Genomic DNA, 118,133 nt, shown 5'->3' with positions numbered 1-118,133 from the left:
CAACCGTCGAAAATCAATTGAATTTCTTCACCAAATCCATCCGCCGGATATCAATTGAATTTCTTCACCAAATCTATCTGCATGCACATTATCTCAATTTTTTTCGTCCTTACGTTCGCCTCGTACATCCAATTAGTTGTCTTCCTCAATTCGATATATTTTTCTATACTTCATTAAATCATAGTATTTCAAGAACGTTTAACGTTTTATTTTCAAATAATTGTTTTAGACGACATATATCATTTCATATATAACATTGTAGATTTCCTAGTACATTTTAAATTTTGATTCCGTAATATTGCATTTAGATATATACAATTTATATAAATATACGTTGACATACGGTTTTCAAAAAATATGATATAGCGGTTAGTGTATATACACCTCTTCATATATACAATACATATAAATTGACTTACATTTGCCGAAAAATAGGATATGTTAAATTGATTTATGAATAGTATATATGAAATAATACATTATATATTTTATGAATGAAATGTTGTGTTTTCAATTTGTTAAATTGATTTATATATTTTATTTCAAATATTCATATTATATGTAAAAAATAATAAAATGTTTGAAACAATGATTATGTATGAAGGGTAGTATATTAAATATAATTAATTGAGAAACCTTGATTAGTACGCTGAAAATTGATGAACAAAATATGGAAATAAAATAATTGAACTAAAAACTAGAATATGAATATTTTCAAATAAAATTTTGAAATAACATACTAAAAGTCGAATAATAAGAAGAAAAAACTAATTCAATAAGGAAAATTTGTATCTATTTCTATTATGGCCAACACGTCAACAACGGTCACATTTAACGCGTCTCTTGAATTTCATCTTAGAAGGAATTTTAATCTTCTTTGGTCAACCAACTGAACGTTTTACATTCGGTGGGAGGATGACAACTTCAATTTCTGTATTATTGAATATATGCAGTAATATATTTGTAACAAATCACATAACATAAACATATTATGCATTAGTATATATGTACGAAATCAAAGAAAATACTAATCGAATCGAAAAAAGAATAAAGAAAACGATACGAAACATGAAGGAAAAAGAACTGAACTATACGTGTCACTAAATACCTGTTATTGTATATATACAGATGTATATACTGATAACATCATTTGTGTATGTAGTGATATATAATGAAATTCAAGTACAATTTATATACTATTGAATATATGCAGTGGTATATATGTAACAAATCATAGAACATAAATATGAATAAGATGTATAATAGAAGTAGATTAAACAATGGTATATAAATATATATATTGTTCACGAAAACTTTACTACACAAAAATATGGATATTGAATCTATGCAGTAGTATATAAATTGAGTAAGAAAAAATTACAGAACATGAGAAAAATCTGTATATGTATTATTGAATATATGCGGTAGTATATATGTAACAAATCACAAAACATAAATGTATTATTCAGTAGCATATGTGAAAAATTAAAATAGGAGGAAGGTTACCAAAATATATGTTACGAAACGGAGGAAGAAAGAACAATTTTTTTAAGAAAAAAAAATATGCTACGAAATGGAAGAAGAAAGCACAAAATTTTAAAGGAAAACAAGTATAAGCTACGAAAGAAAAGAATAAATAATATACGAAAAAAAAGACTAATCGTATCACAAGAAGCTAATCGGAAGGGAAGAAGAAAGAACAATTTTTTTTTTGTAATAGAAATCGGAGAAGAATGTTGACGCCGGAATTAATAACTTAAGAAAATAACTTTTGATTGGACATGAAATTGAAAATATTTATTTGGTAGGATAATTAAAAATATTATTACAATATAAGATAATAATTTATATCATATTTAAGTCATTCTAAAGATAATAAATATTACATTAATAAATTTAAATATATATGTATTAATAATTAAGGAAGTTACAATTGATTATAATAAATATGGTTATTGATAATTAAGAAAAATATTATTCAACGTTAACGAAATTTGGATAATAAGGTTAACAAAGTTTTCGCTTAATTTGAGAAATGTGACTGTGAGATGTTTATTTATTATTTTGATTTTTTTTTAATATTTTGTTTTAGTTTGTTTCAAAATATTGATATGAAAAACCTTTTATAATATGAAAAGAAAATAACCACCTAAATTATTGAGTATAATTTGGGCAACAACGTAAAGCCTTCGGCTGTAGTGAGAGATAAGGTGGACCAAAAGAAAATGGAACCACTCATGTTGTCTCCATATTCGTAATTGATTCAAAAGAGACCAGAAAAAAGTTATGAAAGTGATAAAAAAGATGTCACGACCTGTAGCCGTCATCCATCACGTCCAAAACAATTTATATTGAGAAATCAAACCATTATACAAACAAACAAAGTCGATACTCCATCCTTCTTTATGTTAATGAGAACAATAACGCTCGTAATATATTTACGATGGTATGAGATTGTCCATTTTAAATATAAGTCTTCATATCTTTGTTTTTTATTTCACTTAAAATGTCTTTTACCAATGAACATAATTGTTCTCACTTAATACCAATGATCATCTTTTTATACAATTTAAAAATCTCACAACGCAAATGCTAAATATGTTTAACGTTGTGGATCCTAAACAATCGAGCAAGAATGTTGGTAACTATATTCTTAGACTTGTCTTCATGCAATTTTTTTCATTAGTAAATGATATATAAAATTTATCCACAAATTCATTCATTAAAATTCGAAACACGTAGTCTGCTTCAAAATGAAAAATTTGTCAACAACATAATGGAACACACACCTGTTTCAATTTCATTTAAAATAATATCATAAACTCGTAAATAAAAAGAAAGAAAAAAAAAAAAAAGAGGCATGAGACAATTCTTTCTAACATGTAAACTATAAAATCCAAAAACATTTAACAAGTAGTTAAAGTATAAGTTTTTTTTTTTTTTTCTTTTTTCTAAAATTATTTAAAGTTGTACAAACCATCATCTAATCTAATTAGTTTAGTTAAAGAATTAAAGATTATTAACAAATCCTCTCCTTCTTGATTCAGGAATACACAAAAATGCTTTTCTCCAAGTAGTGTCAGCAACCAATTGTTTCAATACTTTTGTATAAGCTTTATCATCAATATCGACCATGCTATTTAAAATTTTGATGCATTTGTTTAAGTCTTCATCGGCATAATCTCTTGCTTTCGACGAAGTTTCGCTAAATTCACCTGATGAAAGACCAAAAAGTCTTCCTTCAAGTATATCATTTCTCCTCTTTAAATTCTCAACATAAGCTTCCTTGAAAGATGGCATTATATCATTTATGATTTCTCTTTTTCTTTTAGATTTCTTGCTCATGCTACTCTGACCATGATTTTCATCTCTATTATTTCCATAATCTTCATTGCTCATTGGAGCATCACTTTCTGTTTTATTGTCATATTCAGAATCTGAAGAAAGTTTTGTAGATGGAAGAGCATCAAGCTCTGTTGTTGCAATTGTATCTCCATATATTCCCATCAATTTTCCGTAATGTGGACATCCACTCTTTTTGAACTTCTTAGCGTTCTTGTTAACCTACAAAATTTTACCAACCTATCGCTCTTAGTAAAATTATTTTATCATAGAGTAATGACAAAGATTAAATAACAGTAATTGAAAAAGTACCTTAATGAGATTAGTCCACTGCGCCTCTCCTAAAGTAATAGTTCCCAATACAGGATCCCAACCTTTTCCATTAATATCACTCAACAACTTTTTGAATTCTTTATAACGATGTCTAAGACTGTTATACTTATTTTTCAATTGTTCATGAGAATAAGCATATCCTGTTTTTACATACAGTTGTTCCTTAATATAAGTCCAACTAGTTTTGGTAAAGGTTGTAGTTGGACGATTTCCTTTTGCAACTTCATCTTCCATCAAATTGATAAAAATTGTCTCATTTTTAAATGACCAAGGCCCATCAAATCTTGATACATCAATTTGATGTACATCTTCAATACGATCGATCTTCATGAATCCTGAAAATAACAATCTTACTTTAGTATCTTGATTTATATAAACGGTTGCATAAAGGAACATAAATATTTTATAGAGGCGCCCACCTAAATTTGATCGAGAATAAAAAAATAATCTTTATTTGTGAACTGTTAGAATTATTTTAACATACAGGATGCAAATGACCAAGAGGACTTTTGAAGGGAGAATACTTGGTAGTTTCAATTACTAACAATTTTTTTTCCGTATAATAAATGAAGGTACGAGGTTTTGAACCTCAAACTTCAAGAGATATATGATAGCCATACTAATTAAGAGATCTAAGTCTATAGACAGAAAGTTTAAGAAAGATACTAATGGTCCATACAAGATCAAAGAAAGCAAAGATCTACGAAACCACAAGACATGCCAAAGCGAGCATAGCTTAGCTAAGATCCAAGTGTATAAGCGACCACAATCTGTAGTTGAAGTCCCCAAACTCCAATTGGAATCCCCTCATTTCCTGTGGCGGTGCAAAATTTCTTCAATCCATACCAAATTTTATCTTCCTACAGACTACCTTGTCAAGAAGAGAGCAGCAAGCACTCTACAAGAGGAATATGATTTCGGCCAATATCACTAATGTCATCATGGTTGACGCTCTTGCCACTCTTCCATCCGTTGAAGGAATCAAAGAGTTTTTGAACAGTAAAAGATCAAGGGTACCTGAATTCCCGATGAAAGCATAGGTTTCCTTGGAAATACCACGAACTGCATTGATAACCTTGACAAAAAGAAAGGTTGTCGAAGATGAGACAATTACTACTGCAATTACTACTCAAACACGTTCTGCTGCAGAAGCAAGAGGCACAGGGGAATAAAAAAAGAGATCTAATTGTGGCTTTGACTACTCTGTCCTTTGCAGGTGGTCGGAGAAGGACAGTGGCAGCCTCTTCAGCTTGCAAGAAAGTAGATTTTCAGATGACGGTTGACGATCAGTAAGAGAACAATGATCGGGATCAAGAAAATAATGCAAATGGAAAAACGCCAGCTGTGCCTAAAAGCCAGGAGTGTTGTGGGGGCCTTGACCCGTAAACAAACCAAGACTCAGAACAATGAAGCTGTAGGGCAGCAAGTTTGCAGTACAAGAAGGTCCGTCAGATTGTTGGACAAGAACATGGAGAGATAGAGTTTAGGGGAAAAGGGGAGAATGGAGTCAATTACCGTCCATATTCGTTCGGTGATATGCCTAACTGTTCAGGACCCGTAAAGAAGGATGCAGAATTAGAAACTGCGTGCAAAGAAAACCGATGAACCAGAAAGTAAACTGAAAGAAGATTTGAACGTGGAAGTTGATGACCGAGAGAAGGATGAGATGGAGTCTGAAACCAGAGAAATGGTTCTTGATGATCCCTTGAAATCTTCTGAAGGAAATCTAGTTAGTGATAAGAGTGGTGATCATTCTGAAATAGAGGCACCGCATGCTAATTTGGATGTGAAATGGTTCTCTGAAGATGAAGAAGCAATGAAGCTTGCAAAGATGATGCTTTTGTGAATATTTCTGCTGAGGAAATCGATTTTCTCTGCCAACTGAAGTACTTGTTCACAAAAGGAGCATTGTAAAAGAATCTGGTAGTGAAGTTGGATCTAAACAACATGAGTCTACTTGTGAATTGAAAAATACAATTGAAGAAGGTTTTTGAAGAAGAGTAAGACTGATGAATGCTTCTGCTGAAGAACTGTCTCTACCCCACGAAAATGTGGAAGAAGAAACCGAATTTTATGATGATGTATTGAGAAGTGATGAAAAATCTGTTATGGAAGTGAAAGATGATAAAGATGAGTATGATTATGAATCAAAACCCACAATCGAAAGATGATCAAGATCCAACGACAAATGGAAGAAGCTCCTCCTAAAGATATAAGTGTGGAGTCACAACCCAAAATCCCAAATGACATTGTTCAATGCAACAACAATGGAGTTCAATCATGCCCTGTTTTGCAGCAGAGCAATTGACATTCGCAAATCAATTACTTAGGCCAATAGTAGAAATCAAATCACCAGTTAAAGAACAAACCATTAGTCAGCTAATGAGAGGAAGAAAAAGATGAAAAGGAACAGGACAAAGCAAATTGCATGGAGATTACATATGAAGAAATTGATGCTATAATACAAACAATCGAATTTAAACGATCATAATTAAAAAAAAAAAAAAAGAAGAACAGAGTAAAGTAAAATAAGATTGAAAAACCTTGAGAAGGAAGAGGAGCGAGAACGATGGATGAATCTTCAGGGCTTGTTTCTTTGTTGGTTTCCGGAGGCATTAGGATTTAGGGTTTTGAAAAGTTTGTGTTTTCTGAAAACGAAAATGCGTTTTTCCAATTACTGTTTCTTTTCTCGTTTTTGAAAGTTTCCTTCTAAAACGGTTTTATAATTTATTAACCCCAAAAAAAAAAAAAAACAAAAACAAAAACCATTGATTTGTTAGCAAAAAATTCAATTAGTTACCCAATGAATCGTAAAATTTTGGTTTTCAAAAAGCTGTTTTTCCTTTTTTATCTCAACTGTATGTGCTTTGTAAATATATAAAAAGTTTAAAATGTTTTCTTTTTCCTTCTTGGTGTAAGAACGGAGACCAAAGACACTTGATCTTCCTCAAAATCTTACCTTTTCTTTCTCATCTTTGTAATATATATCTAATATTTTCTTCTCTAGGTAGATATTCAAATCGATCTCGACTATAGAGAAGTTACAAATCGATCATCAGTTAGTTGGTTTAGATCGATTAAAGCTTTTGAAATTTTTTACAATATTTTCAATTTGAAATTTTTAAAATTTGAAACCGACCTCAATTGCCTATGGTTTGGTCAATTTTGACCATTCGACTTGATATTTTAGTTTATCATGTATGCTCACCGTTTATTTGAAAATTCTTACATAAAAAATTATTACATAAGAGGTAAGTCCAATTTTCATTTTGAAAGAGACTATTTTGAAAAAGTTTAAAAAATCAATAGTTTGAATGTAGTATTTAAAGAAGTTTGAATTTATTTAGTGGTCTCCTTGAACGATCTAATCAATTACCAATCCGCAAAACGTAATGTTAATGTTATTTGTGAAAGGTGAAAATTTCAGCTTGAAATACTATTAAAGATAATTTTGTAAACACATGAAATAAAGGCACCAACCAATCTATATATATACAGCAATTCAAGAGTTGAATGTTTCATTCGGATTTCCCACAGTACAAATTGGTAATTAAAGAAAAAATTGGTAGTGTGCGTGCAAAGAGCATGGATTATTATACGTAATCTTGTCGTACTTAAATCATTTTTATATAATAATGTTTTGCCGTTCATTAAAAAATCTTTGGAATATTATACCTACCAAAACCTGAATTTATACTTTTAAAAAATTCTTTAGAAGTGAATCAATTTTCATAAACTATTCAGTGATCCCACACTAAAAATAGGGAGAGACGATCCTTAAAAGATACATCAACTACTTTTGTGGAACCTCATATTTATCTAATTAATACATATAAAAAGATTCTACATGAACAAACAAATTAATTACATTTGTCCTACAATTTCTGCAAGAGCTACATACGTGCCAACTATGGCAACAACAACACCTACCATTATGATACTACTTATTATGATTGTCTCGAATCCAAAAGGCTTCTTGTAATTGCCCGAAATCTTCAAGTAACACACGCATGGAAGTATAATCGAAGCGGTGACGCTGAGAAATGCTCCGACGAGTGACATCAAAGAGCCGAAGAAGGGAATCGCCAGAGCTACAATGACATTGCTGACTAACAAGGTGGTACTAATTAACATAGTCAAGGGCTTTGTGTTGTAGTTCGATGTAAAGCGATTCTTAATGGCAGTGACAATTGGAACAGTCATTAATGCATATTTACAAATGGGGTTTACTAACGTTGTGTAGATAGCAATCAATGAGCTGATTTTTCCTGTTGGAAGATTTAAGGTTATTTGTGATTGAATGTCTGAGCCAAACATTGCATATCCCATTACAGCCATTGAGGCATAACAAAATGTACAAATGATGAAGCAGAAAGTTAGAACCTGCATAAGTACAAAACACCAAATTTGGTTACCAAAAAGTTGAAGAAAGAAAAGGTTTAAATATATTTATGTTTTAGTCCCTCTACCTAATGTGTTTGAAATTTGGATCCTTTTTACAAGAACTTAGTTATATATGAAATAGAAGCATAAAAAGAAATTAGACGTGAAGGGGAATTTGGTTTGAACTTACATTGGAGAATTGTCGTTTGTTCTTCATGGAAGTATACAATGTTGGAAACACCGGATGAGCACAGTAACAAAACGCAAATAAGCTGATGGAATTTGGAATCCCTTTCCAGTTTATGAGAGTTGTTCCTTTGTGTTTGAATCCAATTCCATCAAAAGCACCACACCAGAATACCGACCCGATGATAATGGCGGATGCAAGAACCCCACTCGCAGACACAAAAGAGAGAAGACTCAAGTTGTCAAGCCAAACCGACGGCAAGATAATGAGGGCAACAACCAAAACAAAGAACGCTTGGCCCGCAATTCTTAAGCCAAAAAGTTCGAACCCGACGTCGGGGAACATGTTGTTCAAGTTATCGCCTTCAAGAATTAGAAATCCTGTGGCAACTAAGTATAGCTCCACATACATGAAAACCGATACTACTATCTTCCCATTGTTTCCAAATGCAAGCTCTCCAACCTCCGGATAGGTTCTTATATCCGATTTTGCATCCATGCACCGTTGGATTAGCAACCCCGTATAAAACGTGGCGAGAGCGATCACAAATAGGAGTAATAAGCTTAGCCATCCACCTGACGCGAGGGCGTATGGAACGGATAGAATTCCAACTCCTGCAAAATAGATACAACCATGTGATCATTAGGTAGAATATAAAGCAAATTAACATATAAATATGAAGCACCAACACATCTTTAAATTGAGTTTGAGATGAATTTCACAAGTTTACATTTCTTTAAAGCTATTTTGGTGGGATCTTCATTTCATGATACTTTATGATACTTAGAATTCATATTATCCAAAGGTTCTGGTTTTGGATAACATGTGATGTGTCTCAACCACATAAAAAGAAATATCTTTTGAAACAAGATTTAGGACAAAGATAAAAGAAACTTTTAAAATGCTGTATGTCCCAGAACCAAAATGATATATAATAATAAATAAATAAATAAATAAATAAAAGGAAAACAGTGGAAATAAGTTAAGCGTTGTTAATGATTGAGTTATGTTTTGGAAGTAGAACCTGATAGAGTATTGAGGAGATTGAAAGAGGTTTGGAGAAAAGTGGTTTCTTGGGAAGTGGATGGATTAAGAATATTATTTGATTCAACTTCTTCCAAAGTCAATACTTCACTCTCAAATTTCTCTCCAACCAATAGAGGTACTCTCAAAAATGAATCTAAGAACATCTTCACCTTCATTTTGTGTTGCAATAAAAAAAAAAAAAAAACCAAAGAATCAACTCAAAATTCCAAAGATATAGGAAATATTTTAAGGAGTAAGATGAGGAAAAAAGTGTTTGAGTTTGTTTGAACAAAGTGCTTGAGTTTTCTCTTCCTTAAATAATGGGATGATGACTAAAACGAATAATTATTTGACGTCGAATGACTTTGTTGACCAGTTAATTAAATTTGAGCATTGAACATGTGAGAATATATTAGCACCAGATACACGTGATGGAAACAGAAAAAATCACGGGCCCAAAAGTTTGATGTGATATTTAATATGAAATGTGGGAGTGGATATGATCATTTTCAATTTTGACAAGTGTAAATGTTACAATCACTCACTTGATTTTGAATATGTATGAGAGATTGAGAGTCCTTTTTAGTTTTAAAAAATGCAAACATTACTATCATTCCATTTTAAACACGTATCAAAAGATCAAAAGCCTATACACATTTTCCCTTTTCTTTAAATACATATGAAGTTTCAAGGATATACCATAAAATTTTTAAAACAAAAATGTTAAAGAAAATATAAACTAATTAATATTTTTTATGTCGTGTTTCAAAGATATTTTTGAACTTTTAAAATATCGAATTATCCTTGACGTAAGTATATTTTCTTTAATTTTTTTCTATGTATATGAGAAATACTAACATTTCTTATTAGGTGAAAGGTTTAAATCCATATCCTATGGTTTCACGTTCTAAAATAAATGATATTTTTCTATTTCAACTTAAACACTAATTACTAATTATAATAGTTCATGAACTGCTATTATACTAAACTATCTCCATTACTAAATTTTTTGAGAAAAGATGACAAAATGGGGTTGGAGAAAATGGAAAATAAAAAATAATAATAATAACCGAAAAAAATTCCTCTCTATAATTCTTAATCTCTATCTCATTAAATTTAAATTTTTGTACAAGCTTTTTAGTAACGTTGAAATAGAGGGATTTAAACCTCTTAATTCCATACCATACAAACAAATTAAGTCAAGTTCTTTTTTAGTTATGTGTTCAATTTGTAGATTTAAGATTTGCATTATAATTATTGTAAAGTATAAAAGATGAACTTCAGAAATTTAATCAAATATAAGTAACAAAATCATAATTTGAAATACCCAAACCTACCAAAATTAAATTGAGTGCACTAAACAATCAAAATATTTTTTGATTAGTCTGAACTTAATAAAGCAAGTTTAATTAATTATCGGTAACCATTTGATTTTAAATTTTTAAAATTTTTAAAAATTAAGACCATAAACACATTTTCACCACAAAATTTATTATATTATTATCTACCTTCAATTGTTAAATTTCTTTTAAAGTGATACTTTGGATTAGTGGATACACCCGCATCCGACCTCTCAACTAGGTGTACATCCCGTAGTTCCCTCACCATCCCCATTTTATTAATAATATAGAAATAAAACATTTTTAAACGAATAGAAAATAGTTATTAAGATTATTTCTAAAATTAAAAATTTTATGAAGCCAAGACTTTTACTTAAAAAGATAAAAAAGTGCATCGAGAGGAAAGAAATCGAAAGAAAATAAATTTAATTTTCAAAATGTAAAAGAAAATAAAACTCAAAAGACAAACTCAACCATCCAAAACAAAACCTTTTTTTATTCCTTTTTACTTCTTTCACGGGCAATACAATCATTTATCTTCTAGAAAATATCCGTTAATATTCTTAAAATATATGGTTATATCAATTTAATTATGTCCTACGTTAATAATTGTATCAATTTAAACTTCAAACTAATAATTATGACGATTCAAAACTCTATTTTTTAATTTAAAATTTAAATGAGTGCAATTTTATAGTTCTAGATATAAAATTTATATATTTTCCCTTTTACCCTTGTGTTTCTCGTTCCATGTCCGTTTAAAGCATGGCCATTTGTTGGGTAGTTGAGTAAGAAATAATTGTTTGTGGTACCAAACTTATGTTGAACTAAAATTGATATCCCTCCATAACATAAAACATCTTTCATATTCTTTTTGTGTGCTTATGTTTAATATTCACACGCTTTTAAATTTATGTAACTAAATTTTTAATTGTGTGTTTAATTGGTAAATGACCTATAAAATAATGTCAACAAAGTTCATATGCTAATTTTGCCTCACATATTCAACAATTTTTAAGATTAAGAAATTATTAATCGACCAAAAATGTTATAGACTTCGTAAAATAAATTTGAAAGTTTTTGTATTTTTTAGTCAAATGGAATTAGACAATTCAAACCACATTCACCAATCTCTTGTTTAGTGCAGGGTAGGAAATTAATTCCTAAAAAATTAAACCATATAAATTGAACTTATAACCTCTTTATAAGTTGTTGAGACTAAGGTCGACAACAAGGTCGAGACGAGGTGGGAGCACTCCCCATCTTCATCCTTGTGGAGAATTCTCATCTCCGTTCCCATTCCATTCCCCATTTTGGGGAGTCGGGATTGGAGAATTTTCCTTCCAGAATGGGTCCCATGAAAAAAAAATTCTCTATTTTTTAATTATTTTTTATTTAAAATAATTAAAAAATAGAAATTCAAATTAATAACCACCAATATTTTTACAAAATTTTTTAAAGTAAGTTAATTTTTTTTAAGAAAATAGTCAAATAAAAAACATTTAACAAAATATTTACGCTTTATAAAAGAATCAAGTCTATCTCTAAATTTTTACTAATGTGTTACCTATAATATATTTGGACTTCAAAACATATATATAATAGGTAATATATTAGATTAATTTGATGTCCAGCTGCGTTGTTATATATATCCTAGGAAGGATAAAAGAGTTGATGGACCACCAATAGCTAGACGTTGGGTACGGGTGTGCATAATGTTAAAATATATTGCGGACCAATATAGTTTTTCAAATTTGATTCGTTCAATTACTTGAATAAACCAAATATAATATAATAGATAATTCAACTCAACTCTATCAACTCTATCGTCGTGATTAATGGATTTCTATCAACTCTATTGTCGTAATTAATGGATTTCTATCAACTCTATCGTCGTGATTAATGGAAAATCTTTTTCACACTTATAATCTCTTAAACGATGAGTGTGACAATGGGGCCAAAATTAAGAGAGGCTAGTACGCAAGATCTAGATTAGAAAAGTAAGCCCAAGGATGAAAAGAAATAATGTAAGGGTATCTTTGGGAAGAGACAACATTTGATAATGTTGTTTGGGAGATACGAGATAGTATAGTTAGTGTATAGAAATGTGTTCTGATCACTTGCTTACTCTTGATTTTCGTGTTCATAATATTATTTTTCTTCATATTTTTGCCTATCACTTTGGAAATTGGAACAAAGAAAATATTATTTATTTATGTAATCTCTCATGCGTTATGTTCCTAAAAGGTTTCGTGGGAGTTTTTTTATCTGCTGGAATTTTAAGATTATCTTTCCAATTTTCTTTTTTTTTTTAAAAAAATCTAGTTTTCAGTTTAGATTTAATCTCCTATCGTCGCTGTTGAATAATTCTCTATTTTCTCAAATTTTGGGTTAGAATCTCAACATGAAGAGTTTATAAAGAAGATGGACAGGAAAGAGATATCCTCCGAAAGGATAGTGATGAACTTCTCCTTCAAGAAGAAGGATAATTCTCCAAGCAGTTAACACTGCATACGAAGGACAGTATCGAATCCGGTATGATTCAAGGAGGTTCTATGTTCAAGTCTCTGCAATGTTATTTAGTGAATTATTATTGGTTTTCAATGGGTTTAAGCTTTTGGATCATTGATGATTTAAGATTCTAAAAATTTAGGACCATCTTCTTCTAATTATTTTAATGTCTTTGACCTATCATAAAGAGAAATACATCAAATTCTAAAACACAAATAAAATTCTGAACGATCTTTTTCTCTAATTTTTCAGGACTTGATTTGAGTTTTTTAAGATACCATGAATAAGAAGTAGATAACATAACCTAAAAACTAAGGTGTATTGTTAATAAATTTAATTTTTTTTTTTTTTTAAAAAAAGATTAGTCATTGAAGGAAGTTTATGTTAATTATTATAAAGTTAATAACTATGAAATTACGTTAGATTAACTTCCAATATCAAATAATGGAACAGCGATCCATTGTTAACCAATAAAATTAGGGGTATTCTAGTTTGGTTCAAACAAAATGTTAGTTCAAAAGGGATTGAAGACGGTGGACTAAAAACACACTGATTGAGAGCTACTTTTTGGCTGCCAAAATTATATTTCCTTAGTCAATCTTGAAAAGAAAAGTGGTTAATAGAGTGGTGCAAAGGGAGACCCAAGGTTTATTTTTATATTTCATTAATCCTTTCTATTTCAACATTTCTAATGGTGCCTAAAATTTATTCAACAAACGAACTCAATAACCTATCAACTACTTTTTCTATAGTTTAAAAATCTATTAAACACAAAATTGAAAGATTATGATCAATATTTTTAAAATTTTCTATAGTGTTTAGATAAATTTAATAGTTTAAAAACTAAACTTATAATTATACCTTACGAATATAAAATATTTATGTGTAAAAAGATGTTTTGAGTTGAATCTAACTTTTAACTTTTTCATTTGAATCAAACCAGATATTCAATTTGGAAAAAAAAAATATGGATAGAACCTAAATAAAAAATTCACTCATTGTTTGAGGAAACAAACTTAGGTGTATCTGAAATGTACATGTCTCTTATGTTGCTTCTTCTCTACCCAATTAAAAGTTGACACATTTCTTTCTTTTAAGAAAAAATAATGAACATTTTCTATAACTAGAAAGAAGGAAGCAAATACTTAGTTGCAATTTTAGATTGCACCCAAGTATAGTTTGTTTTTCGAGTTGTTTGGTACATTACTAAACAATCGACTTTCTTTTTTCTCTTTTTTTTTTCTTCTTTTGTTTGAATAGTGTCTTGTGCTTCCTTCTAATTTAAACTTCTTTAAATCAAACCGAAACATGCAAACTTAACTCAAATCTAATGAAAATGGTGTCCTATTAAGAAGTTTAAAAAGTTCAAGTTAGCTAGTTACGCAGTCCCAACCTAATAAGTTTAGCTATACGTAACCATCAAAGAAAATAAAAGTGAATTCTTATCCACAAAATATTTATAAAGTAAAGTAAAAATAGTAAACAAAAGCCAATTGGATACGTAATAATAAAAGAATTTAAAAGGAACTCAAACAAGTGGAAGAAGCCAAATGAAAATTCATATAGCATCATCATGAAAGGGCTTAAAGGGTAAGATCAAATTCAAACAATTGGGAAAGAAAAAGGTGCATGGTTGGAAGCTCCATTATTGACATTTCATTTCACTACAGCCTTGTTTGGCACGTATGACAATTCATACAGCCATCACTCCATCACTCCATCAAATTTTTGGCTGCTCAAAAATCTTTTTTTTTTTTTTTCCCTTGCTGATTTTTAGTAAGAAAAGTAAGATTTTTTTTTTCTCTCTTTCAGATTTTTAATAAGAAACAAAATAAAATTATTTCTTTTATTTTTTTCCTTTATAGGAAAATACAAAGTTGGAGTTTACAAAAAAACCAGAATTTCTTGTTGCGATTTGCACCATTATTGATTAATTTGAGTTTTGAGATCGGGTTTATGTGCAGATACAAATCTATTATTTTCAATTTTTTTGTAATAATAATAAATTTAATTGTTTCTTCTAGAGTGGTTAGTTCATCTCCTTTCCCTTGTTTTTTTTTTCCTTAAATTAATACTAAGTTGTGATTTTTTAAAAAGTTTATTAAGAAAATATTTTTTTTTTCTAATTGTTTGATATTTTTTTCATTTTCATCTCTATTATAATAAACCTTTTGATTCAATTCTAATTATTGTTTTACATTTTTGGGCTAGAAAGTATCTCATCTATAAAAATTTTGTAAATATTTTCAAGCATTTTATATATATAATTTGTTAATTAGAAAACCTTAGCAGAAGTGTTATAAGTTTTTCTGAATTTGAATTTTTAAAAAATAGAAAAAGCAAAACGATTGCTAGCCATTTATTTCTTTAGGAAAAAGTATAATCAAGCTTTTGTTACGATTTCGTTCTATATTTTATATTTGAAAAGAAAATAGAGAATGTAACTATTTTGTTTTTAGTGTTGTCCTTTTCTTGTTGTATATTCAGAAACTCCAGACCTGATCTGAGAAAGCAAAAAGTAGAGCCCAGACCACTAAAATCAAAAAATTTAAAATCATTCAAAAAATGGTGTTTTATTATTATTATTATTATTCTACATATATTTCATTTTATATTTTCTTTTTTAGTTTTTCAGAACTTTTGAGAAATTCAAATAAAACCATTATTATTATTTCATTTTCTAGGTTCTTCCGCAAAAGAATGTGGTTAGAAATATAGACAGAAATAAAAGTTAAACTGAGTCCAAACCACGCTAAAAGAATAATATTTGTCTTTATAGAGAATTGATATTTGGAAAAACAAAAAATATATATTGATTTTGAACCGTAGACAAAAAAAATAATAATAATAAAATAAAAGAATTCAATGGTTTATTGAATTCCCACCATTAGCTAGAAACCAAAGTGAATTCTGATATGTCTAATTATTTATTAGAGACTGTCAACTTTGGTAGCTATACTCGGCCACTTTTCCTAAAACACATACTCAATCTATTTCTAAACAAAAAGTAAGTGGTAACATTATAAATATCTTTTTCAATTTTGATCGACTTTGAAATCTAAAGTTAACTTTCTCCCTAAAGAAATTCTCAAATTGGGTTTTAAGATAGAAGCATTTGTAGTCTTTTTTTTTTTTTTTTTCAAAATTAGTTTAGCTCTAAATTCTGAAGTTGGATATAATATTTTGTTTTTAAATTTACTGGACTTGTGTGTAAAATAAGATTCTTCTCTCTAAACTCTAAGTTCTAGAGTTAACAATGAAACCAAACGGGTAAACCCAGGTGGATCGGCACTTTTGCCCTTAACAGCCCTTTTGACCGGCAAAACACAATGCAAATGCCGAAAAAAGGATGATTTCAAGAGATTATTCGATCCGTCGCTCTGACGAATGAGTTTCCCAAGTGGTCTCCTACTCGTCCTTAGTGTCGAATTGACTCTGCCGGATTAAGTTGCTGGGGATTTCTTATTGAAGGAGAAGTTGAGGTTGTTCTCGTTATTGCTGGAGACGGTGTTTAATTATTTGTATTATTATGGTGCGTTCTATCCTTGTGGAGGGGGTCTTTGTTTAGTCTATTGATTTTATTGTAAGCTTGCTTCTTTTCCTCAGGGTACAGAGTGAAGGCAAATCTGGGGAGTTTAGCTGCACTAATGTATACCAAGAGCCAAGAGGTTTTACATTCAAATTCTTCATCCCCATTTACACTAAAAATAAATTCGAAATTATAGATGTCAAAATAAGTTTAGTTTAGTAATCTTGGTTTCTTTCCCTAAAGGTGAAATTAAAAGACCTTTTCGGTGAGATTCAATCCCTACTGCAAGTATACTGAGAAAAACTTTAAATTTTAGTTGGGTGAAATTATAGAGAATACCAAAACAAAATAAAAACCCTTTTGGGTAAATAAAGAAAACCCTAGAAGATAAAGAAAACCATAGGCGGTGGCGGAGAAGCGGCGGCGGCAACAACAAACAAAATGAAAAAAAAAGAAAAAAAAGGAAAAGGAAAAAAAATAAGAAAATTAAGAACCTGAAAGAGCGTTGAGTCCATTGAAGCAGGTTTTGACGAAGGAGGTGGCGCCACCGGCATTGACGATGGTGGTTGTTGGTTGGTGTTCGACGTCGTCATTTTGCTTGTGCCCGTTAAGAAGGGGCGCATGGAGGTGGCCTGATAATGTGCGATGGACAAACTCATCATCCATCGGAGTAATTGAAAGAGCTAGAGAGAGAGAGAGAGAGAGAGAGCAATAGAAAGGATTGGGTTGTTAATAATAGAGTAATAATTCAATAGTTGCTTTGTCTTAGTCTACTTTATGCTTAAAAAGAGGAGCTATTTATGGACAACCTCATCCCAGAAAAGTCAATACCAGATTTACTGCCTTGAACATTGGGGTTTAATCATAAAACTAAAACATATGTATGATCGTAATAATTTATAGACTTCAAAGAGAAACCACTATGGAAAAGTGAAAATTTGTGAGTTTTCACATTATTGTTAAATTGTCGATTACTAAAACTTAAATTTCTGCACACTACAGTACTACAGGTTAAGGTTTTTAATGTCGGTCGTCACCTGACATTAAAGATGAATGATGTCAGACGAGTGACTTTTGTCTTACTTTTATGTACATCATCGTTGCTGACGTTCAACGGTTTTTGCTTTTTTTTTTTTTTTTTTTTTTCTTTTTCCGAATATATATGTTTTCTTTTTTAAGATAACAGTCACATGTGTATATATATAGTTTGTATTTTGGGTTGATAATGCTCTTAAAATTTTTATAACTATTCTTAAATTTTAAAAGTTGTTTAGAAATATTCTTATCATTAATATTAGATAAAATGGTTAAAGTTTTGTTTAAAAAATGCTACCAAAGCTATTGGAAAAGTTTAATAAATGTCGCTGAATTTAAAAAAATTTAAATATTTTTATTGGTCTTAATTTTACATCAATTTTTTCTTCCAGTAAAATAAAAATCAAAACTAATAAAATAAAAACCAAAACTTGAAGTTAGAACATACAATTTTTAAATAAATAATAGAACATTAGAGATGTGTATGAAAAAACTACTAAAGCAACAATGAACCACTGAGTAAGGAATTAACATATAAGATGTGTGAGAAAAACTACCAAACGAGGAGAAAGGCATATCAAATACTTCGAGAAATTAGATAAGTAAAAATAAATAAATAAAGTTAAATTGAAAAAGAAAAAAGAAAGTATCGTTTAAAATCTAATCACCAATTCACCCAAAAATTTAAGCTAATAAATAAAAGTAACTTTAATTATGTATTACGTATTGCACTCTTCTCATTTGTAAGCTTGAAATATGTGAAAGGTCCAACAATGAAAATCAATATTAAAGAAGAAAATAACTTTATTATAGGATTGAAGATACTTCTTGGACTTCTTAAGACTTTTAATATGTCTTGAATCATTAAACTTAAGATAAATTCAATTATATATATATATATATGAAGAAAATAACCCATGGTGATAAACTACTAATTACCATGAGACCTTTCACCAAACTGAGAGAGAGAGTGAGGTTGGAGGTTGTTGGCAGCCGAATTGAATCAAGTCCCACAACTAACAAAAGGAGAACCTAATTAAATTCTTTACCAATGAAGAAAAACTCCCATTAATACTTTTACCTAAAACCTTTGCCAGAAGAAACGAAACAAAAACTCCTTTTTCATCTTTACACAGATACATAATCAGCTGCGAATCTAAGCTCAATCTAAGTTCAGTAACAATTAATTGACATATGATTTTCCACGTTAAAGATGAGAGGTTTGAAATCTCCGCCCACCAAAATTTGTATTAAAATAGAAAATAAGAAATGAACAAGTCTGTTAGCAATGCATGGTCTATCAAATGATAGACCACGAACAAGTAATAGATCATAAAAGTCTACACTTTATCGTTAATAGACATTACTATATATTTACATATTTTTTAAAATGTTGATATATACTTAGTTATGGTCTTTTAAAATGCTACTCGTTACAATTACGAATATTTTTGTTAAAAAGACATTGGACTACCACAAAGATATATATATAGTTAAGCTTAATCATTTTCTGAAAAAATAGGTAAAAGAAAAACTCATCAACAATAAAAACAAACCTAATAAAAGAAAATTTTGGAGATATATATATATTGAAAGAGTAAGACTACTAACAAACTCAAACTTTAGGCTTTGGTTTGGCAAAAACGTAACATAAATAAGGCAATCATTAAAAAATGGAAAAAGAAAGAAAAAAGTGAGTTAATTACCTGTTCTTCCTGGGTTGTTGGTTTTATTTAAAATCTGCAAAAACATTGATTATATTGGGTGCAACCAATAATCAAAATGGTGATTTACCAATCCCCATGAGTTTGCCAAACAAATAATAGAGAGGATTAGGAGCAAGCTAAGCATCAATGAAGCTTGTTGGCAGCCGAATCAAAAGTTACACATACCAAATAAAATTATTAAGAACAGTAAACTCCAACAATGGAAGCATGCCTTTTTAATTTATAATTTGAATGGGGTTTTAAAGTCGCAACACTCTAAATATGCATATTCGTAATCAATCTTTATGATGAAGCATTTTAATGTATTCATTTTAAAATGAAGTTTCCATTAGCTTTGTCTTGTGTACTACTAAATTAATTCATTTGGTCTATTAATTTTATTTATAATCACAATAACGTAGGGAATAATGATAATTATTTGATTCTTTTAGTAAATTAAAGAAACCAAACACTCATTGGTCATCAATTTTTAGCATTGTTTTTATGGCAACTGTTTTTGTTAGTGGCTATTGGGAAACGATTTTTGAAAGTCGATCAACGACAATTAGCGACTAACAAAAACAGTTTCCATAAAAACGTTCTTCGAAAGTTGATTGGTGATGATTGTCAAAGCTCGACCAACAACGGTTGTTGAAAAACAGCAGAGAAAGTTGATCATCAACGGTTGACAAAAAACAATAGCTAGAAAAATGGTTACCAAAAGTTTCCATCAGACATTTCATCGTGGTCGATAGTTATTCTACAATAATTGCAAGAAAATGGTCATCCAATTTTTGGTTGGTTACAATTGTCAAAAGCAATCATTGGAGGTTAGCTGGTGGGAAAAAAACATAAACGAAAATTGACTGCCAACGGTTACGTAAAAAATAGTGGTCGGATGTTTATGAAGGACAATCATTGAGAATGTTGCCCGGCGACAATTGGCGAAGACGATTGTCGAAAGTTGGTTGGTGAGGATAGCTGAAGATGTTGGTCGGAGTGTTTCATACAAATTATGGAGATTAACCATTAAACACACAAATTATTTTTAAAAGAATTGGTTTTAGGTTTTTATCCTAAACCAAATTATTTTATAATTTATTTTTCAAAATTATTTATTTTGGATAGTTGAAACATTATTTTTTTTTAAAACAACTAACTTTTAATAATTCTAAAAAGGCAATCCAAAACACAAGTTTAACATTCGATTTCTAATTTATCTCATTTTAATTAACAATTTTTTAGAGAATAACAATATATTTGTCGATAAAAGTAGTGAAGTTTCAAATTTAATACACCTTAAACATTAAAAAAAAATATATATATAGTTTTTGCTTAAATCCCCAAAATAATAATAACCAACCCCCAATCCAAACCCATGGCCAAACAACCTTGAAGAGAGAATTTGGGAAATAACACATCAACAAACCTAATAAAAACACAACTTTGCTTATTGTAAAAATAAACAAATATAAAGAACACTAATTGCCTAAATAAGAAAAAAAAAAAGTAATGAGTTGAAATGTGTTCTACAAATTTGAAATTGTAGTAATAGCCTACACATTTGTCTTCTTAAAACCCTAAGCCCTCATACAACGTCAATACATTTCCACTACCTGATAAATTTGAACACAAACCAAATCTTCGTCCATTGTTTACGTTTTAATTATACCGATTTCTCCTCAACCATTATTTCATCTTTTTTAGACTGTAATCTCCATCGTAAATATACACCAACCATTCATTCTTTAATTTTTGTCATCGAAAAATAATATAATGTGTGAAAAGTAGTAAAAAATTAGTATCATACGAAAGATATATGAAAAGTAATAAAAAAAACCTAAAAATAATAGAAAATTATTTAAGTATGAATTCAAAGAAATTTTCAAACTATAAACTGAAACTAATGCCAAAATCTCCACGTGAAAAGAGTAAATTCATTCAACATTTGAAGTCAAATTGAAACAAATAATGAATATGTTGGATTAATTAGTGTAGTGTGTTGTCGTGGACAACAACCATAATACATTTTTATTTTCAACATCCTGATAATTAATATAATATATTATTTTAAAATTAAAAATAACTACTAAACTAAAAATCTCAAGATGTCTAAGAAAAAGTTAGACGTTATAAAAATTAAAAATTAATTATAATCTCATATGTGCGTAAATTGAATTAATTATACTATAGTAACAATGAGACACATTTTACACATTAGTGACAAGAAGGTCATTTTTTAGTACTTTAAAAGTATGATAACACATGAGTTTTGCTAAAGATCGAAAGAATATCTTGATTTGTGCTATATAAAAAAGAAATGAAAAATATTGGGCTATGCCTAAGCCCAAAATGCTTAAAGCATTATATGTGGTTTAGATCGGGTCAGCCCAATCATTGGGCGATTGGCTAATTGGATCAATGTCTGCCCAATTGGATCGGATCAACCCATTAGATTAATTCTAAACAACAAACTTCTATATTTTGAATTATTTCTTCTGACCATAATTTTGAACCAAATTAACATTTTCATTTTACTTTTAGAAAATTATATTAATTTGTTTCTTTATTTACATAATTTCAATTTTTTACTTTATAAAATGGTATATTTATAAATTGTTGTTTGCATTTATTTAATTCATAATTTTATATAACTACATCTTTCAATTTAGGAAATTTTGTTACTTTTCTAGTCTATTCAATCAGTTACAGATTTGACTTATATATTTCATGATTCAATTGCATGCAATAAAAAATAATCTTCCAATCAAAACAAGGTACTGCTTCATTTATGTATCATGCTATGTTTATAATGTTTATAGGCTAAATTAATGTAAAACACACTCAAAGCATAATCAAAACAAAAAAAGTATGAACTTATGAGACCCGTTTATAATTTTATAATAGATTACTGCTGGGTTCTACATTTTGTTTGGTCGACATGGATCTTATGAAAGACACATGACTACGAGCTCAAGTAAAAGACTATCACATTTATTAAAATCACGTTCTAATTACTACTATTTAACTATTTTTCATATCCATAATATTTTCATCACTATTTTTTTTTTAATTATTACTACTTATTTTCATTATACACTAAATTCTCATTGATCTTCTAGTCCCTCTCTATTTGTAATATATAGGGGGATTCATTCATTCATCCATCCATCTACCTAATGGTTTAGTTATATTTTTTTGGGCCGTGAACCCATTGGGCCGGCTCTATTTCTAATATATAGCCCATATTTGTTAGTTCTTTTTCCCTCTGCTCGGCTGTTTTTAGGATATTGCTTAGGTTTGTGGAATTAAAAATGCTTACGGAGTGCTAAAACAAAATATAATTTTTAAAAAATTAACAAGAGAGTAACCACCTCATCAATATATTACGGTTGCATCGAATGACAAAAAAATTTAGAAAAAAATAGCTCATAATATTTCTTCTTTGCATATTATGAATTTGATAAATATGACAAGTAATTAATGATGTCAGACGACTATTAAAAAATTACTAGACGGTTATCCACTTTTAAATTTCCTACTTAGTAAATGTAGTGACATGAACCCAAAAGAAAAGATATCTTCAATCTTAATATATAAATAATACTAATATATGCCCTATTATCATCGATCTTTTTTTCTATTTTTGCAAGCGGCCTAATGAATTATTGGAGGATGTCATCACCAATCTAGCTATTAATTTTGTACTTTCCGTGTTATAAACAAGCTAAAAAAATATTTGAGGAGAACTCAACATGAAAATAAAATTAGTCGAACAAAATTCATTAAGCGTTTTGTTACTTTCTAAAGGGTATTTATTTATTATTGATATTTTACATCTTTTTTCTATACATCTGATATGTATGTATGGGCCCAATTATTATGCAAGTCTAAGATTAATACCAAGTCTAGTAAACTTTTTAAAAGAATTGCGATTACACTAAAATCATATCGCTAATAAACTCTATCAATTCTAGTTTCCTATGAATGGTAGACTCTAGGATTGATAAATTTATAGACTTGAATTTAAAATTTTCTATATTTGTTAATTTTTTTCATTATATTACATATACAAGTCTTATGGTGTCATATCATTTTAAATTCGTATGGATAATAGTAATTATTTTTTTAAAGTATATATCAAGAGTAGGAGAATCCAAACCATGAACTCAATTTTTAGAAGGCATTTGGCCCTAGGACTATGGGGAGTAATTATTTTCCTTTCCCTCTTTTTCACTATTCCACATCTTTCCCGATCCTTGTCACTTTTTCTCCAATCTTTCTCACTTTTTTCCTAATCCTCTTCCAAATACATACAATCATAACGTTACTATCATAATCATTTTCCAAACGTACACTATCATAACACTACTTATCATAATCATTCCTCCAAATGCATACTATCATAACACTAGGACTATTAAATACTAGGATTATCATAACATTAATATTTTCATAAATCAACCATTTCTCCAAACGTCCCCAATATCAATTAAGTTTAACCTTGTATTAATTAGATATTATTTGTTAGGGGTTGTAGAAGTTCTACGAGAATGGAGAGAAAACTTTATCTGCTTAAATATTAAATTTAGTTAACCGATCAACTTCAACTTTTTAAGTTCAATATTTATTCATTAGTTTAAAAATAATAGAGGTAGGAATCTCGTCTCTCGAAATGATTGAACTAAACAAACACAAAAGAACAAACTGTACGGAAAATCGCATCCATAATTTTATATTTTACCAAACCTATAGATTTTTATATATATAATTTTTAATGAGACCTTAATTAATTCTATATATCAAATTGTCAATACTTAGACTACCATATCCTCCAAAAACAATGTCAAAGCTTTGCAATTAACGAAGAGGCAAGTTTCTTCCTATTGTGTTCTCAATATTTTTTTTTTTTTAGGAAAACAAAATAAATTAAATAAACTTAATTTTCTTCTAAACTTTAAATTAGCATTATCTTTGGTAATGTTAGAAAAAAGAAGCATGTGGCACATGTTGTATATATTAGCACCAACGTCAAACCTCCCTTCCTTTTTTATATTCTCTATTTCATTATTTTTTCTCCATACTACTTCCCTACTCCCTCTCTCATTCCTCTCTCTAATTTGATTCTAAATGACATCCTCTCATATAATAAGGTATAACAATTTAACAATGCTAATATATAATTGTAATTACAAACCAATAATTGGGTGAAAAAAATATCAACATGTGGGCATCTCGATCAAAGAATTATTAGACATAAAAATTGAATTTCAAAACCACTTAGATCTTATATTTGGATAATCATTTAAAAAATATATATATATAAACAAACCAAGGATTCAATAAAAATAAAATTGAATTTGGCATGTTTTGATCAAATACATGTTTGGCATAACATTTAGGAATTAAAGTTTATTTTAAACCATTTTTTAAAATATGTTTGATATTAGATCTATTTATCAACAAATTAATTTTGATTATTCACTAAATTAATCTAATGCCACTGCGAGCATAGCGATTATGAAATTTGTGTTTCGAATCCTTCTATCGCATTGTAAAAGAAAAAGAATATTAGGTTAAAAATAAAAATTATTTTAACTGAGTTACGTACGTTGCAAAACTTTGTAAAAATTTTATTTTCTAATATCATATAATTTGTACTACATTATATATAACACATATTTTAATTTAAGAAAAATGAAATATTTTTCACTGGTTTGTTTTTAATCTTTTAATATAATTATCCATTCAAATTTCCAAATTCAAAGGTAAATACATAATTTGTATTATTTAGATATAGCATAATTCAAAAACTAGTCTTTAAAAGATCATTTAGATTGATTAATAAATATATTCACTAATAACTAAAAACATAAAGAATAGTTTAGATGGTCTAACAAATTGAATTTAAAAGTGGGTTCACATTTTTTGAAGTTCAAAATCATGTTGAATTAATTATGAAATACGTTGATTGTTATAGAGATATATTAAGCTGTTATTTTTACTAAATATATATAAACTATGCAACAAATACGACTAAAAAAGTATTTACAATGACCTATTGTGTGCATGCCCTACAATTACTTCTTCATTTTGAATAGTAAGTAATTTATATTATCCACGTTTGGAAGATAAACGAAAGCAAAAGCATTTCTTAAAAAGAATTTGGAGCTCGTCATGAATTTCAACCATTTTTTCATATCACTATTTTATTCTAACATATTTTTTCTACAGAAATTATTTCAAATAAAAAAGTTGTCGAAAATATTCATCTAAAATTTTACAACTTCATTAATAGAAAATTTATATCAAATCAAAAAGTTGTTGGAAATGTTTATCTAAAATTTTAGAATCTATCTATAATAGATCCACTTTGATATAAAATTGAAGGAACTATTTTTGTTCTCTGTTAATTGGAAAGTAACAACAAAAATTTATGAAATAGAAAATAAATGAATGTTTGAAACTATATAGTAAAATAGAGGATTAATAAAGTGAGAAGTAAAATAGAGGGACAGACATTCACATTATTCATTGGCAAATGATGAAATTATAATGTATTATTGTACATCGTGTTGACCTTGTTTTGTTAATTTAGCCCAACCCCATGATAGTGAGTTTACTTTAGAAAAATCCTACAAAATATATTTTTAGTGGTTGAACGTACGATTATTTGAACACATTCGTGTTATTTTTTTTAATATATATTTAAATGCGTCATATGGTTTGACAATATTTATGACTTAGTGGTATTTTATTTTAATAGCGTTGAGAAACAATATAATAATTAAAGAAAAAGAGAGAACAGAGAGAAAAGAGATATAATAAATTTAAATTATCATTCTTAATGTAAAATGTGGTATCAACATTTAAAGTAATAATAATAAACAAAACAATAAAACTCAAGAAACTTTTAAACCAATTTTTAAAATTTTGAGATGTTTGGTATATATCTTTTTTTAAATTTAAAAACCAAGCGTTGCTGAAAATTTCAAGACTAAGAAAATATTTTCTTTAAAAAATAATAATAATTTTTCAAAAATTTAATAAAAATATAATTTATGACTTTAAGAGCAATTGAATCTTTTAAAAATATGTAAACATTTCTCTTTTATATCTCAATATATTATGTTAGAGTGACATGATAAAAGTTAAGACATAATAATTCTTTAACAATAGTTAAGATGTCACTTTTAAATGTCTCAAACAAGAAATTCTTTTTCATAAATATTTTATATAGAGAGAGAATTGAATCGTGCTATGCAACTATTAAAGATACCTATTATTATAATTTTTTTTTAATTTCTAACCTCAAATTTTGAAGATATTTTTATTTATTATATGCTAAAAAAAATTATATTATGAACTATTAAATCTGCAGAATTGTAACTTAAAAATAATATATCTAATTTTGTTTGTTATTTCGTATCTAGATATCATGTTTAACCATTCTATAAGGTAATGCTATTGATAAATATAGATAGATAGATGGAGACCTCCACTAAATCTGAACGTATGAAGAAGTTTCTAATTGCTACTGCCTACCATCTTTAATAATTAAGAGGAGAGAAGAGAATGTCAATAATATACTTACAAAAGTAGACCGACTTTTGAAAAATATCATTCATCATAAAGAAAAATATACCATAACTTTTAAGACATATCTTACGTTCGACCTTTCTTTCTGTATCATTGGTTATTAATAATCCTACCATTTTATTTTCCAAAAGCAAAAAGAAAAAAAAAAAGATAAAAGAAAGTTTGAATAGTTTTGTTCTATTCTTGATTTTTTTTTTTTTTTTATGTTGGTCAAAGAAAACACAGAAGATGAGACAAGAGTCTCTTGTGAATAGTATGAAGAGTACTTTATTCCCATCATAAATCTTTAAGACACAAATTGAAATAGGGTTAGGTTAGGTACCTTTCTTTTCATTTGAGGCATCAAAAGAGCAAATCTTGACGAACAACCATGTCCTCTTTCTGTGGTACTCATCAATCATCATGTAATATCACTTAGCTTGCCTTTTTAAATTACTGGTTTTTTTCTTTCCCTAAAATATTAATTATATTTCCTTGTATATATATTAAACATTGTTGACGAGTACGAAAATTATCATTTTGCTTCCTATGTTTCAAGTTTAGTTTTTATTTAATCCATATGTTTCAAAATCTAATTTTTTTGTTCTAAAAATTTCAATAATAATGCTCAAATTTTAGTTATTGAAATTTTTTGGTTGTTTAGATTTAAATGTGTTTTAAGCAATCCTAATATGTATGGTTATCTTGTTTGATATAATGCTTCAACATTAGGGACATAAATGTTTTTGGGTTTTAGTATTTCGTGAGGTTTTTTTTACAATATTAAAATAATCACATCATCAATTTATTTTGGTTTAGAACTAGTCAAGTTATCATCCTAGTCAATCCTCCATTACGCCATGTATAATCAAAATCCAAATGTATAATTAAACAGTAATCTTGTTACAATTATTTTGTTTATAATATTATATTTGACAAGAGTTGACCTTCAGTGAATTAATTAATCCTCGAAAACAAATAAAATAATAATTTTCTTCTTTTGAGCAAACATGTTATCAAAATATCACATGACTTTGTTTTTCATTTTTCAAAAATAAAAAAACCATTAAAATATTAGAGTAAATCTTTACGATAAAGAAAAGGGTTAAAAATTGGTGAAGATTACTTTCGAATGTTTCCATCTTTTGCAACAGTATCATTTTTAAAAAATTGTTAGAAATAGTTTTTCTCAATTTTATCCTAGTTCGGATCACTAAGATTTGGATAAAAAATTAATTTATTCATTTTATCATTTGTAATATTGGGTTAATTTTGTGAAATTTCACCCAAGACCAACACCAGTTCTATAGGATAAGAAAGCTAAACTTCGAAAAAAAAAACTATTTCAATGAATTTTTTAAAAGTGTGTTAGTTCTGATATATGGAAACTTTTAATTGCTAATTCTAACAATTTTCCAAAAAGAAAAACATATCAAGTTTTTTTTCTCTCTTTTTATCTATATTGAAAGCTTTGTTTCTTAATAGATATATTAAATTATAAGTTCAATCTATTTTAATATACTTCCAAATTATATAAAAAAGAAACCTGGTGAACTATCAAATTTGTACCTATTTTTTCTGATTTTTCAATTTCATGTCTTAATTAGAAAATTAATTTTATTGACTTTTTCTAACTTGAGAATTTAAGAATCTTTTTCTAATAGACAAAATATTTAAAAATTTAAGAATCCAAGTTATAAACTAGTGGGTTTAATATCAACCTTTACAAATATATATATCCCATATTATTGTTGATTATATTAGCCCATACCTAATGTTTTTGAATTTGTCACTTCCAATCAGCAGGGAATAAATAAATTTTATTGATGAGTAGTGCTCAAATTTTGTTGGAAAGCGAGTTGGGTTTTGTGTTAAAAGTATATTTTGAGGGGCATGCATGCATGTTATGTATCCAAATATATATAACAATTCAATGAAACGTCAATATCTTTTTTATTTTTTTTTAAAATAAAGTTTGATCGAGAGATTTTAGTAAATAAATAATGTAAATAGAAGAATTTAAAATGATTTAGAAATCAATGATATAGGATAACCTAAAACATCATTTAAATTAAAAAAAATTTACTAACAAACGAACATAACTTTCAAAGATGTAAAAGAAAAGAAATTGGTATCAAACAGGTGCAAAAAATATCCAAGTTGGATATAAAATAGTTGAATAGTTGGAGAACATAATAATGCCACCTAAAATAACAATGTTTGTATTATATATTATATAGTCCAACATCATTATTAAAAAACAAAAATGGAGTTTTATGAGTCAGACTTGGTTGGCATTGGGTTTAGAAGACATCGAATCAGCCAACAGAAGGGGCAGCCGAATGAAGCATTTTTGAGCCTTTTAGTTAGGATACTTTTTGGGGATAAGATTTCGGTTGTAAATTCTGTGGAATTGTGAATATTCATACTTACTTTAATTCTTGAGTTTAAGTGGTAAGGAATTAATACGATGTAATAAAATATAAAGTTCATATCTTTTAACGATGGGGATCTCCAAATCTTTTGTTCAAAAATAAATAAATAAAGTTTCAACGTAAAGTTCAATCTAAGAAGACTTGTTTATTACTCTTATAGTTTTTGAATCCTTATTGTTCTTTTTTTTCTTTAATAACAACTACTTGCTGTAATTTAGGCATCAATTATATTTAATAAATGTTGAATTACAAAAAAAGAAAGAAAAAAATGTTCACGATTTTGTAATTTGCGTAAATAATAACTATAAACTTCCAAAAGTTTAAAAAATATCTTTGAACTTTCAACAGGGTTCAAAAATTTAGTTTTGGATGGAGCCGTTAAATTTTTGTTTAAAAAATATCCTTCAACTATCGAAAAGTTTTTACTATTGAGTTTTAAAAAAAAATGTTAAAAATATCTCATTTATTCAAAATTTTCACCAATTTTCTCATCAACCCAAGATAAAACTAAAAATCTAAGTTAAAACTGTGGTTTTAAATTTATTTGACGTCTATTAACATATAATGATAGATCATGGTACAACATTTTTCAATAGTTATTGTTGTAATTAACATGCTGTTAATTGTCAAATAAAAAATTATATTTGACTATCAACACACTGTAATACTATGATAGACCTATCGAAGTGATACACATTTTTTAAATTTGACTAGTTCTTTTTGTAGTATGTTTTAAGAAGGTTTTTCTTTTAACTTTGACAAATTTTATGTTTTATTTAAAGTTGAAAATATCGGTATTGATGAAGGCATCGTAATGTTAATTTTACATCAATTTCTATTTTTATTCGAAATTTCTAAAAGATGGTAAAAAATAAAAAAAATAAATTTAAATTAATAAATAAATATTTTATTATTTTTAAATAACTAAATTAAACATATATGTTATTTATATTATATTTAAATTAACTTTTTTTAATGTGATTTATGGATTTTTCTACTGGAATAATAAAAATATCAATTCACCAAATCTATAGATATCGAACCCTTGAAAATATCGATATAGAAATATATGAAAATTTAAAACTATAGTTTTAACTTAAAATTTCAGTTTTTATTTTAGTGTAAGAATTGGATTAAAATGAATATTTTTTATTTTTTAAGTTCAAAAATATTTACAAAACTTTTCAATAATTCAAATTTTTTTTCAAATTTTTTTTGAGGGTTTTCATATAAAAGAAAACTAACATTAACAATATTTTTTTCTAAAACTAATTTAAAAAGTTAAAAAGAGATATTCTTGACACAAATTTTTTTATAATTTAGCCTTTAATAAATAATACAAGCTTTCAAATATGTATACTAATATATCTATTTCATCGTATATTAGAGTTATATTAAATTAATGTCAGCTATTTATCACAAAAATATTAAACGGCAAAACGATGACTTGAGATATTTATTTATTGCAGTTTTCAAACTTTGAAGGAAACTCATGTATACGTAATAAAATATCAAACTATTTACGATTTAGGTAACAAATTTCACAAAGTTAGACATTTTTTAAATATTTCAAGTTTAACCTTTCATCTTTTTTCCTTCCTCGCAATGAAATCGCTTTCTTCCTACTGTAATTTCTTTCATCGTCTTTCTTCTCTTTTTTTTTTTCCTGCAATTTCTTTCTATAATATTTCTTATTTTTCCATTCTTTTTTTATGTCATTAAATATTTCAATCATCTTTCTTCTTTTCCTCTTCTTTTCGTTGCGATTTCTTTCCATCGTTTTTCTTCTTTTTTATTTTGCGATTTCTTTCAATCGTTTTTTCTTCTTTTTTACGTCATTTAATATTTGCATCCTCTTTTTTCTTTTCTAATTCTTTTTTACTTCGTTTAATCTTTTCATGTCTTTCTTTTTTTTTTTTCCACTGTGATTTCTTTTCATCGTTTTTCTTTTTCTTTTTCTTTTTTTATGTCGTTTAAATTTGGATAACCAAATCTAAACAATCGTGTACAAAAATCATTTAGATTGTAGCAGCCAAATCTAAACGATCGTGTACCAAAAGAATTAAAAAATAAATCATTTAGCCAAATCTAAACGATCCTATAAAAAAAATAAACGATCGTGTAACAAAAGAATTTAAAAATTTTTTTTAGTCAAATCTAAACGATCGTGTAGACAAATCTAAAAGATTGTGTAGCAAAAGAATTTAAAATAATCGTTTAGCCAAATCTAAACGATCGTGTACCAAAATTTGAAAAAAAATCGTCCCCAAATCTAAACAATTGTGTAACAAAATTTAAACGTAACCAAATTAAACAATCGTGTAACAAAATTAAACGATAGAATGGAAAAAATAAATTGTAGTCATATCTAAATGATCGTGTACCAAACAATAGCAAAATCCAAATCTAAACGATCGTGTAACCAAATTTAATAGTAACAAGATTAATCGATCGTGTAACAAAATTAAACGATAGAATTGAAAAATAAATTGTAGTCATATCTAAACGATCATGTACCAAATAATAGCCAAATTTAAACGATCGCAAATATGTTACGCGCGCGTTATGGACGACGTAGTTAATGAGGTATTTTTTGTATTTTACATGGTAGGCTTCTAGACTTTTTTTCATTTTCGAAATTATTCTATACATTCTATATACTTTACTGCTTTTTTATATGCTTGAAAAAAGATCCCTACAACTTAAGATAAAAGATTAGAATCTAATAGTTTGGATATTTTCCACATCCCATACAACCTAAGAATGTGATTCTTGCATCATGTGTATGTTCTTTCTAACTGAATTTCCTAAGAAGCCAGTCAACACAAAATTATTTCAAGCTAATTACCTCATTTAACTTTAGATTTTTTGTGATTTAGATAATAATTTCTAATCGTTTTAGGTCTTTTTAAGATTCTATTATGTAAGATTTATTCATGTATTTTTACTCCTCTTGAATTAATTAAACAATCCTTTTTAATTATGAACCAAAATGATAACGTGATCATAACTCAATTACAATTAGTATTTATGCTCATTTTTCTTGAAAATAGAAGTTGAAAATAATTTTCATATGAAGATCTACTGTGTGTACATATGAAGAGTAAAATAACTGTTTTTAATGTTTAAAATTTTAACCCTCATCTTTTGACATTTGAAAGACTTTAACGTAGGTTGAAATTAAACCATTTATTTAATATACATTCTTCAATCCTAAAATCTCACACCGATTAAATTCATTTAGGTATTGTACTTCAAATTATAAATTGAGAGACTCGATAATCTCAACTGTAAATTGATAAATACTATTTAAATTCTTTTAGATCTAACTTTTTCAAACTCTCTTATTTTATTTGTGTTTGAGAATTACGTTGAAAGATCAAGAGCTCTTATACTTTTTACGAGATACAGATAGAATACTTCTCTTATTGTCAATTTGTTTTGAGATGATAACTTCATAATGATATATATGGTATCAAAACCCACTAAAGTTCAAAACAGATATTCCATCTGAAAATAAAAATTAGGAATAGTTTAAGAATGTTGAGTTTCGATAAACATCCATGTTATCTATCGAATAGTTTAAGAATGTTGAACTCCGATAAACATCCATGTAATCTATCGAATGATTTGTTGAACATTTGGTCGCATCAAATTCATATAATCTATTTAATAATTTGTGATACTAAAAAAAACAATAACTTTTATGAATTGTCACCGGTAGGTTTAGAATAAAAAAAAATGGTCAACTATGCTAGGCATTGATGTTAAACCACATGTACTTATCACAATAATTTTATGTAATATTTAACACTAATTTTCTTAGACGTTGCATTAAATGATGACTTAAAACCATTATGTTCATAAGGAGAGATTCTTCCCTAAATAATCCACCCTACCCAGCTCTCATGTTGTCACTTTTTATATTTCGATACAAAAAACACTTACTTCTTTTTGTGACACGTTAAATTAGGACCAACCATAACTTGTAATACTTTATATTAATTTTAACAATGTTGTGAGAATAACATCCATCCAAGAAATTATTGATCATCGCATATATCAAATTAGAATGCATAATGCACAACAAACCAACACATAATAATTAAGAGTTTTGTATTTCCTACCATTGACATAATTAATTTCTTAAACTTATCTAGCCAAATCTAACAATTTTTTTTTTTTAAAATTTGGATCAATGGTAAGAATTTATCGATGACAGATTATGTCATTGTAGATTAATAAATTATTAGCTCATGTAATCATCATGTTTTGTAGTTCTTTTTCTTTACCTTCATGCTCTAGTCTTTTCTGTTGTCCCTCCATGATACGTCTCTAGAATGTTATGCTTAAGCTCTACGTTAATAATACTCTTTTTCTAATAATTAATTAGCTCGTTTCTAAAAAAAAAGAAAAATATCAAAGTAAAGATAATATATGTATAGTATATATTTAATAATATATACAATGTCAACAGAAATCGGGAAGTGCACTAAAATATCTTAATTATATTTATATATATTATTTTTCGCATCTTCCATCATACTTTAAGTGCAATAGAAAACTGTCACATGGAGCATTGAATATTAAAATATTGTTTTGAGTTGAAAATATCGTGAGAGATAATGAATTTAAAATTTTCATTTCTTTTTTCTTTTCATAATTTTATTTATTTCATTCGACTTCTTATCTTTTGGACAAGTGTGGTTTTGATCTATGTGGTTCATGTATTCTAAATATTACTTGTTTTAAAGTTATGAGATATTCGATGAAAGTGTTAAAGACATATCAAATTAGTTGATATAATATTATCGTATAATTATTCACACTTTTTGTGCCTAATTAATTTTTTTTTAGAAAAAAACTTCGCAACACACAAGAAGAAGAAATTAATTTTATTATTATTATATTTTATTTTTTTCTTTTCCTTTCCATCTCTATTATATGTAGCGCCACGAGATAAAGATAACGAAAATTAATTATTTTCTTAAAGAGAAATTATTATGAATAACATAAAAAAAATTACTTACAAAATGTAGTAAAAAATTCAAATGAGCTATAGATAGAGGTAGATAAATTTTGCTATATTTTGTAAATAGTTTCAATATTTTACTATTTTTAAAAATATCCCAAATTAAAAACATAAATGCCTATTTTTTACCGTCTTGTTAGATATTATAGGTTTATTTTTCTCAAATGTCATATGCTAACTTAATTTTGGAAACATCACACCGATATTTGTATTAGATAAATGTAGAGGTATTCTCTAATAAGTTAACGTTGAAAACATGCTAATAAGAAACAATTCACCAACTCCCTACATGTTTTATTTGTAAAAATGGTGATAAAATAATCAATTAAACATTCATATTCATGTATCTCAATAATAAACATCTCTGATTACTTTTAGCATATGAATGAAGAAAATTTATAAACGATATACGTACAAGTAATTTTTTTATTGCTTAAATAAGTTATAAATCCTCACTTACATTTTTTTTAGAAAGACATTGTTTGTATTCATATTTGATGATATTTTGGTCGATATATATTTATAAATCTACCGTACGTACTTTTTTATGATTTATTGAAATTTGATTTATAAAGAATCTATCATTTTTTAAGTTTAGAACAATGCATTCATTAAAAAAGACATATAGTGAAATAGTTAACAAATCTCAATATATATTTTGGAGAATACATCATAACGCCCGGAGCATGTGAACATCTCCATAACATCCTCATCATCTTCATTTCATTAATATATTCTTAATATTTTATTTCCTTGTCATGACACGCTCGACAAGATAACCTTTTATAAAACTAATAATATATTATTGTTCTCATATCTAATCTACATATAAATTTAGGGTCACAATCCACAATTTAAATATGTTATATAAATCAAAGAGGTGGGATCAATCCTAAGATTATCTAAGGATAAGTAAGTAGTATTACAAGAAACTCTTTTTGATTAAGTACTTGCAAGTGACAGTGAGTAACAAATAAAAAAATTAAACCACAAGCCATAGGAGAGAAGAAGATCTTCTATTCAATTCAACAATGACAAGTCAAGTTTTAACATAATAGAAGAATTAAAAAGACCACAACTCACTTGCAAACTCTTGAAATGTTCTCCTTAGCTAGCTATAGGGCATTTAATTATAAGGCCTTAATTAGTTAGACACTTTTAATTTAGAGTTTGTTTTCTTGGGTTCTGGCCACCACCCTAAAAGTTATAGAAGACACTTTTCTTGATTTAGACTTGATCCTGGTCACTTTATTAAGATGTATTTATTTAGTTAGTTATCAAGTTATTTAAGGTACTAACTATATTGATAAACTTTTGAATCATCCTGGTTCCCCTTTTTGCCACCCCCTTAAGTCTACACAAGACTAAAGTTATATACTTTTGTAGAGGTACATTGATTGTTGCATCGAGAGTTCTTTTTCATTTATTGTTAATTAAAAGCATGTATTTCAATCTTTGAAAAAAAGCGTAACTTATTATATCCTTCTCTCCCTAAACTTAAAAGGTAACTTTTCTTGAGTCAATGATTGTGTGGTATTTGAAAGTTTTGGTGTTTGTACTTTGCAAGTTTATATATATAATTATACACTGTTCTCAAGTAATGATTGAAGTTGGTTGGTCGTGAGGATTCAAGTTAAAAGTTAAAAATGAATGGAGATCATGATAATAGAAGTATATAGTTAGGATATACTTAAAAAATTTGAAATAACTATTATCTAAGTCGTTAAATGTATTTGACTTGAAACAATTCTAAATTGGTCGGTGGCTCTACTTATATTTTTCTAATACCAAAGAGAGTGAGAATAAAGCTTCTTTGTTGATGCTAATTTTCCATTCCCTGAACCATCTTGTTGATCTTTTTATTCACTCTCCAACAAGAACTCTGAAATCTAAGATTATTTGAAGTAACCTTAGCTTATAGGCTTCTTCTTTATTGTTCATCTGATTTGAGAGGAATAGAAGTACATTTCAAAATGCAGAAGAACACCCATCTCATCTGTGACATGACATTGTCTGGCTGGCGACCCTCTGAACTACTCAACCCTTTTTCTCCTTTTTTTTTTTTTTTTTTGTAATTAATGCTTCATGATTTACATAAAATCGGGAGGTTTTTCTCTAACCTTGTTTTGTATATATATTTATTTAAGCTTTAATTTTTCTAGGCTCTCTTCGTATATAGAACGATTATATCCTTAATTTCTTTGAGTGAATGCAACTCCACAAGACTTGGGTACATGAAGGTATTATATTTAGTTGAAATGATGATCTGTGTGTTGATATGTAGGCATGGTGTTATTAAGTGGCAAAAAAAAGTGTGCATCACAAGTGTCAAATCTGAATAGGAGACATTATAATCTACTACTGTTAAAAAATTAAGAAAAAAATAGACTAATTAAGATCAGAGAAGTTTTAGTGCAGCTCAGCAAATTCGGGTGCATTTATTTGTTTTTGTTTATCATACTGATCTTAATCCTCTGTCATATGTTGATTTTAACCTTTTTGAGAATAAATTGGATTGAGTAATCAAATATATTGAAAATGTTAATACTATATGGCAATACTAAGAAGAATTATAATACAAAAATTTCAAATCCTACGAATATATAAAATGCTCATACTATATTTCTTTTTCTAGATCAAAGATAAATCAATAAATAAAATGTATGTGTCTTCTCCTGTCATCAGTTTGTTTTTAGTATTTATATATTTGTTTCTGTCAGATGAATTTCCATTATGCTATGTTTTTTAATTGTATGGTTGAATGTCATGAGAATTTTTTTTTTTTTGCATGATTGAAGAGTAGTGTTGTCTAAAATTATATATAGTGTTTAACGTTTTAAAAAAAACCAACAATTTAAATCTTAAAAATTAATGGAGAGAAAGAAAACGTTCTTGTCAAACAAAAAATTGATAATTATATTTAAGTTCTTTTATATAATCATAATATTATTTGTTAATGGTTTTACTAGATTTGAACCTCAAATTTTGTAATTAGCAGTAGTACACTCGAAAACAATTAAGCTAAGTTCATACTGACGAAAAAAATAAAATCATTTGAGTTAATCTTAAAATTAAAGATCCCTCGATCCTTAGTACTCTTTGTTGGAAAAAAAAGTATTCTTAGGTCATTAATATCCAACCTTTTGTCTTCTTCTTCTTTTTAATATCAAATAAAAGAAAGCGATAGATGATAAGTGTGTTAAGTAGGCATAAATCTAATTGAGATAAATGGATATACTACTAACTCACACTATATATTTTTATAAAACATATATAGTGACATTTTAATTAGAAAAATTATTTCAAATGAAAAACTATTTCAAATATTTATAAATATAGTAAATTTCAAATTGTATCGACAGATATTAATATTAATAGAATGTAAAATTATGTTATATTTTGTAACTATTTTAATAATTTTTTATATTCGAAAACTATTCTTTTACTTACAAAATACACAATTCATTATTTGTATTATTTGAATAGAAAACTATTATGTATTATGCATGTTGTTCTTTTTCTTTTCTTGTTTTACTCAGATTAAAAACTAATAGACTCAATTCAATCGATATCATTAACGAGCTAAATTTAGTTGACATATTTAGATGTTGAAACGTATATATAGTATTAAAAAAATTATATTAATAAACAATATATTTCAACGATAATTCGAACTTCCAATAATATTTAAAATTTGACATGTATCTGCACGTAGGTCGAAGCAATGACATTACAGAGAGAAATACTATAAAGTCAAATATATTATTACAAACTAAAATTTTCATTTATAAAAATGCATTAAAAATATCAGATCTTTTTTCCGCAACAGAACATAATGCATTTTCTACAACTTTTTTAATGTAGTTTTGTTGTCTTTCTAAAGAAAAAATAATTCCAATTTGAAACACACAGATACAAATAATTTATTATTATTATTCTTTTAAATAAGATATATATAATTTCAAAAACTGTTTTTTTTTTCATATATTCAAAATTATGATTAAGATTTCAATTTAAATTTAATGACATAATTATTATTTTATTTCAATAAATAATGGTTGATTGTAGATTAGATAATTTTAACTTAAAGTATAAACTATCATATTAGTTGTAGATTAGATAATTTTAAAATATGTTAAGAACAATCAAGTCTACAAATAGTTTTCTATTTTAAAGAAGAAAAAGTCTACAAATAATTCTTAACAATCTCAACACTTTCCATTATAATCGTAGAGGTAATGATAAATTACAAAGCAATAGAAAGATATAAAGTGGAAGCGTGGGTAAATAATCTTAAATATGGTTGAGTTAGGAAGAAAAATCTATAGTTCAAATTTTGTTAACGATGTTTTAAAAATACGCACACACATACGTGAGAAGACACAACGACACACATGATTTAAATTCTTGATACTTAATTTATAAGATAAAAATTTTCATTTGTATAACGTTTTTAAATAGCTATTAAGATAAATCCTATCATCAATGACTCAAGTAGATTCCAACATTTAAGATTTTTTTTAAATACTGTGAAGTGAGGAAAGACTTTCGAATTTGAATGGATAGTATACATTTACTATGTCAATTAGATTAGGTCCATTTTGATAGCCTCTAAGATTAATGTGAAATTTTTTTTAATAATGGAGCGTTTGCAAAAATAGCAAAATTTATTACGATAATAGGACTCATATCACTACATTTTCTAAATTATAAAAGTAGCAAATTTTAAAATGAATAACCCTTTAATAACCCTTTGCGTCTGATATCATTAATTACTTGTCATGTTTGTCATATTTGCAAAAAAAAAGAAAAAAATGGTATGAGATGTTTTTTTTTTTGTTAATATTTTGTCATATGATAGCAATTTCCCTTTGATAGAATATAGGAGAGAATTACATATACACACATGTGTTGTTGATGAGAGGAAAGTAGACTAAGTAAATAAAATAAATAATAAGTTTAAACCCAAAAGGGTTGAAAAGCTAAATAAACACACGGGTATGGATAGGAAAATAAAATAAAAAGAATAATAATTTAGAAAAATAATGATATAGCTTTAAAGCATATACGCACAAGATATCGATATGTAACCACTAAGAGGCCTACACCCCATCCCTGATCCCTCAGCTTCATTATAAAAAGGGGTAGCTTGCACCTTCAACTTATATGCAAAGAAGTGGTTTTTTCTTTATAATAATATTAGCGTTTACGTTCAAATAGAGGGAGATCAATACTCTCATTGTTATTTCTCCCTCTTTCTCATTCGTAAATCTATAATTTGCCAAAGCTATTATAGAGTTCTAAAACCACTGTTTTAAAGAACTGCTTTTTCAGTACTTCTTAATTTCTGTTTCTTCCCAATACAAGGAAACAAAAATGAGTTCAATTAATCCTGAGCTTTCCAACCAAGAAACTGTTGTGGATGTTAATGAATTCGTATCTGTTGAAAACCCAGATTCTAAACGCTCCAAGTTTGGATCTTTCTTCAAAAACCCTTACCCTCCTGGGTTTTCCCGAAAGGTAACTACCTTCTTGTATATCACTTATCACTTATATTTACTTTGTTTAAAATCACTCCAAAACCTGCATCTTATCACTGAAGAATCGCTTTATTGTTTACACGTTTAAATCTATTTTTCATACTGAAATTTAACAAATAAAAGCACTTTACAAGTGGTTTTGAATCGATAAAACAGATTTTTTGACCGTTTCAAATATCACTTTCTTAAACATGTCTGTCTCTACAAAAGTCAATTATAAAAGATGTTGAGTTTTTTTCTTTTCCAACGATGACATAGCTCGTGGCGGAGGTGATAGCAACCTATTTGCTAGTGTTTGTGACATGTGGGGCGGCAGCATTGAACGCGAGCGATCCACAGAGAGTGTCGCAGCTCGGTGCTTCAGTTGCTAGTGGATTGATCGTGACTGTGATGATTTACGCGGTCGGACACGTTTCCGGTGCCCATATGAACCCGGCTGTCACCATGGCTTTTGCTGCAACTCGACACTTTCCATGGAAACAGGTATCAACTCTTTCATTCTTCAAATGGTTGAAATTGTCAGTTATTTTTTCTTCGTTTAATCAATAACCTAATCATTTCTTCCCACATGTTCTCTAATCTTGTCGGGCGATTATGTCCAAGTATTTTCATTTTTTTTAAATTTTCAATATCTAACTTGTTTACTATCATTTTTTTTCTCTAGACTTAACTAGACATAGAGTTTTGTTTTACTTTTACCATTAATGCTTTTAGGGTAAGAATATTTATTAAGTGATTAATGAAAAATCAATCATGACACAACGTGGAGATTAATATAAACCATTGGAAAATTGACGGATCAAATTCAAACTTTTAGAACTAAGGGATCAAAAGAAAAAAAAAAGTTAGAGAATTTTGAGCTTAAATTTTATTTGTGACGAATATATTTGTTTTGTTTATTGTTTATTATTATATATTATATAACTACTTTCGTAAGCTAGCTAATTGATTAAAAATTAAATAATAACTAGTGCACAATTAATTTAATATGTAAATCATATTATATAACTTTTCTTTGTAAGGAAAAAGCCTGATAGTTGCTATTTACAAAAAGAAGAAAGAAAGAACTAATAGTTTATAAAATATCATTAGCAAATAAATAATATTAGTTAAACTAATGCTATAATTTAATAATGATCAAATCAACGAATTATATTACTAAATTTGATACCTCATTTGTTTCAAAATTAATATTTATTATTTAGGGCGGTGCTAAGAATATAGGAACGAGTAGCATCTTGTTCTTTCCATGGCTTCAAAATATATTTATATATAAACATTTATATATCAATTTTAAATTGGGGGTTCCAAGTAATTGTCTACCTTTCTTCCAATTTATTAACTTTTTTTTTTTTAAAAAAAAACAGATTACTAATCTATATTGTCTCGTGATATTTAGGATTCTTCACCCTCCAATTATTATAAAAACATATAATTAAATATTGTTCAAGTTGAGGATAACTTGTAAATATATATAACGATACAATCCAATAACTGTTTAGGGTTGAAGTATAAATCACAAGGCTATTAAAAATATGTCAATTTTTTAGATTATTTTCTACTGATCCCCATTGTTTCTTAATATCTTTCTTTGAAAACATTATTCAAAAGTTTATTATAGAAAAGAATTAAAAATGTGAGGTGAAAAATGAAAAACACACGAGAGCCATTAACCATGGTTTGGACTATTTATTATGACAATTAAGAGAAGAATTTGGTGGGATTTAAAATTGACCCTTAGCTTCTTCTAATATCGAGTTATAAAGGAGGTCTAGAAGAATCACTATGTACATATAGGAAAAGGAGTAGAAATGAAATGATGATGAGATTACAAAGAGGTAAAATGTAAGCCATATTTAGTGGCCACATGATGTAGGGTCAAGGGTTGTCCAAATATTATTCTACATCCATAGCCACAAGGACAAGCATATGTGATCTTTTTATGGCCACAACCTTGGCTTCATTTTGCCGGCCAAGGAATTAGATGGGACATTTAGGCAGCATAATTCCAACACTTGAGAAATAGAAGAGATAGAGATAGAGATGTCCACCAAAAAGTTCTTGGCCCATTAGAAGTGGGAAGCTAAGGTATAGAGAGAGAGCAAAAAGACAATACATATCTTCATGTCATGTGTGTTTTTATAGTCAAGATGGCCATCTTTTACTTTATGGATATATTGATATTTCACTTTTTGGAATTCCAATCAAAGCAATCAAAAGTAATAATTTTAAATGTCTAGTCTTGATCTTTTTTATTTTGGTTTAGGTTTTTTTAGGAGAGATTTCCCTTTGTCTGAACACACTTTAATAATTATTGGTTTGATTGAGTAGGTTTTGTTAAAGATGTAGATACTGCGTTTATGGGTAAGTCATGCTTGAAGTTTGTGTGTTTAAAACTACATGTAGAATAAGTTTAGTTTGCCAGTCTTTCTACCATATAAAATGTCATATGTTGTTATTTTGCGTAAAAAAAAAAAATATTTCATCACACAAATCTATGCAACAAAAATCTATATATATATATATATATGATAACTGATTTGAAATTGAATTAACAAACATATATAGTAAATGACGTATTTAACCTAACTAGAAAATGCATCACTTTTTGAGTTGTCTCGGTCTATCCACTAATTTCATCTCCTTTAGTATAGGATTCAAATGATTATAAAGACAAGGCAAGAATTTATTTGAACGTATGTATTATAACGAAATGTCAAAAATACATATAATTTTGTGAATTGATTGAGAAAGAAAAAGGGAATTTGAAAGATAATTGAAAGTAACACATACAGAAGAGAGTGATGTATTGGGGTTGGTTGGTAGGTTCCATTGTATGGAGCAGCACAATTGAGTGGAGCAACTTGTGCAGCCTTTACATTGCGCTTATTATTGCGTCCAATTAAGCATTTGGGCACAACTACTCCATCAGGATCTGATTTACAAGCTTTAGTTATGGAGATTGTTGTTACATTCTCTATGATGTTTGTCACTCTTGCTGTTGCAACTGACACCAAAGCAGTAAGATTCTTTCACTTATACCTATATATTAATGTTTAGTGTATCAATTTAACTTCTTAAAGTCATAAATTCTTGAAAATCAATGAAAAACTATTTTAAAAAATGTTTAGAAATATATAGGACTCAATACACAATTCATATGGATAAAAGTAAGTGGAAGGTTGGAGTCCCCACTCAACATTTAAAAAATGAAAATAAAATATGGATAAAATGTGAATATCTATAAAAATAGAATAGAATGCAAAGAAATTTCCAAGAATAATATTTGGTTGCAGTATTTGAAAAGAAAAAAAATGTAGTGAAAAATTAAATGAATATGTTTTTATATATTATATTAATGTGGGGAAATGGTTGTTTTGTTTTGTTTTGTTTTTGGCATTGGCAGGTAGGGGAGCTGGCAGGTATGGCAGTTGGCTCAGCTGTTTGTATCACTTCCATCTTAGCTGGGTAAGTCATTAAGGAAAATATATATATAACATTTTTGGTTTTCCCTTTTCAACACACCAAATTAAAATTCTTTGCTTCAAATACTATTAAATATATTCTTATTTATTTTATTTTTCAAAAATACCCTTTTTTTTCAAATCAAATAAGGACTTGTTAATACTTTATTGCAAATTTTTAACTTTACAAAACCATGCATATACATAACAGCAATTTTGATTTTTAAAAAAAAAAATATTAATTTTTGGAAACATTTTGTGAACATCCATTTTTTTTTAAAAAAAATGTTTTGAGAATAAAGATTTTACATTAAACAAATAGATCTAATAAGGATTTGTGTTAGCGATTATTCAGACCTGTATCAGGAGGGTCAATGAACCCTGTGAGGACTTTAGGACCTGCTTTGGCAAGTGATAATTATAAAGGGCTTTGGGTATACTTTGTTGGGCCAGTTGTTGGAACTCAATTGGGGGCATGGTCATATAAGTTCATACGTGCCAGTGACAAACCTGTGCACTTAATTTCTCCCCATTCTTTTTCACTCAAACTTCGAAGGATGTCGAGATCAGATGTTACCGAAAGCAATCACTGATATGAGCATTGTCTTTCGCATCGTCTCCCATCTTTAAAATAATTGAGAGATTTAAAATGATGGAAAGATGTGAAATTAATAGTTTGAGTGTTTTAATGAGCAATGATCTCATGTATACTATGCTATAAGCTTCTTTTATCTTATAGTTTAGTAATGTATGAGGGTAACTTTTTTAGAGTTTAGCAATGTATCAGAAGTAGCCTTTGTAATTTAACATCTTCCATATATATATATATATATATGAAGATTTTCTACTTTTTGTAACACCTTTTTTTTTTCCATTCAAATCACGACCAAATTTCAAGAAAGTATAAATCATATATTGATTCAGATTTTATGCACATTAATTCAGATCCATGTAATTATATAAATCGAACCTTATTATTAAAATAAATACATAGGAACTATTATCATATTAATCCATAATTAATGAATGTTTAAATTAAATTACATTTTAAATGCCCTTATAAAAATATTATGTCACCAAGTTATATTTACCAGTATTCTTAAAAATATAAATGCTCATTGAAATTTGCAAGCATTTTTAAGGTTAACTTGCGAATATAGTAATTGTGTCGAAAATATTTACAGATATCGCACGATACAACAATCTTTAATGATATAGCAAAATTAAAATTTTGATTTCAAAGTCTAATAACAATAGACCATATTGTTAGTAAGAATTTATCATTATGAAATCATATTATTGGTAAGAATAATCATTGATAGATCATATCTCTAGTAAAAAGTCTATCAACAATGAAATCTATCAATAATAAACTTTGCTATATTTACAATTCTTTTTAAAACGTTGTTATTCAATTAATTATTATCCTTAAATAAAAGTCTTACCTATTATAATTATCTTTCTTTTAAAGAATTCACAAGTCCTCGATTTAGTCTATGGACTTGCCATCCTTTCATCTTTTATTTTGAGATTTTTGATCGAGAAAAACGTTTCGTTTCATAACAAATTTATTCTTTTGGCTTTTTTTTTTTCCTTTCTAAATGCAAGTTTATTTCTCTCTTTTTTTATAATGATAAGCATCTTTCTTGAGTACATAAGATGAGATCTTGGCTTAATTCTAAAAAAAAAAGTTTTTAAAAACTACTTCTTTTTAGTTTTTAGATTTTGATTTGATTTTTGAAAATATCGATAAAAACACATCATAGACAAAGAAACTTAACGGTGGAATAAGCTTTTATTGATTTAATTTTCAAAATAAAAAAAAATGAAATGATTCCCCGGTAGAAGGAAGGAGGAAAGAAAAAGAAATGGTAAGAATTTTTCACATTAGAGAGTACCTGAAAACTTTCTATTATCTAACAATTAGTTTAACAAAAATAAAATATATGTAATTAAGAAGTCTGAGGTTGAAGCTTCAAACCTCTTCACTGCGAAAATAAAATCTAAGTTTTAAGTCTTCTTTTAATATGAAACCTAAGTTCAACTCCTATAAACTAAATTTAATGTTCATTCAACTCCTATATATATATATATATATATAGTTTGACCATTAAATTCTGTAATAAATTAACTTGGTTGGCGTGAGCTATTTTTTCATTGGTTTAATTACCTGGACTAAAAAATTCCAACAAGGACAAATATTTAAAGTTACGTTTTTTGTTTCTCTTTTTTTAAGAAAAAGATACTGTAAATATTTTAACTAAAACATCAAACTTCAAATGGTATTTATGAATAAAATGATTGTTAATATGTTAAGACTTGAATGACTTGGAGCATTGAAGCATTATAAATATGAGAAGTCCAGAATTCTAAACAAGAATTAAACCAAAACTTAATTAACTTTCCTTGTTTCAAGTTCTAAGTTCATTGTACTACTGGTGTAGCAAAATTCCACAATTAAGATTTAAATCAAAATTATATTTATATTTTGTTTTTGAAGTTTCAAATAAAGAATATTTTTGCAAAAATAAAAAAAAAAGGAAAGAATGAAAAGAAATTCCAACGTTTCAAATATTTTACATTTGGACCAAAAAAAAAAATCAGAGACACAGATAATAAATAACTAAGTAAACATTGAATTTATGAGAAAAAAAAATAACAAAACCACTAACCAACTTGAGCTTGGATCAAAAGACAATAGATCAAAAGACAATAATGAAATCGTTATGATTATACTATATATGACCTTTCATGTTTTTATTCTCTTAAAGGATTCCGATGCAAATATATACTTTTCAAGTATTCATCCAACTTACTATTACTTCCATTCAAACATGTTAACTATAAAAATTTTAAAGAGTTGAGTGTATTAATAGTGATATGATTGCAGTCACTTTTCTTTTTATTAGTACATGGAGGAAGAAATGTCATGAACAGCATTAGCAGGATGTTGCTAGTTGTTAAAAAATTGAAGTTTTCCTCCTTGCTTCTCAACCTTCCAAATGTGGATAAAGTAGCCCAAGTGGTTGAATAAGTTTCCCTCTTCCTTGATGAATGTACCTGTCCTCCACTTATTTCATTCCTTTATTTAATACATGAACTGTCTCTCTTATTTGAGATTGACATTACAAATAAACGTTTCAACTTCCAAACCCAATGTGATTCTTATGCAACTATACTAACTGATTCCTTCCTTTACATGATTATAGTTTGAAATCCCTTATTTTGATTGTAAAAAAAAAACATGAGAAAGCGAATATGATATTAATGCTAAGGGTGTGTTTAAAGTTATTTGTGATCAAATAAACATTCTAAGGTTTTAAGGTCAAAAAATCGTAAAATTTACATCACTACTCTATAATATAAATTCTTTTGTTTCTTTCAAGACTATGATTGAGTTGATTTGCATATTCGGAACGGAGTTAAAATTAAAATAATTAAAAATACGAATTTCCAAAAAAAGAAAAGAAAGTATTGAATTTATAAAGAAATTAATTAAACTTTCTAAGCAAGTTAAAGCTTGAACAACCTAAATCATAGGGGTTTTTCGACAATGAACTCAAACCTAAATGCATCCATAGAATATGAAGTTCAAATCTGCAATGATACGCATTGGAGCTACCCTACGCAACAATAATAGATCGAAATTTCAAATAGGTCCTAACAAATCGTCTATCAAGGCAGCCATTATTACTAATGTTGATCTAAATCCTTTTATAAGCACCGACACTTTTCTTTATCTTTTCAAATTAAAAGACTTTTCTCTACCATTCTTTTTTATTCTCTTTTATATCAATGAACCTAATTGCATGTCGTATATCAATGGATAACTGCTCGTTTTAATCACTTTCGAACTCATTTAACTGGTGTAAATTATTAGGCTCTTACCTTTGAAATTCTTTCGTTTACAGTTTTAGACCAAATCAAACAAAAGTGTAAGAATAATGTTGGGTGAAGGCTAGTTAATGAACCTGAAGCCCTTTTTAAGTCTAATCACACTAGTTTTAAGAATGGAGCGAAAAGAAATTTGAATTTATATTGCAAGTGAAATATTTTAAAATGTAATGGTAGTATAATGGTCCTTAATGATTTGTCTATCTTACAAGGGCACATTTTCCAATCCAGTTATACGATACCAAAAATAAAAGTATAGATGTTATATTCCAACAAATGTTCAAGTCCACTTACATAAAAAAAAACTACATAAATATTCATCTATATCCTCTATCTGATAGCTATTTTCAAAAACTTCCTTCGGCTTCTCACACTTTGTTTCATATTTATTTTTTTGTCATGGTAAAAGCTTTTGTTAGGATTAAGTTGAAAATTTTGTTTTCTTTTAAACATTTTCTTTTTATAAAAATTTGTTAAAAATAAAAACATCGATGGTGTTGACAACTCTTCTCCAAAGTATTAATGCTGAATAACTACAAAAGTACTACAAACTAATAATTTAAAATAATGGATGTTGGAGGTTGTCGAAGTTTGGCCATCAAACGATGATTGTCGAATGTGGCCGGAGTTGGCCATTGATAGTGATCTCCGAAATTGGTTGCTGGTGGTAGCCAGAATGGCAACCAGGCATTACTGGTGAAGGTTTAATGCAACTATTGGTGAACGTTGGTATAAAATATAGGGGACATACAAAATTTTTCTTCCCAAATAGTGAGTTGAGTTCATATCTCAACTTAAAACTACTCCTTTGTAGGTGTTTGAACTCACAATTTTTTTTTTTTTAAAGATTGCAACTTTTGTCATATCCTTATTAATATTTAGGCTTATGTATCTGGATTTTATCTCTAATAGATATATTTTATAGGAGATGATAAATGTGCTAAGAAAGTCTTTATTTAGTGGAGATTTTCGAATGCATTTCCCGATCCAACACATCATTTTTAAAAAGAAGAAAACAACTCATACCCCTTTCCAACACTTTTTTAGAACTTTTTAAACTACACCCTTATACGTATGTGTTTGTCCTTCTTAACAAAAAAATTTTAAAAAAACATTTTTAACTTTTTTTACGTGGAATCAAGGTGATATATAAAAATTGGTGCATCTTAAAATACAACTTTAAATTGTAGGTGAGGTCATGGGAGAGACGCATAGTGTAACAGACAGTGATGGCTAAATATTGGTGGGTCAATAATGTCAGTACATATGACTATTACTTTCATACTATTTCATGTTTTCATATACTCTTAAAATAAGAGGATGTAAAAATTGGTACATCTTAAAATTATCCATTTTTCAGTGTAAAATCCTCGCGTGTTAACTTGCTTTTGAAAAAAGAGAGATAAGTCTCATACAGTTGTATGGGTAGAATTGTTTTGGTTTTTCATAGTTTTTATTTTGGGTGTATGTTGTTGTACTATCGTTTTCTTCCAAGGAATCATACCCACTAAAGTGGGAAAGAACCATCAGAGTCTATGAAAGTAACTTCTGTACTACATGAAGAATCCATGGCCTTAAATTTACATATAATTGAAAACAAAAGAAAACTAGGAAATCAATCCACCTGTAATAGTGGGCAGTAACAGTAACTCAAGCCTGACACCCACCAAAAAATATTGAAGAATAATCTCTCTGAATAGTGAATACTCACCACTTTGAGGGAAAGAAAAAGGCTTGATAATGATGAAGGCAGAGATTGAGAAGAATACTTAGATTGAGATTTCGTCGATAATGTTTATGGGTGTCTCACTATATCTTAAACTTTAATATAAGTTGGTTAGATTACATTTGGTGGTGATTTGCTTTTTAAGGTTTACCTATTTTTTAATATTTACTATATAAGATTGTAATCTTGTACATACACACCAAGATTTTGGTATTAGAAACTTATCCAACCTTTTTTCTTTTTTTTTTTTCCTTTTGTTTGCGATTTGGTATCCAAAGATTTTGAAACTAAAAACTTATCCAAGGTTGCCTTGGAACATATGGTATATGGTTCGTCATATAATATATATTTTGTAAATATACTTTTATATATAACCATTTTGTCAATTATAGTTTTAACTTTTTTATTTTTTCTAAATTTTAGTCTTTGTATTTTCAAATGTTTAACTTGAGTACTTGTACTTTTAGTAAATCTTAAATTTAGTTTCTCAAAATTATTTTTTATTAAAATTAATTAAATAATCATAATAATTTTTAGCCATGAAAGACGATATATATGAATATTTTTTAAAAATTTATTGTAAAAGTGCTAATAAAAATTTAAAAGAATAGTAAAAGAATCTACTATAAATAGTAGTAAGGACTAAATCTAAGGTTTATTGAAAATTCATGGATTAAAATTGAATATTTGAGAATACATTAACAAAAAAAAAATGAACAAACTTTAGAATATAGAGACCAAAATTAAATTTTAACCGATAGAGATTTGAGGATCAGATTTTGATAAGGCTTTTTGTAAGATTAATTGTGTCCAGCCATTAATTCTATTGGGTGATTCTTTCCTAAGCTATTTTAATTTGGATAATTATAATGGATAGAAAATTTAGAAATAATAATCAAGTATATAGCAATATTTCTTAAAAGTTGTAAATATAGCAAATTTTATTCTCGATAGGCTCTTATGGTTTATCACTATATTTGTAACATGATCCATCAGTGATAAACTTAAGGGGTGTTTGGATTATATTTTCAAGTGTTTAATTTAAAAAGTAAGTTATTTTGAAAAAAAATTAGAGTGTTTGGAAGCTACTCACAATAGTTTTTTAAGTGTATCTTAGATAATTTTCACAAAAATGAGTTTAAATAAAAATGAGTTTCTTCACAAACAATTTTTCTTAAGGTAATCCAAACGAACCTTCACTACAAGAAGAAGGGGGTATGCCGAGGCAGGTATTCGTCGGCAGAATCCAGAAATACGTCTAGAGAGGCTCCATCGACGCAGAAATCAACGTCGACAAGGACATCGTGAGAAAAGTGTCGGCATTGCCTATTCGACGTGAGAACGGGACAGCGTCGGCAAAGGTTACTACGCACTCTTCACCGACATTGTCAACACGTCGGCAACGCGAACTGCTGACGCATGTTAATAGGATCGCAAATACCTCACTACCGACATCGCCATGTGCGTCAGTGTCGACAGTGCTATCAGATTTAATTTTTTATTAATTAATGGAAAATTAATAAAAAAAATTAATATAGTTTTAACTTTTATTAATTAATGTACAATTATTAAAATTCTAAATTGAATTAGAATTAATGTAAAATTGAAAAAAAATCACTATAATACCAAGTTGAATTTATTATTAATTGAAATATTAAAAAAGTACGCGTTCGTAGGTAATTCAAATATAAATTACATGAATAATACAAAATAAAAATGAAAACTTAAACATAATTCAAAGCGTCGACACCAATTTCTCAACTTTGCATATTGCTTCAACATCACTGTAGCTAGTAAGATCATAAGGACATGGGCAGAATGTGCAAAGAGGAAAGTTGAACATTATTACGAGTTGCGTCAAGAGAAACACGAGGTTGCTTCAAACAGAAACAACTCTTACTTTGATGGTTCCAGAAAATTGATTAGGAAGAAAGGAGTAGAAGATGACAAGGTCGAGAATCGAACAGGTAAGCCATTGAAAGTTTCTCATAGCTTGCATATTACTGGAACTTTCTATGACTTGCCTATTCGATTCTCGATCTTGTCATTTTCTACTTCCCTCTTTCGGATCAATTTTCTGAACCACCAGTGTTAGGGTTCTTTCTGTTTCAAGTAAGCTTGTATTTCTCCGAACGCTGCTCATAATAATGTCCAACTACCCTCTTTACACATGTCGCCCATGTCTCTATGATCAAACTAGCTAAAATAATGTTCAACTTCCCTTCCTCAGTTTGAGTTCCTCCATTGCACACAATGCTGAAATACACAACAAGTTTGATATAAAAAAATAGATACAATAGAACATACAATAGAACATACATTTGTAGAAAATAACAGAAAAACCATCAATATACATTCAAAAGCATCAATATACATATAATAGAACAACCATTCAGTGACACAAATGGAGGGAGACGGCAAAAATTACACTTAGCAAGAATTAAATTACACTCAAACAAGAATTATGCGTAAATTATTTATCTTGATGCTCAAACACTCACAGCAAGAACTAAATATTTATCTTCAACATTTATTGATCAAAACATAAACTAAAATCTATCCTTGATTTTGAATTACAAACAGAAACATAAACATAAACATAAACATATACATAAACATAAACAATGGAAGATTTATCAACAGTTTGAAACTAAAATCTAAAATCTAAAGGGTTTGAAACTTATTAAAAATGGAAGAACGACGAGGAGGCAGCGGCGAGGCAGATTGCTGCAAGGGCAAGGCGGTTGCTGACGTCTTCTCCTCTCCTCATTCTTCTTCTCATCTCTTTCTCTTCGAAATTTCAATTCTGTCTTTTACAGAACTAAAACAAAATATATAGGAAAACTCCCGATGTCATTAGCTATTCATCGAAAATAGTTAGATACAGTCCCGACGCATCACTAATGGCATCAGAAGTAGGTAAATCTTTTTTCAACGTCATGCATGGAGCATCGATGATCTTGCTCTGACACGTAATTAATATTCGAGTTTACATTGACGTCCCATGCAACCCGTCGAGAACTATATATCTATTTTCAACGTCATGCATGAAGCGTCAGGGACCTCGCTTTCTGACACATTATAAATGTTCAAGTTTATCTCGAAGTCCCATGCAACCCGTCGAAAACTATATTTCTATTTATGATGTCGGTTGAGAATCGTCGGGACTAGCTTGTTTTTTCTGACATTCTTCATGACACGTCGGGAAAATATGATATTAAAATAATATTTTTGTCGTTTTCCGACGTATGTAACACGATGTCGGGACTAGTAGTTTGTCTCGACGTTGAGTCTTCCAATACCAGTTTGTACGTCGAAAATCTTCCGATTTTTTCTCTTTCTTTGTTCATAGATGTAACTAGCATACCGTTAATGAGTCACACAAATCTATATGTGGATTCTTCTATTGCTTTATGTTTTCTTCTTATTATTATTATGTTGTCGATTCTTACCATTAGCCTTTCAAATGAGTTGAACTAGCGAAGATTATTAATAGAGGAATTACTATTACAAAGGACAACAAATCATTGAAAAAGCAAAAAGGGAGTAAAGGAAATTAAAAGATGGAGTGTGTGTGTGTGTGGGTGGGGGGCTCCTCCCACGGATGATAAGTGGGAGAGAAGAGAGAAAAATGTCACAGAGAATTACCAATTGTAATGGGTGAAAAAAGAAATGGACCAAAAGCAGAAAATTATTATTGGGTACAATAAGTTGAGCATATTAGACAACATAGACTTGCAGCTATCTCACTATTAACAGGTTAGAAGACTGGTAGAATGTGTATTTTTCAAACATCGTGAAATCTCTTTTAGGATGGAATCTTAGATAATCGATATATAGATATTAAATTTATTATAATCTATTAGGTTAAGCTTTAATTTTAGCTTAATAAACGATTAATTTAACACTTTGTTATATGTATTTTGAATAATTTATCGTGACTACGAAAGAAAAAATAATCTTTAAGGATTTAAGTGTTCTTTCGTACAAATGTGTGAGAATAAAATAACTTTAGAAATAGTTGAACTTTCAAAAGTATAAAACTAAATATAAAAATTGTTATTAAATGACGCTAAGAACATTAGAATCGAGAATAGGAAAAATGTTTGAAAATCACCAACATTTATTTTCTTTCTTTAACGTCACAATATGATACATAACCTATTTTCTTTTTTCTTTTTAGGAAAAAACCTATTTTCAATGTATATATATTTTTGAACTAAATTTTAAATTTTTAGGTGAAGAGAATATTTTGAACTAATTCTAAATTATTTAAAATCTATATGAATTTTTTTATGACTTCTATATTGCTCATAATTACTAATCTCAATATTTTATCTTTAAATATAAATGAACAAAATACCAAATATTTCAAGTGAAATAAATAATATATCATTTCTCTTTTTTTATGAAACAAATAAATACATTTTTCTTGGAGAGTTTTTGTATTTCTATTTTCTCAACCTATGTCCATTTTATTAGGTCTTACAACTTGTAAAACTTTTTATAAGGCCACGAACTCTCAATTGTATATACAATAGTTTTTATTAGACTTTTTAATTATTTCTTGGTAGAAAAATAAAAGTTAGAATTTATCTTTAAAACGTTTTGGACTAAATTATTAAAACAAAAAATGTCATTAAACTTTGGAACGTGTCTACTCCTAAATTTTCAAAAGCTTCAAATACATGGTTAAATTTTTTTAAAAAAGAAGTTCAAAAGTACTTTTATCTTTAATTTTTGTGTGTGAAAGTCTCTATGGTTTTGTTTAAAAAATATTCTTAAACTTTTAAAAGTTACAAAATGTATGTTCTTAAGCTTTTAAAAAAATAAAAAAAAAGTACTCTTATTGTTGATGTAGGAGTAAAAATTAGTAATACTTTGATGTAAAAGTAACTCTATACTTTCAAAATTGTGTTCATTTTTCTAAATAATAATCTTTAAACACAAATTTCTTCAATAACCAAATCTAAACCTTAACTTTAAAATTAAAAATTCAACACCCATCAAAACTTACAAATAAAGGGAAAATCTCTCCTTAAAATGTTCCAAAACGATATATAGCCAAATAAATAAATAGATATAACATATTTGACTATTTAGCTCTTAGTCAACTATTAATGTATAACTTTCTTAAGGTCTCTTGGTGCTTTTCTTCTTGTATTTTTGTGATTGTCTAGGTATCTCAACTGAAGTGAACAATTTATTTTCTTCAAGAAAAACAAATGGTAGAGAGTTAACAAAGAATAGAATAAGAAGATATTGAAGAAAAGATGGAAGAAGGAAAAATAGAGAAGCAAGAGGATATTAACAGTCAGTTTATATACTATTTAGCAAGAGTATCTCTTTTAATTTGTTCAAAGTTTTAAGGGTATTTTAATGGGGAGGGATATATTTTTTACCCAATGTTTTATTTATAAATAAATTTGAATTTGGAAGATATTTTTGTCTCCTATGTGCTTCCATTTCCCCACATGTTCTCTAGGTGCAAAATAGAGGTAGTGGACTTTCACCTAGACCATCACACTTTAATAATTTTGTTATACCCTTAGCATGAATACAAAAACATCAAGACTATATATATATATATATATATATATATATATATATATATATATTTTAAATTAATAATAATAATAGACAACCGTTGGAATTTTTTAGGTCAATCACTATTTAATTACTAGTTTTCTTTTTCTTTTTCTTTTTTTCTTTTTTTTTTTTTTTTGAAGAATAATTTAGTGCGGTTAGTTCTTTATAAATAGAATAAAATAAGACTCAATATTATGTCAATCGTAAAAATTTTCTAATATTTACAAATTTGAGTAACAAGAAATAATTACATGTTTTGTTTAATATTTCAATTACTATAATAACCTTTCAATATTGCACTTTTTATTATTTTAATAAATAATACTAAGAGTATTGAAAAAAAAATACAAAATTCTTTAAAATAACATTCATGTATCAAATTAATGCGGCCAATTTTTTTAAAATAAAAATTATGTCTGCACTTGATGGTTTAAAAAGAAAATTTGCAAAGAAAATCCTGAGTAAAGATCAACGGTAAGAACAATAAATTTGAAGAAAAGAATATGTCGAACTTTTCTAGAAAATGATAAACCAAAAGATGCTAATAAAAGAAAAAAAAATTACTTCAAATAATAAAAATGCTAAAAATGTTATAAATATAGAAATATTTCAAATCTATCCCACATTTCTACCGGTGTTTATCAATCATAATGATATATATTGATTGATAGACTTTTAGAATAGTTTTGTAAAATTTGTACCAACACAACGTAAATATCATATATCGAAAACATTTTATTTTTTAGGAAAAAAAAGGAGTTAATCTAAGTTCGAATTATATTTTGATGAGTCTTAAAAATTTGATGCGATCATAATATACAATTTTGAGTTCTAACTTTAATATTTCTTACCAAACTATTTTACTTAACACTAAATTATATGAAAGAGAAAGTTTATGATTTGAAAATGGATATTAAAAAAGCAATGATCAATGAGTAAATATTAAATCTAGAGATAACCAAGTTAATCACATTTAGATTTCTATTAAAGAATAATAGATAAAATGCAATAGTTAATGACTCACCATATCACCAAATTAATTCTCTATATAAAGTGTTTATAACTTCAAAAGAAAAATGGAGGGTTTAGAAATTAAAATAAAATAGATATAAAAGTCGATCATAAATTTATTGATTAAAATTTACTGTCATTCTTTTGTGAACTTCAAAAATGTTACCGTAGACCATGTTTAATAATTATTTAGTTTATTTATGTTTTTGAAAAATTATAAAAAATAAAATATTTCATAAATTATTTACATTTTATAAAAAAAATTATTTCTATTTTTGAAAAAACCCTTGAAAAGTTTATAAATGTCATTTCCACATCTAAACTTCCAATTTTGTTATCCACTCTTCATCTTTGTTTTTAAAACCAAAATAAATTCTAAAAAAAAAAAGAATTGAAAATTTTGATTTTATTTTTTGAATTTGGGTAGAAGCTCTAACTCTTATATTTAAAAAGATACAAAATCATTAAAAAAAATGTGTGAGGAAATAGATTTTATTTTCAAAGACTAAAAATTAGAAGGTTGTCAAATAAAAGCTTATTATATGAACGCTAACTTAATAATTTGATTTCTATATATACTTCCAAATTGAATCACTTTTACCTCTACCAAAAACACCATCAAAATTATGTGATAATTTTGATTAAAATTACGTGATAATTTTGATTAAAATTACGTGATAGTTTTGATTAAAATTACGTGATAGTTTTGATTAGTACTTCATCCATCTATATAGTTAAGAAATTTCATTAAATCTTAACATATATAATTTTGTCGAGAAGACTAAATTGATTCAATGTAGGAACAATTAAACTTTTATAATACTATACTTAAGTTCACAAGTCAAATTTAGAGATTAAATTACTATTTTGATAGAAAAAAAAAAGTATGATTGAAATAAATTGATTAATGTTTCTGTTTTAAAGTCAAAGGTCAACTTTGCACCCAAAGAATTTCCAAATTGAAGGGTCCTTCTTTAGTAGCTGTTGAAGGGGTCCTCCATCATCTTCTATTAGTGTTGAAGTTGTTCAATAAGCAATTAATTAAAGTCCACCTCTTTTTCTCTTTTTCTTTCCATGTGCCTCATTATTATTGAAAAGAGTTACAATTATGTATAAAGGTACTCAAAAAGTCTCTTATAAATATTCCTCTCCATATTTTAATGCACCATTCTTGTCTCCCACTTACTTCTTTAATGCATGAACCTCCATCTCAATTAAATTTAATTTCTTTGTTTTAGTCTCTAAACTCATTCTTAATTATATAAATTTATTTGCCTTTGCTTTCTTGTATTTAAAATTAATTATCATTTAGTTTTTGTTTTCGTCTTCTTCTTCTTCTTCTTCTTCTTCTTCTTCTTCTTCTTCTTCTTCTTCTTCTTCTTCTTCTTTTTGTTACAACTCCCTATGCTAAATTGTATATGGTAGAAGAGAAGTAGAATGTAGAAAGCTTATTGAAAAAATAAATCAATTGCAATTCTTTCAAATGTAAAGAAAAATAAATGAGTTTTGTGGGTTTTTATTTAAAAAAAAAAAAAAAAACAATAACAATGTGTTAGGAGTAGAATTCAAGTCTTGCGTGAGATTTTCTTGATAGAAATTATTGAAAGGTTTTCTTTCTAGAGATTTTATAAATATATAAAAACTAAGGGGATAATAGAGTGATGAAATTCTTTGAAGTGCATATATCTAATTGCTGTTTATAGCAATGTAGATTTCGTCACCACGACCATTTTGCTCAAAAATTAAGATGTTTATGACTTTAATCCACATTTATGAGGTCATATATAATATTCTAAATAAATAAATAGTTGACTTTAAAAACAAAAGGGTGATCTCTCCATAAAAGTGGACCAAATAAAAGGAAGAATGTTGCTAGAATTATTTCTCCATATAAATGATTCACGATGAGTTAATTTGAAAGTGGAATGTTTGGTATTAGTTGTACAAAGCAAATAATGACATATGTATGTAGTTGTAGTTGAAGGCAGTCTCTAGATAATGAATATATGGATCTACATGTATCTTTTAAAGTAGTATAATTCAATTAATATAAAGTTTGCATTATTGTTTCAAGGTTAGAGGTTCGATTCTTTCACTCCAATATTGTTAAGAAAAAAAATTAAGTACAACAACAAAGAGAAAGAATTTAATGTTTGACGTCTATCAAGAGAAGGAATACATATTAACTACGGTTAAACAAAGCTTGTCGTTGTGATAGTTAAAAGCATCAATAATGGAAATAAACTCATTAGCTAGTAACAAAAAGTGATACAAACAAGCTTTGGGCAATTTGTCGAAGATATTAAAGCATTCTCCAAACACACAACTCTGGAACCTTTCTAGAAGCTAATAACTTATAGGAAATGGTTGAGGTTCTTTTCTTAGATGAATTCTAAAATATCAGAGTTAATACTTTTGAGGTAGAATATCTGTGTTTAGAGTGTTAAGTTGTTTAGTTAGAATTTTTTAAAAATGTGTAAAAGAGAGCTAGAAGGGAAGATGTAGTTTCTTGATAAATATACAAATTATTTCAATCGTGAACACTATTGAAGGTGTAGAGTTAAGTTGTTTAACGTCAATTTATGAACTCAATATGCCATACACTCCCACCCGAAGAAAAGCAAAGATTAGATATGGCAGTTAGTGGTTAGATTAGAGAACACATAGATCAATCTCAAGACTCTATTAAGCATTCCACAAGTACATTGATCAACCACCAAGATTGGAATTCGTACGTGATTAGAATTTTTGCAGCATGGGATGAACTTTAAAAGAAAGTACTATTGTCCTAATTAATATTAAGAACATTATGGTGTTACAACTTCTTCTCGAGCTTCTATGATAGTTTAATAAAACAGTTTTATTAAAGGAGACAGTTAAACCTAAGCTAAAAGCAAAGTACAAGTAAATAATAATAACCTGTTTGAGAGTAATTTTAACTATATTATCATTCTAAAAAGCTTTGTTTAATTATTCCAGACTAATTTGGATGTGATATGAAAATTATATATAAAAGTGTAAAAAATAAATATTAAATTATTTTAAGTAATTAAGATGTATTTAATACTTTATAATTATTTATGTAATTTCAAAATCACTCTTAAACGTTTACGATAGAACCTCAAGAAAAGTGGGTTAAAATTTGGAGAGTTAAGTTTTCAGGATAGTTGCAAAAATAATCATTAGATTCAAAATAATTAAGCATAAGTAACCATTTAGAAAAAATGCAAATATAGTAAAATTTGTCAAAGTCTATCACTAATAGATCTGTTGTCAACATCGGTATATTACTAATAAATTATAAGAATCTACCATCGACAAATTTTACTATATTTACAATTTTTTAAAAATTATTGCTATATACTTAATTATTATTCTGAAAAATTCATATGAAATGGAAAAAAAAAGTAAAAATGGGCCTAAAATGGGCCTTGAAATTAAACTATAAAGACTGTCAGATGGGCCTGAGAGCAGTGATTGAGCGGCCGAGCTGCTGGTGGGCTCGAGAAGCCTTTCTTTGAATCACTTCTTTTTTGGACCCATTGACGTTTGGACTTTGATATGCAATTCTACCTTTGTGAGAAAGAAATTGTGGTGGGTGATCTTGATGGATATCCTTTTTCCATAAAGACAAAATTTTGTAAGATTTTTTTATACAATCCTGAACTTAAATTTGTATAAGATCTTGTACAGAAATGTGTAGAGCGATCTTCCAGTGCGATTCTAGAGAATGGTTTGCATTGATAATGGTGTTATGGTCAACTGCATATTCTTACATGTTATAGAAATAGGTATTGGACTAGTCGACCATGTATTTTCTTTTTGGTTACTCCACTCAATACTTCAACTCTTAAGTCCATATTTCTTTTTCTCATAAAAACAGAGTCACGTCGGCCTCTAGAAATCCTTGTGGGCTGCTTTAGGGACTGAATCCATGGCCCTAGTGCTAGTGGGAGTTTATTCTATAAAATTATGTTGTTTTCAAATTACCCAAATACGCCATTCTTTTACTTTCAAAGTTATAAATTTAAATCTCAATTATCAATTTAAACTCTTTTTAAGTGTATCATTTGTACATGTTTGTATCAATTTAAATAAATCATTATGTTTTAATTGATATGAACACGAGTAGAGATCTAATATGAATATTAATGAAAATTTGTTATTTTCAAAACCTAATTAATTGTTTAAGATTAGATTGATTGTACCTTATTTTATGAAATTGGGAAGCATATATATGTATGAGTGCAGAAAGAACTTTTTTATTGTGTGTGGCTCATTTAAAACAAAATGTGGGTAACTCTTATGCTAAATTATCTCATTTCTCTATTAGTCTTAATCACGACAGAACACGACCCAATGGGTATATACGTAATTACACCCCTATTATTTATGGACTTCACCTAATTGGATTATTTCGCAAATTTATAAACAGTTCTTCAAAATGGTGCAATTTAAGTATATACCCTAAGTTTAGAAATTGGGCATATTTCAAAATGGCATAGTTCTTAGCCCAAAACTTGTCTCCGTTTAGACCCATTATCAACTTATTGAGCTTAGGCTACTCTCTCATTTTTGTCTTTTTTGTATAATAATTGAATTTATAAAATTTGAAACCAAATGTCTCGTGATTATTAGTATATTCAAATGCTAGTTGAGCTATGTTCATGTTGGTAACGTAGGTTTTTATTTTCCCCCATTAGAAATAATAGCAGTTGACCTAGAGCTTAGTTAAAGAAGTAAACAGAAAAAAAAGGCATAAATGAAACAAAACCATTCGACGCAACGAAATGAGTTAAATGGTAAGGTGTTAATTAATGACTGCATCAAACAACTAGCTTAGTAATATATGCACCCATACAAAGTTCAAAACTATTCAAAAAGCTTTAAACAAACCTACAATAAAGATGAAATAATTTCTCTCTAAACATTACAATTTGTATTTATTGCTTGAAATCTACATAATCATACAAATAATTTTGAGAAATTTATTATTTAGACATAAGTGCAGTCACGATGAAAATTTATGAATCGTCAAGTTGAAGCAACATGATAGTGGCCCAAAACAATCGACGTCTTTTTTAAATTAATAGTATCCTAAAATGAAAGATTTGGAATCTGCATCAATCAAATTAAGGCGTGATGGTCATATGATTTAAAAAACACGTATTTATTTAGGTAAATTTAGGCTCAAATAAATGAAATTAAATAATTTTTTTTTCAAATTATCTAAGTAAAAATAATAATATAAAGGTTTTGTTTAAAAGAAAACATGAAATTAAAGAGTTATGTGTTACCTAACAGCCATTTAACAAAAAAATATTTTGGTTGAAGAATAAATTAATAAGGGCTTCTTTGACTTTTTTACTTTCCAATTTTACTTCAAAATGAGTTAAGTTTCAAATAAAATTTCCAAATTAAGTCCAAGCAATCAATTCAAACCAACCATAAGCAATCATTCCAAAGATCAATAATAACATCCATCAAAGTGGTGAAATTATTATTGACCTAAAAACTAAATGTGTCACATGGAGAAACCTTTTGAAAGAAAATTCAGTAGAATTTTGAAGAGTATAAGTTTACAGACCTCTTTGCTTTGGTATCTTTACTTGATAAAATATTAGAAGTGTGTTAGTTGTTCCATATAAAAAAATTTGTAAAAACATAATAGGTTTTGATCTCTTTGATATGTATTTAGAAAATAGTTCAAATTTAGTTGGGTTAATTTTAGTTAAGTTCTCTTACATATTATCTTGTTTTAAGGTGAGATTAAGAGTGTAAGTAGTACAAAAGCTTTTAGAGAATGTTCTTGTAATTGAGGTGAGAGAGATTTACTCGGCATGATTGTAATAATTTTTCAAATACAATTTTTGTATTCACAATGTTATTGCTTTCTTTTAATTTCTTTTCCACTACAAGAAACGGGGGCACTCCCGACGCACAAATACGTCGGCGAAAATGCAAAGTACGTCGGAAAAGGATATCCCGACGTACAAAACGGCGTCGGGAAGCACGTCGGGAGAAATGCGTCGCGAGAGGCTTTCCCGACGCCGTACCAAAGCAGCGTCGGGAAAGGCTTTCCCGACGCCGGAATATGCGTCGGCATGACGGCGTCGGGAAAACCTTATTCCCGACGCCGTCTATGCCGACGCATATTCCGGCGTCGGGAAAACCTGTTTTCCGACGTTTTTTTCCCGACGTAATGAACGTCGGGAAATATTTTTTTTATATATTTTTAAAAATATTTTATTTTTACTTTTTTCCTTATAATATTTTGCTCAAACATTCACAATGATGTTCGGATTGCTCAAAAAAATTTCGCGACGTTTTGGATTAAATTAAAATAAATTAATAAATATACAAACACAAATTAAAAAAATAGAATTAAAATTAATAATACGAATAAGTTGACTACAACAAAATATAGTTCTCAATATAGAAAAAACATAAACATAATGAAGCTAGGGATCATGTGGTGGTCCCTGTTGTGCACGAGTTAGGTCTTCAATCATCTTTTTCATAGCTTCCACTTGTGAAGCTAATGCTTGGTGATTTCTATCTTGTACTTCAATCCGTTCCAAAGCTTCATGAAGTTTAGCTTGTAATTCAATCTCTTTTTGTGTGGACTGCGAACAAGATGTCGACGAACTGCTTGCACTTGCCGTTCTGCGGGCCTTCGGCTTGGGTCCCCAACCAAGGCCTTTTGAGTAGCCTGGTCGTCTACCCAACACCTGATCGCATATCTCATCCTCAGAGAGTGGCTGACTACCCTCTGGGATAGGCTGGGATTGGAGTTCCAGCATTTGATTCTGCAACAAATTTAAAAATTATGTTAGGTAACGCGCAAAAATATATAATAAAAGTGGATAATTAATAAGGGTATAACTTACATGCGCATCCTCGGGGGCTTGCGACACGAATGTCCCAGCTCGAACGTGTGTTTCCCGGAACAATTCCACACGATCGACCGGCTGCCCTCTTCTTTCAGCGAGCTCATGCTGTCGTTGTAGAAACGACTTGGACCCGCTACTATGATTGTAAGGCTGCTTCTGTCTAGCAGCCTTGTTTGTCCGTGATTGCTCCTGCATTAAAATAATTATATTGTTTATTTCTTATACATATAAAAACTTGTTATCATAATTAATCATGACAAATACCTGGAATGCACGGCTGATATAATGGTCGCAGAGGAAGTGCCATTCCTCATCACGTCCAACCAATGCGTTTGGTGGGTTGGCACGAGCCTCCTCCGGGTCGCTGTACTTTTTGAAATGTTTATGACAGTCGGCCCGGAACTCTTTAAAGGTCGTGAGCATCTGATGCTCAACAAACCTGTTCATTGCTTGATCATTGAAATCAAGCACAAAGAATCGCTGCACATTACAAACATAACACATTAGATTGGCTAAAGTTAGATATGTTTCAAATGAAATCATATATAAATGTGTAGTGCATTTAATTACCTGGAGGTCGCCCTTGACGACCTCAATGTATTCTCTCCCAACGTCCGTCCACTTAAGACAGCGGACGGGAAATGTCTTTCGCACGCACACGCCTATCGCCTGGCTGAAGCGAACGGCGTGTGGAGAAATAGGCTTCTCCGCTCCAGGGGCGATCGTCATCGGAATGCGCCCATTTATTGCAACGTGGCGCTCTAACTCCAAGAGTCGAGACTGCGCACGTCTCCTAGGAGTCGGAGTCGTTTGTTGAGAAGAAGACTCTGCTCAATAAATAGACAATAACATATAAAGTTAGAAAAAAAACATGAAATATTTGTAAGTTAAAATGAAGAAAATTCTTAGACTCACCCGTATTGTCGCCCACAGATGATGACCCTCCCGCGATGTTATTATCTAAATCGTCCTCAAACTGGAGGAACATATCGTCCGTCTCCATAAAATTTGATGGTCGATATGACATAATGGCTATGGACATAGAAAACAAACATTTTCAATTTAACTTAAACCTCCCTCTCCCCAGATAAGTAGTAATTCCATTTCATAATAATTACACGACCACTGTACACAAGATAATCTTCCCCATAGAATTTCTATCAGATCAAGACATCTCGGTATAGACTTAAGCATATTCAAAAATCTCATGCTAAAACTTTAACTTTCTTAAGTTAGCATGCTTATGAAAAAAGAAACTCTTGCATTAAGCAAGTCTCAAATCTAGCTTTGCTTTAAATTATCTCTTTGCTCTAATATTTTCAGAAACTTAGCATTCTAACACATTCTCATAAATCTCATGTTTTAAGAAATATGTTGAGTAGACCCATTAAAACCATCCGTATATAAGATTGAAGAATGTTAAACATTTTGTATAAACACAAAATTAAAAGTTTATTAGGTATTTCTCAAAGTTCAAACGACTAAGTAATTGGAGATCCTAAATCACAATCTCAAATTCAATAAACACCCCCCCCCCCAATTCAATATAACCTCAAAAATCTCTACACATTCAAATTTTTTATCAATCTCAAATTCAATTTCAACTTCAATCTCAACGTCAATCTTAAATCCTAAAACCACTTCAAATTCAAATTCAACACTAAAACCTAAAACTAATTCAAAATCTATATCCTAAAACGATTTCAAAATCTAAATTCTAAAACTAATCCTAAAACTAATTAACTAAAGCAAACCTAAAACAAAAACAAAAAAGAACTTTAAACAATTTCAATAATACATACATTTTTTTAACTTTGAAACAAAAAGAAAAAAACAAAAAAACAAACAAACCCTAAACTAATTTTTATCAAAAAAAATCCTAAAAAAACTAAATAAATTTACATATTTCACTTACCTAAAGTGGCAGACGGCGACGAGGAACAACGGCGAGGCGGTCGGCGACGGACGGCGGCGGAACAAAAGGAAAGCACGGCCGGGCGACGTTCTTCTTCTTCTCCTTTCTTTTTCTCCTCTCCTCTCGGCTTCGGTTCTGTGAATACAGAACTGAAACGAATTTAAAGGGGATTTCCCGACGCAGTGACGTGGCGTCGGGAAATCCCTCAAAATGCGTCGGGAAAAGGGGAATTCCCGACGCTCATTAAACCCCTTTTCCCGACGTTTAACGCGGCGTCGGGAAAAACCCCTATTCCCGATGCCGCTCCCGACGCACTGTTCACGGCGTCGGGAAAAACCCCTTTTCCCGATTTACTTTTTGCCGACGCCTTCATGTTGCGTCGGGAAAAAAGGGTTTTCCCGACGCCGCTCCCGACGCACTATTCACGGCGTCGGGAAAAACCTCTTTTCCCGATGTATTTTTGCCGACGCCTTCATGGTGCGTCGGGAAAGGTGGTTTTCCCGACGCATCTCCCGACGCGTTGTTGAGGGCGTCGGGAAAGCCCTTATTCCCGACGTTCTTTATGCCGACGTGCTTTTCGGCGTCGGGAATTCTCCATTTTCTTGTAGTGTTCATTTTTATTTGATTTAAGAAGTGATAGAGAGGTTTTTTTTTATCATAAAGGAAGATACTTTGTGTTCAAGGTGACCTATTTACAATGACTTGAGGTATATAATGTTGTTGTCACGTTCCAAAATATATATGTTTTAATATCTTTTATATATATATACAAATATATCTTTAAATGATATTCGTTTGAACATTTCAAATCTTACTTTCTTTCAATGAAATAAACTGTTATTTTATTTATAATGTTCTTGTCAGCAAACAAGAGGACGTTGTAGACATATATTTTATTTTCAAATAATCCTAAAAGATTGATTGAATAAGATTAACTTGGAGTGTATTTTCGAGGATTTAATCTAAAGGATAGTTAATTTTGAAAAGAAAAGAAAAGGCAAGCATTTGAGAATAAAATGGATTTTTGAAACATGAATTTATAAATTAGGTTGGTTCAAAATAAACACTTGAAACAAACTTTTAGAAAAATAAATATTAAATTTTTAATAGTTAATCTCTCCTAAGTTTGTATGATAGACTTCAGTTACGACCTTCGATTAACTCTAACTACAACCTCTAGCAATTGTCATTAGCCAACTTCCGGCCACTAGCTCTAGCATACCCTAGCTTTCACTTTCGGAGACCACCGCCAAACAACTTCAATTACCGCTTCCTCCAAGCATATCTGCCTCAACTAACGACATTCAACTTTAACGACTATCCTAAACGACCAACTCTTACAATCATTATTTAAATTATTGGTTGATAATATTTTATGGTCATCATTTATCGTAATTTGATGTTAATAAAAACATTTTAACAAACCAAGCTAACTTGTATATAGAATACTCTTAAGAAAGAGTTGTCAAACACATGTATTTTCATTTGAAGGAGTTTTTATCAAAATTGTTTAAATGAAAATAAATTTTTTAAAACAAAAATAAGTCCTAAAACAGACCCTAATTAAATTCATTAGTTAATTAACCTTTTATCAATAATTGAACTTGGGTCAACAAATATAATCACCGCATGTAATAAGTTAATCTATCACGAGATTCTATTTCACCAAGTAGTCATATATTCTACGTGCATACCTTGGTTTTTAATCAACAATTTGTCTATGATCCATTCATAAACTATCTTTTCCACCTTTAAAAAAAAGTATTACTTATGAAGTTTTAGAACATAAACACCTCCATTTTGTTTTAGGATGGAAGATCCATATATATATATTGTCATAGAGTTGAAAAATTTGTGAGAAGAAAAAGTTTATTGTGATTGATTGATTTAGATTTTAATTAAATATTGTCGGAAAGAGGAGATTTATTTTTAATAATGTATTTTTAAAAAATATTGTCAAAAATAGGGTAGAAGGCAAACTATTGACAAAAATAGAGTGATTTAGGCAAAATCGTGTACCAGGTACACGACTTTGCTTGGAAGTCGTAACGGGGTCCACGACTTCCATGCGTGGACCCCACTTTTCCTTTCTTCACATTATTTAATTTATATATATATTTTTTAATATTTTATATATCGTGGACCCCACATCCTTTAAAAATATTTAGTATATATATATATTTAATATTTAAATATTGTGGACCCCACATTTTATTGTTAAGATAATTAATAGATAATAGTTAATAATTAATATATATATATATAATAATTAATATATATACATATATATTAAATTTTCAAATTTCAATTTTAAAAAATATCTTTCTTATTAAATATTTTTTCAATTTTCAAATTTCAAATTTCAATTTTTAAAAATAAATTTTCTCATTAATTATCTTTCCAAATTTCAAATTTCAATCTTCAATTTTTTTTAAAAAAAGATATATATTAACAAAATACGTTATTAAATATTTAAATATATATTTCCTTATTAAATATTTCAAAATTCTAATTTTCAATTTTAAAAAATGATCTTTCCAATTTTCAAATTCCAATCTCTATAAATTCTTATATATTTTTTATCTCTAAATATATTTTTGAAAATTATAATTTTGAGATTTAAATATTTAATAACATATTTTGTTAATATATATATATATTTTTTTAATTAATTATCTTTTCAAATTTCAAATACCAATTTACAATTTTTTTAAAAAAAGATATATATTAACAAAATATGTTATTAAATATTTAAATCTCAAAATTATAATTTTCAAAAATATATTTAGATATCGAAAATATATAAGAATTTATAGAGATTGGAATTTGAAAATTGGAAAGATCATTTTTTAAAATTCAAAATTAGAATTTTGAAATATTTAATAAGGAAATATATATTTAAATATTTAATAACATATTTTGTTAATATATATCTTTTTTTAAAAAAAATTGAAGATTGAAATTTGAAATTTGAAAAGATAATTAATGAGAAAATTTGTTTTTAAAAATTGAAATTTGAAATTTGAAAAAATATTTAATAAGAAAGATATTTTTTAAAATTGAAATTTGAAAATTTAATATATATGTATATTAATTATTAACTATTATCTATTATTATCTTAACAATAAAATGTGGGGTCCACAATATTTAAATATTATATATATATATACTAAATATTTCTAATTGGAATTCATGGTTATATATATATATATATATATATATATATATATATATATTTCTTGTAGGCATGTGGTGCTTGCTCCTAAAGTGAAACGTCTCCCCAAGAATCGCCTTCTTTCTGAAGGAAGTATTTCATGATTCTTCTCTATAATCATTATTTCTTGTGTGGTATGTAATCCTATGACATTCTATAAGGTATGTACTCAATCATGTTATGGTTGAATAGGCAAATATATTTGAAGTGTGTATGTGTTCTATGTTGTTGAAGTTTGTTGTTCATCATGAAGTGAATGTGATGTGTTTATATGTGGGTGAATGTGTTGTCTTGTTGAATTATTTTGTTTCCTTTTCTTTTCTTATTAGGTTTTGCCACAATCCATTGGAGCAATGAAACCATGGATACGCCAATTAGTTGATGTATAGCCTTTTTTATAGGTTTGGTAGGAAATTTTTTTTGTTTAAATGTAATCATTTAAAATAGTTTGTTCGTACCAAAAAACATTTGTACTAACGATTAAAGCAATATTAGTAAATGTTTATTTCTATTAAAACGTTCACCTTTTTTCCATTTGTTATTGTATTGGTATGTAATGTATGTGTAATGGCAGGGTGACAACAAATACATAATTCAATAAGAAATAGGGCTTTTGAAAAAATTGACTAAAAACACAACTATGACATTTAAATTGAAAAATAAAACTGTCATCGAAAAAGTTTTATTGACAGTTAATAAAAGTCATGGTAAGTAAAATGATGACAGTTAAAAAGTGTCATAAATGATAAATAATGACATTTAATATCAGTCATAGAATATTAACAATGACAGTTATCTTCCGTCATAAAATGTAAACTATGACAGTTATAAGCTGTCATAAAATATAAACAATGATAGTAATTAACTGTCATCGAAAATATAATAATGACAGTTATACTCTGTCATAGAATTTAAACTGTGATAGTTATTAACTGTCATCGTAACTAAATAATGACAGTTATAATCAGTCATAAAAAAAATTCTTTCGTGACAGGTATTATATGTCATTGAAACAACATTTCGTGACAGTTTATACAACTGTCATAAAATACTTTCCATGACTGCCGCATCAATGACTGCAAAAAACTGTCACGAAAACCTTTAATGACAGCATTTAACTGTCATTGTAGGCCCTTTTTCTACTAGTGAATATTTTTCAAAATAACGTATGTATTTCTTTTTAGTTAAAGAAAAAAAACAATATAGACATACACATTTCATCAATATTGACATTTTCTATCACCATTTAAACTTTATTTTTATTTATTGTTATTTATGGAAGAAAAAACTCCTTTACATCACATTATTGGTAGGGACAAGTGGCATCCTTATCCTTTTGAAACATCAATAGTATCTCATTTCGATGGGTTTAATCATCTTGAATCATAATTAACGTAATATATTATTATCTAAAACATCAAAAAGTTTAGCATGTGATCATTTCAATGCCCCGGTTTAATCATGTGAGTAATTTCAGCCTAATTTATTATTAAACTAAAATATTCAAGTTCAAGTATTACTCGATCGTAGATTTATTGAACTTATAAAAAATGTATATAATAAATTACAAAAAGAATATTTAGAGTAACATGGTAGTTACAATTTTAGATACTTTCAAACTTTCGACGGTAAGAATTTGAGTTCCCAAATTTCGATAAGGGTTAGCATCAAACTCTCAAACTTACATAAATTACTACAACAATGAAGTCCTTGAACAATTTGGTATTTGTACTTTCAATTATGTAAAGGTTTATATGTTTGGGTTGACTTTCGAAAAAATTTTGTTGTACTGTACTAATATTTAAACCGCTTTTTTATTTATAATAATTTTTCACATATGTATTAATAAAAAATCTGGACAAAAAGAACTATAAATCAAGACTAAATTCATGATCAAAATTAAATTGTTACAAATTTCAAAGAATAAAAATTAAACAGTTATAATAACTAAACTATATTATTACTATAAATTTGAATGTATAAGAATCGAAACGTTACTAATTTTAAAATCTAAGATTTTTATATATATTCTAGCATTTTATTTGAATGACATAAAGTACAAAGATAAGTTTTTTATAATAATTTGATTAATATTTGTATAATCCCTTTTCATCATCAAACTGACTTGTGAATAAAATGATTTTATTTTTAGAATAATATATTTAACGAAGTTGACATAAACATGGTTTAATTGAGATTTTCCTTGCATCATAGAAAGCCCGATGGAATAAAATAAAATATCAACAAATGATATAAGTGACTTATTATTAACAATAAGAAATTTTGATTATTTAAAATTGGATAAATGCCCATTCGTTAGTTCAAATATTTTTAATATTCCTAAGTTTACATCTACATTATTGTATCAACATTTCCATCTTAATGTTATAGACTTGAAGTCTTTGACATTTGGATATTGACATTCCCATTTAAAATATTTACCCAAACTCACAATATTAAATGAAAATCAATTGAATGAAAGGACATCTAAGTTTAAAAAAAAAATGCATATTTTTCTATAAAACAAAACTTAAAACTAGTAAGCATGTCAAACTACCTCTTTAATTAATATTTTATTACAAACAATGACATATCTAACAGCCATTAATGCACATTCATGTTTTTCTAAATATCATGATATTTTATATTTTAAACAAAAATATCATGATACTAGATATTTAATATATTCAACACAAAAATATTCTTTTATCTTATAATATAATATTCAAACAAAAAAAAAAATACAAGTTGAAAGTTTAGATTTTATAACATTTTTTCCTTAATTAAGTCATAAGTTTGTGTTTATGCCCAATATAATATTCTAATTCTTTTCTAAACAAACAAAAATAAAAAAAGAACATTTATTACATCTAATTTTATCTTATTTAACATATGACATTGAAAAAAAAAAGTAATGAGTGAATACATTTAAATTCATGAATGGGAAATTTGAGGTCGAAAAAACTAAATTTTACAAGGGATAAATAATAATAATCCAAATTTTGTAAAGTGAAAATTGAAAAAAGAAAAAGAGAAAAGAAGAATTCCTAATATAGTTTGAAAAGTATTCAGTGGCGTTAAGAATCGTTGTCGAAGTGTGAGAGTTGAGAGGTGGTGTCCACATTGGTTGGCCAACTTGGTTGAGTTCTCCATTCTTTAGTAATTAGCTGTAAGGATAAGTAGTCTAAGAGATTTCCTTCAAGGATAAGTTAATTATATATTGTATAGTCAACTCAACCTATCACCTCTTTCTTTATTTGTATTTTAATTAGTTCCATACTATGTATGATATCATGTCAACTTGTAATTTCAATTATCTTAATTAGGGGTGTGACGAGTCAAGTGAGGTCGAGTAGCGTTTGGTTTAAGAAATTCTTAAATTTATTGTTTGTCAATTATTTGTTAGACCTTTGGTTTCATCATGGCTTCCCTCATTTACCTTCAAGTGTTATTTTCAAAAATTTGAAACATTCTTTAATTAGTTTTTCTAAAAAAAATTCTAAAATTTTGAAATGGAGGACGTTAAGGTTGGGATGATGGTTGTTTAGTTTTTTCATTTTCTTTCATTTTAGGTTTTGCATTTAATTTTCATTTAGTTTCGTGGTTTTAGAATGTTACGTTTTTAGTTGTTCTCATGTTTTCAATTTGATTTTAATTAATTAATCTCATGATTTTAAAAAGTTATAATTTTATCTTAAAAGATTTGAGTTTCATTTGGAGGCTAGTTTTTGACCTTGATTTTTATATGTTAATATCTGTTAATTAATTTAAAAGTCAGAAAAAAATTACTTTAACTTAAAAGAGCGCTAAAAGAATATTTTTAAACGTAGCAAAATTTCATAGTTTGTGAGAGATAAACAATGTCACCGTTTATTAGCATCTAACAAATGTATTTTTCTATTTTTCCTTAAATGTTTGATTCATTTTATTATATTTAAAAACAATCATTAAAATAATTATGGAGTAAAATTTTAAATTTAATTTTTATAGTGTTGAAAAATAGTAAAATTTAATTAACTATATAATTTTTTTTAACTAATTAGTAGACATTAACACCAATTATTATCGAGTTAAAAATCAAAGTTTAAAGTTCAAATTTTGAAATTAGAGATCAAATCGGAAAAAATCCAAATCTCAAAAAAAAATTATAAGTTATCGAAAACAAACCAAATAAAAGTCTAGACTAGGACCAAAAATGTTCTCTTTTTTTATTTTTTATTTTTTATTTTTTTGAAAACTCAATAACTTATAAACTTTTTTTAAGATTTGGATTTTTTTTTTTCAAATTTATCTCTAATTTCAAATTTTTAACTTATAATTTTTTTTTTTTTTAGATTTGGATTTTTTTTCAATTTGATCTCTAATTTCAAATTTTGAATTTTAAACCCTAAAACCTAAATGAACCACAAAATCATAGACTAGGACAAAAAATGTTTCATTTTTTTTTTTATTTTGATTTTTAAAAATTCAATTTATAATTAGTTAATTTCAGAAAGATGTACTGTTAAATAAATAAAAGCAAACAAGCTAAAAAAGACTACACATTAGAAGTCACAAGCATCAAAATCTACCCAAGATATATATGGAGAAGAGAGGCTGCCCTTACGACAACGATGAAGAGAAGAGGAAAACACAACTTCGTAATGCTACACCAAGTCTTTATCTAATAATAAAGATGTTATTGTAACACTTGAGATCCATCATTTGATAATATACCTTTTTATTTTGTTGGTCTCATCATATTATATTATAAACAAACGTGTAGAATTTTAAGTTTAGATATTATTTCTCTCCTTTGGTCTTTCCTACCAGGTCCGTACGCAGGACCCAAAGAGGAAGAGTCATTTTCCAAGTGGGCAACTTGCAATTAATGGCTCCTTTTGTATTTGAACACCAACTTCTACATCTTTAATTCTCTTTATTATCCCATTTTTCTAATATTAATTCTTTCACCTGCTCTACCAAAATCATAAAATACATCTCCATATACATTTTTTTCATAACAAAACAAATAAAATCCTAATTATGTAAACTAGTTCTAACATTTATTTCAAGTATTCCAAAATAATACTTTTAAAATTGATTTAAACTTATACTATTAATTTTGAAATAACTTCTAAATGTACTAATTTTCTCTTCGATTAATAATTAGATTACATATATTTTCTCTTTTATACGTCATTGAAAAAAATAATATAAATATTTCTAAATGAAACAAAATGGTTTAAAATATTTATAAATATAGAAAATTTTCGAAATTTATTAATTATAGATATTATGTATTATTGGTGTGATATCAATTATATGTTTCTTTTTTTTTTGTTACCTTTGATAAATATACCTACCACAAAATATATATATCATTAATTTGAAGTATATTATTCATCTATAATTTTTGTTTACATATTATATGATCTCTTAGACTACGAAAATATGAACTATTTTTATCGTTGTTATCAATTTTAGTAACACATGTAACTCAAAAAATATCTTTTTTAAAGAATAAATTTAAATTGGTCATTTAATTCTTGAAGTTAACTTGGTGGACTAAAGCTGATCTAAAAGACCATTTAAATCTAGGTCAATTTTAAACATGAAGATTAAAGACGCCATTCCTTTAAACTCGAGAACAAAAAGAGATTTTTTTAAAAATTCTTATAATTTTTGTGGAATATTATTTATTATAATATAATTTTTTTAAATATGGTATATATACGGTGGGAGTGATATATGTATAAAATGAGGAAGTAAAGGGTATAGTACTAGGAAGCAACCTAAGTATGTTTGTATTGACCTCATGTGCAAAGACATCTTGTCCACCAAACGACATGGTGGGGATTTGATTAGTAAGCATATATTGACTGAGAGAATTGATCGTTTTTGGATCTCTTGCCTACTTGCATATTTTTTATATCTTCTCTTTTTCTTTTTCTTTTTCTTTTTCTTTTTCTTTTTTTCTTTTCCACATTATGCTTCAAATTTTTTATTGGATTGTTTTTATATTGAGAATATATAAATGAATTGGAAGTTATTGGTAATTTTGATAGCAAATAATAGCAAACTTTTCCTTCGTTGTCTTGCCTTGGATTGTGGTTGGACTATTTTCTATTATTTTGATAGCAAATAGTGGCAAAAAAAAAATAATAAATAAAAAACGAAAGAAGTTGAGAGCAAATTACTAATAAGTCACGTATTATACCGTTTTTTTATGTCTTGCCTTAGATTTGTAGCATTAATATATGTTTGTCAAATATGATAGACGTAAAAATTGATTTGTTAGTGATGATAGGACTTTAATTGCATTCACCACGATAAAAATTGTTTATAAGTGATAAATCAATTTCACAAATAGATTAGACAAGGTTAAAGAAAATATGGAGGGTTGTCCTAAGCAAGGTTTAAAGTCTACTTGTAGGTCTAATCCATTTGGATATATATTGAAAGGGCATAGACGAGTAAGTATCTTAAAAGGGAAATATCAATGTTTGGAGACTTGGATTGACCCAACCAAACTCATGGTAAATATATATCAATTGAAAAATAATCAAGTTGGCCTCAAATAATTGGCATCTTATTAACCTAGCTTGATCAACCCGGCCCACAAACATCTCTAATACCACCGACGTTACAGTTAATCTTATTTCTTTTGTGCTTAGTTGAACCACAAACACACTCTTTTTACTAACTTAAACATAGGCTACCAGATTAGACACTCTTTTTACTAACTTAAATATAGGCTACCAGATTAGTGTAGGATCTTTAATCTCTTATGCAGGTCAACTCAAAGTATTGAAATCCAAAAACTTAGAAGAAGAGATAGGAGGTAAAACCAACAAAAGATATGCATAGAAACTCAGTGTAGACAAGATATGGGCATCAATGAAAAGAATTATGTATGTATTTAGAAGATTAGATAGAAACGTGTTATATTTTCGTCACCAATTCAGATTGTGAAACTAAACTTGTTAATTCAGAATGCACAATTAGAATAAATCAGAGAACAATAAAGGAACAAGAACACAACGATATATAGTGGTTCGACCAATTTGGTCTACATCCACTTTGAGAAACAGTTTGGAGGATTTTATTTAGAGCAAATGTGAGGAACAATTACAGAAATTTACAAATCAACAATCTGTAATTAAGAGGCAAACCCAAAATATACCATCAATCAAGAATGAGAGATCCGCGGATGCTAGCTGAACTGAAAAATAAAACCCGCTGTGCTGACCCCCGAAAAACGACGCTCACCGTCGACCACAGCCTGCAGATCGACGCTGCTCGTCGGAATAAACCCAGACAACCGACGCTGAAACGACGCCGAAGCAAATCCCGAAAAAACCCGACGCCGCAGACCACCGAAAATGCCTTCGACGATACCCGAAAGAACCGACGCCGCCTCTCGCTGTGAAGACTGACCTGTTGTCGGAAAAATCTCGCCGCCACGCCGATCAATCTTACGCCGTCTTACGCCGTCACTCTCTCTCTCTCTGTATATTAAGTCAGCTGCCTCTGCTATGTCTTTCTTCTACTTTTTTGTTCTTTTCTTGTTGACCTAAAAGAAAAGAAGAAGATTGATATAATTTCAATTATGCCATTAGGCATAATTACCAATCTGCCCTCAATGTTAAAAAAAAACCCCATTTTTAACCTCTTAAATAATTTGTCAATTTTCACAAATCTCCCTCTTGACAAACTATTTAAGACACCAAATTGATTCTTCAAACTCCCTATCATCCAGATTTAACATTCAGCTCATCTAATAGGTATTTAAACCTATGAGCTGAATGAGCTTTAGTTAGCATATCTGACAAATTCTCAACTGTATGAACTTTGACCAGTTCAACATCTTTCTGAGCAATGACGTTTCTTATGTAATGAAATTTGACATCGATATGCTTAGATCGTTCATGATGAGAAGGATTCTTCGCAAGATGAATAGCACTCTGGCTATCACAATGAATGATAGGAATAAACTCCTGCGATAACAACTCACCAACAATTCTTTTCAACCACACTGCTTCCTTAACTGCTTCACCAAGAGAAATATATTCTGACTCCGTAGTCGACAAAGCAACTACTGGCTGTAGGTTAACTTTCCAACTGACAACAGGACCTTCTTTTATCAAGGTCTGCAGCATAGTCAGCATCTGTGAAACCTTCTCACAGTGTTGATTTATCACAATCCCTGCTATAACACAATGATACACTGGCACTACCTTTCAAATATCGTAATACCCATTTAACGGCTTTCCAATGTTCCTTCCCAGGATTTGACATAAATCTACTGATCATACTCATAGCATAACCCAAGTCATGTCTAGTACAAATCATCAGATACATAATACTCCCAACAGCATTACAATATGGAATATTAGACATCTCTATCCTTTCTTGTTTAGTAACAGGACATTGTGACGAAGAAAGTCTAAAGTGAGATGCTAAGGGTGTTGAGACTGCCTTGCTACCAGACATATTATATTTTCAAGCAGTTTGATCACATAACTCTCCTGCGAGATGGTTAACAAACCTTTCTCTCTATCTCTCTTTACATCCATGCCTAGAATCCTCTTTAGTTCACCTAAATCTTTCATTTCAAACTCATTACTCAACTGTTTCTTGAGTTCACATATTTCAGCATAATCCTTAGACACTAGTATCATATCATCTACATACAACAGTAGATAGATGTACGTACCTTTTTGAGATTGTTTCCAGTAAACACAAGCATCATATGAGTTTCTGTGGAATCCCTGCTTTAGAATGAAAGTATCAAACCTGATGTACCACTGTCTTGGAGATTGTTTTAGTCCATAGAGGGACTTGTGAAGTCGACAAACCATGTCTTCCTTACCCTTCACCTCATAGCCCTTAGGTTGAGCCATGTAGATCACTTCCTCCAATTCTCCATGAAGAAATGTTGTGGTGACGTCCATCTGTTCAATAAACATGTCAAAGTGAACAGCAATAGATAAAATTAATCTGATAGACGAATGCCTCACCACCGAAGAGAAAATCTCATGAAAATCAACTCCCTCCTTCTGAGTGTAGCCCTTGGCTACCAACCTAGCCTTATATCTAGGCTTACTATTACCTCTTGTACCTGGCTTAATTTTGTAAATCCATTTTGATTGAATAAGTTTCTGATTAGGAGGCTTTGGAACCAACGACCATGTCTGATTCTTATGTAAAGAGAACAACTCTTCTTCCATGGCATCCTTCCATTGTTTCTTTGAATCAGATACAATTGCCTCGTAAGAGGCTCTACTTCAATACTGTCAGCTGCACAAGTGAGAGCATAAGCAACTAAGTCAGCATAACCATACCTTATAGGTGCATGTCTTTCCCTCTGAACTCTGTCACGGGTAAGCTGATAATTCTGTAGGTCATTGTTACTTGAGCTTTCTTCAATAAAAGCTCCCTCATCAATCAAAATCCTCTCCTATTGAGATTGAATACCATCAAATTCAGACTGTTGTGTATCCTCTATTTCTGAAACCAGTGACGGCTGATTATCTAAGTCAATTGATGGTCGTACCTCTAAAGCAATTCTAACTTCTGTCACAACATGATCACCCGTCTGTTGTTTCTGCTGCTCTTTAACACAGTGAGGCATTTCAGTCTCATTAAAAATTACATCTCTACTGATAATGCATTTATTCATCCCTTTTTCAATGCACCAAAGTTTATAACCTTTGACACCCTGAGGATACCCAATAAACATGCATTTCAATGCCCTCTTATTCAATTTTCCATCTTTAACATGAGCATAAGCTGTGCATCCAAACACTCTAAGATGTTCTAAACTTGGAGCCTTACCTGTCCAGACCTCCTGACGAGTCTTTAAGTTTAAAGCGGTAGAAGGACTCCTATTAATGAGATAACACGCTGTTTGGGCAGCTTCTCCCCAAAATTTCAATGGTAAAGAAGCATTAGTCAAGAGACACCTTGTACGTTCCATGATAGTTCTGTTAAACCTTTCAGCCAAACCATTTTGTTGTGGAGTGTATGTAACAGTAAAGTGCCTCGTGATTCCCTCAGGTTTGCAAAACTGGTTGAATTTGTTATTTACAAACTCTAAACCATTATCTGTCCTCAGATACTTAACCTTCCTACCTGTTTGGTTCTCAACCTGCTTCTTCCATTCAAGGAATTTTCCAAAAGCTTCATCCTTTTGTTTCAATGGATAAATCCATACTTTTCTTGAGAAATCATCAATGATAGAGACAAAGTATCTCGAACCTCCCATAGAGACCTCTTTCGTAGGACCCCACAAATCTGAGTGAACATAATCCAAAATACCTTTGGTTGTGTGCTTCCCTTTCCCAAACGTTACTCTGGTAGACTTTCCCATTATACAGTTTTCACAAAATGAGAGTTCAACATTCTTAACTCCTCCTAGAAAACCTTGTTGGGACAGTGCTTGTAAGCCTCTTTCACTCACATGAGCTAGCCTTTTATGCCATAACATAGACATATCTGTAACTTTACCTGACGCAATAGCAGCACTACCTGAAACTATAGTACCTTCCAACACATATAGACCATGTCTTAAAGTTCCCCTCAGTTTAACCAAAGAACCTTTGGTAACTTTCATAACTCCATTTTCAGATTTTATGGTGCAACCTGATCTATCCAATTCCCCAAGGGATATTAGATTACGTTTGAGTTTTGGTACATACCGCACATTAGTAAGTATTCTTACCATCCCATCATGTGTTGCAATTTGCACTGAACCAGTTCCCTTTACATCGCATGTACCATTGTCACCCAATAAGACCTTTCCCCCATCAACTTTCTGAAAGTTTGTCAGAAAATCCCGATGAGGGGTCATATGAAAAGTACACCCTGAATCCATGATCCAAGCATCCTGTATATCTCTGTGAGACACCATCAAGACCTCTGCAGACTCATACCCAGTCTCTGCTGAATCATACCCATCAGTGATCTCTGCTGAATTATACTCATCAGTAACATTCGCTTCACTGGTTGATGCTTCTCTGCTCTTATTCAAAGGGCAATTTTTCTTAAAGTGTCCTTCTTTATGACAAAGGAAACACTTTCTAGATTTTCCCTTGGATTTCGACCTGAAACTCCTCTCTTTACCTTTCCAGCTCTTTTTCTCACTCCTCCCTCTTGCCATTAGTAACTCGCCATCTTTGCGTTCTTTCTTGATTTCGAGATTTCTAGTTTTCAAGGCATCTAACACTATACTCATGGTCAATGAATCCCGACCATATTTAATAGCACCCTTAACCTCTCGATATGTTTCTGGTAGTGAATTTAAAAGAATCACTGCTTGATTCTCATCCGACATCTTTTCACCAATGTTATTGAGATCAGCTATAATATTCTAAAATTCATCCAGATTCTCTTCTAAACTTTTACTTTGGTCCATTTTATATCCAAAGAACTTCTCCTTTATATATATCTTATTTGACAATGACTTTGTCAAATAAAGACTCTCTAGCTTTTTCCACAACTCCCCTATAGTAGTAGCCTCATCCACTAGCCTAAGAACTTCATCTGACAGATATAGTAGAATAGTTGAATAGGCAATTTCATCCATATCTCTTTTTTCACTTTCTGTAATATTTTCTGGAAGTCTCTCTTCATCTAAGATCTTTGCTACTTTATGTTGAACCAAAATAGCTCTAATCTTTTTTCTCCAAAGAGCAAAATCTTCATGTCCATTAAACTTAGACACTTCAAATCGTGTCGAAGCCATCTTTACAGAAAAGATTTAACCAAGATATGCTGACTTCGAACTACTACTCAAAACCCAAATTTCCTTTGGATCGAACGGAGCTCTGATACCACTTGTTATATTTTCGTCACCAATTCAGATTGTGAAACTAAACTTGTTAATTCAGAATGCACAATTAGAATAAATCAGAGAACAATAAAGGAACAAGAACACAACGATATATAGTGGTTCGACCAATTTGGTCTACATCCACTTTGAGAAACAGTTTGGAGGATTTTATTTAGAGCAAATGTGAGGAACAATTACAGAAATTTACAAATCAACAATCTGTAATTAAGAGGCAAACCCAAAATATACCATCAATCAAGAATGAGAGATCCGCAGATGCTAGCTGAACAGAAAAATAAACCCGTTGTGCTGACCCCCGAAAAACGACACTGATCGTCGACCACAGCCTGCAGACCGACGCTGCTCGTCGGAATAAACCCAGACAACCGACGCTGAAACGACGCCGAAGCAAATCCCGAAAAAACCCGACGCCGCAGACCACCGAAAACGCCTTCGACGATACCCGAAAGAACCGACGCCGCCTCTCGCTGTGAAGACCGACCTGTTGTCGGAAAAATCTCGCCGCCACGCCGATCAATCTTACGCCGTCTTACGCCGTCACTCTCTCTCTCTCTCTGTGTATTAAGTCAGCCACCTCTGCTATGTCTTTCTTCTACTTTTTTGTTCTTTTCTTGTTGACCTAAAAGAAAAGAAGAAGATTGATATAATTTCAATTATGCCATTAGGCATAATTACCAATCTGCCCTCAATGTTAAAAAAAAAAAACCCCATTTTTAACCTCTTAAATAATTTGTCAATTTTCACAAAACGTTATCATCTTTGTAAATGATCTATTTTAATGATTTATTTGTAAATAAGTTGACTATTGTCACCAACTAAAAATTTCTAGTATTTATTAATTATAAGGTAAGAACTAAATAAAATAAATTAAAAAAATTTAATCATTAAAATATATTTTATATTAGTCTGACTTTTAAATGGTATTGTACATTTTAAATCTATTTTATTTAGGTTTAACTGATATTGTAATCTTTTTTAACAAAATAAAGTTATATTTAATATGTTGAATACAAAAATTGCAAAAAGAAAAAATATTTGAAAGTTATACCCCAACAACATAGATTATATGTATGTATATATAAATGACTACTTCATTTCCCTTTCTTAACAATTAAGAAAAATAAAATTTATTTGTTTTGAAACAAAGAAAAATGTTATTTTTATAAATATACAATATTTGAGTCCCAAGTTGTGGACCATTTTATTGGATTTAAATTGGATAGTTATTATTTTTAAATGCCATACTTAGGGGTAATATAATGATGTATGACTTTGTGCCACTTCATCATAAACAAAAGTTGGGAAAAGCCTGATCTAATGCCATGTAACAAATCAAGGGTTGAGGTGTACGGTTGATATTGTTTCCCATTTATTTTCTCTTATTTACAAGTTTTTAATTTGAAGGAAAGCCTCAATATCTAATATACGTCATTTAAACCAACTAATACTTTTCCTCTAAATTTAGTTGGTATAAGCTGTCCGAAAAATAATTAAGTTTGTAAAATATGCTTATTCTATGCTTTGAGATTTTTTAAGTTTGTGTTTATTCTACACTTTTTTTAAAAAAATGATAAATATAGAAAAATATATTGGTTTTAGATTATGTAATTAATGGACTTTTATCCTATGCATATCACTGATAAGTGTTAAGCGATTCAATCTTTAAAAAATAAGTTTGTCTGTCTTCTCCTTAAGATGACGAATTGGGGTTTGCCAAGTAAGAATTTTAATTTATAAAGAACTTCTAAGTTTTTTCTTTTTTCTTTCTTTATGCATTAGAAAGAATCCAAGTTCGAGAAGGGTCTCGAAATATGCAATTCAATCAATCGTTTTTGTTTTTGTCAACCCAATATTAATATCCATCTAATTAACTTACATCTGGCTCTCATACAACTCCACTTTAATGTTTTGGATTACACATATATTTGATATTGCACGACATAATCCTAAAATAGTTTTTAATAATTATATATTAAGAATAACCTTAAAAATTCAAAATCCAAAAACAAGCATTTTATAATAATAAAATAAATGAATAAATAAATAAAACTTGATTTGATACTATTTTTTTATTTTGAAATTTATGTCTAATATGTAGTAACATTTTAAGATTTGTTTTATCAATGTCCTTGATTTTATTACTGTAAGGTCGTTTAGGGCCCGTTTGGTAACGTTCTTGTTTCCTGTTTCTTGTTTCTGTTTTCATTTTTTAAGAAACAGAAGTGTTTGATAACGTTCCTTGTTTCTCGTTCTAAAAAAAAGTAGAAACGTTTCTCATTTTATAAAGAATTATTGAGAAAAAAAAAATAGTTTCTTCTGTTCCATTTCTCAATTGCTTTTATTGGTTTCCTTTTTCTCAATTTATTTCTATTTGTTTCCTTTTCCTTTTTCTCAATTATTTTTTTTTCCTTTCATTTTTTTCAATTATTTTTATTGGCTTTTTTCTTTTTCTCAATTATTTTTATTGGTTTCCTTATCATTTTTCTCAATTATTTTTATTTCTTTTATTTTTCTTTTTCTCAATTATTTTTATTGGTTCATTTTTCTTTTTTCAATTATTTTTATTGGTTTCCTTTTTCTTTTATCTCCATCGTCTTCTCCAAATAATCATCCTCTTCCTCTTTTACTCATCGTTTTTCTTTGCACACTGTCTTCCTCTTAACCTCTCACCGTCTTTCTCGACAACCCGAACTCTTCCTCTTCGTCGGATCCATAGTTTTTGCCTGATTGTTCCTCTTCGTCGGATCCATAGTTTTCATCTTTCTCTTTGTGCAAATCTGGATTTTCGTTGTGGGTTTTTCTCTAAAGCATCATAGGTTAAGAGTTAAAGGTTAAATTTTGTTTTGTTTCTTTCAATTCTGAATATTGAATACATAATAACTTACTTTAAAATTAATATTAAATTTTAGATGTCACGAAATAACGATGAGATTGTAGAAATTGATGGATTAAAAAGAGAAATTGACTTAGTAAGAGATGATATTGCCAATCAAATTTGGTAACATTTGAAGGATAAATATAATTTTATGTTTATGTTATTATTTTTATTCATGCATTGATACTTCTTCGTATTAAATGAATAAACTTTTAATAATTTTATTTGTTATGTTTGATGGATAGACCTATATTTTTGTTTAATGTTTAATTGAAGTAGATGTGAAAAATAAAAAATAAATCGAGAATAAAATCAATAAACAAGAAACAGTTATCGAACACTTTTTTTGTTTCTGTTTCTTTTTTTTTTTTTCAAGAAACAAAAAATAGAAACAGTTATCAAACGCATTACTGTTTCTTGTTCTAAAAAAAGAAGAAACAGGAAACAGGAAACAAGAAACAAGAAACAGAGAATAGAAACGTTACCAAACGGGCCCTTAGTGTCGAAGTTTAAAATAATTTATGATCCCTTGATATGGTAAAAAAGCAATAATGTACCAGTGTTGTCCATGTTGCCCTTCACAACATCAACGAGTCTAAAATTAAAGTGTTCTCACATACCAAGACTCTTCATCTCCCTCTTATACTCACATTCAGCTAATCTAATACATTAATGTTTTCATACATTAGAGTTTTTCTCCCTTCACTCTCACTCTCACTCTTTTTTCTTCTTGTTCTTGTGCTCACGCTCATACTCTAAACTCTTATATTAATAGTTTCTACGAAGGGGATATAGATAGTTAGCACATTTCTAATGCGTTTTGACAATATATATACATATGCATGCATACATACATTTATTTATTTATTAAGTAAATTTTTTACGAATCTTAAAATTTTACAATTGTATAAAAAAACTCATTCTTTTACCATAATTTTTTACCTTCATTTTTTTCTAAAAGATTTAAATTTTTAATCCAACTCTAAAAATTAGCACACGAGTTTTTTAACATCACTTTTCTTAATTCTCAAAAGTCAGGTCTAGATATTGAAAGCATTTTTACAAAGTATAAAAAAAAAAAAAAAAAAAAAAAAAAAAAAAAAAAAAACAAAGAGAGAAGAAAAGGTAAAATATTTAAGTTATTTTCAACTATTTGATTTGTTTATTTTTAATATTTAAACATTACAAGCACCCCGTTCATTTTTAAATTTCTTGATTTGTTATCTATTTTTATTTGACTAAAATTTCAATTTAAATACTTAGAAAATTTTCAAATCATCGAGAAGAAACAAGCGTAATTTTCAAAAACTAAATTAAAAATGATAAACTAAAGGGTTTAAATGAGCATGTAAACAATGTTTATTTATATTTTGTTTTCCTTTTTCCGTATATTTAAAAAAGAAAACGTACATGAATATTAACCAAAACTATTAGGACATCCACTTCAGCAAGCCGATAAAACCAAACATGATAATAATGTTTCCTCCATAATTAAGAACATAATGTTGTGAATGGTTAATATGCATATGTTGTCGCATTGTCCCATTCATATAAATATCAACTCAATCTCTTCCAAAAAAAGAACCTCACAGCAGTAAAATTAAACCTCCTCTTCCTTCAATAATTCAATTGTCACAAACTCCATTATTTTCATCCACCATGAAGTCCTAAGATGTAATAGCCTTTTAACTCCTCAGGTATAGACACCCCCACACCACCAGAAATAGAGGTTATTTATATGGTTATTTAATTTTTTTAGAAAGCAACCCAAAGTTTTTCTAATTAAAAAAGAAAATTAACTCTTCTAATTTTAAGTTTGATTTATTAATTTATCTAAAAGTTCTTATGTTTCTTTGAAGAAAATCACTGCTATAAAAGTAGAATTTCTTTGAAGTTTTTTAACTGTAAATTTTTTTTACCTTTGACGATTTTAAGATCACCATCGAAGCCAGCGTCAAGAAAGTTAAAGTTCATAACAGTTAATAAACGTTGATATTTTATAAACGTCAAGTATAAAAATGTTCATGACATGTAAAACACGTCAAGTATGTTGATGTTAACGACGTTTATAAAATGTGAAGAATGTACTTGGTTTATGACATTTAAAAAACATCAATAATATACTTGTTTATGACATATGATCAAGAATATACTTGTTTACGACATTTGAAAAGCGTCGAGAATATACTTGTTTACAACATTTAGAAAAAATCTGAAACATTCCTAAATAAGCAAGAAGATATTCATCAAATACAATTTTAAAACTTTAACATATATGAATATTTTAAAAAATTTACATATTTGTTCGGGATGTTGTCAAATACAAAACATTACTTCTATGAAAGATTTTTGTAAGTTAATATGAACTACAAATGTAATTTAAACACAGAAGCTTGTGTAAAAGTGTGGGAGAAAATTCTTTTAAAAAAAAAAAAAAAACACAATCATAAAATTCAACTAAAGAAAATAAAAAGGAAATAATTAAAAGAAACATAGGTTAACCTTATAAAAGGAAAGAAAACAAACCTTTGAACTCCATAACTCAAATTTAAAAATGAAAAATAATTTCTTGTAGGTTCTTCTAAGTTAGCTCAAAAAGAAAGAAAAGAAAAAATAGTTACGTAAATTTCTCTTGCATTTCCTTTTCACAAATAATGAAAGAAATAGGAAATTCAGTTTTTTGTTGCAAAAAGGCGAACTGGGCTAATTCTTATCTTTTAACAAAAATACCCCAAACAAATTTATTTATTTGAATATGAAAACCTAAACAATTTTCAAACCCTAAAACAAAATAGAAAACATTTAATAATATATTCATTTGTGTGTTTTCAATTGGTCCCCATCCACACTACGACTAACACTAACACCAATTACTTTCGTTGCCTATAAGATATTTCCGTCCCTTCCCTTCCCTTCCTTCAAAAATCAAAACTAATTATTCAAACATATATTAAATCGCTCCCAATTTTTCAAATTCCCTAAAGAAATGGCGAGACGCAACGACAATGAAGAAGCCTTTATTGCCTTGGGAAACGAATGCTCTGATCCTCAACCATCCTTGTTCCGCGACCGATTTGATGAAGTTTACCCACCCGGGTTCTCACGAAAGGTACGGATTTCTCCTTAATTTTGTTCTTCGTTTGAATTTTAAGCGATTGGTTATTGATCCGAGGAACTTTTGTGGTGGTTTAGCTTGTGGCGGAGGTGATTGCTACGTATTTGCTTGTGTTTGTGTCGTGTGGTGTGGCGGCATTGAGTGGGAGTGATGAACAGGAAGTGTCGAAGCTTGGAGCTTCAATTACCTGTGGATTGATTGTCACGGTGATGATTTACGCCGTCGGACATATCTCCGGCGCTCATATGAATCCAGCGGTTACTATTGCTTTTGCTGCTGTTCGGCGATTTCCATGGAAACAGGTCCTCTTCTTCTTCCTCCTCTGTTTTTCTCCCCCAAATTTTGTGTGAACTTACCATATTACCCTTTCACTTTTTCATTTTTCATTTTTTATTTTTTATTTTTATGTTTTCTTCAGATATTTTCTATTTTGTAAAAACTCAAATATTCAATTTGTTTTTTTGGCTTTTCTTTTTTTTTTTTTTTTTAGTTTTGATATTTAGTTTAAGGGTGGAAAGTGAAGCTTAAAAATTTTAAAATATTATATTTGTACCATTTCATTTTTTTTCATGTTATTTTTTTCTTTGTTATTTAATTTTAATATTTAGTTTTCCTTTAGTCCCTGCATTTCAAAATTTACTTGCAAATTTTCTTTTTTGTTAATGCTTACTTGTTATTTTGTTATTCATAGTTCAATAATTAAGTTAAAATGATTCTAGCATAATTTTTTTACTTATAACTAATTAATTTTTTTTATATATAAAAATAAAACTTGGAATTCAGAAATCATGCTTCATTTTAATGACTTAAAATATAGGAATTAAAAAGTTCATTTTTTTCTTTTCAACATTAAAGCAAGCTTAGATATAGGTGGTTGAGTTGACAAGTGTACTGAGAATAGATGTATATTAGGTAATATAATAATAACAAAACACAAAACAATGTCTTCTTTCTTTTAACATTTAGAAAACAAAATCAAAATAATTATTATTTTTTTCAAGTTTACTAAATAAAAAAAATTAAAATTAAAATCAAAATTAGTATAATTCTTATTTTAATTTTGGTACAAAATATTTGAAAAATTATACACCAACCAATAACCAACCTGAATCTGGAGCTTTGAATTACTAGTGTACTCTCTCACTTTTAAAAAAATTAAATTATCATTTATCAATATATTCTCTCTCTTTCTTTTTTTTTTTTTTTTTTCCTTTTTAGAATATATACTCTTTTACTCTCTTTTTTTCCTTTTTTTCTTTTGAGAACTAACTGCATTAAAATTTAGAAAAAATTAAGGATATGCACTCTTTTACATTCTCTATCTCTTTTTTCTTTTAGATTATATACTATCTTAATTTTTTTTTTTACTGAAACTGCATTAAAATTTAAGAAAAAAAATAAGAATATATACTCTCTTACTTTTTTTTTTTTCTAAAGGAACAAAATCTGTTACTTAAGAATTAAGAAAAAAGGGACTCCCAATCAAATCAACAGTGATGGTGATATATCCTATAAATGTCTACTTTATTGGAGGGGTGGGGATTAATTATAATTTGTTTTTTAAGTGGAAATTTAGTGGTAATGATGTATGAGTTGTGCCACTTCATCAAAAAGGGCGAAAAAGGATTAAAAAAGGTGGGGAAAAGTGCAATTTATGCCACGTAAGAAATGACGTGGATGAAGTGTACGGAAGATATTTAGAGAAGCGTCCCCACCACTTTGGCAGATATTATGATATATAATGAGAGACTATTGGCAGATTCTTTCTTGGGAAAGCAGCCTTAATTGTTTTTTAATTCACCAAACGTCATCTTAATTGAGAATATGCTTTTGCATCTTTTCCATTTACACCTTTTTCTAACTCTTCTTCTATTTTATTTTCATATATATTTTTTACCTTACTTAATGATAATTGACCTATACTTTTATCTTTCGTGAATTGAATTTTATGCGGTTGATGCAGGTTCCACTTTACGCAGCAGCTCAACTAAGTGGAGCTACATCGGCAGCCTTTACACTACGCATATTATTGGATCCAATTCAAGATTTAGGTACAACTTCACCACATGGACCGGCTTTGAAGGCACTTGTTATGGAGATTGTTGTCTCATTTTGTATGATGTTTGTCACTTCGGCGGTTGCCACTGACACGAAAGCTGTAAGAGCGTCTTATTACTGTTAACCTCTTGCTCCCAATCTTCTCTTAATTTCTTTTGGCTAAGGTTCATTGCTTTTTTATATGTGAACTTTTGGCAGATAGGAGAGCTCGGAGGCATAGCTGTGGGGTCGGCTGTATGTATCTCCTCCATCTTTGCTGGGTAAGCAAAGCAATTATAATTGTTTTGGTTTGGATTTTTGTTCTCGAGAAGTCATGTGGGTATTTGGGAAAATCTCAAACAAAAACTTGTTTTGATTGAATTGCAAATATGAACCCTAGTATGGAGGCAGTTTGTTTATTTATGAGATTTTATCAAACTATAAAGAATAAAACCATAAAGTTGGAATTAACCATGTATAGGCCAATATCGGGTGGATCAATGAACCCAGCAAGATCAATAGGACCAGCCATTGCAAGTTCACGTTACGAAGGAATTTGGGTGTACATGATCGGTCCAATTACAGGAACTTTGCTTGCGGCATTTTCATATAATTTCATACGAGCCACTGAAAAACACACCCATTCACTCTCGTCACATTGACATCCAATCAATCGGATCGTGCTGGAACTTCAAGTCATACCAAAATCAATGAGTTCAATTGTTGTATAAATTAATGTGTACTCCTATAATAAAAGTTGTAGTTTAAGTTGTATTTTAATTTTAGAAAAATTAAGGTAAGGTTAGTTTAAATTGTCTTGCAATTTATTTGTTTTTTTAGTTTTGAGAGAAGAATGAATCTGAAATAGGGAATCATTTTTATTATTGTTGTTATTTTACAAGTGTGAGTTTTGATCTGATTTTTTTTTTTTTTTTTTTTTACAATAATCAACCATAAAATTGGTTCTTCTTTTCATGTTAATTTTCTCTTAAACTTTTGCTTCTCTTTCATCTTTTGATGTGAATGACCGAGCTTTAACGGATTGTTTGATTGAGACAATTATTTATGTAGTACAACATTTACATGATGGGAGATTGAAGCTTCAAACTTTAAGAATGAATTTCATATATAGCAATACCATTAAGTAAATTCACTTTATTATTTAACACAAGAGATAATAGAACTTCTAAGATCTAGAGACTGGAGAAGAAAACAGATAAGCAATGTGTTTTTAAGTTATTTTTATTTATAGTAAAATGACCAAAGTATTTATAAATATATTAAAATGACAAAAATCTGTTTCTATTTTGTCTTTTGGTCGTATTTGAAAATATTTTCAAATTTTAGTCATTCAAAATAATTTGTTTTTTAATTTATATTTAGAATTAAATAAATTCGCAGAAGAAAAGTTAATTGTCTAAGGTATTTTATATATGCTATGACTTCCAAATTTTAAAAAATAAAATAAAATGATAATCATTATTATAAATATTTTTTTAATACAATAATTATGGAAATAGAATAACAAAGTTTTGATGTTTAAGATAGAAAATTAAGTTCACTGTCGTTCAATTAAGGAATACGCTGATAACTAATAGGCATGCAATACAATACAATAGTTGAAGTTATAGATAATATGTATTAAATAAATAAATAAAATAACAGTCGACGTTGATTTGGTAGAAAAATGTTAAATAAATATAAAAACATTGATGAAGTGTATATATTTTAAACTACCAATTTCTGGACCTTTTTATTTTATTGGATGGGTGTTGGGGACGTTTACCATTTTTCATGGAAATTTAATGCTAATGATGCATGACTTGTGCCACAACATAAAAAGGATAAAGAAGATCAGGGTAATAAAGATTTCTTAAAAAGAAAAAGAAAAAATAACCCTACAATAACATTTAATTTATAAGGTTTTACTTTTATGTATGGAGATTAAATTTATGATGTAAATACGTTAAGTACAAAACCCTTAGAGGAAGAATTTAACCTATTTCAAATATCATTAAACAAAAATAATATAGATTTGAAGTTGAGAGATTGAACTTGTATATCAAGAAAGAACACTGATTTTGTGAACCTCAAAAGATATTTGGACGTAGGTTCATCATCAATATTTATAAAGTTAAAAGATTTTTAGTATCAATTATTGTTATGAAAACGAGACATAAAGGAATACGGATAGAAAAAATTATAACATTAAAATAAATAAAATATAATATATAAATAAAATTATATAAATAAGAAATTAGGAAAATAAGATTATCCAAAATTCTCCACTAACTTCACTATCTTTAATTTCATTTGAAATTCAACCAATACGTGTCACTTACAAACTTACCAAAAACCTTTATTTGTAGACAAAATAGCAACTAGGTAATTGATTTAATGGACACTAATAGTGTATCGTATCATACGTATACAACAAATGGGGTAGTTATAAACTTAACACTTGGCAATAAACACTAAATGAATATCAATTTAACACATATGTCATAATATTAATAATACTCCACTTAGTTGTTCATCATTTATAATATTTTAATAGATTATTATTAATTTATTAAAATAATTGTTTTATGTTAATATTTTAAAGTTAGTATTAATTAATTAACAATGAAATTATATATAAAATAAACACCAGATAGAGGGGGAAAAAGAGAAACCCATTGTTTTGGAAGGAAATAAAAAAACTCTTTGTATGTGGGAAATGAGAATACCTCGCAATCAGTTATTTCCAAATAAAATTTTGAAAACTGTGAAACAAACATGAGTTTTAAATGTCTGTATTCATTTTCATCCATAAAATCCTTAAATCAAACTATCCTTTAATCATTTTTTTAATCAATGATTTAATTTTTTTTTTTTTTTTTTTTGACTAAGTGGACGGCAGATATTTATAGAGTTGAAGATTATTAATAATTTAATATCACTATCTATTATTCTTTTTCCAAAAAAAAAAAAAAAAAAAAAAAAGGATTTGGGATTATTGGTTGATAATAGGGGTAGCCTCTTGGGCCATTCTACAAAATGGATCCATTTGAAAAATAATTATAACAATGTTATGAGACTCTACTTTTCACACTATATGAAGTTATCGTTTAACTCCAATTATTTCTGAGTGATTGTTTAGATTGAAATTTTCATTGTATAAAATCAACCAAATTCGTAAAAATAACCAAGTCACAAAAATATTTATAATTCATGACAAAAATAATAAGTATACTGGATTTTTGTTATTTAGTTATTTTTTTGTAAAAATGTATAGATAGTTTTTTTTTTATTATTATTCATAAAAAAAAAACTCATGAATCTGACTTGTATTTTGTAATTTAGTTAACTTATCTTAAGTTTTTGAAAGTTTTTTATGTTTAATTTTTCTTTTGGCTATAATTTTATGAAGATTTGGATTTTTAAAACCAAAAATTTCAAAATTGACAAAAGAATACTTTGAATCTTTATCTATTCCAAAGAAATTTTATTATATTTACTATCTTTTTAAATGGTTGCACTTAATTGTTTTGAATGGTATAGCTGTATTTGCCGCTATCTAAGTTAAAAGAAATAAAGATGGGCCAATAAAGCAAGGCCCTAAAACAAAAGGATGTGATCCAAAAATATTATGGACGTTGTTGGGTTTTTGAGATCGGCCTTTTAAAGTCTTTTTTAAGGGGACTAAATCTATAAAGATTTACTTACACCATTCTATTATTTTGGCCACATTCTCAATCTATTACCTTATTCTGACAAATGGACAAATTTACCCCTCCTGTTCTATTCTGAAAACAAATCTAATAAATTAAAAGCAATATCTGCTAAAATCTAAACTAACCAACTTAAAACACAAAACACATGATTCATGCGATAATTTACACAAACTAAAAAATTCACATCTTCATTACATATGTATACAGTGTTATTGTATATACAAATAAAAATATATAGTAGTATTGTATATACAATAAAATATATATAGTAGTGTATATACAAAGTGCCTACATGTATGGGGTGATTGTTTGGTGTTACTTGTTACGATGTAGTCCGATAACTTTGCCATAGTAATGATTGGAACCGAGAAGGTTGGCACGGACGGCTCTTACTAGTCTAGGGTGCCCTTGAGCAAGTACAACATTAGCAACCTCCATTTATCATAACATTCATGGTGATGGGATTTTGAATACATATAACCTAAATCATTTCTTTTTTTAATTTAATACATATAACCTAAATTAGACAACCATATGCTCCACATTAACATAAACAAATACATGACTAGCCACGACATCAGCATGAATGCAATGGCAAAAGTAAGGGTAGTATAATGATTGAGATCGAGAGAATTAAAATAGACAGTTCTAATTAGGTCTATGACAACGTTGAGCATAAATATATACATATTTGAATATATACATATGTGTACATGTATATAAGAATGGGTAGGATCAGGACATACTATCTTTTTACTACGTCTTATGGCCAAGACTATTATTTGAACTATTAACTTTTTAAATTCAAGTTTGTAAACATTTTTTAAATTATGAAAATAAAGGGAGCATCTACATTCAACTATTGAAATAAAATTATGAGAATATATGAGTAATGAGTAATCTCATTCAAACGTTATTTTATTATTTAGTTAAAAACCAGACAAAAGGAAGTAAAATTCACCCATTTATATATTTGTGTAATGTGAAATCTGTCCTAAACTATTAAGTTATAAATTATAAAGATTCATCTTTGATAGATCAGAATATTTATATATTAAAACAATAAACTATATTAATTTTTTTGCTAAAAACTTTTGTCGAAACATATATAACTTTTTATTTAAGAGGTTAGAGGTTCAAGTTCTTTTTCCATAATCGTTATACTAAAAAAATAATTCCAGACATTAAATAGAGATAGAGATGCAAATGACAAACTTATGATCTCGATCAAAGTCAAATATAAAATTCAAAGATGAATTCAATAATTTTTGAATTTCAATTACGATCGATTGGAGATATAACATTGAACTCTAAATTAATTAAGAATATAGAAAAAGTTTTAAAAATTTGCAAATATGGCAAATTTTAACAACAATCCAAGATAAAAGACGAAAATACCCCTACAATAAGCAAATACACTTCACGCTTCGTATTCCAATTTCAAACTCAAATTTCACGCTTCACCTGACGTTTTCCTTCCATCTTCCACTTTTTTCTCTTTTCTTCGCATTTCAATTTGGTTTTCCGGTGCCAGTGCCTTCATTTTCGACTTCGCTTCACGTTCTCCACTTCATCATCTTCCACTTTCTTCATTTCAGGTTTTCCGCTTCGCTTCACTTATTTTCGTTCTTCCAGTATTTTTGTTTTCCGTTTGGCCCCAATATGTTTGAAATAGACTTTTTTCCTATTTGTTTGAATCGATTTCTTCATTTTCTGTTTGTTTGTGCTTTGTTTTTCAGTTTGTTTGTTGTTGCTTAAAGTTAAGGTCTATCAGTGATATGTATATATCACTGATAGACTTGAGGGATGTTTAGTTTGTTTGCACTGGGATGTTAGTAGATAATTTAGTTCATTTGACTTAGGAAGTTAGAATAAGCTCTAGTTTAATGTGGATTTTGTGTGTTATGTTGCTTAGGGTCTATCAGCGATATGTTTCTATCACTGATTGATGGATTTGGAGGATGTTTAACTTGTTTGTTTGGCATGTTGATCTATTTTAGGTTTGTATGTTATTGCTTAGGGTTAAGGGTCTATCTATGATATGTTTGTATCACTGATAAGCTTGAGGGATGTTTAGTTTGTTTGCATTGGAATGTTAGTAGATAATTTAGTTTAATGTATATTTTTATGTGGTGTTGTTTATGTTCTATCAATGATATGTTTCTATCAACTTGAAGGATGTTTTACTTGTTTGGGTTGGATTGTTATTAGATGTTTGTATCATTGATATGTTTGTATCACTGATAAACTTGAGGGATGTTTAGTTCATTGGGTTGATGTGTTTGTTGTAATTTTGATAAATGGATAAGAAAAAAGAAATTATGGAAAGCAAACCAAGTGAATGTATTATAATAATCACATTTTGTTGTTTTATGATAGACTCAATGTGTATATGTATAAACTTTAATTCAATATTATTTTTTTTAGGTTGTTCAAAAAAAGACAAAAGTAAAAATTATGAAAATAGCCAAGAATATTGAAAATGCTAGGCGAAGAGACAACTTAAACCGTCGAAGAAAGTGTTGGAGAATGTGAAAGAGCAAAAGAAAGAAAAAATCAAAAGAATGCAAGAGGCAAGAAGAATGATTCTCCAAGACCAACAAGGCATTCTCCTATAATAAAGGATCTTGCACCTAGTTTTGATTTGCAAATCTCTCGATTATAAGTAGATGGATTTTGTAGTGCATTAGTTTTATGGATATGTGTGATAGAGTTTACATTGACATAGTTTTGATTTGCTCTCAATTATGAGTAGATGGATATTGTAGTGCATTAGTTTTGTTGATATTTGTGATAGAGTTCACATTGACATTGTTTTGATGTACAAATCTCTCAATATTGAGTAGATGGATGTTTGTGATAGAGTTCATATTGCACCTTCATATGTAGTTGATTTTACCGTATTAATGAAGAAAAGTGTTGGATTATAAGTTGACACATTACAAGTTTTTTTGTCTTTGTTTGCATTGAGATTAGTATTTGTTGAAGTATTGCGAATTGGTATTAATGGGTGCATTTTATTAGAAAAAAGTTATATTAATGTATATTGGTTTCTATCACTGATAGAAACTATTGACGATGACTACACAATAAAGTTTATCATTGATAGAAACCATCAATGATACACTTTATAGTAGATTGTTTCATATTACTACTTTACAATAAAGTCACTTTTATTTTTATAGACTTCGAAAAAATGTAGATTATTATTGAAAGGTTTGCGTCAAACAAATAGAAACTATTTACTACATACAAAAAAAAAAGGTCTATGTGCTGAAGCTAAAAGATTATTATAAAAAACATAATGTCACGTCATCGTAAAAATGGTGGAAATCTACAATTCCTACGATTGTGACTGGCATAATGACAATGACTACATTTTGAGTGACTTTTTTTCTCACCAATTGATAGTATTCTTTGTTTTTGCGGTCGTCCTTGCTCGACGCTTGAAAGTTGGAGGTAGTATGTTTATTTCAACTCCAATAGACTTCCAATTAGCGTGGTTCCCAACTAGACGAACTGACCTAGGACAAAAAATACTTGGAAACAAAATAGTAAGTATTCATATTACACTCACAAAAAACAGCAAATGCGTGGGTGCATGGAATTTCATCAAGATCCCAAACGCGACAGGTACATGATTTGCAATCTAACTGTACCATAAATTGTTTTCTTCCATCAATCACTTGAAATTCAACATCATTAATAGCATTAACTTGAAAAAAAAAACTTAGTCAACATATATGGTCTATTACTGATATATACAATCACTAGTTTAGCGATAAAATCTATCATTGATAGGTATTGTTATATAACCCACTAATTAAATAAATAAACATTAAAACACAAAAACCTACCGTGAAGACAAAGTATTACACTAAAGCATTGATAGAAGACAAAGTATCTATTAGTGATAGACTTGTATCATAGTGTATCATCAATGATACAAGTCTATCACTATCGTTAATAGAACATGTAATTCTACAAAGTTGAAATCATCTCATCAATGTTTAAAAATAATAATAAGAAGAACATGTAATTCTTTTAACCTAAAAAGATGAAATAAAAAAAATGTTCTACAAAGATTCGAACTGGAAAATTAAAATAAGAAGAAACAACTAAAAAGAAAGATCAAATCTAAAATCTTTAAAGAAAATAAATCTTTAAGAGAAATTTGATTACATACAAGATGATTTAACGAAAGATAGTTGTAAAGTTGTTGGACGAGCGACTGATTGGAGGCGGAAGAACGTGATCTTAACGTAGGAGAAAATCACAGAGAATATGGAGAAAAGATGGAGAAGTGAGAAAATCGCAGAGAATATATTGGAGAATGGAGAAAATCGTAGAGAAATGGAGAAATGACGGTGAAAATGGAAAAGGGAGAAAATCATACAAATTTCCTTTTTAAAACGAGGACAATCTTGAAATATATTTTTTAAAAAATAAAAAATTTACTATATTTACAAATTGTTTAATAAATTTTTGTACATTTAATATTTTATATCAAAAAGGTTATAGATTATGAAATCACTTTCAATTATCTAATTATAAATGATGTTTAGTAAGGAATTTATTTAACAAATGATAATTTAGTCTTAAATTTTAGTTTTCACCAAATCTCATCAAAAATTTAATTTTAAAACAATTGAGTACTGTAAATAAGATATTATTAAGAACTATTAATACATTGTTAAGGGACTAAATATCTTTATAAGCTACAAATTAAGAATAAAAATTGACTTTCAATCGGACATTTTACCACAAAAATTAAGTTATAAACTTGGAAGCATTATACTCATTATTAGATATTTAATTTTAGAGACAAACTTAAAATAAATTGAAAGTGTAGACGTTGAATTATAACAAATAAATTTAGAGACTGAGTAACCAGAAAGTAACCAAAATATTTTTAAACCATAAATTTTGAACGAGTTAAATCTAAGTCTAATTTTGGTGAACAGAGGTTTCAATTTGATTTGCTACTTTAATTTTTACCGTTAAAGAAAAAGCATGCCATTGGAATCAATTTCAAGACTGTTTTAAAAGTTCATAGAAAACTGTTTCTAAGATTTTTCTTTGGGATAATTGTATCAATGAATGTTGACTCCTTTTTATTTTATTTTATTTTATTTTTACCTTTTGATTGCCTTTATTATTAGTTGAAATTAACGAAAACGATTTTATTAGGCTTCTCATCTTGACTCTCGCCCTTTACTTTCTCACTTTCACCTCTTACCATTTTCGTTACTTTGGTTTCATTTAACTTCAACCAAGACAGGAAGGAGTAAGGTAGAGATCCAAATTCACTTGTACAATACTCCATTTTTGACGCCAATGTAACGTTACAAAAAAAAACTTCAATAAAAAAGTGAGACTAAATTGATAATTAAAAAAATATAAATCCATTTAGTAAAAACGAATAAAAAAATAGAAGAAGTCGAATATGGTTGGCAGTGTGGCATCCAATCCATCCATGTGAGGCAAAGGACAGAGTATTGACTAATTATGATAGTGTCACATGGAAACAGTGAAATAGGATTAAAGAAAATTAGTATTCTCTCTATAATCATTATGCACTTCTAATACCCAATAATAAAACACATCACCTCTTAAAATAGAAACAAGATGTTTCATTTCATTACTCATATATTAATATTATAAACTTATAATAAAGTAACCCAAAATACACTATGACTTAAAGGAAACAAATTTCTTCCCATCTAATGAGTCACAGATTTCTTCCCAACCCCGTCCCCCGTACAAGTTCATAGTAAAAGAGATGGGGTTAGCAGCAAAATGCAAAAGAAAAAGTAAAACAAAAAGTGAAAAGAATTGTAGGTTATTGTTTTAAGGGCATTTGGGTCCTCCTTCCTTTGTCTTCCAGTTGTTGTAGCAAGGGCAAACGGCTTTGTTTCCATAGTAGCCAGGCGGCACACACAAGCACTTCCTGCAGCACTTTTGGCAGAAGAACATGCATGGCTTGTGGTATTGTGTTCTTCCACACCGTTTGGCACATCGATTTGGGCATTCTGTTTCATTTTTTAATTCAAACACATTTCAGAAAAAACCCAAGCAAATCAAACCCATTTCCATAGTAGAATTGTTAATTAGTAAGGTACTTACGGAAGACTTTGACACTTCCCGGTCCATATGGGTTCTGAAAAAGAAAAAGGCCAAGAACAATGCAGATCAGAATGAGAAGTTGTTTGACAAAAAGCAGCAATAAACAAATTGTTGATTATAAAGTTCTAAAACCTGATTAACATTAGTGATCTAAGAGTTCAAAAGCGTACGGAAGTCCATTATAAAACCCAAGAACAGGGCAAATCTTAAAAGTTGGACAAAATGCCTGAAATGAAGTTAGTAATAGAAAAGGAGTTTTACCCTGTTTCGACCACCACTGCCGGCCATGACCTGTGGAAACGGATCGAACAAGAAAGAAAGAAACAGAGTTAGTTGTATGAGGAAAGAGAGAGAGAGAGAGAGAGAAAAGAAAAGAGAAATGCGGTAAGCGGAGGAGAGGGGTCTTACAGCAGTCTGAAGCATGGAAATGGCAATGAGGGCCAAGAGCAAGAGAGCAGCGAACTTGGGCATGGCCATTGGAAGGGTAAAAATGAATAAGAAGGAGGTTGAAATGAGGGATTTGAGTATTGGTGGAGAGGTGTGTTGTGTTGAGTATAAATAGAGGGGGGGGGGGGCGAGGGAGGGGAGGGAAGGAAGGAAGGAAGAAGAAGGTGTGAAATAATCGGGTGTTGTCGCTCATATGGTTCCTGGTTTGGATGGTTTGGACTTGGAGTGACACATGGCACATGCGTAGGACCCGTAATTTGCGCTGTTTACGGCTATATCACACTTATACAACAGCAGCGGTTGAGGTCCAAACCCAAATTTGCTTTTTTCTTTTCTTTTCTTTTCTTTTCTTTTCTTTTTTTTTAATAAAATAATAAATGAAATAATTTATCATTATGGCATATTATAATAATTAACAATTTATTTGATATCTTTTGGTTAGAAAGAAAAATGGTCCAACCCAATTTTAATATTATTCCTATAGTTTGGAAAATGTACATGGGATCCAATTCTTTAGGTTTTTTATCTTTGTATGCTATATTTGTCTTCCGTCGTGCTTTTAATATCCATGCGAACTTGGGTGTTCAAAAATGGTTCAATTTTTAGGAACTTAAGAAGTCTCGTAATAATTTGAAGATTATCTTCAACATTTTCTTAGAGATTTTGGTTTATGAACTCCATAATTAAGAGAGTTCATCTATTTATATAGCTTTCATGAGAAAATGTGAGTTTGAGTTTGGTTGGTTTTTTAGCCGATATGCCCTAATTCAAGCTCAATTGAATTTATACCCAAATATTATGGAATAACCCAATCAAGCCAATTTAACCAATTTAATGGTCATAAGAAAATACACGTGACATCACAAAAATCTATCTATTTTTTCTTGTCAATGTCGATATGGGACACATGTCAACTTATAATTTGTTTCAAAATTAGTAATTTGTAATTTTGTAGTTTATTTTAAAAATGATGTGACAGATTATTGCCATTTAAGAGATGTCAAAGTGATCCTACAATGCCTACAAGAGAGAGGCATTTAAAAAACTTTGAATGCTCTCTTGCAACATGAAATATTTAGAGATGCTAGTGTAAGTGCATCATTAAATCTTATCGCTGGTTCTTTACATATTTTACATTTTAAAAATATTTAAATAATAATTGTTTAATATTTTTAACTAATAATTTTTTTTAATAAGTACGACTATCAATTAAAAATAATATATCTGCGTTCTATTATGTTTGTCGAAGAAAAAATCTAATTAGAAAAAATCTAATTAGTTAAACGTAAGAGAACAAATTGACGTGGTCATAAACTAAAATGATAAATTTTTTAAATACAAACAACTATCAATTAAAAAAATAGATTTCTAATATAATATCTCTACGTTCTATTACATTTCTTGACTAATTGATTAATGAAACGTAAAAGAACAAATTAATATGGTCATAAACTAAAATGATAATTTTTTTTAATAACAACTAGCAATTAAAAAAATAGATTTCTAAGATAATATGTCTAGTTCCATTACGTTTGTTGAAGAAAAAATCTAACTAATTGATTAATATTATCTATAGTATATATAAAAGCTTGAATGAAAGAGAAATTTTATTCCCATTTTTGACCTTTCTTTATAAATAACTTCTATAATAAGGTAGATAACAATGTTGTCTTTTTCCTTTCCTATTTTTATACTAATTGAAGAAGAAATGAGGTGATTTTATGAATTGATTAGGGAAATTAATTGTAACTTATGAATAACTAATAGCTCAAAAAAACCGAAAATCTTTCCAACTTCTAATAGCTCTAAGAAAACCAAAAGTTATAACTAATAAACAATTTTATAGCTAAGGAAATCCGGAAGTCTATCTTCTAAATGGAAATAACTAATAATCCATTTAATTATCAATTCTTACACAAAATACAATGAATCAACCTTTAGGAATTCTTAAATATGGATGGCTATAAAAGCCCTCTTTCTACCTTAGAGTTTGCACACAATTTGGATAGTCTTCCAAATAAGAAGGAATATCTTAGTTACATGCAGTTTTTAGTCCTCAACTGTTCATTTCCTTACTATTCTTTTTTATTTATTTATTTTTTTGGTTTTTTATGCTTTTCTAGATGTGTTTATTTTAAAAATATATCTCTTGAAAAACTTTTACATTTCATCAATGTTTCAAGTTGATACATAAAACATGCACTTTAGAATATCTCCGTTAGTTGCTGACTGTTCGATCGATCTACCAACCTAGATCAAATCGAGAAGTTATTGGGTTTGATCCAATAAATCTATAAACATCACTAAAAATGAAAGCATATCCGAAAGTCAATACAAACAACAATATAAAAAGATTCCAAAAAAATATATCCTTAATTGATAGTATGTGATTTATGAAGTTATTGTTCTTTTTTTTTAAAAAAAAAATTATCTCATCAATTGACATCTTTAAGAATATCTATATGTACTTACAAAAGAAAAAAAAAACCTTGGGTTTGCCACCCTCTCTTAATTTGTATTTTTCTATTCACTCATCAACTCTTTCTTTAAAAGTTTATAGAATTTAGAATGGTCAACCGATGTAGTATAGTTAATTTATTTTTCTAATAGTCAAGCAAAGTAGAATTGTCAAGCAATCATCATAGCATTCTATTTTAAGAACGAGTTTAATTTTAAAGAACAATTGGGAGGAAAATTAATCAATTGAAAATGAAAATGCTTAACAAAAAATAATTTGTTAAAAGGAAAAAAATCAAGCTAAGCAATAAAATGAAAATGAAACACAAATGTCACGTGCATGACACATGTTAGACTAGTTGTAATATATTGTTGTATTAACTATCAAATAATAAAATAAAAGTATAACGAATAATACTTCTATATTAAATAATTAACTGGGTAAAGTAAGTTTATATAGTAATATACTGTTCGAGTTAATATAAAATATCAATTACAGATGTATTTGTCGTAGACCTTTTTTTCTGTTAAATCTTCTAAACTTAATGAAATAGATTCATGCAATGCCAGACACCTTGATCCACGTTCAAATTATATATTTAATTAAAAATATTTCGATCATGTTTGTTATAGATTTAATACTAAAACTAACAGTTAGTTTAAATTTATTAAAACATTAGATTAGCATTATTTAAAAATATAATATTGAATTTACATAGACGACATCCATCAATTATAAAATTGGGAAATTAATGGAAATATCAAAGTCCAACAAATGTTAGACGACTCATAAAACAAGACTTAAAAGAAAGAGCCACTAATTAAAAAAATGAGAGACAATTAAGTTTGAACATAATCTTTAATTGAATATTGTATGATGTGATATTGCGATATAAAATAGCTTGTCAAAGATATAAGTGTCAGTTAATGAAATATAAACATAAAGTTTATTAAGAAAGATAAAAGACCAAACTTGAAATTTTAAGAAAATAAATTTAATCTTTCGAAACAAAAAATTAAAATGATTATCTAACTATAATCATAACTATTATTATATAGATAAAAAAGATGTAAAAATTTAAATTTCTATTAATCAAAATAGTCTAAAAATGAAAATAAATAGAACTCAATATTAAAAAAATGTTCTAAAAATCATATTCTTAAAATAAAAATTTAGAAATGAAACAAATTTAAGAGTTTTTTAAAAATAGAAAAAAATTATAAACTATTTACACCGTAAAATTATTTAAAAAAAAAATTAATTATATTTTAAATTTTTTTTTATATAAAATATAAATATTTAGTAAAATATTATATTTTAGATAATTTAAGGTTAAAAAGTTAATTATGTAGAAAAAGATTGGTTTGTAATGGTAACCAAAAGTATGGGAAATATTGGGGGGGAAGGAAGGGTGCATTGAAGAATGGGAAGGGGAAGGTTAGTTAGGTAGTTGGACATTTGGGTCCCACTAAAAGGTACACGACAGTCAAACTTTCCGCAAATTTCGCTTCAATCCTTCCTCTTTCATTTTCTCTCTTTTTTTTCTTTTTTACCTTCTCGAGGTCGAGAGGCGCTCCTTCTATTTCTCCAATGGAGGGAATTCCAAATGTTTCTCTCCCAAATCAAAATCATTTCTAAACTCTCTTTTTATATTATTTGCTTCCACAATTATATTAAGGTGGGTAAATGGTATAAAATACTTTAGAAAATGCATTTATACTTGGTATCCAAACATGACTTGAAAATTAATTTATAGACTAAGATGATTATCTTTTATGGTCTATACTCAAATCAAAGCATTTTTAATCTTGACCACAAATGGATACACAAATAAATTTTTACATTCCTAATGGGTGTATACAAAACTTTTTCAAACTAAAACATTATTTATTTTTCTACATAGTCAACAATTTTTAATAAGTTGCAGAAAAAGGGCACTTTACAAAAATAAAAACAAATTGTTGTGTGTTGCGGTATTCTTTCTGTTTTTAAATTATAATTACGTAGATTTCTTTTTGCAGATTGGATCTTAGTGTTTTTTTTTTCTTGACATTTTTTTAAATAAGTAAACCGTTTGATGTTTTTTCTAATAGAAATATAAATGAATCGTGATAATTAAAATACTTAGAAAGATTTTTTTTAATAAAAAATGGATCTGAATCAATATTTGTTTTTTAAATACAAGTTACGTGTTTAGAAAATCTCGTACTCTCAAAACTCATAAATTTTCTTTCAAATCGACTTCTTTGTGTCTAACTCAATTCCTCCTATTCCCTCAATTTTGTTTGTTAAGTAACTCAAACTTTAATACAATACCATAACATTCCAACCCCTTACAAAAATGTGTTACATGTATCAAATCTAGATTACTTAAATATTGCTGACTTGAAATTATGTGTATTTTAACTATGACAACTGTTTGGAAAATTAAAATATAATCATAATTACTTAAATTTAGAACCGAATGAAAGCATAAATAATTAAAAAAATGAAAATGAAAATGAAATTGTAAAGCATAAAAACAATGAAAAAAAATGGTTGGATTGAAAACTATTGGAACGCAATAAATTTTATATTACAAGCCATACTTGAAATGCTAATTCAAAAGATGAGTTTTGGATTACATTCCGTTACAAACCTATTCTATTAATAATCACCAGACATCTTATATATATAGATTTATGAAAAGTTTGAACTTACAAATTAAATTGAATATAAAATTAATAGTATTACGATTTTGTAAAAAAAAACTTGAATTTTTTGAACAAATTGTCATGAATAGCAATTTTGTTTTACTATTTACAAAATATATATATAAAAAAAAAATATTAGATTGAATTGGTGTTTATAGGTGACTTGATAGAAACTAAAAAAAATCTATTCGATAAAATTGCGACCAAATCGACTACAATCAGTTTAGTAAACGTTCAAACCAACTTCGATCATCGATGAGTAAATGTGGATGGTCAGTTAATTGGTCGAGTCGATTTAGTACTTAGAAATACTTGTTGAAAATTTTCGATTAGAAACTTTCTCAAGCCGATCCCTCTCGTTTTTCGACCGATCGATTGACTCGGATGTTTCGGTCTATCATGTTCACCCCTATCTAGGATAATAGAATTTAATATTTTAATTGATTTTACTCTTCTCCTATAAATATTTTTTCTTTTATAAAGTGTCATTTAACCAAAGGAATTCCCTTTTTTTTTTTTGTTTAGTTTTCTCTCTCTCTCTTTCTCTCTTTTTTTTTTTCTTTAGTTATTTTGGAGGGTAAAAAGGCCAACATAAGCACGTGAGGAAAAGCTGCAAAGCAATCAATCTGTTTGTTTGACAGAAGTGCTTTCCCCCTTCTTAGATGTAAATGCAATGGGACCCCTCCGCTTCTTTTTCTTTTTAATCCATCTTTTACTTTTTCATCTTATACAATACATTCACCGACACACATCCCACCTCCAACTCTTTCATTGATGTACATCCAAAGTTTGAAACCCCAATCTCCACCAAAAATATTTACTTCTTACCTTCATAGTATACATAACAATATGGATGTCAATACACATATGCATCTAAAACAAATTCAATACATGTACTTACCCACAATCAAAGTATCCAACTTTTTTAATTAAGATGAAGATAAAGATGAACTTGTTTTGTGTAAATGCATAATGATAGTACTTAAAATGGATAAACCTTAAATTTTCTTGAATCATTTCCCAAACGGAATATCAAAAGATGAGTTAGATCGACTAGAAAGGACTAAGGAGAAGGAATGAGTTAGAAACCGTAAAAGACATGCCCTTTTGTAACCTGCCCAACCTCCAACCTCGAATGATGGTTTATCATTAAAGTTAAGTTTTCTTAAGTTCAAAATTGTCTATAGCAACTATTATTGGTTGAATAATAAAATATTGTTAATCACATGAGAGGAATCCTAAAGTGATTAAAAAATGTTAATTTTTTTTTTTTAAAGTTATCACATATATTAACGAGGTATATCTTTTATTTTCAGTGACTTAATCATAAAAAAAATCTAAAAATTAAAAGTAATTCTATTGTTGAGCGATCTCCAAGAAATTATTATCTTTTGGATATTCATAATATTTATAAAACTGTATAAAATATGTGATTGTGAACAACATATGAACTATTCAAGAAACATGTATACATACCCATAACATCTTACAACTTTTATTGAAAAAAAAAAACTATAGTAGTATTTTAGCATGTAATTAGTAAAATATAATAAAGCAGGTTTTCAATAACAAAAGGAGCTAACTAGTTTACAAATATAGCAAAACTTTTCTCTATACATTTGTAATAGATTACGATAGATAATATCGTCTTGTTCTGATTACCATAAACATCAAAAAGTGTAATAATTGTTGTCTTTCATATTTTTCATATTATCATCTTTTTCCTAAACAATTTTTTCTCAATTAACTCCAAATTTAGATTGACTTTCTAAATATTAAAAAAAATGATTAAAAGTTAAAAAATATTTATAAACTTATATGGTAAATCTAAATGCATAGGGATGGAACGTCCAAATGTCGTGGTCCTAAATTTTGTACTAAGACGATATTTAAATTTTTTTTAAACATATATAAAAACGTCATTAAAATTAAAAATACCAAACCAAACTCAATTTCGAAAAAAGAACTAAAAGCCAAAGCCAAATGTCATCTACACTCTAAAGGTTTGATTTAACTGGTTTCTTTTTTTCTCTATTTGTGAAATTCATTATGAGTTTTGTATTTACTTTCAAAATATTATGATAGTTTTGTTATTTAAAATAATTTGTGATTTAAGTAATCTATTTCTTTAGATATAAAAAATAAATAAATAGCTACACCATTAATGTTTGAGGGGGCGAATAATATGATTAAATGAGGGGGTCCATATAACTCGTGAAAACATATAATTATTTACTGCATTGATGGATATAATTAATTTAAACACATAGCAATAAATTTTGGTTGTGTAAATAAATTATTTACTTGTGAAAACATACAAAGTGCTTTCAATTATTATATATTGATCTTTTTATTAAAAAAAAAAAAATGCTTTTTGCATCTTTTATATACCAGAGGTGTCAAAACAAACTCCTATTAATATGTACTTGGATCAAGAAACCAAAAATTTAAATCTCCATCAACATTATCGAACTATAAAAGTATTGTCCAATTTTTAAAATTTAAAGACAATTTAAATTATATTACAAAATTACTTATTCAGCTTTTTAAAGTTTGGGTCTATATTACTTATTTAAAAAAATATGCATGATAGATCTACAAACTTTTAAAATATATATAATAATTCTCTTCTAAAAAAACCTAATAAATTAAATTCTTAACTTTTTACTTTTTCTTGTCTATTTAAATGTATTCTATTGATCCATTTGACATTTTTTAGAACTCTATTAAAGTTAAGGTTTAAAATTGCATAAAATTTAATTTTTTTTTACAGATACGTTAAATTATTTTTTTTTCAACAAGTAGATGACCTACAATTTACCTAATTGTTTTTTAAAAAACATTAAAATAAAATTATTACATCCAACAAAATATTTATAGTAAATAAAAAGATAAATATCGACGATCTCCTGAACCAAAATGTAGGATGGAGATTATAAGATATAAGATGAAAATGCCAACATCTTCATAAATACGAGATCTTTTGAATGGAAACGTTGCCAATGTTAGAGCACGTGAGCTCGCAAAAATAATAAAAAAAAAAAATATGAAGATGAAATAATTCAAGTTTTTTTTTTTTTTTTAGTTCTATCTAACTGAATTATCCCATAATTAAAATGTTTCAATATATTGCCATTCATTTGACATGAAAAAGGTTATTTAAATAATTTAAATAGCATTTAATGAATTGCATACAAATAGAAAGCATAATTATGAATGGATGGGTATAGAGAAACGCATTAAATGATTAGTTTGTGTTCTAATAGATTTAATCATATGTATTATTATTTTCATTTTAAAGACATGTGCATCACTATATTATTATTCGTAGAGATTTGCATTATTATTACTATTGTTATTATTTTTGACAATATGTGCATTAATATGCCAATTATATATACTTTAGCAGATCTTTGAAAATACTACTTCTATTGTAATTTTGATTGATGCGCTATACTGAAATATAAAATTGATTATCCGAAAGAAAAATAACACTAGTTAGAAAATATTTCTAACAATGATTTTTAAATATAACAATATAAATCAAAATATTTACAAAAATAGTAAATTTCAGTATCCATAGATGATAGCTGCTATACACTTCTTATCAGTTACATTAATAGATATTAATTTTTTTAATTTTTATTTTAAAAAATATTTTTAAAATTAAAATATTAAAATAAACTAGATTGTCGTTGTCGGTGAAGGCCTTCAAATCATGTGAAGTGTGATGAGCCTCAATTATGAGGAGAAAAGGGACATAGATAATAATAATAATAATAATAATAATAATACACAATAAATCACTAGATTTCTTTTCCTAAGTATTTTGCAAAGACACACGATAAAAATAGACCTCACCTATCTAACATTTCTAGCCATGATTCGTTTCTTATACTCCACTCTCTTTTTAACACTTTTATTTTCTTCAAACACAATTTTGAAAAATTCAAATATTTTATTATGGATTATCGAACCTATACATCTAAAACATATTAAATATTGTTGAAGTTTCCAAATACTTGGATACTTTTTAACTTTTAAATCATAAAAATTGTTCATACTATAGGTTTATAAAAAATTTTGAGATTTAGACTTATCTCAACAAAAAGAAAAAAGAAAAGAGCAGTTATAGTTAGAAACTAGCTAGTTTTAAGATTTATGTAGTGGGTGTAATGGTAAAGTAGTATAAACCTAATTATAGAAAAGAAAAAAAAATGAAAATAGGAATTTATAAAATGAAATACATTATCCAATGTCAAAGAAGAGACCAATCCCATCCCATCAATATCTTTTTATTTTTATTATTATTAATAGAGAGTGAGAGGTGAGTGCATGTGCTAAGCATTAACACATCTCACATGGACACAGTCTCTCTAGTGGCAGTGCCAATCACCCAACCCAACTTGGACAATCTCTCTTTTTCATCTCTCACAATTATATATATATATAAATTTAGTTGTTTCCCTTTCATTCTTATTTTTGTTTCCTTTTCCTTTTCCTTTTCCTTTTGGTTATTTACAAATATTAAATCATTAATGGATCAACCATCTTTACTCTCAATGACGATGTTATCCATCAAATCGAATCATAAGTGTGTTCTTCTTTATCTATGTTTCATTTGTTGATCATTGAATTAATGTATAGTTAGTTGTTTATATAATTTCAACAACTTTCATAGAAGAGGAAACACTACCAAAAGAAAATGGTTAGATGTCATGCCAATGCTATGTAAGTTTTTAGAAGGTTTAAATTCAAAGATTCTTGTATGTCTTTAATTAATGTAAATTGATGACTAGCTAGAGTTAAAAAAAAAAAAAAAAAACAAAGGGGATTGCAATTTAAATCCTTTACTTGATTGATTGTGTTTATTTTTTCATGTTATCTAATAATTTCTTTTAGTACAAATGCAAACATATCTCCAACTTCTGGGAAAGAAAGTCGATTCAATCATAATGTTGAAATACTAAACCCATTTTGACTTAGGCTACTTAGTATTTGTTGTTACATCACAAAAAGTTTTCATTTATAGTTCAATCAATATGTTGTTATCATATATGTAGCAATGGTATTATCAACAAAGAGAAACTATATATGTTTGATAACATTGTTGTTTTTAGTGTTCTATTTCTATCATTTAATGTTGGTTGCCTTGCCATTTTCTTATATTTTTACTATTTAAATCATCATCATAAACGAAATTTATAGTTTCAAAGAGGCAAAACAGAGAAAATTTGCATAATAGAAGCATAATAATAATAAAAAAAGAGACTCCAATAATTTAGAGCTATAACAAAAAAAAAAAATATATATATATATATATATATATATAGTCTTTGGTCAGTAATAATTGAGATAAGATTAGTGATTGACATTAATTTAAAATAAATAAAAAAGATGAGATGTGCATCTGATGAATTTATGATGAAATATATGTGGTAATTAGAAATTATAAACTTTCTAAAAAATAATAATAAAAAAGAAATAAAAGAAAAGAAAAGAAAAGAAAAGAAAAGAATAAAAGCTTAAAGATGAAGGATTTAATTGAATAGAGAGGAAAATGGAAATTAAGAGAGAGTTGAGTTGAGAGAGGGCATGTTGTTGCCATGTGAAAGTGTGTTTGTGCTTTCAAAATTTCACATGGGACACTTGCAATATTCTATGCTTTAAATCATTACTTCAAACAAAAACCAAACTCCCAAAAGGGAGAGAAAACATATCCATCATATTATGCAACATAATATCAATAATAATAAATAATTAACCACATTCATAGTTTAAGATAAAATTTTATGTTTAAATTTCAATATTTATATTTTTGAAGGAAGAAAAAGTTTTGTAACTTAACTAATTGTATTTCTAGTAGTTCTTGAAAGATAATTAACCATAGATATAAGAGAAAGTGATCCTTTAGTGAAAAATCAATGTTAAAGTGTAAATCTTGAAACCTAGCGGCCAATTGAAACAAAATTCAATCCTTCAATGGTAAAATTACAACAACATAAGAACCAAATTAAATGAAATTCAAAACTTGAGAACTAAAACCCCCATTTTGAAAAGTGGACCCTCTACATTCATGGCATTTGAGGCCTTACTTTTGTAATAAAAAAGTAAATGTATATAGATTCATAAATTTTTTATTAATTGGTAAATATGACTCGGGAAGAGTAATATTTTGAAAGTTAAATGACTCGATGAAAAGCAAACTGGGTATTGTATTCTCTACTTGTATTAAGGCCAGTTTTATGTTTCAAATATTGGACATGGGGGAAGGCCATATAGTTTGTGGGTTGGGGTAAATTATTATGATGTAATCTTGGGTTGGAATGTTGAGAGAAAAAGGCTATGTTTAAACAAGAAAGCCAGAAAGGGCCTGACATTTCCATGGGTCAAATGCAATGGGGCCTTATTGAAGCCATCTTACAAATTGAAGATGTAGGATATTCACGTACTTCACATCATCTAATAAGAGTTGGGGATGAACGGATCAAATGAAGGGAGAATATGAGAATCAGAATCCAAAATACATCTTTCCAAGTAAGTTGCCAAATTCCTTATGCATTTGCCTAAACCCTTTGTCTATCGGTGATACTGATTCAAGTCTATCACCATTTATCATTCCTAGAATATGAAATATTGCTATACTTTTGTAAATATTCTGCCTCATGATATATTAGAAATTAATAACTAAAATAAACACCAAAGAATATTTCTAGTAAAATCTTTTGAGGGCTTTTTTTTAGATTACCCACTCAATTTCCCAGAAAGCCCAATAAAATATGACAACTGGGTAGTAGATGCTTGTTGGGCCGGCGGTATACTACGAGGGCTGAGATCGATGACCATTACCTAGAGTTTTAGACAAATACTTCATTCCTTAAGTTTGCAAAAAATGTTCCTAAATGACCTCTATTTTAATTTCAATCTAACTGATTGATGATTAGACTGTTATCTACCATTAAGCTAAATAAATCTATACCAAATGGACATTTAATTGATCTACTTCTCATAGCTGAATTAAAAAACATAAAGCTAAATTCATATTACTTCCCTAATACATTCTTTCTGATCCAAAGAAAAGTTCCCCCATTACTCATAATCTACTTCTCATTTAAAAGAAATCACACAGAAATTCGAATCTCTTGATGAAAAATAGTAATGTAAAAAAGCTATGCATATAATAATTTAGGGTTATGCCTATACAGAAAGATAGGTGGTAGGTAGGGATATAATATATATATATATATATATGGACATAATGTGGAAGGGCAAAGGTTAACCCCCCAATGAAATTCCAAGAGAATAAAGAAACACTAATTTGAGAAAGAAACAAAAAACCATCGAAGAGATTTGTTAGAAATAAATGAGTCCAAAGGCCCAAAAATTTAATGCTTTGTTATTATTATAATATTTACCAGTATGGGGCATTGAAATTAAAGAATAAAAGTAAAGAAAGCAACCAATATTTTAGAGTTTTGTTTGACCTAAAAGAAGAATATGTTGGATAAGGATTGGCTATAATAACCACTAATATATTCAAGTAGATTAGGTCTTTGATCTCCTCCACTCCAAATCTTACATTTTCCCTTATCAACTATTTTTCTTTTTTTGAAAAAAATAAAAGGAAAAATGGGTGCAATTGGAAAAGAAAGATAAGATACCCATACTTGTGATTTGTGAAAGATATATAATTTTGCAGATTAGTTCCCCAATCAGTCCTCCTCCAAGATTTCTATCAAATTATGTAATATTTCTTAGTTGTTTTAGACTACTTTCACTACTTAATTAAGAATAATTAACCCGATGTCCGTTACATAATTTTCACATTCATCGATGGCAAGAGGTTGAAACCAAAAATGTTAAGTAAATTGAAACGTATTTGGGTAACAGACATTAAAAACTTTTTTTAAAGCGTTTTTTATTCGTTTGTGCGTTCATTTCAGTAAAAACTACAACCGTAAAATATGAATATTAGGTAGAAAGTAAGACAAATGGTAAAGTAAGCGAAAAAGATGGGTGAATACGTTATTGTAAGCAATTTTATAATAGGAATGAAGTTGAAGACCATTTGAGATCTCAATGAAATTACTGTATATATGCAAAAATCAATAATAAATCATAATGGGATGTATCCCATATTTTCTTATTTTCATTCATTAATTATATATATATATATTTTTTTTTGGGCAAGTAAACATGGTCTTAGGTTTTTATCTTATAAATGTTTAATTTCAATTTTAAATTTCAAGCCACTAAAAATGTGAATAAAAAATTTGTGAAGAATATAGAAACGCAGTCAAAATCATTTATGGTCAAAGTTGTCCAAATTTATTTTAACTAAAATATTGCGGTTAATTGAAAAATTTATAATTGGACCAAATTAATTAATATTTTTAAAAAGTTACATAAATATGAGAATTATTATGCAAACTAAAATATAATAAAAAAAACTCAAATCCACACTAAGGAATTTGATGAATTTTACTATATTTGATAAATAATTTTAATATCTTACTCTTTTTCAAAATGTAAAGTATGTAAACTTAAAAAAGTATTTTTACCTTTTTATAATAATTTTTTTTTTTATTATTATTCGCATTTGTTTGTGGGTGATTTTCGGACCAAACCACATAAACAACATTTGGCAAAGAACATGAGCAACAAGGTTGAAAAGATAGCATGATTTTTGGGTTAAAAAGTAAAACCTAGGACCAAATGGACCTAGAGAAAGAGGTTGGCTTGTGCCAAAGCCAAGTGTGTTCGGTCTCGGATAACCTAATCAAATACCTAATGAAACATGTTTCACACATGTCCTAACCTAAGTGACTATTACGAAAGTATAGTTAGAGCGAAGGTGGACGTATGATTGAATTTAGAACATTTCGAAAATATTAGTATAAAACTAAATAAGTAAGGGGAGAATTAATACTTTAGTTACTTTCAATGTTTTCAAGATATGATCGATACATTTACATCATGCATAGGAACAAATGAAAAACTGGTAAAAAAGTAATCCAAAAATCCTTTCACACATTTTTCTTCCCCCATGTGTCAACTTAAGATCATGGATATATGATCCCATTGAATATGTACCAAAACCTAAAACCTAGGGGAGCTAGCTTCTTTTGCAACCTAAGATCTGCCATATTTTGATCCTAATAGTATCAAAACATTTGGAATTACCTTAAAAATGGGTTGGTATCACTTCCTCCATTACATTTTTTTCATTCAGCTTCCATCTCTTTTCTTCTCTCCTATGGCTTTATTTTTACTTTGCAACCAATTTTCAATGTTTTAAAACATCAAAATATATATGCTATTCAATTATATATTAGATTCGTTTCAATCCGTAGTATGGAATTTACACACAGTTTATTTACATTAACCACATATATACTTGTGATTAATTATATAGGTTTTAATTTGAGAGAGTTGTTTGTAGAAGAAATAACAAGATGGCCTTAAAAATAGAGCATTAATCTACTTTTTAATATTCGTAATAATCTCATAATTAATATACAATTATAAAATTCATATACATTAAAATACATTAATTTTCCATTTCAAAAAGTACAAAATGAAAATGTTGGTACATAGTTTCTTTCAAATATATGTAATTGATCTGACCTTTCTCTCATCACCATTATTCACGAAACAATATACAAAGTTTGGACCTCAAGTTTTTTGGCATATACATTCTATAACTATGAATAGAATTTATATACCAAATTCTCTAAAAAATATATATATAGAGAAATTTTAAATCAACTTAAAAAAAAAAACATGAAAATAACAAAGAATAACAATAGTAGTTAACATATAAATTGTAAAGGTTATATAAAATATATATTTGTTGGAGAGGAGTCCTACATTAGAAGTTATCTAGTGAAGTAGATTAATGATTTCATGTTTCAAAGTGCTCAAAGCCTTTGATGGTGATACTACATAAACATCACTTTAACCAAATTGCATCAATAATGGAAATATTTTTCCTAAAGCTGCCATTTTCTTGGGATTCTTTTTTCCTCCTCTTTTGACAATTATTATTTTTTTCTCAGTACAATGTCAAGCTATAAAGGAAAAGCCTAACCCTAAGTCTTGTTTATAGCTTTGCCTTCATTAACCTATAAAACCTAACACAAAAGGATTTCATGTCTCTCCCTTTCAAAATCCACCATATCTTTTATCATTTATATTCCTTTGACTCACCCATATAATATTCATTCCTTTAATTCTAATATTATTTTGAAAATTCAAATATTTTTGGTGATTTTAGTGCGTTTAGTTTAACTCTAACTTTTTGTGAGCATGATTGATTAATTGATTTTTTAAATATCTATTTTATGCCTTTGTTTAAATAAAATAGATGGATTCCTAAAATTGAGCTCAACAAAATGCCAACATGAACTAATATATTAAATATTTGTTTTTATTTTATAAAATTATGATTTGATTGTTTATAAAGAATGGATGTATAGTTGAGATAGTTGTAAAAAATCTCAACTTTAAAAGTGGTAACTAATAAGACTTAAACTTTAGAAATTAAAAAGATAAATAAAATAGTTTTTAGTTAAGAAAAAGACCGAATTGGGTCTTTGTTTGAAGATATATATTTGTTTTATTAAATATCTACGATAAATTAGTTCACTCAAACTACTTTTCTAAATTTTTAGAGTGGGTAGGTCATAAAAAACTACTAATGTCTTGTCTTAAGATAGACAATTTACCTAAATGATAAATAGAATCAAATAAAAAAAAAAGAGCATATTTGACTATTAACACACAGTTCTTATTAAAACACTAAAAATTTATGTAATCCAACCCTCGTTTGGGGGAAGGGTTATGTAACCCTAGTTTTAGCCTCTTAACCCTTCCTCAAACCCTTCTTCAACACTTCTTAACCCTTCTTCAACTTTTTCTCGATCATTCTTCAACATTTCTTAACCCTTCTTCAACTTTTCCTTAACTCTTCTTCAACTCTTCCTTAATCTATCATAACCCTACCTATATAACCTTTCTCCTAAACACATCTTATCAAAACATTATCATAACACTTCCTTCATAACCCTTCCCCTAAACACATTTTATCATAACACTTCCTTCATAACTCTTCCCCCAAACACATCTTATCATAATCCTAGGTTTATCATAACACTAGGTTTATCATAACCCTAACCCTCCATAACCTAACCCTTCTCCCAAACGGCCCCTTAGTTCTAAGGTTTCGTTGATGCTTCCGGTTCCAATATTCTCTTTCTTTTTGTTATAATATAACTTGATTAAGGAAAGAGAACTATTTGTTTTTTTTTTCTAAGAAAACTAAGATTAAATAGTTAACAAAATGAGAGTAGGGGGAGAAAGTTAGGACCCCTTTGAAAATGTTTTTGTTTCATGTTTCTGTTTCTTATTTTTAAGAAGCGGTTGTTTTTTATAACTGTTCTCGTTTTTCCTTCCCAAAAATTTAAGAAATATTTCTCAAAATTTGAAAAATGTGAAACAATCCGAAATAGTTTCTCCTAATTCTATTTCCATTTTATTTGATTATGTTTTTCATTTAAATTAAATTACTAGTCGGCTTATTGGTAGGAGATATGTCTATAAATCATTTTTGTCCTCCAAATCTTGGTTCACCTCCCAACATTGATGATTTTGTATTTTTTAATTTATTTTATCCTTTCTTACCTGTTTTGTATTTTTTTTCTTTATTTTCATATTTGTATCTTTAATTTAATTTTGAATTTTGAATTTTTTTAATATCTAGATTTATGTATTATTTGATTTTCAAATTTCTTATATAATTTAAAATTTCCTTTTCTATTTTAGTATTTACATTTCTAATTTAATTTTAAGTTTTAAATTGTTGGATATTTGAATTTATATATTATTTTGAATTTACACATTTAAATATTTAAGATGTTTATTTAAATATTTTCTGAATTTTAAAATTTTTCCATAGACATGTTTATATGTTATATTAAATTTAGATTTATTTTTTAGTTCCTTCTAAAGTAGTTAGAATTTTATCTTATATAATTTTTTGTATTAAAATATTTGTTTTGGTTGTCTTTAATATTTTACAATTACGATATTATATAATAATGTAATTGAGTTGAATTTGAATCAGCACCATTTAACACAAATGAATAGAATGAAAAACAATATTTTAAATCAAATTTAATAACATATGGTTGATAAAATATATTATATTATAGTTATTAATTTAATTTGCAATGAAATTTATGTGTATTTGACAATGTTAATGTTTTATAATTATTTTTTATATTTTAATGAATTACATACAAACATACATACATATATACCATACATTTATACATTCATATATACATATATTTACACAATTAAATTATATTAAAACTAAAAAAAAAGGGGAAAATGCTATGAAAACCAACATAAAAACATGGAAACAAAAAAAATATTATCAAACAAACTTTTGTTTTTGTTTCAATTTCACATAATCTTGTTTCACTACAAGAAATTTTACCTTTGTCGACGACAACCATGCCAACACTCCTAAATGTCGTTGGCGAAAGTGGGATTCTCTAACGAATTTTTTAATCGTCAGAAATAAATGGAATCACCTGCAACTTATTTTTGTATTGTCGACATAGGTAGACATATGTCGATGGTTTATTATTACTGTCGGCTTAAGTGTACCAATGTCGATGACGTTTAATAGATTGTCGGCGCTTGTTGGAAAACAAAAAATCCCAGCCTATTTTTCCATTCCCTTTTTTCCCTCTTCACGGTGGCCATGACGGTGGACGACCATAGCTCGATATACATCGGTGGCCTTCCTTACGATGCAACGAAGGATAGTTTGCACAGAATCTTCGATTTGTATGGCGCTGTCGTTGTTTTTAAGGTTAATTCCTCCATCAATCAGATTCGTTCCTTCCATTTTCTTGTGTGACAAATTTTCTTTTATGACTGTTGATAATAGTGTTATGTTGTGTATACCTCATAATTATTATGTAGGTCTTTAGGTGTTTCTGATGGAATATTTGATTGCTTGAATATAGATTTTTTTGTCCAAGGCTATTTGAAGTTTGGAGATCAATTCAGACTCAATTGTTTAGTTTATGACTTTTATTTCGGAGTATAGACGTGTTTGAGTTACTGAAAATGGTGAAAAAGTTAGTTTACTTTTGTGTTTGTTAAAATGCTTCAATTAGGCTTGTTGAATGGTTTTTTTACATGTGGTTTAATGTAATTCTAGTTGAACGCTTTGATTTGGTCTTCAGATTATCAATGATTGTTCTACTAAAGAAAAGTGCTATGGCTTTGTTACCTTTAGAAACCCTCGATCTGCTATTGATGCCATAAAAGACATGGACGGAAGGGTATGTTAATTTATAGTTGGAATACAAATCTTTTTAGTCTTGGATGGTTATATATTTTTCATTATGTTCTTTTGAGTCTTGAGTCTTGTTGGACCCTTCATTGTACCACCCCATTCGCTTCTGTCCTCCTCTAAGTAAGTTTAACTTGATGTATTGTTTTTCTCTTCAATGAAAAAAATATGGTAGATCTATGAGATTGAAATTATAGTAGATTAATTGTTTTGAGATCTAATTCATATATGTTTTGTGCTCAAAATTATAATAGATTGTGTTGAAGTTTTGATTTATGTGAGATATACATACAAGTTTAGATTTTACGTTTAGATTTGTTTTCTTGGATATGAGATGAAATATAGGTGGAGACTTATGTGAATATTTTCTAAAATGTAAAATGTAGGTTTTGGTTGTCATTGTTTTGGTTGTGGAGAAAAGTTCACGAGTATAAGTTTAGATTTTAAGTTTAGATGTGGTTTGAAATATGAGTCTATATGTTGTTTTTTTGATGTGAGATAAATTGTAATTAAGTTGCAACTTATTTGTATATTTTCTAAAATGTAAAATGTAAGTATTTGTAGGTTTACTAGTTCGTTGGATTATTTAGTTTTGTTTTATAAGTTATTAATTGTTTTTGTTATTGTTTTGGTCATGTAAAGTTGAATTATTTAGTATGTAAGCTGTTATTGTTTTAGTTATGTTAAGTTGGATTATTTAGCATGTAAGTTGTTATTGTTTTGGTTATAGAAAAAAGTATGTAAGTTGTTATTCTAAGTTTATTTTTCAAGAAGTTAAAGTATGTAAAAATTTTGTATATATATATTTGTGTAAAGTGCAAAATATACTAGATTATTGAAGTTCATGAGATTGAAATTTAATAACATATGGTTGATAAAATATATTATAGTATAGTTATTAATTTAATTTGCAATGAAATTTATGTGTATTTGACAATGTTAATGTTTTATAATTATTTTTTATATTTTAATGAATTACATACAAACATACATACATATATACCATACATTTATACATTCATACATACATATATTTACACAATTAAATTAAATATATACATACATATATTTAATCTCATCAAAGTTCATTTACTCATTAACAATAACAAAGTCACAAAGTTTACTTGACCAATGTTTTATAGAAATTCAAGAAATTCAAGTTAAGTTTACTTGACCAATGTTTTATAGAAATTTAACAAATTCAACTTAATTAATTAACTTGAAATTGGAATAGGAAAACAAGACTAATTAAAACATATGATTTCAAAATTAAAAAATTATTAAAAATTCAAAACAAATTATTTAGAATTTTTTTTTTAACAACTACAATAACAATGAATTAACCTTGATTAACTTTTAAAATCCAAATTCCAACCTATTACATAACCCTAGTTTGCTTTAGTCTCCAAAACTTATAATGGCGATCAATTTTTATCCTTTTTTTTTTTTTTCTTTTTCCTTCTTATTTTTCCTTTTTTTGGAGATCTGTTTGTGATATGATTTTGAAGGGAAGAATGATTGATGGTATGTATAAATTAAATGGGCATTATTGGGTAGGTAGAGTTGTTTGGCCAATTGGTATGAAGCTGTTAAAGCTAATCATTTTTCATTTCCCAAAAATTATTTAAATGAAAATTTCATCAACCTCTCACATGTAGTATTGTAGAATTGAAGATACATATCCACTTTTCCACTCTTTCTCTTTTACACATTTTGGTGGACATGCAGCTTTTGATTTACATACATACATATATATATATATATATATATATAT

At 28.2% G+C, this 118,133-nt stretch overlaps 6 protein-coding genes and 1 long non-coding RNA gene across 14 annotated transcripts; 3 read left to right on the top strand and 4 right to left on the bottom strand.

Annotated features, from left to right (window-relative positions):
- Nucleotides 1–2,861: 2,861 nt before the first annotated feature.
- On the bottom strand, nucleotides 2,862–6,358 carry LOC103487000 (L10-interacting MYB domain-containing protein-like). 6 transcript variants are annotated; one of them, XM_051083917.1, is made up of 4 exons: nucleotides 6,219–6,358; nucleotides 4,355–5,960; nucleotides 3,655–4,010; nucleotides 2,862–3,564 (listed from the first exon to the last, which is right to left on the bottom strand). In XM_051083917.1, the coding sequence occupies exons 3-4, from the start codon at nucleotides 4,003–4,005 to the stop codon at nucleotides 3,010–3,012; spliced, it is 906 nt and encodes a 301-aa protein (XP_050939874.1). In that variant the 5' UTR covers nucleotides 4,006–4,010; nucleotides 4,355–5,960; nucleotides 6,219–6,358; the 3' UTR covers nucleotides 2,862–3,009. The 6 variants fall into 6 exon arrangements, with proteins under 6 accessions (XP_050939874.1, XP_050939876.1, XP_050939877.1 ...); XM_051083919.1 differs by having other exon boundaries at nucleotides 4,355–5,595; XM_051083920.1 differs by having other exon boundaries at nucleotides 4,355–4,750.
- A 1,094-nt stretch (nucleotides 6,359–7,452) lies between these two features.
- Nucleotides 7,453–17,518, bottom strand: LOC103487001 (amino acid transporter AVT1J-like). Of its 3 annotated transcripts, none has more exons than XM_008445188.3 (3): nucleotides 17,146–17,518; nucleotides 8,249–8,859; nucleotides 7,453–8,058 (listed from the first exon to the last, which is right to left on the bottom strand). In XM_008445188.3, exons 1-3 carry the CDS (start codon nucleotides 17,315–17,317, stop codon nucleotides 7,540–7,542), a joined length of 1,302 nt encoding a protein of 433 aa, XP_008443410.2. In that variant the 5' UTR covers nucleotides 17,318–17,518; the 3' UTR covers nucleotides 7,453–7,539. The 3 variants fall into 3 exon arrangements, with proteins under 3 accessions (XP_008443410.2, XP_008443409.2, XP_050939873.1); XM_008445187.3 differs by lacking the exon at nucleotides 17,146–17,518 and adding an exon at nucleotides 9,270–9,546; XM_051083916.1 differs by lacking the exon at nucleotides 17,146–17,518 and adding an exon at nucleotides 8,976–9,115.
- Nucleotides 16,210–17,048, top strand: LOC107990624 (uncharacterized). The gene is made up of 2 exons (XR_001762318.2): nucleotides 16,210–16,654; nucleotides 16,729–17,048. It is a non-coding gene; the product is annotated as an uncharacterized LOC107990624 (long non-coding RNA).
- A 22,012-nt stretch (nucleotides 17,519–39,530) lies between the features above and the next one.
- Nucleotides 39,531–44,298, top strand: LOC103487002 (aquaporin NIP2-1-like). Its single transcript, XM_008445189.3, has 5 exons — nucleotides 39,531–39,957; nucleotides 40,236–40,460; nucleotides 42,804–42,998; nucleotides 43,384–43,445; nucleotides 43,797–44,298. Exons 1-5 carry the CDS (start codon nucleotides 39,814–39,816, stop codon nucleotides 44,032–44,034), a joined length of 864 nt encoding a protein of 287 aa, XP_008443411.2. The 5' UTR covers nucleotides 39,531–39,813; the 3' UTR covers nucleotides 44,035–44,298.
- Nucleotides 44,299–62,031: 17,733 nt separating this feature from the next.
- Nucleotides 62,032–64,638, bottom strand: LOC127149079 (uncharacterized). Its single transcript, XM_051083915.1, has 6 exons — nucleotides 64,470–64,638; nucleotides 63,470–63,586; nucleotides 63,125–63,381; nucleotides 62,819–63,034; nucleotides 62,552–62,743; nucleotides 62,032–62,470 (listed from the first exon to the last, which is right to left on the bottom strand). The coding sequence occupies exons 2-6, from the start codon at nucleotides 63,579–63,581 to the stop codon at nucleotides 62,123–62,125; spliced, it is 1,125 nt and encodes a 374-aa protein (XP_050939872.1). The 5' UTR covers nucleotides 63,582–63,586; nucleotides 64,470–64,638; the 3' UTR covers nucleotides 62,032–62,122.
- A 20,597-nt stretch (nucleotides 64,639–85,235) lies between these two features.
- NIP2-2 (aquaporin NIP2-2) lies at nucleotides 85,236–88,522 on the top strand. Its single transcript, NM_001393790.1, is given in 5 exon segments — nucleotides 85,236–85,504; nucleotides 85,588–85,812; nucleotides 87,474–87,668; nucleotides 87,767–87,828; nucleotides 88,029–88,522. Coding segments are annotated over 5 exon segments (786 nt in total). The 5' UTR covers nucleotides 85,236–85,381; the 3' UTR covers nucleotides 88,210–88,522.
- An 8,353-nt stretch (nucleotides 88,523–96,875) lies between these two features.
- Nucleotides 96,876–98,079, bottom strand: LOC103487004 (gibberellin-regulated protein 4). Its single transcript, XM_008445191.2, has 4 exons — nucleotides 97,798–98,079; nucleotides 97,651–97,680; nucleotides 97,390–97,423; nucleotides 96,876–97,295 (listed from the first exon to the last, which is right to left on the bottom strand). The coding sequence occupies exons 1-4, from the start codon at nucleotides 97,864–97,866 to the stop codon at nucleotides 97,114–97,116; spliced, it is 315 nt and encodes a 104-aa protein (XP_008443413.2). The 5' UTR covers nucleotides 97,867–98,079; the 3' UTR covers nucleotides 96,876–97,113.
- Nucleotides 98,080–118,133: the final 20,054 nt, after the last annotated feature.

The sequence above is a fragment of the Cucumis melo genome, chromosome 4 (genome assembly GCF_025177605.1).
Source record: "Cucumis melo cultivar AY chromosome 4, USDA_Cmelo_AY_1.0, whole genome shotgun sequence".
NCBI classification, from domain to species: domain Eukaryota; kingdom Viridiplantae; phylum Streptophyta; class Magnoliopsida; order Cucurbitales; family Cucurbitaceae; genus Cucumis; species Cucumis melo.
Note: the sequence above shows the minus strand (reverse complement) of the source record. Positions and strands in the feature narration are given on the sequence as shown.

What these genes read in the sequence shown, in the direction of transcription:
- LOC103487000 (XM_008445184.3), bottom strand. Translation starts at nt 6,291, where the DNA reads ATGCCTCCGGAAACCAACAAAGAAACAAGCCCTGAAGATTCATCCATC. An exon ending in CGCTCCTCTTCCTTCTCAAG is followed by an intron (nt 4,011 to 6,218) that starts GTTTTTCAATCT and finishes TGTTATTTTCAG; the next exon opens with GATTCATGAAGATCGATCGT. An exon ending in AGTGGACTAATCTCATTAAG is followed by an intron (nt 3,565 to 3,654) that starts GTACTTTTTCAA and finishes AAAATTTTGTAG; the next exon opens with GTTAACAAGAACGCTAAGAA.
- LOC103487001 (XM_008445187.3), bottom strand. Translation starts at nt 9,447, where the DNA reads ATGAAGGTGAAGATGTTCTTAGATTCATTTTTGAGAGTACCTCTATTG. An exon ending in TCTCCTCAATACTCTATCAG is followed by an intron (nt 8,860 to 9,269) that starts GTTCTACTTCCA and finishes TCTATTTTGCAG; the next exon opens with GAGTTGGAATTCTATCCGTT. An exon ending in ACAAACGACAATTCTCCAAT is followed by an intron (nt 8,059 to 8,248) that starts GTAAGTTCAAAC and finishes GTACTTATGCAG; the next exon opens with GTTCTAACTTTCTGCTTCAT.
- LOC103487002 (XM_008445189.3), top strand. Translation starts at nt 39,814, where the DNA reads ATGAGTTCAATTAATCCTGAGCTTTCCAACCAAGAAACTGTTGTGGAT. An exon ending in CTCCTGGGTTTTCCCGAAAG is followed by an intron (nt 39,958 to 40,235) that starts GTAACTACCTTC and finishes ACGATGACATAG; the next exon opens with CTCGTGGCGGAGGTGATAGC. An exon ending in TTGCAACTGACACCAAAGCA is followed by an intron (nt 42,999 to 43,383) that starts GTAAGATTCTTT and finishes TGGCATTGGCAG; the next exon opens with GTAGGGGAGCTGGCAGGTAT.
- LOC127149079 (XM_051083915.1), bottom strand. Translation starts at nt 63,581, where the DNA reads ATGTCATATCGACCATCAAATTTTATGGAGACGGACGATATGTTCCTC. An exon ending in TCGTCAAGGGCGACCTCCAG is followed by an intron (nt 63,035 to 63,124) that starts GTAATTAAATGC and finishes TGTAATGTGCAG; the next exon opens with CGATTCTTTGTGCTTGATTT. An exon ending in AAGCCCCCGAGGATGCGCAT is followed by an intron (nt 62,471 to 62,551) that starts GTAAGTTATACC and finishes AATTTGTTGCAG; the next exon opens with AATCAAATGCTGGAACTCCA.
- LOC103487004 (XM_008445191.2), bottom strand. Translation starts at nt 97,866, where the DNA reads ATGGCCATGCCCAAGTTCGCTGCTCTCTTGCTCTTGGCCCTCATTGCC. An exon ending in TTTCCATGCTTCAGACTGCT is followed by an intron (nt 97,681 to 97,797) that starts GTAAGACCCCTC and finishes CCGTTTCCACAG; the next exon opens with GTCATGGCCGGCAGTGGTGG. An exon ending in GCAGTGGTGGTCGAAACAGG is followed by an intron (nt 97,424 to 97,650) that starts GTAAAACTCCTT and finishes TTTCTTTTTCAG; the next exon opens with AACCCATATGGACCGGGAAG.